This window comes from Bufo bufo, chromosome 2, assembly GCF_905171765.1.
Source record: "Bufo bufo chromosome 2, aBufBuf1.1, whole genome shotgun sequence".
NCBI classification, from domain to species: domain Eukaryota; kingdom Metazoa; phylum Chordata; class Amphibia; order Anura; family Bufonidae; genus Bufo; species Bufo bufo.
The window spans coordinates 554,986,027-555,130,205 of record NC_053390.1 but is presented as its reverse complement, the minus strand read 5'-3'; positions in this window follow the sequence as shown (position 1 = coordinate 555,130,205).

Genomic DNA, 144,179 nt, shown 5'->3' with positions numbered 1-144,179 from the left:
GCCCAATTCACCTCTAGGGGACAGAGCTGCATGAAAAATGTAGAATATAGAACATGCTGCGATTCTCACACAATGCAGAAATGATGCGTGGAGGGTTAAAAAAAAAAACACTCTTAGTCATACCGTTTTTAATATCTATCTATCTATCTAGCTTAGTTACTCCCCTCCAGGGTATTGCTAGTCAGTGGCACAGTGGGTTCACATCAGCTGATCCGTGACAGTACTCTGAGGCCATGGACCCTGCTGGTCATCCCAAGACAATCCATGATCTCTTACAGGAATTAAAGCACCAGAGTAAATGACAAGACGTATTGATGCAGTTCATGCAAAATGTCGCTGCTCGATTGGATACCGTCTCTCCTCCGGGCACGGCAGGGTTGCCAGTCGCTCCTCTACCTGCTACGATGCCACCGGTAATTCCGGAACAGAGTGCCACCGGAGTGCAACTCACTCTGCAAACCCACTATGGTGGTAATGCAAAGACGTATCGGGGATTCCTTAATCAGTGCCTGATCCACTTCGAGATACATGGGCAGAGGTTCCCTACGGAGCGGTCCAAGGTTGCCTTCATCATATCCCTGATGTCTGATTAGGCCCTTGCCGGGGCAAACCCTATTTGGGAATAGAGATGGCAGGCGGTCGTTTTGCGGCGAACTTTGCTCGTTCGTGATTTGCCGAACATGCAAACATATGGTGATATTCGCACGTGCCATATTTTTTTGCATAGCGCCGAACTTTGACCCATGACACATCCATCAGGTGGGACAGGATAGCCAATTGAGATGTTTCAGCACATGGACACGCCACCAATCTTATAACAGAACCTGATCTGTCAGCCATTTTACATTATGTGTTTTGCCAGTGTAGGGAGAGGTTGCATTTTGCAGCGGGGACAGTTAGGGACACCAAACGCTAGCTAATGGGGCCAAAAAAGTCATTTTAAGGACTGGTATAGGTGTGCTATCGATAGGTGTGATATAGAGGGGTGTGATATACTTTTAATATACTTTCTAACATAGAAATTATATTATAGTGATTTTGTATTGTGCAGCAGCTGTGTGCGGTTCTGCAGCAATACCGCAGCTAAATAGAGGGACAAAAGCTATTGGAGTAACTAATTGCAAAGGGTGTGATATACCTGTTGCCCCCCAAAAATCAGCTTGAGGGCTGCGATATACCATCTTCCAAAAAATTCAAATTGAGGGGTGCTATATACCTGTTTCCGCCAAATACTGATTGAGTGGTGCTATATACCAGTTTTTGCCAAATACTGATTTAGGGGTGCTATATACCTGTTTCTGCCAAATACTGATTGAGGAGTGTCATATACCTTTTTCCACAAAATACTGATTGAGTGGTGCTATTGCTATATACCTTCTTCCACCAAATACTGATTGAGAGGTGCAGTACACCTGCTTCCACAAAATACTGATTGAGTGGTACAATATACCTGTTTCCACCAAATACTGATTGAGGTGTGCCATATACCTTCTTACACAATATACTGATTGAGGGGTGCTATTGCTATATACCTTTTTCCACAAAATACTGATTGAGGGCTGCGATATACCTTCTTCCACAAATACTGCTCTTCTCTACGGACTTAGGCAAAGGGTCATTTAGAAAATGACAGGCAGGGGAAGAGGCAAAACATTCAACAGGAATGGTAGGGGTCGGGAAGGTGCACCAGGCCGGAGCCTAAGTGGGAAGTTGGAGAAGGTGCATGCGATAACTTCAAAGGGCGCACCAGAGTTGGTTGAGTGGCTCACTCAGCATTCTGCTTCTGCACCCTCCTCATCCTCTGTGTCTGCACTCTCCTCACTCACTGCTGTGTGCACCCCCAAAGACACTACCACCAAAACAACCATAGTCCCTCCAATCCAATCAGAGGAATTATTTTCCCATCCATTCCCAGACCTTATCGATGCGCAGCCATTCTTTGCATCGGATGAGGAAGAGGAGGCAGCAAAGGCCGCCACCAGCGTTCTGACGATCAGTCCAAGGAGGGCGGTCCCCACTGTTGCTGCCTACTCCGAGATCTCTAATGTCAGTGGTGGTGAAGGTGACGATTATGACGTGTGGATGGACATCACGTGGTTGCCCACAAGAGAGAAATAGGAGGTGGGTTCAGAGGGAGAGAGGGAGCAGCAGATAGGGAGGAGAAGCAGGCAGAACTCGCAGTGCACAGGAGGCAAAAAGCAGACTGCAAATGTATCTGGAATGAGCCATCCACCATGCACTGTCACATCTTGCGCTCCCAGGATGCCGGCACATGGCTCCGCAGTATGGGCTTTTTTTAACGTGTCAGCTGCTGATATTAGTGTTGCCATCTGCAGCCTGTGCTGTCAACTCATAAGTAGCGGTAAGTCCAACACTCACCTAGGGACGACCACCTTAAGAAGGCACCTGACCTCCCATCACTGAGGCTAGTGGGAGAAACACCATCAGAACCCATAAAGCCACACTCCTGGTGCTCCACGTCCTGCCTCTTCTCCTTCTCCTCCCATTTTTCCTCCACTCCACCTTCCACCATGCCATCATCCCGTTCATCTGGCACAAGGCAGGCTTCCGTGGCCCAAATGTTTGAGCGTAAAAAAAAACCGATGACGCCAGATAATCCTCTTGCCCAACGGCTGACCTCTGGCTTGTCGGAACTGCTACCCCACCAACTGCTGCCATATAAATTGGTGGACTCGGAGGCCTTTAGAAAATGTGTTGCCCTTTGCACACCGCAATGGAAGTTCCCCGGAAGGTAATATTTCTCCCAGATGGGTATCCCTGAACTATATGGCCACGTTCAGCGGCAAGTTAATATATCTCTGGCACACAGTGTCAGTGCCAAGATACATCTGACCACAGACACTTAGTCTAGCAAACACGGGCAGGGAAGGCACATAACTTTTACTGCCAACTGGGTGAACCTTCTGATGGCCGTCAAACATGTAACCCGTGGCACCCATGTGGATTCGGTGTTACCACCACGGATTGCATGCAGGCCTGCCTCTTTGTCTCCTTCTCCTACTCCATCCTCCGTCTCCTCCTTGGCTGACTCCTCCTTTTCTACTGCTACTGCCTATTCCACTGCACCACCCCCCAAGCTCCCCAGAACCTATTCTATATGCCAGGTGAGAAGTTGCCATGCTGGGCTGCGGCTATTGTGCCTGGAAGTCAAGAGCCACACCGATCCTGCACTCCTTTCAGCTCTGCGGTCACAGGCCAATCAGTGTCTAACCCCGCTCAATTTGATAGTTGGTAAAGTGGTGTGTGCAACGGTGCCAATCTGCTGAAACAGGGCAAAATGACACACGTGCCGTGCGTCACTGAACTTAATTGTTCAGTGATTCGTTGCCAAATACTCCGGGGTCCAGGACGTCTTGCGGCATGTCAAGTAAATCTCTGGCCATCTTTCACGGCCATGACTCGCCTTGCTGACGTTCAGTGGCGACACCACTTGCCTGTCAGATGTATGGTTTGTGACTGCCCGATGCGCTGGAACTCCACCTTGTATATGCTTGATAAGCTGTTCAAGCAGAAACGTGCCGTCAACTACTACCTGTATGAACTCTGCGGCAGGACAGGTTCTGGGAGCTTGTTTTTTTTTCACCGTGCCAGTGGCTGCTCATGTGCGACACATGCAGACTTCTGCGGCCATTTGATGAGATCACCAAACTGGTCACTTACAGCCAGGGCGCCATCAGTGACATCGTACCTTATGCCTTCTTTCTGGAGCATGCATTGCATCCTGTCATTGATCAAGCCGTCGAGGAGCAGGAGCAGAAAGATGATGAAGTCTCAATGCTAAATGAATTCCCGGGGGGGCTACTCCATCTGAGACCAGTCAGCAGGAGTCTAAAGAGGAGTCAGTGGAGGATGATGCCTGGGGGGAGGAGGAGGAAGAAGAGCAGGCTTTAAACTTTTCTGGGATCCCTGTTGTTGTCCGAGGATGGGGGAAGGAGACCGAAGACGACATTCTCCTGGGTGATGAGCAGGAGCCAGGGTGCTCCACGGCTTCCAATTTAGTGCAAATGAGGGCCTTCATGCTCCAGTGTTTGAAGAGGGTCCCCCGTATAAAAAGCATAAAGGGAAAGGACCAGTACTGGGTGGCAACGTACTTAGACTCCCGGTACAAACACAAAATGGCAGACATGTTACCAGCATCACAGAGGGCTGCCAGAATGCAGCATTTACCAGCCTTGCTTCGAGAGATTCTGCATTCTGCTGTTATGGGCGCTGGCAGAGGAATTTTCACCCACAGAGAAAAAGTTGCGAGTACCAATCCTACAGCGCATGGAAGAAGAGGGCGGTTTGAACATGTGTTGGTCACTTTGGATATGAGATCATTATTGCAGCCAACCCATCGACAGCCGCCCTCTGGATCCAGCCTCAGGGAACGCCTATACTGACAGGTGTCCGACTACATCGGATTAACAGCCGATGTGGACGCTCTGAGAAGCTAGGAACCCCTGGACTACTGGGTGTGCAGACTTGACCTGTGGCCACAGCTGGCACAATTTGCCATGGAACTCTTGGCTTGCCCCTCATCGAGAGTCCTGTCCGAAAGGACGTTCAGTGCAGCAGGGGGGATCGTGACCGATAAGCGCACTCTCCTAGCTCACGATAGTGTGGACTACCTCACATTTCTTAAAATGAATGAGGCATGGATCTCGGAGGAATTCAACACCTGTGACCACCACGTTTAATTGAATTTCCTCATGACAGACCACAAATATCCGCCATGACCCAGAACAAATAATGGTCCCTGTCTTGGATAAATACAGTAGCATAAAAGGCCTTTTCTGTCCGGTGAATCCCTAATGTTTGGCACCTCAGAGGAATTCAACACCTGTGACTACCACGTGTTATCGAATTTCAACTATTGTCATTTTATTTATTTTTTTCAAAAGGGGGGATTTCGTTAGCCATGTTTTTAATCCAATTTTATATTTTTTGTTCTTTTAATCATATGTATTTGACATCTACACTCACCTAAAGAATTATTAGGAACACCATACTAATACGGTGTTGGACCCCCCTTTGCCTTCAGAACTGCCTTAATTCTACGCGGCATTGATTCAACAAGGTGCTGATAGCATTCTTTAGAAATGTTGGCCCATATTGATAGGATAGCATCTTGCAGTTGATGGAGATTTGAGGAATGCACATCCAGGGCACGAAGCTCCCGTTCCACCACATCCCAAAGATGCTCTATTGGGTTGAGATCTGGTGACTGTGGGGGCCATTTTAGTACAGTGAACTCATTGTCATGTTCAAGAAACCAATTTGAAATGATTCGAGCTTTGTGACATGGTGCATTATCCTGATGGAAGTAGCCATCAGAGGATGGATACATGTTCTCATTCTGTTTACGCCAAATTAGGACTCTACCATTTGAATGTCTCAACAGAAATAGAGACTCATCAGACCAGGCAACATTTTTCCAGTCTTCAACAGTCCAATTTTGGTGAGCTCGTGCAAATTGTAGCCTCTTTTTCCTATTTGTAGTGGAGATGAGTGGTACCCGGTGGGGTCTTCTGCTGTTGTAGCCCATCCGCCTCAAGGTTGTGCGTGTTGTGGCTTCACAAATGCTTTGCTGCATACCTCGGTTGTAACAAGTGGTTATTTCAGTCAACGTTGCTCTTCTATCAGCTTGAATCAGTCGGCCCATTCTCCTCTGACCTCTAGCATCCACAAGGCATTTTTGCCCACAGGACTGCCGCATACTGGATGTTTTTCCCTTTTCACACCATTCTTTGTAAACCCTAGAAATGGTTGTGCGTGAAAATCCCAGTAACTGAGCAGATTGTGAAATACTCAGACCGGCCCGTCTCTGCACCAACAACCATGCCACGCTCAAAATTGCTTAAATCACCTTTCTTTCCCATTCTGACATTCAGTTTGGAGTTCAGGAGATTGTCTTGACCAGGTCCACACCCCTAAATGCATTGAAGCAACTGCCATGTGATTGGTTGACTAGATAATTGCATTAATGAGAAATAGAACAGGTGTTCCTAATAATTCTTTAGGCGAGTGTATTTGTACTGGCCTGCTGTAAAATTGATATCTAATGACCGTCTAATATTCCTCCAGCCATATAATTACTTGTTCTTTTCTGTCCGGTGAATGCCTAATGTTTGGGGCCTGTAGTCCACTGGCCTGCAGTAACATTTATATCCATTGACCTAATATACCTCTGGCCACATAAAGACTTGATCTTTTATGTACAGTACAGACCAAAAGTTTGGACACATCTTCTCATTCAAAGAGTTTTCTTTATTTTCATGACTATGAAGGCATCAAAACTATGAATTAACACATGTGGAATTATATACATAACAAACAAGTGTGAAACAACTGAAAATATTTCATATTCTAGGTTCTTCAAAGTAGCCACCTTTTGCTTTGATTACGGCTTTGCACACTCTTGGCATTCTCTTCATGAGCTTCAAGAGGTAGTCCCCTGAAATGGTCTTCCAACAGTCTTGAAGGAGTTCCCAGAGATGCTTAGCACTTGTTGGCCCTTTTGCCTTAACTCTGCGGTCCAGCTCACCCCAAACCATCTCGATTGGGTTCAGGTCCGGTGACTGTGGAGGCCAGGTCATCTGGCGCAGCACCCCATCACTCTCCTTCATGGTCAAATAGCCCTTACTTTCAAATTTTTCCCAATTTTTCAGCTGACTGACCTTCATTTCTTAAAGTAATGATGGCCACTCGTTTTTCTTTACTTAGCTGCTTTTTTCTTGCCATAATACAAATTCTAACAGTCTATTCAGTAGGACTATCAGCTGTGTATCCACCTGACTTCTCCTCAACACAACTGATGGTCCCAACCCCATTTATAAGGCAAGAAATCCCACTTATTAAACCTGACAGGGCACACCTGTGAAGTGAAAACCATTTCAGGGGTCTACCTCTTGAAGCTCATCAAGAGAATGCCAAGAGCAGTAATCAATCCAAAAGGTGGCTACTTTGAAGAACCTAGAATATGACATATTTTCAGTTGTTTCACACTTGTTTGTTATGTATATAATTCCACATGTGTTAATTCATAGTTTTGATGCCTTCAGTGTGAATCTAAAATTTTCATAGTCATGAAAATAAAGAAAACTCTTTGAATGAGAAGGGGTGTCCAAACTTTTGGTCTGTACTGTACGTTGAATGCATAATTTCTGGGGCCTTTAATCTAACTGGCCAACAGTAAAATTGTTATACGGTGACCGCCTAATGTACCTCCAGTCACAATATCAATAGTTCTTTTCTGTACGGTGAATGAATAATATTTGGGGCCTATAGTCCACTGGTCTGCAGTAAAATTGATATCCATTAACCGTCTCATATACCTTCGGCCACATAATCACTTGATCTTTTATGTACGGTGAATGCATAATTTTTGTGACCTCTAATCTAACTGGCCCACAGTAAAATTGTTATACGGTAACCGCCTAATTTACCTCCAGCCACATTATTGTGCTTTTCTGTACTGTGATTGAATAATTTTTGGGGCCTGTAGTCCACTGGCCTGCAGTATAATTGATATCCATTGACCGTCTAATATACATCCGGCCACATAATCACTTGATCATTTATGTACGTTGAATGCATAGTTTTTGGGGCCTGTAATCTAACTCGCCAACAGTAAAATTGTTATACGGTGACCGCCTAATGTACCGTTCCTCCAGCCACATTATCAATTGTTCTTTTCTGTCCGGTGAATGCCTAATGTTTGGTGCTTGTACTACACTGGCCTGCAGTAAAATTGATATTAAATGCCATGACCCTGAACAAATAATGGTCCCTGTCTTGGGTAAATACAGCGGCATAAAAGGCCTTTTCTGTCCGGTAAATACCTAATGTTTGGGACCTCGGAGGATTCAACACCTGTGACTACCACGTGTTATCGAATTTCAACTATTATCATTTGGGGTTTTTTCAAGAGGGGGGATTTCGTTAGCCATATTTTTAATCCAATTTTATATATATATTTGACATCCATTTGTACTGGCCTGCAGTAAAATTGATATCCAATGACCGTCTAATATACCTCCACCTAATCACTTGATGTTTTCTGTAAGGTGAATGCTTAATTTTTGGGGCCTGTACTCCCATGGCCTAAAATAAAAATTTTCTAGGCTTCAGCAGGCCACATTTTTGACAGTTTCCCTTTAAGACCCATAAAAATGGCCCCTGATTAAAATACAATTTTTTTGTGGGAATTTTTGCCATTGATCCCCCTCTGGTATGTCACTCTCCATGTTGTGGGACGATTTGTGCACTTCTTGTATGTATTTGGTGGCTGCAATAATGACCTGACGTTTTTTTTAGGTTAGCTTGCCATTAAAGTGAATGGGGCCCACCACGAACTTGCGGTTCGCGAACATTTGATCGCGTTCGCACGATCATATTCGCGAATCGTCCCGGCCGATGTTTGTCTATCACTAGTCTCCTCTCCCTGCAAGGTACACTGCCGCTGGGGAAGGGAGACGATGCTCTCCTCTCCCTGCAAGGTACACTGCCACTGGGAAAGGGAGACGATGCTCTCCTCTCCCTGTAAGGTACACTGCCGCTGGGGAAGGGAGACAATGCTCTCCTCTCCCTTCAAAGCATACTGCCGCTGGGGAGCAGGACCGACTGTCCCTACTACCTGAAACTCCAGCTGCAGTTGGGGATCTGGGCCAACCGCCCAGCATTCCTGTAGGGCCAGTAGAGAGACCTCAGTCCCATCTCCACCTGCCATATGGAGTTCCCCCCAGAACCCGTCTATCAGGTCCCCTACCTCTGTAGCTGCTAATGAAGTAGAGGGTACCTCAGCCGGGTCTTCCCCGCCGCAGGGTTTTATGTCTGGGACTGCCATCCAACTCTCCTGCAGGGTATTCTCAATTACTAGTGTTGAGCGCGAATATTTGAATAACAAATTATTATCGCCACTTCGAGAATTCGCAAATATTTCGAATATAGTGATATATATTCGTTATATCGAATATTCGTAATTTTTTTCCCATCTGAACACATGATTCCACTATTTTTATTGCTTGTGGGCCAATGAGAAGGAAGCAATGTCGAGTTCACAACAATACTTAGTGCACCAATCAGTAATCTGTAGTCAGTCCTGCTGAAATGTGAAGTTGCATGTAGTGCAAAAATAAATTTCAATCACTGCCGATTAGAGTTGAGCGAACACCTGCATGTTCGGGTTCGACGAGTTCGGCCGAACTTTCGAAAAATGTTCGGGTTCGGGATCCGAACTCGACCCGAACTTCATCCCGAACCCGAACCCCATAGAAGTCAATGGGGACCCGAACTTTTGGGCACTAAAAAGGCTGTAAAACACACCTGGAAAGGGCTAGAGGGCTGCAAAAGGCAGCAAAATGTAGTTAAATCCCCTGCAAACAAATGTAGATAGGGAAATGATGAGTTAACATAAAATAAATAAAAATTAAACAATATTAATTGGAGTGAGGTCCCATAGCACAGAATCAGGCTTCAAGTCACCCACCAATGGAGAAGGTCACTTACTATTATTTTGACCACAGCACCCAGACAAAGGAGAGAGGTCCCACAGCAGAGAACCAGGCATCATATCACCCACCACAGGAGTAGGCCACCATTTAGTTACTTTGACCCCTACACCCAGACGGAGGAGAGAGGTTACACAGCAGAGAATCAGGCATTTAGATCACCCACCACAGGAGTAGGCCACCATTGAATCAGACCCCGGCAACCATGTCAGATGGCACAAGCATAAGCTTTATATCAATCAGCACAGGAGAAGGCGACTTTGACAGACTTTGACCCCTACACCCGGACGGAGGAGAGAGGTTTCAAAGCAGAGAATCAGGCATTTAGATCACCCACCACAGGAGTAGGCCCCAATTTAATGGGACCCCGGCAACCATGTCAGATGGCACAACCATCAGCTTCATATCAATCAGCACAGGAGAAGGCGACTTTGACAGACTTTGACCCCTACACCCAGACGGAGGAGAGAGGTTTCACAGCAGAGAATCAGGCATTTAGATCACCCACCACAGGAGTAGGCCCCCATTGAATCAGACCCTGGCAACCATGTCAGATGGCACAACCATCAGCTTTATATCAATCAGCACAGGAGAAGGCGACTTTGAAAGACTTTGACACCTACACCCAGATGGAGGAGAGAGGTTTCACAGCAGAGAATCAGGCATCATATCAACCACCACAGGAGAAGCCACCATTTAGTTACTTTGACCCCTGCACCCAGGAAGAGGAGAGAGGCACCACAGCACATATTCTGGCATCATATCAGCCACCACAGGAGAAGCCACCATTGAGTTACTTTGACCCCCGCACCCAGGAAGAGGAGAGAGGCACCACAGCACATATTCTGGCATCATATCAGCCACCACAGGAGAAGCCACCATTTAGTTACTTTGACCCCTTCACCCAAACAGAGGAGAGAGGTTCCACATCAGAGAATCAGGCATCATATCAACCACCACAGGAGTAGGCCACAATTTAGTTTATTTGACCCCTGCACCCAGGAAGAGGAGAGAGGCCCCACAGCACATATTCTGGCATCATATCACACACCACAGGAGAAGGCCTCTTTCAGTGATTTAGGCCTTTGGACCCAGACAGAGGAGAGAGGTCAGAGATTAGCTTCATATCCCCCAGCACAGCAGAAGACCGCTTTATTTGACTTAGGCCTCAGCACCCAGACAGAAGACAGAGGTAGCATGGCAGAGGTTATGGCTTCATGTCACCCGTTAGTTTAACCGGCCACTTTCATCTGGTTAGGCCCCGGCGCCCAGACAGAGAAGAGTTTCATTCAACTGTGGGTTTCATAAAATTTGTATCAAATAAAGAAGTGGCCCGTAGCACAACAAGACATGTTTTAGGCAGTTAATAAGGACTACTCTGCACAAGGGAGGGACAGGTCCTGTGGGATCCATGCCTGGTTCATCTTTATGAAGGTCAGCTTGTCCACGTTGGCTGTGGACAGGCGGCTGCGCTTGTCAGTAATGACGCCCCCTGCCGTGCTGAATACGCGTTCAGATAAAATGCTGGCCGCCGGGCAGGAAAGCACCTCCAAGGCATAACATGCTAACTCTGGCCACGTGGACAATTTCGAATACACTGGAATACTTTCAGTCTTTTGACTGTATGGATTACAGATGGAATGACTGTTATATGTGAGTACCGCTTTCTTTGACAGATTCTAGTATGTGTACATATATGTTTTCCCAACCCCAGCACATTAGTTTGCTAATTCCAGATGTATGAAACGCAGGCCTAACTGTATCTAGTGTATTGAACGCCAGATAAACTAACTTGGCCTTTTTTAAATAAAATAAAAATTCCCTCACTGGAATACTTTCAGTCTTTTGACTGTATGGATTACAGATGGAATGACTGTTATATGTGAGTACCGCTTTCTTTGACAGATTCTAGTATGGGTACATATATGTTTTCCCAACCCCAGCACATTAGTTTGCTAATTCCAGATGTATGAAACGCAGGCCTAACTGTATCTAGTATATTGAACGCCAGATAAACTAACTTGGCCTTTTTTAAATAAAAAAAATCCCCTCACTGGAATACTTTCAGTCTTTTGACTGTATGGATTACAGATGGAATGACTGTTATATGTGAGTACCGCTTTCTTTGACAGATTCTAGTATGGGTACATATATGTTTTCCCAACCCCAGCACATTAGTTTGCTAATTCCAGATGTATGAAACGCAGGCCTAACTGTATCTAGTATATTGAACGCCAGATAAACTAACTTGGCCTTTTTTAAATAAAAAAAAAATTCCCTCACTGGAATACTTTCAGTCTTTTGACTGTATGGATTACAGATGGAATGACTGTTATATGTGAGTACCGCTTTCTTTGACAGATTCTAGTATGGGTACATATATGTTTTCCCAACCCCAGCACATTAGTTTGCTAATTCCAGATGTATGAAACGCAGGCCTAACTGTATCTAGTATATTGAACGCCAGATAAACTAACTTGGCCTTTTTTAAATAAAAAAAATCCCCTCACTGGAATACTTTCAGTCTTTTGACTGTATGGATTACAGATGGAATGACTGTTATATGTGAGTACCGCTTTCTTTGACAGATTCTAGTATGGGTACATATATGTTTTCCCAACCCCAGCACATTAGTTTGCTAATTCCAGATGTATGAAACGCAGGCCTAACTGTATCTAGTATATTGAACGCCAGATAAACTAACTTGGCCTTTTTTAAATAAAAAAAAAATTCCCTCACTGGAATACTTTCAGTCTTTTGACTGTATGGATTACAGATGGAATGACTGTTATATGTGAGTACCGCTTTCTTTGACAGATTCTAGTATGGGTACATATATGTTTTCCCAACCCCAGCACATTAGTTTGCTAATTCCAGATGTATGAAACGCAGGCCTAACTGTATCTAGTATATTGAACGCCAGATAAACTAACTTGGCCTTTTTTAAATAAAAAAAATCCCCTCACTGGAATACTTTCAGTCTTTTGACTGTATGGATTACAGATGGAATGACTGTTATATGTGAGTACCGCTTTCTTTGACAGATTCTAGTATGGGTACATATATGTTTTCCCAACCCCAGCACATTAGTTTGCTAATTCCAGATGTATGAAACGCAGGCCTAACTGTATCTAGTATATTGAACGCCAGATAAACTAACTTGGCCTTTTTTAAATAAAAAAAATTCCCTCACTGGAATACTTTCAGTCTTTTGACTGTATGGATTACAGATGGAATGACTGTTATATGTGAGTACCGCTTTCTTTGACAGATTCTAGTATGGGTACATATATGTTTTCCCAACCCCAGCACATTAGTTTGCTAATTCCAGATGTATGAAACGCAGGCCTAACTGTATCTAGTATATTGAACGCCAGATAAACTAACTTGGCCTTTTTTAAATAAAAAAAAAATTCCCTCACTGGAATACTTTATGGCTTTTCACTGTATGGATTACAGGTGGACTGGTATTAGTAGGGGTGACACAAGCACACCCAAGTCCCTGATGTAGGATTTCTATGGCACAGACCACTATTACAAGTGATTAATGGACGTTGGGAGAGATTGTGCTGCAGCACTAGTCCCAAGATGGCCGCCGCCTATCAGCCCAGTAACATGTGCCACAAAATGGTCTGCACAACCTTTAAAAAAAATAGCCTTGGACTGTGCTGCTAAATCGCTATTGGTCTGAATCCCAGGTGTAGATGTCTGACTTGTTTGGAGCTTTGGAATGCACACTGTGGCAGCTTCTGCTGCAGCACTACAAGTCGCAAAATGGCGGCCGGCGGTCAGCCCAGGTACATGTGGATGGAAAAATCACTCTGGCCACTCTAAAAATAGCCAATCCCTATCAAAAAAGCAGCTCAGCTGCAGTTGTTCAGATGAATCACAGGTGGAGGAGAGAAATTTGCTTCCAGTTATTCAATTATCCCTGCCTATTCTCGCCCTAGCATCAGCTGCGTCTATCCCTGTTCTATTCACATCGGGAGTGAGCACGTCCCGACGTGCGCACAAGCTTATAAAGAGGCTGAGTCACATGCTGCACTTGGCCAATCACAGCCTTGCCAATAGTAGGCATGGCTGCGATGGCATCTTAGGGCAAGTAGTATGATGCATGTTGATTGGCTGCTTTGCAGCCTTTCAAAATGCGCCAAAATACATGCCGAACGACGAACCCGAACCCGAACTTTTACGAAAAAGTTCGGGTTCGGGTCCGTGTCACGAACACCCCAAAATTCGGTACGGACCCGAACTATGCTCGAACTGTTCGCTCAACACTACTGCCGATTAGCGCAATCGAGAATATATTGGATATATTGGAGCACTTGACTCTATCGGCATATAAAGCTATTGTAATGTTCTGCCGTGCTAACCATTTTCTCCAATCTCAGGAAACTTCTAGCAGCTTGAAAAATGTAAAAGTGACCCATGCCTGTATTTCGCGTTACGAATTCGCATTACGCGATTTTTACATTGCCGATTTATCGCATTTAATTAAATCTCTAATTTTCGAAGCTTGATTGGGATCTCACCGTCTTCTACCCACCATGGACCTACGACAAGGCTTTCAGGTTCCAGTGGGTCAACCTCTCTTCCTTCAGAGAGTGATGCAGGAACAAGCTCTTAAAAGAGCTCAGGGATTATAGCCAGGGGAGTATACAGCGTATAGCATTCCCCAATGTAGATGCAGCCATTTCCCTACACACATGAGACAAGACTCTATATTGAGTGTAAAACAGGAACTCTTTAATGGGTCTACATGTCAGCCTTTTATGAAGATCTTCCAGCAAGGGACACTCCCCTGGGGACCTTGTGAAAGACTGAGACAGTTTTTACATTAGCCAATCACATGCATTTACAGTATGATAGCACGCCACGCAATTGTACACAACCCCCCCTCTGCCTGTGATACAACTAACAAACACAAATGGGCTCTGCCGGTGATACAATTAACAAACACAATGGGTTCTGCCTGTGATACAATTAACAAACACAATGGGCTCTGCCTGTGATGCAATTACCAAACACAATGGGCTCTGCCTGTGATACAATTACCAAACACTATGGGCTAACTTAATCACTCACAGGCAGAAAACACAAATTTTTCCCCAAAACACAAAAAACACCCCAAAGCCCCACATATCCCCATAAATTATACATCCCTGGATTTCTCTGATCTGGGTGAACAACATATCCAGAAATCATCCAGATCCGAGCAGGGGTTTCCAAATTCCATGGAAGTCGCATTTGACCGACCGCAAGCATGGCTTTCCTGCCCAAAACAGTTCCGCAGATTTAGGCTGTGCGGCCAGTCTACCTTCTCCTTCAAAGTTTTAGTATGTGGGCCATAATCCTGAGGCAAAAGGCTGTCATACAGGCCCCTCTAAAACCCAGTGGCGAGGTTATTACTGCCACAGCAATTCACAATGAATTAATCAAATTGAATCTTTTCGGAAAAGGCCATTGTATATAACTGCATTTTTAACCTATTTTATTTATCTACTGCCTAAATGTTAGAGAGGCTTAGTATATCTGGACCATTGTACTTTTAACGTCATACCAAAATGGGTATTAAATAATTTAGTCGCTCATTCCTGTAGCTATTGAATACTGCACATACAAGATAACATTTTCTATTTATATTTCATCTCATCTCATTAAACCCTAAACCTTTTCCCCAAAGAATCCTTTGAATCTTGATAACTGCCAATTATTCCCCTTGTATGAAATCATAGACCGGAAACGCAAAAATCAGGAGAATATATCCAAACAGAAAGACATACTAGATTACATTACAGAAGTTAAATGTTTCCTAGAGTCAAGTATACAGAGCACAGACTCAAATTCAGATTGAGTTTAACCTAATTGTTTAATTATATCTATTGGAATCCATTGTGCAATTATTGCCAAAGCTTCCACTTAATTAACTTACAAGAATCATTGGCGCTCATGATGTTTCTTTCCTAACCATGTAATACATTTGAACCATTGCAGAGACAAAAAAATAATAAAAAAAAATCGGAGTTTCCAACAACTGACAATATTATATGCTATGTTTTATTCTACAAGCAAACACTCTAATGTTGGCAAGAAGTAAACATGAATTCATTTGGCAGCACTGAAAACACTACTTAACTCGTATGAACCACAGCTTAAAGCTCATTAGTGCTTTGAGGTTACATCTGAATGATGCAGTTTATTAACTGGCTTGCTGTTATCACAGGATGCCAATTAAGTACTTCCCTCACAACTTCTCTCTTCTGATAAAGTAACAGTGGCAGTGCATTATTAATGAAAAAATAAGATATTATTTGTTTACTATATGTACTGTAGTAGTACAGCAGCAACAACCGCTGCCTTGATGTTTAGAGCTCAGCAGGTATGTGCTTGTTGGAAAGAGGTCTTCTTCTGTGTCTTAAAAGGTTTGGCTGATCAGTAAAAAAAAAAGACTCAAAATGACAAGGGAGCAGAGACCATGTGGGGCTTGCAGAATGGTGGGGGCAGGATACAGTTGAATATAACTTCTTTTGTTTTTTGGTTTTTTAAGGTATTCAGAGCCTTTAAAAATGTCCAGACAACCCCTTAAAAGATAAATTATGTTTTTTTTTTAAACAACTTTCTAGTTTAAATTGGGACTATTTATTTATATTGGCATTCCATAACTATATTGTAGCATAGTGGTGAAACTAGTGACAGTAGTGAGGTTAGAAACACACTAAGGCTACTTTCACACTAGCGTCGGGGCTCCGCTTGTGAGCTCCGTTTGAAGGCTCTCACAAGCGGCCCCGAACGCATCCGTCCAGCTACCAATGCATTCTGAGTGGATGCGGATCCGCTCAGAATGCATCAGTCTGGCAGCGTTCAGCCTCCGCTCCGCTCAGCGAGCGGACACCTGAACGCTGCTTGCAGCGTTCTGGTGTCCGCCTGGCCGTGCGGAGGCAAACGGATCCGTCCAGACTTACAATGTAAGTCAATGGGGACGGATCCGTTTGAATTTGACACAATATGGCTCAATTTTCAAACGGATCCGTCCCCCATTGACTTTCAATGTAAAGTCTGGACGGATCCGTCTGAACTACTTTCACACTTAGAATTTTTTCTAAACTATAATGCAGACGGATCCGTTCTGAACGGATCCAAACGTCTGCATTATAGGAGAGGATCCGTCTGTGCAGACACCAGACGGATCCTCTCTGAACGCTAGTGTGAAAGTAGCCTAAAGATGTCAGCATCCCAGTGCAGGTGGCGTGAGGATCGCACTGCATCATACTGCATGCTCTGGGCTGCGGACAATAGAGACAGGAAGCTGCTCATCGAGGGAACAGGGTTAGGGTTGTTGTTGCAAATGGGGAATCTTAATGGGGGTACTACTAACACTATATAGGGGCAAAAAAGGGATTATTAATGTTTGGGGACACAAATGTGGACTTCTAGTGCTGCACTTGGGATAACCTTTTTGTTTGTTAGTAACTGGATAACAGTGTTTATTTTCCAGGTAAGGTAAAATCATTGTTAAATCACTAGTCACACTATTCAGTTGAATTCTTTGCTGCTCTGAATAGGTCCCTGATGATCAGGTAAAATACTTGAAGAACATATAAGGGTGGGTTCACACTAGCGTTAGGGATTCCGTTATGGCTTTCCGTTATAACATGGTTATAACGCAAAATAACAGAATGCCCAGACATGCCTTTAAAAGTCATTCCGTTTGCATTCTGTCCTAATAGAAGTCTATGGGAAAGCATAACGGATCTGTCTGGGTCCCATTATGCAAGACAGAAAACAAAGTCCTGTCGACAGGACTGTTTTCCGTCTTGGATAACGGGACCCAGACGGATCCGTTTTGATTCCCATAGACTTCTATTAGGACGGAGAGTAAACAGAATGCCTTTTAAAGGCTTCCGTTTTGCATTCCGTCACAATACAAGTCTATGGGCAGAAGAACGGATCCGTCCTTCCGTCTTATGTATTCTGTTATTTTCCGTTATAACCATGTTACAACGGAAAGCCATAACGAAATCCCTAACGCTAGTGTGAACCCACCCTTATATGTTCTTCAAGTCTTTTACCTGATCATCAGGGAGCTATTCAGAGCAGCATAGAATTCAACTGAATATTGTGAATAGTGATTTAGCAATGATTTTACCTTGCCTGGAAAATAAACACTGTTATCCAGTTACTAGCAAACAAATGTTAAGTTTTAAAAGGTTATTGTAACGGTCGCGTACACACACACACACAGGGGGGAGGGAAGTGACCACTGCGCTCCACCCTTACTCCTGGCCCTGCCTACTTGCCTCGCGAGTCCTAATGACAGGGGACAACAGGACGGCAATCCCTAACTTGGAATAAGTGCAGGGATGACAGACAGACAAACAACAGGACGTGAACGGACCGAGTCAATACCAGGAAAGCTACAAAGTACAAATGGAGAAAGCAGAGAATTGTCAGGAGAAGCCGGGGTCATAAATACCAGGAGAGACGTGAAGTACCAAAGGAGTCAGCAGAGGATCGTCAGGAGAAGGCCGGGGTCAAATACCAGGAGAGCAGCAAAGTATACAAGGAGCAGGCAGAGGATTGTCAGGAATTCAGCAGGAGGTAAGTACGCGAGGAAAGACCAAATCACAGGTGGAACCTAAATTAACAGGCAACCTGTGGCCAGCAGGCTGCCTTTATTTATAGTGGGGAGTGAGGGTCATGTGACGTGGCCAGCGTCACATGACCGACAGACCAACCAGTCGAGCACCGAGTGATCAGCTCGGCGCTCAAGGCAGACTAGGAGCAGGGAGCCACCCAGCTAGTAAAGCCGCCATGGGAATGAGTTCAAACACAGATCCTCATTCCCAAAGCTAAGCAACAGTTCTGCGGGCAATGGGGGACCGAGTGCACCTTCGGAACCCCGTTACAGTACCCCCCCTTTTACGAGGGGCCACAGGACCCAAGACTTCAGGCGATGGCTTTTCAGGGTGTTCTAAATGAAATTTTCGAACAAGTCTAGGAGCATGAACCTCCCTGGCAGGTACCCAAGATCTCTCTTCAGGTCTATACCCCTTCCAGTGAATCAGATACTGCAAGGAATTACGCACCTTCCTGACATCCACTATTTTAGACACCACATACTCGACAGCATCATTAACAAGAACCGGCGGAGGCGAGGCTTTTGATGGTACTACCGGTTCAAAATATTTTTTAAGTAGAGACTTATGGAACACATTATGAATGTGGAATGACTCGAGAAGCTCCAACCTAAAAGATAACGGGTTAATCACCTCCGTGATCTTATATGGTCCAATAAAACGAGGAGCAAACTTTTTAGAATCTACCTTAAGAGAGAGATTCTTGGAGGACAACCATACCTTATCCCCAACCTGAAAATTCACCCCCCTTGAACGTCTCCTATCGGCCTTGAGTTTCTGAGAACTTTGAGCCTTTTCTAAGTTCGATTGAACCCGGGCCCAAACTGTGCACAGTTCAGAGGAGAGCCTATCCGCCTCAGGGTTAGAGGAGGAGACGGATGACCCAGAATGAAAACGGGGATGGAAACCATGGTTACAAAAGAAAGGTGAAACCCCAGCAGAAGAATTGACACGGTTATTCAAAGCAAATTCAGCCAATGGAAGAAATTTCACCCATAATTGCTGGTCATCAGCAACATACGACCTCAAGAATTGTTCGACAGACTGATTAAGGCGTTCAGTCTGCCCATTACTCTCAGGGTGGTAGGCAGAGGAAAAAGACAATGAAATTTTACATTTTTGACAGAAGGCCCTCCAGAATTTGGACACAAACTGCACACCCCCGTCAGAAACAATATTTTCCGGGATACCATGCAATCGAACAATTTCTTTCACAAAAATAGACGCCAGGGTTTTGGCATTCGGGAGTTTAGACAGGTGAATAAAATGGACCATCTTGCTAAACCTATCGACCACTACCCAAACTACAGTCTTACCCTCCGCCGGCGGTAGGTCAGTTATAAAGTCCATCGAGATATGGGACCAGGGTCTACTGGGAATGGGTAGGGGTCGTAGGTCACCAGCAGGGCGAGTCCTAGGTGTCTTGGACCTGGCACAAACCTCACAGGCTGACACGTAGGACTTGACATCCCTAGTTAGAGTGGGCCACCAATAAGATCTAGAAACCAGATCCTTAGTGCCCTCAACACCCGACAGCTGAAGACGAAATTGTACGGGAGCAAACAACTTATCTGTTGGGGTGGATACCGGTGCCAGATGTTGTTCAGACCTAATGCGAGCCGAGATATTCTGGGTAAGAGCTGCTAAGAAGATTTTTGCTGGTAGGATGGATTCAGGTGGTACCTCAGTAGGTTGAAAAGCCTGGAAGCTCCAAGATAATGCGTCCGCCTTCACATTTTTCCTTCCCAGCCTGAACGTGATGGAAAAATCAAAACGAGTAAAAAACAGAGCCCATCTGGCTTGACGGGGATTCAACCACTTAGCAGACTCGAGAAACATAAGGTTTTTATGGTCAGTGACAACAGTTACACAATGCCTTGCCCCCTCCAGAAAATGCCTCCACTCCTCAAATGCCCATTTAATGGCCAGCAGCTCCCTATTCCCTATGTCGTAGTTTCTCTCCGTGGGAGAGAATTTCCTGGAGAAGAAGGCACATGGTCTCAGATTAGTGAGGCTAGCACAACCTTGTGAAAGGACTGCTCCTGCGCCGTCCTCGGACGCATCCACCTCCACAATAAAAGGTTTCTCCTGATCAGGCTGGATCAGAATGGGAGCGCTACTGAATGCCCTTTTTAATTTTTCAAATGAAGAAATGGCCTCAGTAGACCAATTCTCCAAATCCGCCCCTTTCTTAGTAAGGTCGGTCAACGGTTTAGCAATTACAGAAAAATTCATAATAAATTTACGATAGTAATTGGCGAAACCTAAGAACCGTTGTAAGGCCTTTAAGGATGAAGGTCTTACCCATTCCTTAATTGCTAGTACCTTACCAGGATCCATCTTGAAGGGGTGAGGAGTCAGAACATGCCCTAGAAACAGAATCTCCTGTACACCAAAGACACATTTCTCTTGTTTAGCGGCTAGCTGATTCTCCCTCAACACCTCTAATACTTGTTTAACATTAAACACATGGGATTCGAAGTCAGGAGAGAATATCAAAATGTCGTCAAGATAGACAATAGCAAATTTACCTAAGAACTCTCTAAGAATGTCATTCATGAAGTTTTGGAAAACAGCTGGGGCATTGCTGAGTCCAAAAGGCATCACCTGATATTCAAAGTGTCCTACCGGAGTATTGAACGCGGTCTTCCATTCGTCTCCCTCCTTGATTCGGATTAGATTGTATGCCCCTTTCAGGTCAATTTTGGAAAACCAGGTTGCCCCCAGAACCTGGTTAAATAAATCCGGAATGAATGGGAGGGAGTATCTATTCTGGACAGTGATTTTATTTAATCTCCGGTAATCGATACATGGCCTAAGACCACCATCTTTTTTCTTAACGAAGAAAAACCCCGCCCCCATAGGAGAGACAGAAGGTCTAATATGCCCTTTACCAAGGCTCTCCTTAATATAACATTCCATGGCCTTGCGTTCGGGCATAGAAAGATTATAAATTCGTCCTTTAGGAAACTTGGCCCCCTCTACTAGCTCTATGGTACAATCATAAGGTCTATGGGGGGGGGGGGGGTAGAACCTCCGGGGTTGGTGATGAGAATACATCAGAATATTCTCTAACAACAGAGGGTAAAGTATCAGACTTTACTGAGACCCCAGCCTGTACCACGGACAAGCACGAGTCACACTTAGGCCCCCCATCTCACCAACTCCCCATTGGACCAATCTATAGTGGGGTTATGTAGTCGGAGCCAAGGCAACCCTAGTACCACCTCAGCAGGTAGGTTCTCCAGGACTAGAAGCGAACATCTCTCTGAGTGGCACACACCCACGGTTAGAGAAATCTCCCAGGTACATAAGCTCACCGTACCACCAATAAGAGGAGTAGCATCAATAGCCATGACATGGATAGGAGTTGATAAGGCAAACATAGGAATACCCAATCTTACAGCATACTCAGAGTCAATAAAGCTAGCCGCTGAGCCAGAATCAATAAATGCCTTACCCGGCCATTTATCTACTCCCAGAGAAATCGTAATGGGTACCGAAAGCTTACATTTAGAAAATTCAGGGTGTACCTGGTCTTTAGGTTGCCTTGCCTTAGGAGACTTGACAGAGAGGACCTTCTTAGGACACTGGTTGATCCAATGGTCAGGATCTCCACAGTAAAAGCATCCTCTACGTCTGCGGTGAAGATTCCCTCGGGTCATGCCAACCTGCATGGGTTCCTCGGTGGAGACCTCAGCATTGTCTCTGGGATAGGCCTCTGGCTGGACCACCATCTGGGAAGAGAACTGTTGTTCCTGTCGTCTCTCTCTAACCCGTCGGTCAAGTCGGACAACAAGGGTCATCATCTCCTCTAAGGTCTCTGGAAGTTGATAACTGACCAGAAGATCCTTTAATTTATCAGACAGACCTGACCTGAACTGACTCTTCAGGGCTGGTTCGTTCCATCCTGAGGGGCAACCTGTGGCCAGCAGGCTGCCTGTATTTATAGTGGGGAGTGAGGGTCATGTGACGTGGCCAGCGTCACATGACCGACAGACCAACCAGTCGAGCACCGAGTGATCAGCTCGGCGCTCAAGGCAGACTAGGAGCAGGGAGCCACCCAGCTAGTAAAGCCGCCATGGGAATGAGGTCAAACACAGATCCTCATTCCCAAAGCTAAGCAACAGTTCTGCGGGCAATGGGGGACCGAGTGCACCTTCGGAACCCCGTGACAGTTATCCCAAGTGATGGACCATGTGATGAGCGCAGTGACGTCACCAAAGGTCCTTTTCCTCCCAGGTCATAAAGAAGAAGAAAGAAGAGAAGCTGGGCTGCGCGAACAAGTGGATGAGGTGAGTTTAATTGTTTTATTTTTTAACCCCTCCATCCCTATTTTACTAAGCATTCTGTATTAAGAATGCTATTATTTTCCCTTATAACCATGTTATAAGGGAAAATAATCAAATCTACTCAACACCTAACCTGAACCCGAACTTCTGTGAACAAGTCTGGGTTCGGGTCTGGGTACCAAACATGCAGATTTTTCTCACGCACGTGTAAAATGCATTAAAATGCTTTGCACTCGCGGGGAAAAATCGTGCATTTTCTTGCGACACACCCGCATCCTACAGGGTGGCGCCCTCTGATGGATGCAGGAGGAAAGTGTAGTAATTTACCTACTGGCGGCACAACTAAAAAGCCACGCCTTACCTGTTATTACCCTAAAAAATCAAGAACAACTGTTTGGTTGTGTGGTACGGGCTAGTCTGCAGTGCAGCACAACAGCTTACAAATTTACAGTGCTCTACAATATTCACCCTCCCATAACTGGTATTGTAGCATGTGCCTGAGAATTCCTTCTGAGCAAAACGCCTGCCTGGCTTGAGTTTATGGGGAAGTTTATCAGCTCTTCAGTATGAAATGTCACTTTAAATTGTGGAGTCCTTGCAATGAACAGCCAGCAACACTTGTGGCCTGACACAGAAATCCTATCTAACTAACTACAGGCCTGGTCTCAGTCTCTAGGATTCTAGGTGTCAATACTGTGATGAGGTGCGTGCACGATCTGTCTTACCGACCCAGGTCTGCTCTGCATCCGCTGGTAACTGTACCGAACCAATGCTCCTCCAACAAGCATGCGGTACCACAGTATATATTGCTTTGCTCTTCAGCTCTCAACAGCGTTCCTTGAAGCAATCCTCGTTCCTCTGGACAGGATCAGGGCCTCGGATACGATCTGCTTCACTGCGCTATAGTTATGCTCACTGAAGGGTGCTCCCAAACCTGGATGGCGACTGATTCTCCTCACATACAACTCCTAGATCCTCTTCCAAGCAATCCCCCAAGATGATTGCTCTCTTCTTTTACAGGCTTTCTAACGCCATCTCTCATGAATATGGAAAATATGCAGTCGGTTAGCTGTGTTCAGGAAACAGCGGCATCTTGTGACAAAACAGTGGAATGTCAGTCCAGATCACTTAACTTTATTTACACAAACAGTGTTCAGACAACAAGAGGTGTTTCCCCATCTCACATCCAACAAATACTTCCCCTGACACTTATAGTGCTGTAAACATAGTGTCTGCCAAAAATAATTGTGCTAAGCTGATACTGTGCCGGGGTGCCCCCACTGTACCAGTTCTCCCAAAAGCCCCACCAATAGTAAGAATTCTCTGACAGAGTATGCGGTAACAGTGACCCCAATAGTAATAATGTCCCTAATTTTGCCCCAGAAGAAATAATGCCCCTGTAGTGCTCATACTAGTAAACATGTTCTCCATCGCCCCCAGTGGTAAAAAAGCCCACTATGTCAGGGGAAGAAAAACAGAACTGGATTGCACATCCACAATGCTATGATTTGATCTAATTAAACTCGCTTCTCAGAGCTATATTGAAGTGTACAGCCCCCCATACTGCATGCTGTACAAGAGGCATTAGTGTAGATTTTGATCAAAAGGCCACTCAAAGAGGCGACCTTGGCGTGGTAAATGGGCTTATGCCTTTTGATCAATATGTACACTAATGCCTCTTGTATACCATGCAGTATGGGGGGCTGTACACTTCAATATGGCACTGAGAAGCGAGTTTAATTAGATCAAAGCATAGCATTGTGGATGTGCGATCCAGTTCTGTTTTTCTCCCCCTGACAAAGCTCACTATAATGCCCCCAGAAGTAATATCTCCACCTGATAATGAGTGCCAGTACAAAAAATGTCCCCTTTCGATGTTTGCCAGTATAATAATCCCACCTTACAATGTGTGCCACTACAAAAATGTTCCCTTATGACATGTGCCAGTACAAAAAAAATCCCCTTTTAATGACCCCAGTAGAATGAATGTCTCCATAGTGGCTCCCTTAGAATGTGTGACAGTATAAAAATACCCCCTTATAATGTGTGTCAGTACATAAAGGGCCCCCTTATGTGTGCTAGTACAAAAAAATGTTTCCTTATAACGTGTGCCAGTACCTAAATAGCCCCATTATGTGTGCTAGTACAAAAAATGCTCCCTTATGACGTGTGCCAGCACAAAACAGTTACCCCCTTTTAGTGACCCTGGTACAATGAATACCCCCATAGTGGCCCCCATATAATTTGTGCTCCCACTTATAATCTCCCCATAGTACTTTCCCCCAGTTACAAAGTAATGACCCCCCTCCCCTCACGTGGCTGAACATCATGCTGCCAAATAAAAATAACACACTCAAATACCTCTATTCTGCTGTCAGCAGTGCGGTGCAGGACACAGACCTCTTCTTCTCTGTGCCCTGAGCAGTAGGCAGTCCAGCTCAGGCAGCGTGATGATGGATGATGACACCAGCCTCTGTTAGGATAAAGGTAGAGATGAGTTAATCGAATCAGACAAAGTGGAATTAGATCGGAATTTCAGGAAAAATTTGATTAGCAATGAATGAGAATTTTCTTCCGCTTCGTGGTAACGAATGGCAATTTTTCCTAAATTGGGGACTACAATGGCGGCTACACGTGTGAGGACATGGGGCAAGGAACTCTGGGAAGGCGGGATGACCCATAATGCCATGCATGCAGCCAATCAGCAACCAGCCAACCCTGTGATGTCACAGCCCTATAAATATGGCGGCCATCTGAGAGTCAGACATTTTCCAGCGTTCTTAGTGCGGGGATAGATGTGAGAAGGCGCTAGGGACAGCAATAGGAAAAACCTCATTGTGAAAATAAAAACAAAAAGTGCAGGGAAAAGATAGGGAGGAATCGTTTCACAGCATCTTAGTGCAGGGAGAGACATCAGAAGGTGCTAGGGATAGTGCCAAAAAAGCAATTTACAAGTGCAGTGAAAGGATAGGGAGAAATCATTTCACAGCATCTTAATGCAGGGAGAGACGTTTGAAGTCGCTAGGGACAGTGTTAGATAAAACTCATTGTGAAAAAAAAGTGATTTACAAGTGCATGGAAACATTATTTGGGGATCAAAATAGCCATTATACAGCTCTGGCATTCAGGCAATTTGTTCTTGTTCTAGGGGTGCAAGTTCTATGTTAAAAAGCATTTAGTGGCTTATATCTGTGGAAAAAGAAAAATATATACGCATTTCACTTCTGCAGTTATTTGTGTTGAAAGCGTTGTGGCAAAAACGTTTACTGGCCTATTTCAGTACAAAAAGAAAAATATATTCTCAGTTCACTTCTGCAATTATATTTGTTGAGAGCGTTAACTGGCCTATTTCTGTACAGAAAAATATATATATATGCACTTCACTGGTGCATTTATTTCTGCTAAAAGCGTTTACTGGCCTATTTCAGTACAAAAAGAAAAAAATATTCTCATTTTACTTCTGCAGTTATACAGAATCTGGTAAAATTGTACAGAAAGAAAAAAATATACGCACTTCACAGGTGCAATTGTTTGTTGCAAAAGCGTTTAGTAGCCTATTTCATTATACAAACCGGATTCCAAAAAAGTTGGGACACTAAACAAATTGTGAATAAAAACTGAATGCAATGATGTGGAGATGGCAAATGTCAATATTTTATTTGTAATAGAACGTAGGTGACAGATCAAACGTTTAATCCGAGTAAATGTATCATTTTAAAGGAAAAATTCGTTGATTCCAATTTTCACGGTGTCAACAAATCCCCAAAAAGTTGGGACAAGTAACAATAAGAGGCTGGAAAAAGTAAATTTGAGCATAACGAAGAGCTGGAAGACCAATTAACACTAATTAGGTCAATTGGCAACATGATTGGGTATAAAAAGAGCTTCTCAGAGTGGCAGTGTCTCTCAGAAGCCAAGATGGGTACAGGATCACCAATTCCCACAATGTTGCGCAGAAAGATAGTGGAGCAATATCAGAAAGGTGTTACCCAGCGAAAAATTGCAAAGACTTTGCATCTATCATCACCAACTGTGCATAACATCATCCGAAGATTCAGAGAATCTGGAACAATCTCTGTGTGTAAAGGTCAAGGCTGTAAAACCATACTGGATGCCCGTGATCTCCGGGCCCTTAAACGACACTGCACCACAAACAGGAATGCTACTGTAAAGGAAATCACAGAATGGTGTAACGACCGACGACACGCACAGGGAGGAAAACAGGGAAAGCCCTGCCCAAGGGAGAGGGAAAGGTGGTGACCCCTAACTCACCTTGCGGCTGGCACCTGACTGCCCTGATGTCCCTAGACGGGTTCCTCACCCGTGCGGCGATCGCGTGCCTAAACCCTGGCTTTCCCTAATATGAGCCCTGGATAGTGAACAGGCCGGTGGGATCGCTAGTCCACACCACTATCACTAAGAGGGAAACACCAGGGAGAGGACAGACAAAACATACAAACACATACACCCAGGTGGGTGACCACAATAAACCAAAAAGGTCCAACAGGGATCTGGAGGGTAGCGTACTGGACCAACTACCAGCGAACGCAGCAACACAGCTCCAGAAGGTCAGAATAGATGTCCAGGCAGGAAGCTCTATCTCTGGCAACCAGAGAAGTGTGAGAGAGAAATATAAGGAGGTCTGGGAGTGCTGGACAAGGAACAGCTGAGGAGAAGGAGCTACGGATCCCTGAGTGAGCCAAAAGGGTTTGCAAAGCAAACCCAGAAAGCTACCATAAGGAAAACAGCCCTATCTTAAATAGAGCGTGCAGCCAACCGCTGCGACTTCCTGACCCCGGGTATAACGGAGTCAGGCGTGGTCCTCGACACCCTCGTGACAAATGGGCTCAGGAATACTTCCAGAAACCATTGTCAGTGAACACAATCCACCGTGCCATTCGCCGTTGCCAGCTGAAACTCTACAGTGCAAAGAAGAAGCCATTTCTAAGCAAGATCCACAAGCTCAGGCGTTTTCACTGGGCCAGGGATCATTTAAAATGGAGTGTGGCAAAATGGAAGACTGTTCTGTGGTCAGACGAGTCACGATTCAAAGTTCTTTTTGTAAATCTGGGATGCCATGTCATCCGGACCAAAGAGGACAAGGACAACCCAAGTTGTTATCAACGTTCAGTTCAGAAGCCTGCATCTCTGATGGTATGGGGTTGCATGAGTGCATGTGGCATGGGCAGCTTTCATGTCTGGAAAGGCACCATCAATGCAGAAAAATATATTCAGGTTCTAGAACAACATATGCTCCCATCCAGACGTCATCTCTTTCAGGAAAGACCCTGCATTTTTCAACAAGATAATGCCAGACCACATTCTGCATCAATCACAACATCATGGCTGCGTAGGAGAAGGATCCGGGTACTGAAATGGCCAGTCTGCAGTCCAGATCTTTCACCTATAGAGAACATTTGGCGCATCATAAAGAGGAAGGTGCAACAAAGAAGGCCCAAGACGATTGAACAGTTAGAGGCCTGTATTAGACAAGAATGGGAGAGCATTCCTATTTCTAAACTTGAGAAACTGGTCTCCTCGGTCCCCAGACGTCTGTTGAGTGTTGTAATAAGAAGGGGAGATGCCACACAGTGGTGAAAATGGCCTTGTCCCAACTTTTTGGGGATTTGTTGACACCATGAAATTCTGATTCAACATATTTTTCCCTTAAAATGGTACATTTTCTCAGTTTAAACTTTTGTTCCGTGATTTATGTTCTATTCTGAATAAAATATTAGAAGTTGGCACCTCCACATCATTATTCACGATTTGTATAGTGTCCCAACTTTTTTGGAATCCGGTTTGTACAATTAACAAACACAATGGGCTATGCCTGTGATACAATTAACAAACATAATGGGCTCTGCCTGTAATACAATTAACAAACACAATGGGATCTGCCTGTGATACAATTAACAAACACAAGGGACTACCTTAATCACTCACAGGCAGAAAACACACATTTTTCCCCAAAACACAGAAAACATCCCAAAACCCCACCTATCCCCATAAATTATACATTCCTGGATAGCTCTGATCTGGGCAAAAGACATATCCAGCAATCACCCAGATCCGAGCATGAGTTCCCGAATTCCATGGAAGTCACATTTGACCGACCGCAAGCATGGCTTTCCTGCCTTAAAACAGTTCCACAGATTTAGACTGTGCGGCCGGTCTACCTTCTCCTTCAAATTTTTAGTATATGGGCCATAATCCTGAGGCAAAAGGCTGGCAAACATGCCCCTCCAAAACCCAGTGGCGAGGTTATTTCCGTCACAATATGTAATATGGCTTTATTACTAGGTACATGATTTTTAAATATGGATCTAGTAATGAATATTAGGCTTATCACAGTAACACTATGCCCGTTGTGACTGATTCTATTTGACTTTAGGGTGCATTAGTGTTATTAGGAGGCATGGGACATCCTTGTCAGGGCGCAAGTTTCTATAACATCAAGACTTGCTTCCAGGGCATACTAGGGCCAATGTCTCTTTGCTCCTATTTAGTCACTACATAGTACAATGCTGCTACATACCATTGCGGCAGTATGGCACATCCATTGATGTGATATTTTTTGCCCCCTTGTGATCGTATCATATTTCCTAACTTATATTAGGTTGTGCCTAGTACATATAGGGGGAGATTTATCAAAACTGGTGTAAATGAAAACTGGCTTAGTTGCCCAGAGCAACCAATCAGAATCCACCTTTCATTTTCCAAAGGAGCTCTGAAAAATGAAAGGTGGTATCTGATTGGTTGCTATAGGCAAATCAGTTTTTCTTTACGCCATTTTTGATAAATCTCCCCCATAATGTTTTCTTGTTGGTTCATTTTATTTGGTCAAAATAAAGGTTTTGTTTTTAATATTCAGTGACACAATTGTACTTATTTCTACATTGAATCCCCTATACGCTGTAGGGACTCGCTCTGGTAGGCAGGGTAAGCGGACGCAGTACAGAGGCAAAAACCAGTTTGTAAAGCAAAACTTCAGTGTTTATTCACACACAAGGTATAGCATAAAACGCAAGTCACTTTGCAGTCTTGGTGTTTGTTCACACACACGAAAAGTTCATAAAGCAAGAAAGTCACCTTATCTCCTGGGTTTTAGTACACACCCTGCTGGCAGTTCTGCCTCGTCATCAAGTCCATAAGCAGGCTTTAAGAGGTCTGTTATAACTAAACCCGGGTCTCAGCCCTCCAACACAGAGGTCCCCTCTGTTGATCCCAGCTGTCTTTTAAAGGCAGCTGGGTGTTGCCAAAAACACAGGACCGGCACCTGAGATCGAGTCCGGTGTTTGACCCCACCTGGCCGCCAATCAGTCCAGCAGCACACACTTGGAGGAAAATATTTTCCCAGACAATATCCTTCACTATGTCACAACGCATAAACAATATGTATTGTATTGATTTGTAGAAATAAAACAAGTTTAAGGTTGTGAGTATGCTGCAAGGAAGTTCAGTGCTGCAATGACAAATTGAAGAAGTAAAAGAAGAATGCCTGCACTTACTCTCTGACTGCACCTAAGTACCAATGACTAAAAGTAGGGTTCTACAACGTCTGCTGTCCCCTAGGTTGTAATAAGTATCTATTTGTGTAACGCTACCAAACCACAGGCGGAAGTATGACAACGGAGCGAGGCGCAGATGTAGCGCAGTGGAAATTGACTGGAAGGGGGAAGTGTCCAGACAGGTCAGGGTTAATGTGGTTAGGAAAGGGTGTAGTGTTTCTGGGGAGGGTCTGTGGGGGTGGCAGGGGGTTCGCGCGCCGTATATAGGCTGGGGTTAGGGGCGGGATCGGCATCAGTGTCCGTTGCGCCTAGGCAAGTTGGTTGTGTGCGGGATAGTGTAGTGATATGGCGTCTCTGGAAGATTTGATGGCGGCGGTGCGGGCAGCAGCCGAACAGCATGGTTCGGCTTGGCTGGTGAGTAGTTTGCAGGCTGCAGTGGGGGCCCCTAGTGTGCCTCCGGTCGCGGCAGGGGGGAGATTGAGGGCTAGGAGATCGGTGCCGCCTGAACGTCTGAGCCCGGAGGCGACCCCTCGGGCTCGGCGGCGTTTGAGGAGCCCTCCTGGGGACCCTCCGCTGCGATCGGCTGGGGTGGCAAGTGTTTCTGCCAGCCGGCGCAGCGGGAGGAATTCTGCGCAGCATAGTGCGCTTGCGGTGGAGGCGAGAGTGAGTGCCCAGCGGGTGTCCCGTTCCCGGCGGGGGGGGGGGGGGGGGGGCGCGCGGCGGTGCTGTGTCTCGGCGCGGTGGGCGGGGGGGGGGCCGGGCTGATATTGAGACCGGCAGCGATGGAGGAGGCCGGCCTGATGCGGCTTCACTGATGTCTGGTGAGGGCCTTGTGGTCGGCGGATCTGGCATGGAGCAGCGGGCAGCGCAGCGGTCTGTAAGTGTGACCGGCAGCAGCAGAGAGGGCAGACATGCGGACGCGGCCTCACTTACCTCCGGTGGTGGCCTGGCAGCTGAGGGTGATTCCAGGAGCAGGAGAGCAGCGTCACGGTCCAGGTCTGAGGGACGGCGGCAGTCTTCTGAAGTGCAGTCTCGTCTGGATGGTTCGGGATCGGCGCCACCTGCTGGTAGGTCTGTGGTATCAGGCAGCAGTGAGAGGAATGAGGAGATGTCGCCACCTGCTGGTCGGTCCTCGACACCAGGCAGAGGGCTGAGGAGTGCTTCTATGTCGCCACCTGCTGGTCGATCCTTAGTACCAGGCAGTGGTCTAAGGAGTGATGCAATGCTGCCACCTGCTGGTCGGTCCTCTGTACCAGGCAGAAGTTCGCTGAGTGATGCGCTGGCCGGGGGACTGGACTTTGTTTCACCCACGGTGCAGCACGCTAACGATTTTTTCGCAGGATCGCAAGTTGCGGCTCGCAGCGGACAGGCTACGGAGCTTGGGCGGGATGTCCTTGGTTCGAGAGTTTCGCAGCGGCCACTGGACGGTGGGTCGGCACGCAGGGAATTGGCGCCTACGCAGATACGCCACGTGGATTCTGGCGGGGGTTTCTCGGCCGATCAGTCTTTGGAGGAAGGAGAAGTCAGCCAGGAAGCGTGGGAGATCGGAGGTCGGATGGATGATGCGGACGGCGCGGGTCCCTCGACGTCCAGGTCTTCGGCTGGGTCGACGCAGAGAGGAACATCGGTGAGGTCGGCGGCTGCTGGGAGGATGCCCCAGGGACAGCCAGGTGAGAGGACGTCGTGTCAGGTTCCTGGTGTGGGGGGTGGGACTTCGTTGCCAGGGGAGGAGGGGTTGGCTCACGAATTGTTGACGGGTATGTGGTCGTTATTGTCGCGGTGGAAGACCGGGGCGGTGTCGTCCCCAGCCGCCGTTTGGGCTGCTGCGCCGGCGGTTGGGGAGGGGGTGCGTTTAAGTGGGGCTGGAGTTGGTGACACCCCTGTCATGGGAGCAGGGTCGGCGGTGGTTGAGGCCGCCGGGAGTGGAGGTGGTAAAGGGGCTGCCGTGGACGAGGTTCGGTTAGCGGATGCTGCAAAAGGGGAGGTATATGTGTGCTTTGAGGGGCCGTTGGGGGCTCATTTGAAGAGTGAGGTCAGGGAGAAGATTTGGAAGGACGAGTATGTCGAGATATTCTCGTTACTTCCGTTGGACAAATTTAATTTGGATAGGGGAAAGCCGGACGAGAGTAAAAAGGAGGAGGAGAAGCGGAGGTACAGGTTGATTCCGCGTACATTTTTTAATTGGCTGCAGGCTTTTGCTATTTTCGCCAGTGTGGTGGGGGAAAAGGCGCCTGAACACTGTTCGGCCCTTTTTTGCTATATGGACGCCATAGGGGAGGCGTATCGTACATATGGTGGGGTGGCGTGGCTCAGGTACGATGAGCAGTTTCGCCAGAGGAAGGCGGTTAGGCCTAGTATTCGTTGGGACCATAAGGACATTGGTCTGTGGATGCGGTTGATGGCGGCGCCAAAAGGGGTTAGCCAGCCCTTTCGTGGGGCGGCCGGGGGTCCCTCGGCGTCCGATGCGGCTGGAGGGAGCAAAAGGGGATGTTGCTGGCAGTTCAATGAAGGACACTGCAAGTATCTTTCGGAGTGCCGTTTCAAGCATGAGTGTTCCGGTTGTGGGGGAGCCCATAGTTTTGCGCGGTGTTTCAAGCGCGGTAGGGGGAGGGGATTGGAGGTTACGCAGAAGAGGGGTGACCCCGGTGAGGGTGGACGTGATGGAGCCGTTTCTAGAGAACTATCCAAATAGGGAGGCGGCGGCAGTGTTATTGGCCGGTTTTCGGGACGGTTTTCGGATTCCGTGCACAGCAGTGGGTTCGGTGGTTGCGGCGCGTAATTTGGCTTCCGCGTTGCAGCGTCCTGAGGTTGTGTCTGATAAGATTGCGAAAGAGGTGGCTGCTGGTAGGGTGGTAGGCCCCTTTGTGGAGTGTCCATTGCCGGATTTGTGGGTTTCGCCTTTGGGATTAGTTCCTAAGAAGGAACCTAACAAATTTCGGCTCATTCACAACTTGTCTTACCCGGCTGGGGGTTCCGTGAATGACGGCATTGATGAGGTTTTGTGCTCCGTGTCGTATACGTCGTTTGACAAGGCGATTAGGTGGGTGCGGCGTTTTGGGCAAGGGACATTGTTAGCTAAGACGGATATTGAGGCGGCGTTTCGCCTGTTGCCAATTCATCCAGATAGTTTTTTCGTTTACTGGGTTTTAAGTGGGAAGGGCGGTTTTTTGTGGATTGTTGCTTACCCATGGGGTGTGCGATTTCGTGTTCGTTGTTTGAAATGTTTAGTTCTTTTTTGGAGTGGGTAGTGCGGCGTGAGGCGGGATGGAGTTCTGTGTTGCATTACCTGGACGACTTTCTGTTTTTGGGCCCGGCTGGGTCAAGGGTGTGCTCAGTGTTGTTGCATACCATGGAGCGGGTGGCGGGGAGATTTGGGGTTCCGTTAGCGAAGGAGAAGACGGAGGGTCCATCTACAACTGTGAAGTTTTTGGGGATTGTGATTGATAGCGTGGCTATGGAGTGTAGGCTGCCCGAGGATAAGGTGGTTGATTTGTGTAGTGAGGTGGGTTTTTTGCGTAAGACGAGGAAGGTGCAGCTCAGGCGGGTACAGTCGGTTTTGGGTAAATTAAACTTTGCCTGTAGGATTTTGCCCATGGGGCGAGTTTTTTGTAGGCGTCTGTCCAGAGCCACGGCGGGTGTGAAAGCTCCCTTTCATTTTGTGCGGTTGGGGGGTGAGGTGCGTGCGGATTTGGAAGTGTGGGAGCGTTTTTTGAAGGAATTTAACGGTCGTTCGGTTTGGATGGAGGCGCCCATTTCTAATGTAGATTTGGAATTGTTCACGGACGCGTCGGGGTCATGTGGTTATGGTGCTTTTTGTCAGGGGCAGTGGAGTGCGGGGGCTTGGCCGGAGGAATGGAGGGTCGCTGGCTTGCTTGGGAACCTGGCTTTGTTGGAGTTGTTCCCTATAGTTTTGGCCACTGAGTTGTGGGGTGAGTTGTTGAGGAACAAACGGGTGCGTTTTTGTTGTGACAATTTGGGGGTGGTGCAGGCGGTGAATAGTCAGTCGGCCAATTCCCCACCAGTGGTGCGGTTGCTTCGGCACCTGGTTCTGAACGGTTTGAGGTTGAATGCGTGTTTTGTGGCGGTGCATGTTCCAGGTGTTGATAATTGCATAGCTGACGCTCTTTCTCGTTTCCAGTGGGATCGTTTTCGCAGTCTGGTTCCGGGCGCGGAAGTGACGGGTCTGTCGTGTCCTCAGTGGCTCTGGAGCGTGGCCTTGGGGTCTCGTTAGACCTGATTCAGCGGTCCGTGAGTAGCAGTACGTGGTCGGCTTATTCTTCTGTGTGGTCTCAGTGGGAACGTTTGATAGAGCAGGTGGGGGGGTGCGAAGGGGTTGAGGATTTTCTTTCGTTGTTGGTGTATTTTGTGGGTGTGTCGTTTAGTGCAGGTTTGTCGTTCTCGGCGGCGGCAAAAAGGGTGGCGGCGGTGGCCTTTTGGTTAAAGTTGCGGGGTTTGGGGATGTTTCCAGAAGTTTTTTGGTGCGGCAGGCTTTGAAGGGGTATCGTCGTAGTGGGGTTCGAAAAGATGTCCGTCGCCCGGTTTCTTTTCAGGTGTTGCAGTCGTTGTGGGACCGGGCGGAGGCGGTGTGCAAGTCCTGGTATGAGTTGTGTTTGTTTAGGGCGGCGTTTTCTTTGGCTTTCTTTGGGGCTTTTCGGGTCTCGGAGCTGGTGGCTAACAGTCGAGTGAGTGGCGGTGGTTTGCTGCGGGAGGATGTGAGTGTTGGTGAAGATGGATTGCGGTGCAGGTTGCGTAGGTCCAAGACGGACCAGGTGGGTAAAGGGGTGTGCGTTTGGTTGCGGCCGCTGCTGGGGTCAGTGTTGTGCCCTGTGCGGTGTTTGGAGGTTTTTCTGGCGGTCTGGCCGTAAGGGCCGGCTGCGTTGCTGGTTCATATGGACGGTTCGGCCTTGTCTCGTTATCAATTCGTTGCGGTTTTTCGGAAATGTTTGACAGCAGCGGGTTATGCGGCAAGTGAGTTTGCGTCTCATTCATTTCGTATTGGGGCGGCGACTGAAGCTGCCAGATGGGGTTTGGGGGACGAGGCCATTAGGAGGATTGGCAGGTGGGAGTCTGCTTGCTTTCGTTCCTATATTCGTCCTCATATGTTATAAAGTCGGTGGGTGGAGTGTGTGTGTTAATTTTATTTAATTTGTTATTGTAGGTTGGGGTGCTAATTTCTTTTGTTTGTTTTCAGGATCGTCTTCTTCTTGTTTGGCCTGGATTTTAGGCCATTCTTATGTGTATTGGGGAGCGTTGAGAGCAGACGTGCGGAGGAACGGACGGCAGTTAGGTTTCCGGCCGGAGGACTTGCAGGTCCGGTGGATTGGCGTGCGGGGTATGCTGTGGGGGCGTGTTTTACCTGTATTCCATGAATATGCTTCCCTGGACAGGTGTCCTGACATTGTGGTTCTGCATGTGGGCGGGAACGATTTGGGAGTTCGTCGCTCGAGGGATGTCATTCGGGATGTTAAGTTGGATTTGCTGCGTTTGACTGAGGAGTTCCCGGATTTGTTGGTAGTTTGGTCTGATGTGGTGGCGAGGAGTGCGTGGCGTTTTGCGAGGTCAGTAGAGCGTATCAACAAGGCTCGTGCGAAGGTGAACAAGGAGGTGGGGCGCTTTGTGCGGCGGCAGGGCGGTTTTGTGGTACGTCACCGGGAATTGGAGGTTGCGTCACCTCAATTCCTCAGGGCTGATGGGGTTCATCTTAACGAGATTGGGATGGACTTGTGGGCGCTGGGGCTTCAGGAGGGTTTGGAGACAGCGTTCAGGGTTTGGCGGGACGTCCATAGGTGAGGTGTCTCCTATGTGCGTCTGTGGCTGGTTAACGGGGGGTCCTGGAAGGCAATTCTACGTTTTATTAGGTGCATGACACGTTGGAGCGTGCATCTTATGTGGTTTGGTAAGCTGGAAGCTGGGGGGCTCCTGTTGGGCTAAAAGGCCTACAGGGGTAGAGGAAGATATGGATTCTGGAGGATTCGGTGCCCTTGGGTCGGAGAGTGCGGCCGAGGGTAAAAAGGATAAGATGTGAGGAGTGAAGATAGCAGCTTGCTTGGGTTGCCTTCTAGGATCCTTCCGCAAAGTGATTGTTGGGACATTGTACTGTTGATGTTTGCATATATGTATATCTCATGTTTGCATTATAATGATGTTGGATTAAAATATTGTTATTTAATAAACGGCTGCTATGGCCTTTCCACCAAGAATTCAGGTTTTGTGTGCTTACTGGGGAAAGGGGGAAGTGGTTGGTGGGAAGGGTCTGGAAATGATCTTACCTCCTTAAGTCAGTATGACAACGGAGCGAGGCGCAGATGTAGCGCAGTGGAAATTGACTGGAAGGGGGAAGTGTCCAGACAGGTCAGGGTTAATGTGGTTAGGAAAGGGTGTGGTGTTTCTGGGGAGGGTCTGTGGGGGTGGCAGGGGGTTCGCGCGCCGTATATAGGCTGGGGTTAGGGGCGGGATCGGCATCAGTGTCCGTTGCGCCTAGGCGAGTTGCCCACCCACCCGCCCTGTTTTAAGTTGTTTTGGGGGGATTTTTTCATGTCATAGCAGGGGGCTGGTTAACGGGGGGTCCTGGAAGGCAATTCTACGTTTTATTAGGTGCATGACACGTTGGAGCGTGCATCTTATGTGGTTTGGTAAGCTGGAAGCTGGGGGGCTCCTGTTGGGCTAAAAGGCCTACAGGGGTAGAGGAAGATATGGATTCTGGAGGATTCGGTGCCCTTGGGTCGGAGAGTGCGGCCGAGGGTAAAAAGGATAAGATGTGAGGAGTGAAGATAGCAGCTTGCTTGGGTTGCCTTCTAGGATCCTTCCGCAAAGTGATTGTTGGGACATTGTACTGTTGATGTTTGCATATATGTATATCTCATGTTTGCATTATAATGATGTTGGATTAAAATATTGTTATTTAATAAACGGCTGCTATGGCCTTTCCACCAAGAATTCAGGTTTTGTGTGCTTACTGGGGAAAGGGGGAAGTGGTTGGTGGGAAGGGTCTGGAAATGATCTTACCTCCTTAAGTCAACACGTGAGGCCGATGGGTGCAATAGTTCATGTACTCACGGTTAGCAGATGCCTCCTTGGGCCGGCGTACAGTGGATGGGAAGACAGCACAAGATCCTCTGGTGCACTCTCGGTTGCAGGGAACACCAGCCAGATGTTGGTTGAAGTGCCCTTGATGGTAATTGGTGTTAGGTGATTTTGCGGCTGGGCCCCTGGTTCGTGACGCCAGCACCATTAGGTGCAAATGTAGAAATGGAGCAGAAGAATGAGGAATGAGGCAGTAGTCAAACCAAGCAGGAACTCTACTTGTCAGATGTAGTAAGGCATCCAATATCACTTTGTCTTTCATACCGATGGCAAAAAGGGTAAAGCTGCAAAATCCAAACTAGTAGGCTACTTACGGTGAAGTGCATAGGTTACCTCCAGCCCACGTGAGTGAAGGTGATGTTCTTACTTGTGCTTGATTCCTGGTCTTGCTCTGATCCCTCAACCTTTCACTATTAGTTTAGATCCTCTGTAAATGAGTATTCTGACAGATGGCCTTTCTGTCCTTGATTATGGTGGAGCTGCCGGAAGCTTAGAATCTCTCCACCTGATGCAAAGGAGTCTGGAGTCTGATAAATGACAGTTACCTTCCTTTGTCAATATAGTCTTAAGTTCAATGATCCAACAACCCAAGGGCGATCTCCCTCATTGCAGACAAACACTTTGCTTCATTATTTGAAAAGGTTGTGGTCTTCAGAGTAATAATCCATTTGATACCCTGGATGGGTACTCTACAGTGTAGGATCCTATAGTCCAGATCTTTGGACTCCATGGTTGAAACCAGTTAGTTCCCCTGGGCTAGGCCAAGGAGGACAGAGACAAGACTGTCTCCTCTCCTACCTCCTAACTCCTCCATTTCTATTCTCTACTCCCCTCTCACTTCCTGCACCTGCACTATATAAGTAGTGTGTTAGAGACCTCTAGTGGTGAAAAGTATGTAGTGCAGGTTACCAGCAAGAAATATGGATTTAGCAGCATAGACAAAGAAATAGTGTAAAATAACATTATATTACACAACAATTTGGAGTGGACCATACACACAGGAGTGGGACACTACATTTGTGACACCATCACATGGCTACCTATACTTGTAGAGGAGAGTCTGCGATGTTGATGTATATTGGTGAATACTTGATAGTTGTCCTGATCCTCCAGTCCGGTGGAAGCAGTCAGGCTGTATAATTGCCGCGCAGTACGTTTCCCATTCAAAAAAGTTTACACTCCAAATTGGAGCGTCGGGGATGTCATGCTAGCTTACACACACAGTGAAGCCCTTACTAGGACCCTCGGGATAAATATACCCAAAAGAAAATAGCAGTCAAAAGAACATCAAGCAGTGACAACTGCGGCAACAATACACCAGTCATTCCAATGTACTCCAATGTACTCAGATTTATTCAGCTGTACTGAGCGCAGTCTGTATGTGTGAGCATATCAAGTAGTGATCACTACAATAAATTCAGATTAGCTGCCATACGTATACAGCGAAGTGTGAGGTGACAAATGGTGTGGAGCGTTATACCAACCACTCAAGCGTGCTCAGCTATATACAGGGAGTGCAGAATTATTAGGCAAGTTGTATTTTTGAGGATTAATTTTATTATTGAACAACAACCATGTTCTCAATGAACCCAAAAAACTCATTAATATCAAAGCTGAATATTTTTGGAAGTAGTTTTTAGTTTGTTTTTAGTTTTAGCTATTTTAGGGGGATATCTGTGTGTGCAGGTGACTATTACTGTGCATAATTATTAGGCAACTTAACAAAAAACAAATATATACCCATTTCAATTATTTATTTTTACTAGTGAAACCAATATAACATCTCAACATTCACAAATATACATTTCTGACATTCAAAAACAAAACAAAAACAAATCAGTGACCAATATAGCCACCTTTCTTTGCAAGGACACTCAAAAGCCTGCCATCCATGGATTCTGTCAGTGTTTTGATCTGTTCACCATCAACATTGCGTGCAGCAGCAACCACAGCCTCCCAGACACTGTTCAGAGAGGTGTACTGTTTTCCCTCCTTGTAAATCTCACATTTGATGATGGACCACAGGTTCTCAATGGGGTTCAGATCAGGTGAACAAGGAGGCCATGTCATTAGATTTTCTTCTTTTATACCCTTTCTTGCCAGCCACGCTGTGGAGTACTTGGACGCGTGTGATGGAGCATTGTCCTGCATGAAAATCATGTTTTTCTTGAAGGATGCAGACTTCTTCCTGTACCACTGCTTGAAGAAGGTGTCTTCCAGAAACTGGCAGTAGGACTGGGAGTTGAGCTTGACTCCATCCTCAACCCGAAAAGGCCCCACAAGCTCATCTTTGATGATACCAGCCCAAACCAGTACTCCACCTCCACCTTGCTGGCGTCTGAGTCAGACTGGAGCTCTCTGCCCTTTACCAATCCAGCCACGGGCCCGTCCATCTGGCCCATCAAGACTCACTCTCATTTCATCAGTCCATAAAACCTTAGAAAAATCAGTCTTGAGATATTTCTTGGCCCAGTCTTGACGTTTCAGCTTGTGTGTCTTGTTCAGTGGTGGTCGTCTTTCAGCCTTTCTTACCTTGGCCATGTCTCTGAGTATTGCACACCTTGTGCTTTTGGGCACTCCAGTGATGTTGCAGCTCTGAAATATGGCCAAACTGGTGGCAAGTGGCATCTTGGCAGCTGCACGCTTGACTTTTCTCAGTTCATGGGCAGTTATTTTGCGCCTTGGTTTTTCCACACGCTTCTTGCGACCCTGTTGACTATTTTGAATGAAATGCTTGATTGTTCGATGATCACGCTTCAGAAGCTTTGCAATTTTAAGAGTGCTGCATCCCTCTGCAAGATATCTCACTATTTTTGACTTTTCTGAGCCTGTCAAGTCCTTCTTTTGACCCATTTTGCCAAAGGAAAGGAAGTTGCCTAATAATTATGCACACCTAATATAGGGTGTTGATGTCATTAGACCACACCCCTTCTCATTACAGAGATGCACATCACCTAATATGCTTAATTGGTAGTAGGCTTTCGAGCCTATACAGCTTGGAGTAAGACAACATGCATAAAGAGGATGATGTGGTCAAAATACTCATTTGCCTAATAATTCTGCACGCAGTGTAGAGTGTTGTGTATATGTGAGAGTTTTTGTAATCAGTATAGTACTGCAGTATAATTAGAGCATTTGGATTTATCTCCAGTACCATGTGCTGTAGTTAACAGTAAAAATACAGGGTGCACACTGTAATACCAACCAGTGTGCAAAACAAGAATAACCATAAAAAGGAATCGTTATATGGAGATGATGATATAATATCACAAAAATACAGTGCTGCAATATAAAGCACTGATCCTATTGCCGCCAGTATTTGCGAAACAACATATGTACCCAGCTAGTGTCTGATAGTTTTATTCAACACAAATTTTCTTTTCTATATTAGACGTTTTAACAGAATCGGATAAAGATGTAGTTTTATTATATACATGAGCTAGGACTCCTAAAGGGACTTTTTGGTCTTTTGACGGCTATTTTCTTTTGGGTATGCTAGCTTACAGCTACAGGAGCTGTTGTGAGCGCGTTTCGAAAGGATCGCCTTTCTTCCTCAGGGATAGAGTCCTCTTGCCTGTGCTTTAAGAATCTATTTGGGGCAGGGTTATTCAGATTAGGTTACTGCAATGCAGTCCTCAAGTTAGGGAGACAATACACAATTTCAGTTGTCGAATAGCTCCACTTCGCTATTTAGTCCAGTGGGGGCTAGGCTATTCAAATTAAAAATCCATCTTGTCTAAGTGCATGACAAGTATTTTATTAAATTGCCTCCTCTCCTTCCAGTTTTTACCTTCTCCATGCCACATACTGATGACCTTTTCCACTTGCTATCGTGCACCTCCAGGTAATGTCTGGATTGGGGATGACACTCATATTTTCTCTCAATATGTGTTCTTTTATATGTTCCCAAAGTGGTCATTTTTTTCTGCCTATATATATTTTTTCACATGGGCAGATGATTCTATATATCACACTTTTACCGTAGCATGTGATGTGTTGTTTTATTGTGTGTGTAAAGGAACCTTCTTTGTCTTTTATTTCATAAACTGGTTTATTGGTTGAAAGTTTTCTACAGTTCATACATCTTTTACATGGGAAGAACCCATTTGGAATCCCTGTTATTTTCCTAACTTAAAAGGAACCTGTCACCAGTTTTATGGTGTTCTAACTAAGGGCAAAATAAATAAGTGACTGATTCTCTTAGCACAATGCTGGGTCACTTTCTTTAATTGACCCAGTCAATCTGCCAACATCCTGTATTGAAAAGCTCCAGCTGATAATGATGAGTCATGAATATTCATGAGCTCCTGACTCTCCCCGCCCACCGGCTGCTGAATGACAGTTTGTTTCCATAGGAATCGGCAGCAGGTGGGCAGGGGAGTGGCTATAGCTCTGAATTAAATATACGCTGGACTCAAAGACATCACGCCGGACTCCAATCAGCTCATTAGCATGCGGCATGCGGCATCTTTGTGTGTATATTATGAGGTAACCATCTGTCACACCAGTAAGTGAATACATCTAAGGTACTTTTTAGTAGTTAATGATTGTATATAATTAGTTAGATTATAATCAAATATCCACATGACAGGTTCCCTTTAAGTGCTTTTAGGTATTGTATTCTTTATAGTGGGTGCTATCATATTCCCAATACTAGCTGCCTTTTTAAAAATGAAACAAAGTTTTTCCGGGATGTGTCCACCTATAGTTTGATCTTGTCTCTGTATATCCCAGTGTTTGTTAACTGTACTGTCTTCCCTTCACTAACCATTGCATAGTTTTGTTAATGTATGTGTTCATATGTGTGCCTACAGCGCCATCTAGTGACCTTTAGCTGTAAGTGCATTGTCTGCCTTGTTATAAACTATGCATATTCATTAGGTCACCTGACTTCCTGCTCACAGTGCTTTGTGGGTAAGAGACAGGCACCTTCTTCCTTTTCCCTTCACCTCTTGGAAGGAGCAGCTGGACTTTTTGTGTCTCTTACTAATGCATCGTTGGTAAGGGATTAATTAATGTTTTTAATTGCCCGTTAATAAAACCACAGACTACAGAAACAAGTCTCATCTTATTAACTAGTAGAATGGTGATATCTGCCTGTTGAGCTGCATACAGACCCCGGGGGTACATGTTGTGAGAACAGGACATTAAACGATGACTTCCAGCGAGAGAAGCGCACGTGACTACACAGAAGTCTGTTATGGTCCACGCAATATCTGCAAACGGACACCACAGCGACTTCTATACAGTCCAGTGCTGCAAGGGGATAGCTGCTTCAAGCAATGTAGACACATTTGATTGCATACTGTGACCGCTCTCTAAGCACAGCGACCGCATTCCACAGCACAGTAGTCTCCACGCAGTTAAGTGTCTTCACCAACACCAGGTCGTGAAGCACAGTATCAAGCTACAAGACAAGATCAGAGAAGGATGGTTCCACCAAGTCGTCTTCCGTTAGCAATGCAGCAGCCATTGCCCGCGCAAAGGCAGAAGCTGCGAAGGTCAAAGGAGCCTTTGCCGAGCAAGAAATGAATATGAAAGAAGAAAAGGGCTGAGAAAGCAAAGCAACAGGTCAGATGCAAAGCTAGAGAAACTCGCCGTAGAGAAAGAAACGGCAGCCGCCATAGCTGAAGCAGAGTTCTTGGAAGCAATGGAATACCCGAAAACCAAAAGTCACCGCAGTGTGCTTAGTCCAGAACTCGGCCAGCAAGATCCTGTACGACGCACTTCAGAGTACGTCCGTCAACACTCTAGACCAAACAATGCTGATCCTTTCCCAGGAACCGAAGATGTCACCTATGCCACAGAGGAATCATACCGTCCAAAAGAAAGAGTCACGCTCGTAACCCAGTCCTACAAACAAGAGAGCCAGAGCCACGTGACATAACTCGAGCTAACTTCCCTGCACACCAAGGAAGACAGCTTCCAGTCCAGCCTGCAGAGCCACCTTATCCCACAAGACGGTATGACATGGGCTGGCCTAAGTCAGAGACTCCATACAGGTATGATCGCCCACCACACTCTCACTGTGACTTTCCACTTCCAACCAACCTTAGTAGTAACCAGAGCGCAGCAGACTTTGCCAGGTTCTTTACTAAAAGAGAGCTAGTTACAAAGGGACTGGCGAAGTTCAGCGATCACTCTGAAAACTATAGAGCATGGGGGGCCTCCTTTTATAACATTACAAAAGACTTGGGTCTGTCATGTTGTGAGGAGATAGACTTCCTCGTAGATCGGCTTGGAATAGACTCTGTAGAACATGCCAAGAGAATCAGGGATATTAATATAAACTACCCAGAGATTGGCCTAAGAATGATCTGGGATAGACTTGATGAATGTTATGGTTCTGCAGAGATCATAGAGGATGCGTTGTTTAAAAGAATTGACAAATTCCTTAAAATATCTAGCAAGGGTTTCCAGAAACTTAGGGATTTAAGTGATCTACTGATTAAATTACAGGTTGCCAAAGCCAAAGGGGATTTACCGGGGCTTGCTTTCCTCGACACTGCCAGAGGTTTCAAGCCTATTATATTAAAGCTTCCCCACAACCTGCAGGAGAAATGGGTCTCCCATGGATCAAGGTACAAACATACCTACAATGTGCCATTCCCTCCCTTCAGTGTGTTTGTTGACTTTGTAAGGTTAGAGGCTAATATTCATAATGACCCTAGCTTTGATCTATCACAGTCTTGTGCCACTCCCTATGACCACAGACCACACAAAGGATCAGTGACAGTGCACAAAACTAACATTTAACCTACAGATTCTTACAGGTATTACAGCTCCTCTAGCCGCAAAACAGTCAAAGATCCTGGTAAGCAGTGCCCTCTACACAAGAAGCCACACCCTCTTCTGAAGTGCAGGGCCTTTAGAGAAATGTCCATAGGAGATCGCAAAGCCTTCCTCAAGGAGAACCGCATTTGCTAAAGACTGTCAGGTTAGTGTAAAATGCACAGAATGCAACAACTCAGATCACAACACGGCTCTACATCCTGGGCCTTTCCCATGGACCTTATCACAGAGTAACAGTGCTGGAGAGCATGGCCGGGAGGATAGTAACTCTGAAGCTAACCCACCAACAGTTACTTCACAATGCACTGAAGTCTGCCAAGGACTCATAGGTGGCAGGTCCTATCAAAAGTATACCCAAAGGGGTACAGAGACAAAGCCATCAATGTTTACGCCATCCTAGATGACCAAAGTAATGCGTCCCTAGCCAAATCAACCATCTGTTGTGGGTAAACTGTTTGAAGGTTTTCTGAGAGATGCTATCTTAGAGCATCTCAATGGAAATAAGCAAATAACGCCATATCAGCATGGCTTCGTGAGGGATCAGTCATGCCAAACTAATTTAATCAGTTTCTATGAGGAGGTAAGTTCTAGACTTGACAGCGGCGAATCAATGGATGTCGTATATCTGGACTTCTCTAAAGCATTTGACACTGTACCACATAAAAGATTAGTATAAAAAATTTGAATGTTTGGACTGGGAGAAAACGTCTGTATGTGGGTAAGTAACTGGCTCAATGATAGAAAACAGAGGGTGGTTATTAACGGTACACACTCAGATTGGGTCACTGTCACTAGTGGGGTACCCCAGGGGTCAGTATTGGGCCCTATTCTCTTCAATATATTTATTAATGATCTTGTAGAAGGCTTGTATAGTAAAGTATCAATTTTCGCAGATGACACTAAAGTTTGTAAAGTAATTAACACTGAAGAGGACAGTATACTACTACAGAGGGATCTGGATAGACTGGAGGCTTGGGAAGATAAGTGGCAGATGAGGTTTAACACTGACAAATGTAAAGTTATGCACATAGGAAGGAATAATGCAAGTCACCCATACATACTAAATGGTAAAACACTCGGTAACACTGACATGGAAAAGGATCTAGGAATTTTAAAAAACAGCAAACTAAGCTGCAAAAACCTGTGTCAGGCAGCTGCTGCTAAGGCCAATAAGATAATGAGCCACACCCATATCAGACCGTGTGATGGAGGTTTCCAGGTGCAAAGGAATCTCTGCCACGCTACAGTGTTTGGGGTTTGAGCAGTTCCCCCATAGTGGCCACTGCAATTCTGTGATTTTGTTTTATATGTATTGAATGTGCCTTCATCTGGCAATTGAACATTCCTTTGCACCTGGAAACCTCCATCACACGGTCTGATATGGGTGTGGCTTACAGTCTTGCTTTGTTCACATTGCACTGGCTGTCCTGCTAGGCGGTTGTGTGGAAGCTTGGCTGTGAGCTGGATTACATCACCTTCAGACCGTGTTCACACCACAGTTAGCGTAGTGGTAGGACCCCGTGCCATGCTGAGTGACCGTGACGTGGTGCATGATGGGCTCCGATATTTTCCTGACAGGAATATATTGGCAAAAGTCTCAGCTTTTAATATCTGCTTGTATGACCAGCTAGTATAGTCAGTGGCATATCCTTTTGGTGCATTTTCTTCAGTGATTTATATAATTGTATTTTCATCCGCACAATGCTCTGGTCTGTGTAGGATGCTTTTGTGGTGCATGTGGACCGTGCTGGCGTCCTCCTTTGTACGCATTAATTGCTCGGAATGGTCGTTTGCTGCGGTCCACATGCGGTGGGACTGCTCCCCCAATGAGAAACACGCTACAGTGTTTGGGGTTTGAGCAGCTCCCCCATATCTGCCACAATATTTCTGTGGTTCACATGCGGTGGGACTGCTCGCCCAATGAGAAACACGCTACAGTGTTTGGGGTTTGAGCAGTTCCCCCATAGTGGCCACTGCAATTCTGTGATTTTGTTTTATATGTATTGAATGTGCCTTCATCTGGCAATTGAACATTCCTTTGCACCTGAGTGACCGTGACGTGGTGCATGATGGGCTCCGATATTTTCCTGACAGGAAAGTCTCAGCTTTTAATATCTGCTTGTATGACCAGCTAGTATAGTCAGTGGCATATACTTTTGGTGCATTTTCTTCAGTGATTCAATAAGATAATGGGTTGCATCAAAAGCGGCATAGATGCCCGTGATGAGAACATAGTCCTACCACTTTACAAATAGCTAGTCAGACCACACATGGAGTACTGTGTACAGTTCTGGGCTCCTATAAACAAGGCAGACATAGCAGATCTGGAGAGGGTCCAGAGGAGGGCAACTAAAGTAATAACTGGAATGGGGCAACTACAGTACCTTGAAAGATTATCAAAATTAGGGTTATTCACTTTAGAAAAAAGACGACTGAGAGGAGATCTAATTAATATGTATAAATATATCAGGGGTCAGTACAGAGATCTATCCCATCATCTATTTATCCCCAGGACTGTGACAAGGGGACATCCTCTGCGTCCGGAGGAAAGAAGGTTTGTACACAAACATAGAAAAGGATTCTTTACGGTAAGAGCAGTGAGACTATGGAACTCTCTGCCTGAGGAGGTGGTGATGGTGAGTACAATAAAGGAATTCAAGAGGGGCCTGGATGTATTTCTGGAGCATAATAATATTACAGGCTATAGCTACTAGAGAGGGGTCGTTGATCCAGGGAGTTAGTCTGATTGCCTGAATGGAGTCGGGAAGGAATTTTTTATTCCCCTAAAGTGGGGAAAATTGGCTTCTACCTCACAGTTTTTTTTTTGCCTTCCTCTGGATCAACTTGCAGGATAACAGGCCGAACTGAATGGACAAATATCTTTTTTCGGCCTTATGTACTATGTTACTATGTTACTAAAGGACCGAACACTCCTTATTCTTTAAAGACTTGTGCGGGTACTGTAGAAACAGCGGGTAGGAGAGATGGTGGTTACCTAATTGAGTCCATAGATGGTAAAACGTGTCTTTCCTTACCAACCATTACTGAATGTAACCAAATCCCTGATAATAGACATGAGATCCCTACACCAGATGTAGCCATGCATCACCTCCATTTAGAGCGTATAGCCCATCTCTTACCAGAACTTTATCCTAACGCTCAGATAATCCTACTCCTAGGGAGAGATATCTTACAAGTTCATAAAACTAGAGAACAGATTAATGGCCCACATCATGCTCCTTATGCCCAAAAGCATGACCTAGGATGGGTCATAGTAGGGGATGTCTGCTTGGGAAGCATACACAAACCAACTTCCATAAATAGCATGCTTACAAGCACATTAGATAATGGATGTCCCTCTATCTTCCAACCGTGTAATAACAACTTCCTCATAAAGGAATTGCCACATAGTACTCAACTACCTCGTTCTTTCATAGACTCTGTAGACCACGACATAGCCTGTGACAGTGACAAAGATCACTTAGGTTGCTCAGTGTTCCAAAAGACCAAGGAGGACAATCAGAAGACAGATTGTTTTTAGAGACCATGTGTAACGGACCGTTTCAGCAGACAAGGGGTTAAAATCCGTTTAGGCGATAAGCCCCTTTCTGAGAGACAGGCACAGCTACTGCAGGATACACCAAACTCCCGAACTGGATACAAAGTAGCACTCCAAACTGGAACCTCACGAATAGCTGCTAGCAGACGAACAGGAATCAGCTTACACTTCTGGCAATCGGTCTTCTAACAGCATACAGCGGATCCCCCCCAATAACGAGACAAGGCTCCGTTTTGACGGTCAAGCAGTGGTCTGAGATGCTGGCACACCCAGCCTGGTTTTTATTACAGTTGTTGCAAATACAGGTCCGCCCACAGGGGTTTGAAATACAACCAATCAGTAATTTACAACACATACAATGTAACTACAGCAACCAATCGTTCACGCCCCCAGAGGACCAGAATGAAGACTGTGACATAGGACAGATACAACATATCCCCACAATGCATCATGGTTCCCTCCTCTCTGTCCCGGAGACAACCTGAGGAGCAATCCAATTATCTCTCAAAACAAAGAGAAGTCACCAATACACATGTGCAGACAATAGGACAGACATCACCCTTTAAACACACAATGGGACAATGGCACAATAGAAACACACCCAGCATTTCCTCCCAAGCTGACAAGTTACACTTATTATAAATTGTTACAACTTTGTGAGTTTACATTGGCCATACATATAACTAACATCAATTTAAACAGTATAACTTGGGGACAAACCTATCCAAAATTCACTTGAATAGGTTCAGGGGTTTAAAAGTTAGTATATGGCCCATAATCCTGGGGCAAGAGGCGGATAAACAGGCCTCTCCAAAACACCGTGGCGAGGTTGGTTTCGCCACACATCTCCCCCCCAGGGAAGACTAACCAGATACCTGACCTCACGCCGGTCAGTACCTGAGTTAGTCTGGCAGCCCACCCACAACCCAATACTGGACCTGTTGCATTTGGTAGCCTGTCTCTGTCCAGTGAGTCCACCAAGGTTATGTTGGAAGCTGGTACTCCCGGTCTCTGTGTTGCTCCCTGGCTTAGAGTCTGGTTGTTGGAGGGGGAGACCGACTGTCTCTACCCCCTGTGCTGTAAGTGCAGAGACCACGGTCCCATCTGCACGGTTGTGGGGCTTACTGTCTCCCCCTGGTGCGTTAAGCTGCCGCTGGGGAGAGGGGGTAACGAGCTCCTCTCCCATACATACTTCCAGCCGCTGGGGAGGGCGACCGACCGTCTCCGCTCCCAATACAGTGTCCTGCTGCTGGGGAAAGGAGACTGGGCTCTCTATTCCCTGCTGGACACTCTGCCGCTGGGGGACAGGACCGACTGTCTCTGCCCCCTGTAACTCCGCCTGCCGCTGGGGAATGGAGACTGGGATGCCAATTCCCGGCACATCACTCGGCCGCTGGGGAATGGAGACTGGGCTCCCAATTCCAAAAAAATCATGCTGCTGCTGGGGGACAGGAACAACTACCTCTGCCCCCTGTAACTCAGCCTGCCGCTGGGGAGGGAGGACGCTGCTCTCCTCTCCCTGCATTTCACACTGCCTTCCTGTCACAGCCAGACAGCTGAGAAGCGCTCACAGGAGCTTCTCAGATCCTCCTCCTTGAATTTCTTTGTTTTGGTTTAGTTTCTCATCTCGTTAGTCTATCTCAGCTGTCATACAGTTAGACTGATCGCTACCCTTTAAGTTCCTCCCCATAATGCAGTAGTGTGCAGCTGATACAACTTCCTGGAGTGTGTGTGCATGCTGTTCCCAGTTCCCAGTTCCCTGTTCCCAGTCGTCAGTCGTCATTCGTCTGCAAGATAAGTGCTGTTTATGTATTTATGATTTTGTCTTTTCTGGATCCAGGTGACCCTGACTCCCTCCGTGTCAGTGTAGGGAGCCGGTGGTCGTGTCCCTTCACTATTGTAGGGTCTTCAGGTAATAGATAGCCGAGGAACGTGGATATGCGGCCATCCACCTTTGGGGTGTTCGCATAGGCTGAGCAGTGAGGGAGAGCGGCAGGTCTATTGCAGGGGTCTCCCTTTGTTCCTTAGTTGTGGATCCAGAGAGACATTGTTTATATGGTATTGTCTTGTTTCCTGTACACCATCCGTGACATTATCAGCCGCCAAAACCGTCTCAAGCATGGATCCGGTTTCACTTTTGGCTGAACGCTTTCAGGGTCTTTCTTTGGAGGTAGCTGATCTCCGTAAGACTTTTTCTCAGTTTCAAGTGACCGGTTCAGCTTGCGTTCATGGAGTTTGTGCTGAGCCTAAGATCTCGCTCCCGGATACGTTCTCCGGGTATAGTGAGAATTTTGTGCGTTTTAGAGAGGCTTGCAAACTCCATTTTCGCCTTCTTCCCCATTCTTCTGGTGATGAAGAACGGAGGGTGGGGATCATTATATCGCTGCTCAGGGGTAACGCTCAGTCCTGGGCCTTTTCGCTGCCGGAGGGGGCACGGCCCCTTCGTTCAGTGGATGAATTATTTTTAGCCCTGGGTCAGATATATGATGATCTGGATCGTATTGCTCTGGCTGAGTCTAGACTACGTCTGTTATGCCAGGGTAAACAATCCGCAGAGATATACTGTTCAGAATTTCGGAGATGGGCAGCAGATACGGATTGGAATGATGCTGCACTCCGAAGTCAATTTTGCTATGGTCTTTCAGAGGGATTGAAAGATGCATTTGCCTTTCATGAAAGACCTACCTCCTTGGATTCTGCTATGTCTCAGGCTGTTCGTATTGACAGGCGTCTTAGAGAGAGAGGAGAGATCTCTCCTTCCTGTCATACTCAGTCCCGGGACAGTGCAGCGGTCTCATTCTGTGCACAGGGGTCTCAGTCGCTGTCAGCCCCTTCTGAGCAGGAGTCCATGCAGCTGGGGTTGATTGCCTCTGACAATAGAAGATTCAGCCCGCAGGGGAGGGTTTGTTTTTGTTGTGGAGGTATAATTCATCTGGCAAATGTTTGCCCCTCTAGGAGATTCAGGCAGTTATCTGGGAGTAATAAAGAGACAAAAAGGAAAAAATCTTTTAAAAATGTTCCGTCTGTTACTATTGGCAGGGTTGAGGCGGAAATTGAAGGTTTTCCGTTTGCTTGTAGTTCCCGTTTTGTCCTGCCTGCTAGGGTGGCGCTAGAGAGCAAGAGCATTTTTTGTGAGATTTTTGTGGATAGTGGAGCAGCTGTCAACCTCATTGATAATCAATTTGCAATAACTCATGGTTTCCAGGTATGCACTTTGGGAAAGGATATTCCTGTTTTTGCTATTGATTCAGCTCCACTTTCTCAGAAATCATTAAAGGGCATAGTTCACAATATCCGTTTAATTGTGAGTGATGCTCATGTTGAGGATGTGTCATGTTTCGTCCTTAGCGGTTTGCCTACTCCTCTAGTGTTTGGGCTACCCTGGCTCACTAAACATAACCCCACCATTGATTGGCAAGCGAGGCAAATAAATGGTTGGAGTAACTTTTGCAGAGAGAATTGCCTCATAACATCTGTTTCTGAGGTTTCTACTAAGACTGTACCACCTTTCCTCTCTGAATTTTTGGATGTCTTCTCTGAGAGTGGAGTTCAGGGTTTGCCTCCGCACAGGGAGTATGATTGCCCTATTAATCTCATCCCAGGCGCCAAGCTGCCCAAATCTCGTTTATACAATCTCTCCCAACCTGAGAGGGTCGCTATGCGGGCTTATATCTCTGAGAGTCTGAGAAAAGGACACATATGACCCTCGAAGTCACCTGTTGCCGCTGGTTTTTTCTTTGTTAAGAAAAAAGATGGTTCTTTAAGACCTTGTCTGGATTTCAGGGAGCTGAACAGTATCACTATTCGTGATCCTTATCCGCTTCCTCTGATCCCGGACCTGTTTAACCAGGTTGTTGGGGCTAAAGTATTTTCCAAATTAGACCTAAGAGGGGCATACAACCTGGTTAGGGTCAGAGAAGGAGACGAATGGAAGACGGCTTTCAATACCCCTGTGGGCCATTTTGAGAATTTGGTTATGCCTTTTGGTTTGATGAATGCCCCAGCCATTTTTCAGCATTTCGTCAACAGCATTTTTTATCATTTAATGGGAAAATTTGTATTAGTGTATTTGGATGACATTTTGATTTTTTCTCCTGATTTCAAGACTCATAAGGAACACTTACGTCAGGTCTTGCTCATCCTGCGGGAGAATAAATTATACGCGAAACTGGAAAAATGTGTGTTTGCGGTTCCAGAAATCCAATTTCTGGGGTTTCTTGTCTCCGCTTCTGGTTTTCGCATGGACCCCGAGAAGGTCCGCGCTGTGCTTGAGTGGGAGCTTCCTGAGAATCAGAAGGCGCTGATGCGTTTTTTGGGCTTTGCCAATTATTACAGGAAATTTATTTTGAATTATTCCTCTGTTGTTAAACCACTCACTGATATGACCAGAAAGGGGGTAGATTTTTCTTCCTGGTCGGTAGAGGCGCGTAAGGCTTTTTCTAATATCAAGGAGAGTTTTGCTTCCGCTCCCATCCTAGTACAACCTGATATTTCGTTACCCTTCATAGTTGAGGTTGATGCTTCTGAGGTAGGGGTGGGTGCGGTCTTGTCTCAGGGTTCCTCTCCTGCCAAATGGCAACCGTGTGCCTTTTTCTCAAAGAAAATTATGATGTGGGAGATAGGGAATTGTTGGCCATCAAGTTGGCTTTTGAGGAATGGCGCCATTGGCTAGAGGGAGCCAGACACCCTATTACCGTGTTTACTGACCATAAAAATCTGGCCTACTTGGAGTCAGCCAAGCGTCTGAACCCGAGACAGGCCAGATGGTCTTTGTTCTTTTCAAGGTTTAATTTTGTTGTTACGTTCCGCCCTGGGGTTAAGAATGTGAAGGCAGATGCCCTGTCACGTTGTTTTCCGGGAGGTGGGAATTTTGAAGACCCGGGTCCCATTTTGGCTGAAGGCGTGGTGGTCTCTGCTCTTTTTCCTGAATTGGAGGCAGAGGTGCAGGCAGCCTAGTCAGAAGCTCCTGATCTTTGTCCTCCTGGGAGGTTGTTTGTGCCTCTCGCTTTGAGACACAAGATTTTTAAAGAACACCACGACACGGTCCTTGCTGGGCACCCGGGGGCAAGAGCCACACTGGATCTCATCGCTCGGAGATTCTGGTGGCCTGCGCTTCGTAAGTCGGTTGAGGGTTTTGTGGCAGCTTGCGAGACTTGCGCTCGTGCCAAGGTCCCTCATTCACGGCCATCAGGTCCTCTCCTTCCTTTGCCCATTCCTTCCCGTCCTTGGACACATCTGTCCATGGACTTCATAACGGACTTGCCTCGTTCCTCGGGGAAGTCTGTGATTCTGGTGGTGGTGGACCGTTTTAGCAAAATGGTGCATTTTATCCCTTTTCCTGGTTTGCCCAATGCTAAGACGCTGGCGCAGGCATTTATTGACCACATTGTCAAATTGCATGGGATTCCTTCAGACATAGTCTCTGATAGGGGCACGCAGTTTGTTTCCAGATTCTGGAAGGCTTTCTGTTCTCGCTTGGGGGTTCGGTTGTCATTCTCTTCTGCTTTCCATCCGCAGTCGAATGGCCAGACAGAGCGCGTCAATCAGAATCTGGAGACATATCTGCGCTGTTTTGTGGCGGAGAATCAGGAGGATTGGTGTTCTTTTTTGTCCCTTGCTGAGTTTGCTTTAAATAACCGTCGTCAGGAGTCCTCTGATAAGTCACCATTTTTTGGTGCATATGGGTTCCATCCGCAGTTTGGGACTTTCTCGGGAGAGGGCTCTTCTGGTTTGCCTGATGAGGACAGATTCTCCTCGTCTTTGTCATCTATTTGGCAAAAGATTCAGGATAATCTAAAGAGCATGAGTGAGAGATATAAGCGTGTGGCGGATAAGAGACGTGTGCCTGGTCCAAGAATATCAAATTGAAGGTTCCCTCCTGGAAGTTGGGTCCTAGGTTTATTGGGCCTTACAAGATCCTGTCTGTCATCAATCCTGTTGCCTACCGTCTTGATCTTCCTCAGACTTGGAAGATCCATAATGTTTTTCATAAGTCCTTATTGAAACCTTATGTTCAACCTATTGTACCCTCGCCTTTGCCTCCTCCTCCGATTATGGTTGATGGAAATCTTGAATTTCAGGTCTCTAGGATTGTGGATTCTCGTCTTGTCCGCGGTTCCCTCCAGTACCTCGTTCATTGGGAGGGTTATGGTCCTGAGGAGAGGATGTGGGTCCCAGTGACGGACATTAAGGCCTCTCGTCTCATCATGGCTTTCCATAGGTCCCATCCTGAGAAGGTGGGCCCTGAGTGTCCGGAGTCCACTCCTAGAGGGAGGGGTACTGTCACAGCCAGACAGCTGAGAAGCACTCACAGGAGCTTCTCAGATCCTCCTCCTTGAATTTCTTTGTTTTGGTTTAGTTTCTCATCTCGTTAGTCTATCTCAGCTGTCATGCAGTTAGACTGATCGCTACCCTTTAAGTTCCTCCCCATAATGCAGTAGTGTGCGGCTGATACAACTTCCTGGAGTGTGTGTGCATGCTGTTCCCAGTTCCCAGTTCCCTGTTCCCAGTCGTCAGTCGTCATTCGTCTGCAAGATAAGTGCTGTTTATGTATTTATGATTTTGTCTTTTCTGGATCCAGGTGACCCTGACTCCCTCCGTGTCAGTGTAGGGAGCCGGTGGTCGTGTCCCTTCACTATTGTAGGGTCTTCAGGTAATAGATAGCCGAGGAACGTGGATATGCGGCCACCCACCTTTGGGGTGTTCGCATAGGCTGAGCAGTGAGGGAGAGCGGCAGGTCTATTGCAGGGGTCTCCCTTTGTTCCTTAGTTGTGAATCCAGAGAGACATTGTTTATATGGTATTGTCTTGTTTCCTGTACACCATCCGTGACATTTCCCGGCATATCACTCTGCTGCTGGGGGGCAGGAACAACCACCTCTGCCCCCTGTAACTCAGCCTGCCGCTGGGGAGGGAGGACGCTGCTCTCCTCTCCCTGCATTTCACACTGCCGCTGGGGAATGGAGACTGGGCTCCCAATTCCCTGCAGGACCGGTGGAGAGACCTCGGTCCCATCTCTACCGGCCACCTGGGGTCCTTCCCAGTAACACTCTACAATATCTGCCCAGCTGAATGGGTCTGGATCTGGGTCTGTCACCTTACCGTCCTGCTGAGCCTTCTCAATGGAGTGGAAGAGATCTCGGTAGTCCTGCTCCAGTTCCCACTCCAGGGTTGCTAGGTGAGCCAGGTCTTGGTCTACCTCATGGGGGTCATCCCACTCATGCCTAGCCTCCCTCTCATAGAAAATGTCCTGAAGTCTGGACTGTGCAGGGCTCCCGAAGTCAGGCTCTGCAAAGGACTCCCATAACAAGCCAGGACCATCAAACGCCTCTCCCTCTGGCTTGTCATGTTCGGCTGTCCAGGGTATATACTGTGCCATATACCACCAAAGCGCCTGGTAGGCATCCTCCAGCCATAGCTCCTGCCATACCCGGTGCTCTAGATCCTTCACCCATTCCTCCAGGGGCTGCTCTCCCAGGAAGGGCATCCGCAGGGCCACTTGCTTCTGCAATCGCTGCTCTTCACTGGGGAGACTCTCGCCTCGCTGGTATTGTACATTACCCAGGGCCTGGTACCAGATGTCTTTCCTTAATGCATCCCGGCCATCCAGGTCCTCCTCCTCGTATAACACTGCTGGTTCCATCCTGGTGCTTTTAGGGTCGCTGTACTGGGACATGCGTTGCCTTTAAATTGTAGAATCCACAGAAATGGTGTCTCCTGTAGCTTTCCTTCTGGCTGTAGGAACGATCCCGCTGCTTGCCACCAATGTAACGGACCGTTTCAGCAGACAAGGGGTTAAAATTCGTTTAGGCGATAAGCCCCTTTCTGAGAGACAGGCACAGCTACTGCAGGATACACCAAACTCCCGAACTGGATACAAAGTAGCACTCCAAACTGGAACCTCACGAATAGCTGCTAGCAGACGAACAGGAATCAGCTTACACTTCTGGCAATCGGTCTTCTAACAGCATACAGCGGATCCCCCCCAATAACGAGACAAGGCTCCGTGTTGAGGGTCAAGCAGTGGTCTGAGATGCTGGCACACCCAGCCTGGTTTTTATTACAGTTGTTGCAAATACAGGTCCGCCCACAGGGGTTTGAAATACAACCAATCAGTAATTTACAACACATACAATGTAACTACAGCAACCAATCGTTCACGCCCCCAGAGGACCAGAATGAAGACTGTGACATAGGACAGATACAACATATCCCCACAATGCATCATGGTTCCCTCCTCTCTGTCCCGGAGACAACCTGAGGAGCAATCCAATTATCTCTCAAGACAAAGAGAAGTCACCAATACACATGTGCAGACAATAGGACAGACATCACCCTTTAAACACACAATGGGACAATGGCACAATAGAAACACACCCAGCATTTCCTCCCAAGCTGACAAGTTACACTTATTATAAATTGTTACAACTTTGTGAGTTTACATTGGCCATACATATAACTAACATCAATTTAAACAGTATAACTTGGGGACAAACCTATCCAAAATTCACTTGAATAGGTTCAGGGGTTTAAAAGTTAGTATATGGCCCATAATCCTGGGGCAAGAGGCGGATAAACAGGCTTCTCCAAAACACTTTGGCGAGGTTGGTTTCGCCACACCATGGAAAATGAAATCATTAAGAATGAAACAAATAGTTGGGTGTGCAACCCAACTATTTGTTTCATTCTTACTGATTTCATTTTCCATGGTCTCTAAAAACAATCTGTCTTCTGATTGTCCTCCTTGGTCTTTTCGAACACTGAGCAACCTAAGTGATCTTTGTCACTGTCACAGGCCTTCAGGCCTCAAATGCATCGTTTGCCTAACAACAGAGAGCAAGTCTGCAGATGTTTTGTCTCTCTAACACGTAGCTTCCACAAGAAGCCAGAAATGAAAGATCACTTCTTTACTTTCATGAGGAAAATATTTGAGAATGGTCATGCTGAGGTAGCTCCCACCCTTAAAAACTCGGAAGAATGTTAGTATTTACCCATATTCGGGGTACCAAAGAAACCAGGTCAAATTAGAGTAGTGTTTGACTCTAGTGCTAAATATGAAGGCGTCTCCTTAAACGACGTCCCGCTCTCAGGTCCAGATCTTAACAAGCTCCTAGGAGTACTGCTTTGTTTTCGCAAAGATTCTGTTGCCTTCATGGCGGACATTCAGCAGATGTTTCATTGCTTTCTCGTTAAAGAGGAACACAGAAACTTCTTAAGATTTATTTGGTTTATTGACAATGGCCCCACAAAAGGTATCGCGGAGTACCATATGCGGGTACATATCTTTGGTAACAGTCCCTCCCCTGCAGTTACAACCTATAGTCTCAGACACTCTGCTCAGGAAGGCGAAATAGAATATGGGTCAGACGTCAGACAATTCGTAGAAAGAGACTTTTATGTAGATGACTGTCTAAAATCACTACCCACTGTTGAGGATGCAATAAGTCTCCTTAAGAGAGCTCAAGAAATGCTTGCATGCATGAAAAAAGAAACATATGGATACAGTGGAGAAACTCCCTAAAGACTTTATCTAACCTCCATGTTCCACGGTCTTAGGCTCCTGTGCCATCCACAGAAGTAAAGACACAAAGACTTTATGTATTCTCTGACACGTCCGTCAAAGCAATTGCCGCTGTAGCTTACCTTAAAACTGTAGACAACAAAGGCCAATGCCACACAGGGTTTGTCATGGGCAAAGCGAAACTCGCACCACTTCTCGAACATACAATACCCAGACTAGAACTCTGTGCCGCTGTACTAGCCGTTGAACTAGCTGAATTAATTACATTAGAGATAAACCTAGAGATTTGAGACACCGAGTTTTAGACAGACATTAAAGTGGTCCTGGGTTACATTTATGACCAAACTAGGCGTTTTTACGTTTATGTTAACAACCGAGTGTTAAGAATCAGGAGGTCCACTTTCCCAAAGCAATGGCACTTTGTACGTACTGACCATAACCCAGCAGACTTAGCAACCAGGTCAGTTGCTGCCAGTCACCTTAAGGACACAGTTTGGTTCAGAGGTCCTGCTTTTCTATACAACTCAGAACATTCTTCTGCCTGTGACTCATATGGGCTGTTAGATGCGGATTCTGATAAAGAAATCCGCCCCCAGGTATCTGTGCTACTTACTGTAAATTCATACAATCAACTAGGTAGCCACCGTTTCATCAGGTTTTCCACCTGGAAGTCACTTGTGTGAGCTATTACTTGCTTAGCACACATAGCCCATTCTTTCAAGCATGCCCCATTTGTTATGGAATGTAACTGCAAAGGTTGGCACCATTGTAAGAATGGATACTCAGTAAGTGAGCTAGAACAATCGGAAAACTTAACTATTTGTTCCATGCAACGAGAGACATTCACTAAGGAACTCTACTGCATCAACAACAAAAAACCTATGTCAAAAGACATTGTGTTAGTGAAGCTCGATCCAGTCCTCGACGAGAATGGTCTGCTAAGAGTGGTAGGGCGGCTTAAAGAAGCCAAATTAGGGTTCAATGAGAAACATCCTATCATAATACCTGACATCATCATTTAGCTTCCTTGCTTGTAGAGCACTACCACAGTAAGATAAAACACCAGGGCCGACCTTTCACCAAAGGAGCGTTACGAGCTGCTGGGCTATGGGTCGTTGGTGCAAAAAGGTGTATTAACAAATGTATATTCAAATGTATCACTTGCCGCAATCTACGCGTGGGTTTACAAACACAAAAAATGGCCAATCTCCCGTCCAACAGGGTTAGCATGGACCCTCCATTTACTAATGTGGGCCTTGACGTGTTTGGTCCCTGGTCCGTTATCACACGTCAAACTAGAAGTAGCCACGCTAGCTCCAAGCGATGGGCAGTCATTTTCAGTTGTATGTCAATTAGAGCCGTCCACATTGAAGTTATTGAGTCTATGGACAATTCTAGCTTCATAAATGCCCTCAGGTGCTTTATCGCAATCAGAGGTCCTGTAAAACAAATCCACTCTGACAGAGGCACAAACTTTGTTCGAGCTGCTAATGAGCTAAAGATTCTCTCCAACTTGGATAATAACAGTGTAAAAAGATTCCCCTCATTCTTCTCACATGGGAGGAGCCTGGGAAAGAATGATTGGCATAGCCCGCAGAATCTTGAACTCTATCTTCCTACAAGTGGGCAATGCTAGACTCTCTCATGAATGCCTTACAACCTTTATGGCCGAAGTCTCAGACATTATCAATGCCAGACCCTTGGCTCCGATATCAAATGACCCAGGAGATCCAATACTGCTTACGCCTGCCTCTCTACTTACCCAAAAGACTGGTATAGTGAGTGCTCCTTCCGGAGAGTTTGGCACCAAAGATCTCTACAAACGCCAATGGAGACAAGTGCAAGGCCTTGCCGATACTTTCTGGAATAGGTTGGAAGAATCAATATCTTCCTACCTTACAGACAAGAACCAAATGGCACACAGTTAAGCCCAACCTGAAACCTGATGACATTGTTCTTGTTAAAGACTCTCAGGCTCAAAGAAATCATTGGCCTTTGGGTCTCATTACTATAGTGTTCCCAAGTGAAGACGGATGTGTCCGTAAAGTTGAGGTCAAGATTTTCAAACAGAATGAGACCAAACTTTATCAGACCTACTTCCGAGCTAGTCCTACTGTTAACTGTTGAGGACTCTAATAGTGACATCGGCTGATGTCAAGCGGGGAGTGTACTGTCTTCCCTTCACTAACCATTACATAGTTTTGTTAATGTGTGTGTTCATATGTGTGCCTACAGCACCATCTAGTGACCTTTAGCTGTAAGTGCATCTTCTGCCTTGTTAAACTATGCATATTCATTAGGTCACCTGACTTCCTGCTCACAGTTCTTTGTGGGAAAGAGACAGGCACCTTCTTCCTTTTCCCTTCACCTCTTGGAAGGAGCAGCTAATGTTTTTGTGTAAGTTTTGTGTACATTGTGCTGTACATTCAGTTCTTGTATGTTCATTTTCTTATAGTTTACCTTATCTACTGCCGGTTAATAAAACCACAGACTACAGAAACAAGTCTCATCTTATTAAATAGTAGAATGGTGATATCTGCCTGTTGAGCTGCATATAGACCCCGTGGGTATATGTTGTGAGAACAGGACATTAACTATACTTCTTAAAATCCCTGGTTATTACATTCAGAAATAATTGGTGGAATTATTGTATCTATTATTTTGTCGTTCTACATTTTCTTTGTTGTCTTTGTCCTCCAGTAGTAGCTGCCTATTTCACATGCCTATTGTTTTCCTTTGTTCATTCAGGAGGGTACATAAGTATCCTTTAGTTTCGAATTTATTTTTCAGGTGTATGGCTTCTTTATTATAGTCCTCTTTTTTACTGTAGTTTCCTGTGGAGGGATAGTTTTTTTTTAGATAAGGAATCCTATCATAACAAGGCATTAAAACTGCTGGGGGACACTCAAACATACAAAAAACTAAAACAGGACCCCACTGCAACCTTCCAGAAAGAACTACAGGAATGAATTAAAATAGGTAAAAATACTCAAATTCTGAATAAAAAGAAATAGCCTTTATTACCAATTTACACCCTTTGATTGCTTTATTCTACTATATTCCAAAGATGCACAAATCCCTCACAGAACCTCCAGGTAGACCCACAGGCAAGAGGCCTCTATCCCTGAGGAAGAAAGGCAATCCTTTCGAAACGCATGAGATTTTTGGTCCACAACAGCTCCTATAGTGGTAAGCTAGTGTGGCGTCACCGGTGCTCCGATTTGGAGTGCAAGCTTTTTTGAATAACAAACGTGCTGCCGGCCGGGGCAAGTTTTCCAACTACACAGCCTGACTGCTTCTACCAGACTGGAGGATCGGACAACTATCAAGTATTCACTACTACACATCAACATCGCGGACTATCCTCTAGAACTACATGTAAGAGTGATGGTGTCACATATAGATACTACTTATAACTTAGAGGACAGCAGACCTGGTAGAACCCGCGCTTCAAGTCACTGGTACTAAGGTGCACTAAGAGAGTAAGTGCCGGAATTCTTCTTGTATTGATTTGACCTTAAGCATATTCAGGCTATACTACAAAATCTTCTTGCTTTCATGGAATACTTTTAAAGGGGTTTTGCCATCACATTCAATGGGGGCATATCGCTAGGATATGCCTTCATTGTCTGAAAGGTGAGGGTCCCACCTCTTGGACCCGCACCTACAACGAGAACGGAGCGGGGAAATTAATGGAGGGCGTTCCCGGCATGTGCAGCCGCCCTCCATTCATTTCAATTAGGCCCCCGAAAATAGCTGAGTGCTGGCACGGCTATTTCCGTCTGCCCCATAGAAATGAATAGGAGCAGGGACTGCTCGTGCGCGGTACGCTCCCATTCACTTGTATGGGAGCAGCGCTTGGTGGTGGACAGACACCAGGAAATCCAGGCTTCCAGCCATAGCTCCCCCCGCTCCGTTCTCCTTGTAGGTGCACGTCCCAGAGGTGGAACCTGCACCAATCAGACAATGGGGGCATATCCTAGCGATATCCCCCATTGTATGTAAAGGGAATACACCTTTAAGGATGCTTTTACAGAGTCGGTGGCTGGTCAGTGATTAGTAATTTCCATAAGTGATATTGAGCCAAAACCAGAAAGGGACCTGCAAAGAGATAAGGTATAATAGAAAGATTTCCGTTTATTCTATGTTTTTGCCCCGCATCTGGTTTTGGCTTGAAATAATTGATGATAATCACTGATCAAACACTGATCAAACACTAATTATGTGAAAGCGACCTAACTTCATTAAATAAGTGCAGAGACTTAAGTCACTGAACCATCTTTAAGGCAAGTGCTAGTAATATAAAAGGAAGCATGTTCCTTAGTTTGATATACTTAGTAATCACACCAGCCATGAAATATACCACTTTGTAGAAGAAGATTATTTCTTTTATTGATTGAAAAGGAAAAATGGTCTTATAGTGAATGATGTTTGACAAGACTGAGCATTTCGTCAAGGGAAGAAAATTGATCTCCTGTCAATGATATGGTCATTATTTCTATTCACGTGCTGAAAAATAATAAACTACGCTGAGTAGTTGTAGTTCATGCAGTGGTTGCTCTTACAAGCAAAGCTATTTCGCTCAAGAGTGTGATGGAATTTTTCCATTTTTTATCAAATGTTAGATTGGCGAAATTGAGAGGCTGCATCATCTACTCAATCTGTGCATTCAAATAAAGGTAAAATATGAGATGGAAAAGAACATTAGAACTGGAAACACTTAACTAATTAAACCCAGTTTATGTATTAATTTCAATAGAAAATACTATCTTATTTATAAAATAAAATTGTATATCTCTATTTGTCCTTAAAATAGATATCTTCAATGAAAGTTCAGTGGCGTAGCTATAGGAGTCACAGCTGTCACAGTTGTAATCTGGACCCTAAGCTAGATACACACAGGTTGTAAATTGTAACTCATCTCACCGCACTCGGATAGTTCTCTCAGCCACTTTTCTTGATGATGCATGGATGAACACAGAAATGGCGGTAGGTATAACTGAAGTGTGAAAAGGTGCATTAAAAATCCAGCATCCATATAAAAAATAAATTTATAAATAAATTTATTGAATTATCTTAAAAACAAGATGACAATTCATAAATTCACTTAGAAGTTTTCAACTTTAAGGGATTTTTTGTCATAGCATATACATACAGTATAGAAAATATAGAGTTATATGGAAAATAATGATAGAATCTCACACATCCAGTTAAGACACTTCCTCAATTTTAACTATTGATATTCCTGATATGACCTAGAATATAGCCGATAAGTGATTGGCACTCTCTCTGGGTTCACACTGGAACATATACAGTACAGACCAAAAGTTTGGACACACCTTCTCATTCAAAGAGTTTTCTTTATTTTCATGACTATGAAGGCATCAAAACTATGAATTAACACATGTGGAATTATATACATAACAAACAAGTGTGAAACAACTGAAAATATGTCATATTCTAGGTTCTTCAAAGTAGCCACCTTTTGCTTTGATTACTGCTTTGCACACTCTTGGCATTCTCTTGATGAGCTTCAAGAGGTAGTCCCCTGAAATGGTCTTCAACAGTCTTGAAGGAGTTCCCAGAGATGCTTAGCACTTGTTGGCCCTTTTGCCTTCACTCTGCGGTCCAGCTCACCCCAAACCATCTCGATTGGGTTCAGGTCTGTTGACTGTGGAGGCCAGGTCATCTGGCGCAGCACCCCATCACTCTCCTTCATGGTCAAATAGCCCTTACTTTCAAAGTTTTCCCAATTTTTCGGCTGACTGACTGACCTTCATTTCTTAAAGTAATGATGGCCACTCGTTTTTCTTTACTTAGCTGCTTTTTTCTTGCCATAATACAAATTCTAACAGTCTATTCAGTAGGACTATCAGCTGTGTATCCACCTGACTTCTCCTCAACGCCACTGATGGTCCCAACCCCATTTATAAGGCAAGAAATCCCACTTATTAAACCTGACAGGGCACACCTGTGAAGTGAAAACCATTTCAGGGGACTACCTCTTGAAGCTCATCAAGAGAATGCCAAGAGTGTGCAAAGCAGTAATCAAAGCAAAAGGTGGCTACTTTGAAGAACCTAGAATATGACAAATTTTCAGTTGTTTCACACTTGTTTGTTATGTATATAATTCCACATGTGTTAATTCATAGTTTTGATGCCTTCAGTGTGAATCTACAATTTTCATAGTCATGAAAATAAAGAAAACTCTTTGAATGAGAAGGTGTGTCCAAACTTTTGGTCTGTACTGTACTTGAAAGACTAGCCAGATGTTCAAAATGGAATATGGTCATAAACCTAGTAGCTCTAATTCATCGTTTGGCAAAGGGAATCAGAAAGAAGGAATTGTTGAATGTAGAAAAAAGAATGAAAGCTGAAGACTCATTCAACAGAGATTCTACAGTGAAGAGTTGAAGAGACTTAGTCAAGAACCTAAAAGGCTTCCAAACAACCACTGATTGTACAAGCTTAATCTTGTTCTGTAGGATGGTATACTGAAGGGAGGTAAACTGGAAAATGCATTGCTACCTAGCAGAGTGAAGCATCCAGCAATACAACCCACATGAGTGGTTGGTGCCAGTGAGCCTCAAGCCCGGCCTGGCGGTGCGTGATAATGGGCGAAATCTCGTAGCAGCTCTGGGTCTAGCCGGTTTGACGCACATCCCTTGCCTGGCACATGTGCTGAATTTGGTGGTGCATAGGTTCCTTAAAAATTACCCTCGCTCAGCATAACAGCACCACTACACCACCAATGACTGGGCCTCCATGTGAGAACTGTGTTCCTTGTTGCCCTGTTTCGAGTACTCCACCAACATGGCCAGTGCCGATAACGCAGTTTTCAGCGTTACTATCCCACTTCTATGCCTCCATCGCTGCTGGCGATGATGGAAGAGGATGTGGCACAGGAGGTTTCCGGTTCCTGCACCCACAAACGCCAGGTACACAATTGTGCAGCCAGGGCACAGTTCTGGAGGATGATGATGTGGAGGATAAGGAGGAGGAGATGAAGGAGGAGGAACAGTGTTCACAGCAGGGTGGCACCCAAACCAGCTCAGGGCCATCACTGGTGCGTGGCTGGGGGGATACAGAGGACACAGACGATACACCTCCCACAGAGGACAGCTTGTCGTTGCCTCTGGGCAGCCTGGCTCACATGAGCGATTACATGCTGCAGTATCTCCTCAACGACCGCCGAGTTGCCCACATTCTTACTTGTGCTGATTACTGGGTGGCCACGCTGCTGGATCCCCGTTACAAGGACAATGTACCGTCCTTAATTCTGTCACTGGAGCATGATCGTAAGATTCCTGAGTACAAGCGCACGCTGGTAGACGCGCTGCTGGTGTCATTACCACCTGACAGCAGGGGCACAGTGGAAGAACAAGGCGAAGGCAGAGGAGAAGGAAGAGGTCACCAATGCAGCTGGGGCACCACCAGCACCTTAGGAGGCAGGGTTAGCATGGCCGAAATGTGGAAAAGCTTTGTCAGCACGCCACAACAACCAGCACCACCAGCTGGAATGTCTTAACAGGAGGCAGCTTTTTAGCAACATGGTGGAGCAGTATGTGTGCACACGCCTACACGTACTGAATGACGGGTTTGCCCCCTTTAACTTCTGGGTCACCAAATTGGGCACATGGTCTGAGCTTGCCCTTTATGCCTTGGAAGTGCTGGCCTGCCCTGCAGCCAGTGTATTGTCTGAACGTGTGTTTTGCACGGCAGGGGGCGTTATCACAGATAGGGCAGCTACCTGTCCGCAGCCAATGTGGACAAGCTCACGTTCATTAATATGAACCAGGCCTGGACCCCACAGGACTTGTCCGTACCTTGTGCAGAATAGACATGTATACCGGCCTTACCCAGCCATTGTTATACTACAGCGCAATTGCGCATTGTTGTATTTTGGATATTTCCCACTCTTTTGGGGTGTACCCTAATAAAAATAAAAATATAAAAAATGTTAACCAAAAACCAGCGTTGGCTACCTCGTCCTCCTCCACCGCCGCTTCCACCTACACCACTATGTCCACCGCCTCCTCAAACTCCTACTCCATATGGACTTCCACCTTATAAATCAAGATTATTTTTTTTTTATTTGTTCGTATTTAATTTTATGTCATTTCACTAATTTGTCTGTTACATTTTCTGGTGAAATTCATCAATTTTTGGCTGTGATATACCACTGCTACCTAGTAGACAGGTAAAAAAAAATCATTAATTTGTCTGCTACATAATTGGGTAAAATTAACCAATTTTTGGGTGTGATATACCCCTGCTCTACCTAGTAGACAGATTAAAAAAATTCACTAATTTGTCTATTACATTCTCGGGTGAAATTCACCAATTTTTGGCTGTAATATACCACTGCTATACCAAGTAGACAGAAAAAAAAATGTCACTAATGTGTTTGTTACATTTTTGGGTGAAATTCAACAATTTTTGGCTGTGATATACCCCTGCTATACCTAGTAGACAGGTAAATAAATTTCACTAATTTGTCTGTTACATTCTCGCCCCCTCCTTTCCTTCGATTCTTCCGTTTTAATAACTTCTCCCACATTTCCACTTGATCACATTTATTTTCATCCATTGACCTCCCTTGGATGTGGTATCCCTTTCTCACACTCCCTCTCCGGCGTGGAACCCTGATTCGCTGCTAACCGTGATCAACATGGTAGGCGCAGAAAAGAAGATCGAAAGTTGATAGAGAAGATATCCAATTGGATCGTGAACATCACAGGGACGTGCAACATGATGGGGCAGTATGTGTGCAGATGCCTACACATACTGACTGATGGGTCTGCCCACTTCAACTTCTGGGTCTCCAAATTGGGCACATGGCCTGAGCTTGCCCTTTACGCCTTGGAGGTGCTGGCCTGCCCTGCAGCCAGTGTATTGTCTGAACGTGTGTTTAGCACGACTGGAGGGGTTATCACAGGTTATATTTCCCAATGTTTTGGGGTGTACCCTAATTTAAACAAATAAAAATTAAAAATAAAACCAAAAAACATTGTAGGCTACCTCCTCCACCGCCACTTCCACCTATATCGCCACATCCACTGCCTCCTTAACCTCCTACTCCACATGGACATTGTCCTCCTAGATCAAGATTATATTTTTTTATTTTTACGTATTTTATGTTATTTAAAGTCATTTCCCTATCCACATTTGTTTGCAGAGCACTTGCCATACTCTTAACCATATTTTGCTGCCATTTGCAGCCCTCTAGCCCTTTCCATGACATTTTTAAAGGCATTTTAGTGCTCCAAAGTTCGGGTCCCCATTGACTTCAATGGGGTTCGGGGTCAAGTTCGGGTCCCGAACTCGAACCTTTTTGTGAAGTTCGACCGAAACTGTCGAACCCGAACATCCAGGTGTCCGCTCAACTCTAGTCATGATTGCTCCTTGCTTAAGTTGCTTGTTGGCCAAAAAAAAAAAGAATGTAGAATATAACGAATTTACAAATTCGCGAATATATGACGAATATTCTGCAAAATATTCGCAAAATATCACAAATTCGAATATGACCCCTGCCGCTCATCACTACCAGTCTCATGGCCCTGTCCCTAACTGCTTAACACTAGGGATGAGCGAATCGACTTTGGATGAAACATCCAAAGTCAATTCGCATAAAACTTTGCTCTAATACTGTACGGAGCAAGAGCAGTATAGGCTCCGATGAGCTGAAGTTATTACTTCGCGAAGTCTCATGAGACTTCACATAATAACTTCAGAAATCATTTCCCAAACTCGGGTTCGGTTCCAAGGTACTACTTGGTACCACAGTATTAGAACGATGTTTCATCTGCAGTCGATTCGCTCATCCCAACTCAACACCTGCTCTCATGCGACTTTCATCATCGCTACTTGCACGCCTACAGGAGCAAGCAGCGGACCTCTCCTCCAAATCTGTGCTGGGCAGTAGCTGCTGACTGTCCTCACTAATATCTTCTTCGCTGAAAAGTGGAGCAGAGCCGGCACCATACATCACTTGCCTTGCAGAAAGAGCAGAAAAGGAAAGTCTGGCCAGCATGGGCACGGTGGAGTTGAGGCGGTGAGCAGGAAGGCCGAAGTTACGCTGCAGCGCTGACAGATGAGCAGCATCAGGGTGATAACGCCGAAAGCGCGCACAGACGGCTCGCCACGTTATGCAGCAGCTCTGACATGTCGGAGTAATTTTTAAGGAATCTCTGCACCACCAGATTCAGCACATGCGCCAGGCAAGGGATGTGCATTAAACCGGCTAGTCCCAGAGCTGCTACGGGATTTCACAGTTGCAAGCCAGTGTGTGTCAGGCCCACACAGACTGTACTGTGCCCACTGCCCACCACTTATATAGGGTGGCACAGTACCTTGCACGCATAGTAACACTTATCTAATAAAAAATGACAGGCAGAGGCAGGCCACGCCGCAGGGGCCGTCGTGGTCGTGGTGCTGTGATTTCCACTGGCTCTGGAATAATGCCCAGTGTTCAGAGGCCACGTACCCTGAACCCAAAAAATTTGGAGAAAATAGTTCACTGGCTTACACAGGACACCCAATCTTCAACAGCTTCTGCTAAGAACCTTGACGCACCATCCTCCTCCAGCTCAGCTTTGGTCACCTGCTCTCAAGTTACCACTCTCCCGCCCGCCGCCACCACCACCACTACCACCACAGCCACCACAGCCGCTTCACTTGATCCCTCAGAGGAGTTATTTACACATCAGTTGGATGAAATTAGTGATGTGCAACCATTATTGCCAGAGGATGGAGATAAGAGGGATATGTCTCAGTCAGGCAGCATTACACACATGGACGTACAGTGTGATGATGATGATGATGTTGTACCCGCTGCTGCTTCCTTTGCTGAGGTGTCAGATACAAGTGAAGTGGTTGATGATGACGATGTGTTCGTGGATGCCACGTGGGTGCCTGCTCGAAGAGAAGAAGAAGAGGGGGAAAGTTCAGAAGGGGAGACAGAAAGAAGGAGGAGACGAGTTGGAAGCAGGGGGAGGTCGTCGCAAGGAGCTTGTGGCACAGTCAGACAGCATGTATCAGCACCCGGGGTCAGCCAGACAGCACGCCAATCAACACATGCTGTTGCCACCACCAGAATGCCGTCATTGCAAAGCTCAGCAGTGTGGCATTTTTTTTGTGTGTCTGCCTCTGACAACAGCGATGCCATTTGCAACCTGTGCCAAAAGAAACTGAGTCGTGGGAAATCCAACACCCACCTAGGTACAACTGCTTTGCGAAGGCACATGATCGCACATCACAAACGCCTATGGGATCAATACATAATGACGAGTAGAAGCAGCACACAAGCTCAAAGCCACCATCCTCCTCCTGGTCCAGCATCTTAAGCCACGTCAACCACTGCTGTCCTCCTTGCCCCCTCTCAACCACCCGCCACTCCGCCTCTCACCGTCAGCAGTTCCATCTCATCTGCCCACAGTCAGGTATCTGTAATGGAAATGTTTGAGCGTAGGAAGCCAATGTCACAGAGTCACCCCCTTGCCCGGCGTCTGACAGCTGGCTTGACGGAACTCTTAGCCCGCCAGCTTTTACTATACCAGCTGGTGGAGTCTGAGGCCTTCAAAAAATTTGTTGCTTTTGGGACACCACAGTGGATGGTACCCGGACAATTTTTTTTTTCAAAAAAGGCAATCCCAAACCTCTACTCAGTGATTGAAAAGGAAGTCATAGCATCTCTGGCATACAGTGTTGGGGCAAGGGTCCATCTGACCACTGATACCTGGTCTGCAAAGCACGGTCAGGGCAGGTATATCACCTCCACTGCGCATTGGGTCAACCTGCTGACGGCTGCCAAGCATGGAATACGTGGCTGTGCAGCGGAGTTGGTGACACCTCCACAACTTGCAGGCAGGCCTACTGCCACCTCCTCTACTCCTCCTACTCCATCCTCTTCCATAACCTCCTCAGCTGAGTCCTCTTCTGCTGCGGCGTCTGGCTGCACATCAATTGAATCCCCCCAGCTCCCCAGGGGCTATTCCAAACCCCGGATTGGGGTTGACTTGCCTGAAAGCAGAGAGCCACACTGGACTAGCACTCCTGTCCGCCCTGAACGCACAGATGGATCAGTGGCTGACCCCGCACCAACTGGAGATCGGCAAAGTGGTGTGTGACAATGGAAGCAATTTGTTGGCGGCATTGAATTTGGGCAAGTTGTCACATGTGCCGTGCATGGCACATGTGTTGAATCTCATCGTACAACGCTTTGTGTCTAAGTACCCAGGCTTACAGGACGTCCTCAAGCAGGCCAGTAAGGTGTGTGGCCATTTCAGGCGTTTCTACACGGCCATGGCGCACTTTTCAGACATTCAGCGCCGAAACAACATGCCAGTGAGGCGCTTGATTTGCGACAGCCCGACACATTGGAATTCAGCACTCCTAATGTTCGACCGCCTGCTCCAACAAGAAAAAGCCGTCAACGAGTATTTGTATGACCGGGGTGCTAGGACAGCCTCTGCGGAGCTGGGAATTTTTTGCCATGTTACTGGACGCTCATGCGCAATGCCTGTAGGCTCATGCGTCCTTTTGAGGAGGTGACAAACCTAGTCAGTCGCACCGAAGGCACCATCAGCGACCTCATCCCATTTGTTTTCTTCCTGGAGCGTGCCCTGTGAAGAGTGCTGGATCAGGCTGTAGATGAGCGTGAAGAGGAAGAGTTGTGGTCACCATCATCACCAGAAACAGCCTTGTCATAATCGCTTGCCGGACCTGCGGCAACGCTGCAAAAGGAGGATGAGGAAGAGGAGTCAGAGGAGGAATGTGGCTTTGAGGAGGAGGAAGACCAACCACAGCAGGCATCCCAGGGTGCTCGTTGTTGTCACCTATCTGGGACCCGTGGTGTTGTACGTGGCTGGGGTGGAGAACAGACCGTCAATGACATCAGTGAGGACGAGGAACGGGAAATGAGTAGCTCGGCATCCAACCTTGTGCAAATGGGGTCTTTCATGCTGTCTTGTCTGTTGAGGGACCCTCGTATAAAAAGGATGAAGGAGAACGACCTGTACTGGGTGGCAGAAAGTGGCGGAAATGTTACCAAATTACCGAAAGTCGGAAAGGATGCAGCAGTTCAAAACCAAACTAAAAAATATGCTTTACACAGCTTATAAGGGGGATGTCACAGCACAACGGGAATCTAACTGGGAAAGAGGTGAAAGTAATCCTCCTCCTACCACGACCACGGCGGCAAGGACAGGACGCTTTACAGATGTGTTGTTGATGGAGGACACGCAGAGCTTTTTCAGTCCTACACATCGCCACAGCCCTTCGGGATCCAGCCTTAGAGAACGACTCGACAGATAGGTAGCAGGCTACCTCGCCTTAACTGCAGATATCGACACTCTGAGGAGCGATGAACCCCTTGACTACTGGGTGTGCAGGCTTGATCTGTGGTCTGAGCTATCCCAGTTTGCGATAGAACTTCTGGCCTGCCCCGCTTCAAGTTTCCTGTCAGAAAGGACCTTCAGTGGAGCAGGAGGCATTGTCCCTGACAAAAGAAGTCGCCTTGGTCAAAAAAGTGTTGATTACCTCACCTTCATTAAGATGAATGAGGCATGGATCCCGAAGGGACTGACAGTGGGGGATACGTTTGACTAACAAAAGGCCTGATGACATGCCTTGGCTTCAAATTGGTCCCCACGCTGCTGTATTTATTGTCTGCATACCGGATGACTTTCGTGAATTCTCCGCCACCAACTAGGGTTCAAGCCGCAATGTTTTAGTCACCTTTCTGCCTTGAAAACATACATTTTTCAGCGGCTGCAACAATAACATTATTTTTCAGGCATGTGTACATGCCTAATTTTTCTGGCCTCTGGTGCTGCACTGTGGCTGCAAAAAAAAAAAAAAGGCACATACAAGTGTCTATTCCCCTTCGTGATCATTACCTTGTTGTGGTGAAGGGGCTTGCGTATCACAATGAAGCGATCATCACCTCTATGAGTGTGTTGGCAATGTTGCCACACCCCAGATGATAAGGCCGTTGCTTCATTATGATCAGACCAAAAGCGATCGGCTGGATAATTTTTCATAGAAAAAAAATAATATATATATATATATTTTTTTTTTTAAGTTGTATAGGTGGGTTTTTAATACATAAAATAAAAAAAACATAATAAAGTCTCTTAATAGTTTATTAGAAATAATGCAGACAATTTAAAAAATCCCTATCAATTCCAATAAAAAGCAAGTACAAAGCTTAGAACTAAATTATTCCAGGATGTCGTAATGGTTCGTTAATTCGACAATGGTTAATCAATTCGACACATGTCCCCGGGTAGGGGACGTAACAGGGATTAAACTGATAGGAATAGTACTAGTTAAGACACCACTCATATAGGGTGTCACAGCACATTGCTCCGTGCACGCGCAGTGCCCCAACTTGGGAGTAAGAGGACCGACCAAGCTGCTTTTTCCATCTCCCGGTTCCTAAAATCAATTCAGTTTGGTGTATCAGAGTTTGGTCTGTCACTGTGAAGGCAGTCGAAGTTACCCGGCCTAAATTTTTTTTCACAAAAGGCAATCCCACCCTGATATGGGACGTAACAGGGATTAAACTGATGAGAATAGTACTACAGAAAATACCACTGATATCGGGTGTGACAGTAAATTGCACGGCGCAGACGCAGTGACCGTGGCATGGATTCAAACAAAGGGGTGGGAGCCAGCGTTTTTTTAACAATCTCCCCGTTCGAAAAATCTATTTAATAAATGGACCCCAGATTGGGGACCATACAGGGATTAAACTGATGAGAATAGTACTACAGAAAATACCACTCACGGGTGTGACAGTAAATTGCACGGCGCTGACGCAGTGACCGTGGCGTGGATTCAAACAAAGGAGAGGGAGCCAGCTTTTTTTAACCATCTCCCCGTTCGAAAAATCTATTTAATAAATGGACCCCAGATTGGGGACGTAACAGGGATTAAACTGATGAGAAGAGAGAACTACAGAAAATACCACTCATATCGGGTGTGACAGTAAATTGCACGGCGCAGACGCAGTGACCGTGACGTGGATTCAAACAAAGGGGAGGGAGCCAGCGATTTTTTTAACCATCTCCCCGTTCGAAAAATCAATTTAATAAATGGATCCCAGATTGGGGACCATACAGGGATTAAACTGATGAGAATAGTACTACAGAAAATACCACTCACGGGTGTGACAGTAAATTGCACGGTGCAGACGCAGTGACCGTGGCGTGGATTCAAACAAAGGGGAGGGAGCCAGCATTTTTTTAACCATCTCCCCGTTCGAAAAATCAATTCAATTCACCTTTCGGGGACCCTTGGTGTTGTACATGGCTGGGTGGAGGAAGAAACCTTCAATGACATCGACGGGACATGGCTAGCTTGGTATCCATCCTTGTGCAAATGGGAAGTTTGTGGATGGGCAAATGGACTGTTTGCGGTTGTTTGCGGTGCATTAAAAGGGGAGTTTGGTCTGTCAATGTCTGTGAAGCGGGCGTAACCCTTACACTACCTGATTGATACAACATCATACCTGATCGTATACACACACTGGATGTTTTAAACCACGTTGTTCAAAAAAAATTTGGATTGTTAGGTGATTTATGCCCTTTATGGATTAAAATCTAACTCTGCGTCAACTATGTAATTTTCCATGGGAGTTTTGCCATGGATCCCCCTCCGGCATGCCACAGTCCAGGTGTTAGTCCCCTTGAAACAACTTTTCCATCACTACTGTGGCTAGAAAGAGTCCCTGTGGGTTTTAAAATTCGCCTGCCTATTGAAGACTATGGCGGTCGCCCGGTTCGCCCGTTCGCGACCATTTGCAGAAATTCACGTTCGCCGCTCGCGAACGGAAAATTTTATGTTCGCGACATCTCTAGTGATGTCTATGCGTTCCAGACTTCAGGCTGTAATTGACTTCAAAGGATTTGCAACCAAGTATTAAAAAGTGAAAGTTTGATTTATGATTATTATTCTGTCCCATTACTTTTGGTCCCTTAACAAGTGGGAGGCACATATGCAAATTATTGTAATTCTTACACCGTTCACCTGATTTGGATGTAAATGCCCTCTAATTAAAGCTGACAGTCTGCAGTTAAAGCACATCTTGTTTGTTTCATTTCAAATCCATTGTGGTGGTGTATAGAGCCAAAAATTTTAGAATTGTGTCGGTGTCCCAATATTTATGGACCTGACTGTATATTATTTAAACCATGATTGCAGAGAATTCAGACGGCACCACTCTCCCATATTTCGCTGATTCACACAAATATAAAACTTTAGTCCTCTGTGTACAACGGGGGCATGCGAATAAACCGGTGGTGCCTGCTTCGTAGAGTAGCAATAATCGGTATATCATCGAGAAAGTAAGAAAATCAGCGGCACTCACCAATTGCAGAGTATCAACGTATCATCACTTTATTGCGATAACAGGTACGTGCTTATGCAGGGCTGGGGCGGACAAGCCTTTTACTTGAAACAAAAACCGCCTTGGCGATGTGCGGCAGCGACGGACGTTTCGCACTCTTGTGCTTCTTCCGGCTACCTGAATGACGCAGACAGGTGCGCCAGACTACTTAAGGAGGAGCGTGAGGTTAACCCCTGTGGGGTATGTAATTCTCAATGCGAATTAGGCAACACATGTGTGCGTGTACAAGAGAACATCAATCAAAGCAATTAGAACATTTTCATATAAATACAATGAGATCATTTTCATCATTCAGACCTAGGGGTCCCATGGCATCCATGTGAATTATCCATCGCGCTTCTTTTTGTAATAAGAGGCGATGTCTATCACCTCCTTGTTTCATTTGTGGAACCACCTCAATTCCAGCGAAACCCAGGCATTTTTTATTTCCCCCGTGTTTTTGCCATACATGGTCTATAAGATGGGGGCAGCCCTTCCTTGTTTTGATGGAATTGAGGTGTTCACGGAACCTCTCCAGCATAGGTCTTATTGTTTTGCCTATATAGAATGCTCCGCATTCGCATTTGACCACATACACAACGTATGCGGTTTTGCAAGTGCTGAATTGTTTCATTCTGTGTGATACATGCCCAAGAGAGAGGACCTTGTCCCGGAGCAAGTATCCGCAGAAGGAGCAATTACCGCACCGATGATTTCCTGAGGGTTTTACCATGCCTAGCCATTGGTTAGGGTGCTGTTCACACTTTATGCGATTACTAACTAATTGATCTCTAAGGGTATGTGTTTTTCGAAAGGCGATGAGGGTTTTTTTTATCTGTGAATTCATCTAGACATTTTTCACTTTTTAATAAATCCCAATTATCATTAATGATTTTTTTGACTGAATCAGCCATTGGGCTGTACTTGAACACAAATACAAATCGATTCTCTTCTTCAGGTTTTTTACTCTGGTATAATAATTCCCTTTGTGTGTTTGTACTTGCCCTAGTATAAGCCTCATCAAGCATTTTCAAAGGATATTCCTTTTTCAATAAAGATTTTTTAGCTCAGTAGCCTGTCTCCTATACCCATCATTGCAGCTGTTGATGCGCCTTAGGCGCGTGAATTGGCCATAAGCTATGGCCTCCTTCACGCTCCGTGGATGAAAGCTTCCATGGCGCAGAAGGGAATTCGAGGCGGTGGGTTTTCGAAATCCCTCAGTAATAATTTCGCCATCGCGTATAATGACACGAACATCCAAAAAGTCCAGAGTCTCACCCCCAAAATTTAGGGTGAAATACATGTTCATGTCATTCTCGCGATATAAATAGGCAACAAAATCTTTGCATACTGCTCGACTTCCCCTCCACACCATGAAGACGTCATCCACGTAGCGCAAGAACATCTGAATATTGGCCAAGAAGGGATTTTTTGTGCTGAATACATATCTACTCTCCAGACTATTAAGGTATATATTGGCAAAGGTGCACGACACTGGCGTCCCCATCGCCGTGCCGTGTACCTGCCGGTACCACTGTTGACCAAATCTGAAAGTATTATTGCTTAACACAAATAGCAGCGCTTCCTCAACAAATTGGATATACGTTTCATCTTTATCAGTGGACATCAACATATCCATGACTGACCCTACTCCCGCTCGCTGAGGAATGCGGGTATATAAGCTCTCTACATCTAGTGACACCAGGTTCCAGTCTCCCTTCCCTTCCATGGAAGCTTTCATCCACGGAGCGTGAAGGAGGCCATACCTTATGGCCAATTCACGCGCCTACGGCGCATCAACAGCTGCAATGATGGGTATAGGAGACAGGCTACTGAGCTAAAAAATCACTTATTGAAAAGGGAATATCCTTTGAAAATGCTCGATGAGGCTTATACTAGGGCAGGTACAAACACACAAAGGGAATTATTACACCAGAGTAAAAAACCTGAAGAAGAGAATCGATTTGCATTTGTGTTCAAGTACAGCACAATGGCTGATGCAGTCAAAAAAATCATTAATGATAATTGGGATTTATTAAAAAGTGAAAAATGTCTAGATGAATTCACAGATAAAAAAACCCTCATCGCCTTTCGAAAAACACATACCCTTAGAGATAAATTAGTTAGTAATCGCATAAAGTGTGAACAGCATCCTAACTAATGGCTAGGCATGGTAAAACCCTCAGGAAATCATCAGTGCGGTAATTGCTCCTTCTGTGGATACTTGCTCCGGGACAAGGTCCTCTCTCTTGGGCATGTATCACACAGAATGAAACAATTCTGCACATGCAAAACCACATACGTTGTGTATGTGGTCAAATGCGAATGCAGAGTATTCTATGTAGGCAAAACAATAAGACCTATGCTGGAGAGGTTCCGTGAACACCTCTATTCCATCAAAACAAGGAAGGGCTGTCCCCGTCTTATAGACCAAGTATGGCAAAAACACGGGGGAAATAAAAAATGCCTGGGTTTCGCTGGAATTGAGGTGGTTCCACAAATGAAACAAGGAGGTGATAGACATCGCCTCTTATTACAAAAAGAAGCGCGATGGATAATTTGCACGGATGCCATGGGACCCCTAGGTCTGAATGATCAAAATGATCTCAGTGTATTTATATGAAAATGTTCTAATTGCTTTGATTGATGTTCTATTGTACACGCACACATGTGTTACCTAATTCGCGTTGAGAATTACATACCCCACAGGGGTTAACCTCGCGCTCCTCCTTAAGTAGTCTGGCGCACCTGTCTGCGTCATTCAGGTAGCCGGAAGAAGCACAAGTGTGCGAAATGGCCATCGCTGCCGTACACCGCCAAGGCGGTTTTTGTTTCAAGTAAAAGGCTTGTCCGCCCCAGCCCTGCATAAGCACGTACCTGTTATCGCAATAAAGTGATGATACGTTGATACTCTGCAATTGGTGAGTGCCGCTGATTTTCTTACTTTCTCGATGATATACTGTATATTAGTTAAAGACTTCTGCTGCTAAACGGTAGTAGAAATACAGTATGTTGATTAATTAAATATAATGTAAATCATGGCTATGTTTCTAAAGTGGCCCCACTATGGCATTATTTTTATGTGAGAAACATTTATTGTATATAAATATTGTAGCATAGCTTTTGATGTATCTTTTCAGAATTCAAAAGTATGTCTTTGCTTTGCAAATAAAAAGCACAATATATAATTTTTTGACAGTAACACATTTTCTTACTCTTTATCATAGCTATTGTGCCACACATACAACTTTTAGATTTTATATTTGTGTTCTGACAACACATCACAATTATCATCTTTGAATTGTTTCTGTGAATTGTTATTATTATCCGCACAGCATACTATATCATCATGTACTCAGTCTAAAAGAAAAGAGCAAACTAGTTATGTAAAGTGAAGAAAATTCACTGTTTTGGTCTGATAAGGCACTGGCAAACTCAGAATTCACTGAAAAAACTGCATACTGAACTGCCTATGTGTTATAAATGGAGAAAATTCACAATTGACTCTAACCCCTTAGAGGCATTAAAATACAAAAAGAGATAGGGTATTGATAGGCACATGCTTTAATGATAGACTAACGATGAGTGAATCGATCCTAAACTAATTAGATTCATTTAAAATTTCACCCAAAAATTGTCACAAATGAATTGCAAAAAATAGAATTTTAAATTTTTTTTGTCCATGTTGGGGGCAAAACCATAAGGAAGGAAGAGGAAGAAGTGGAGGGGAGGGCTTGCTCTGATTTTCTCAGAGGCGGACTTGAAGCATAGATCAGTCAATCGGGCAGCATGCAGGGAGGTGCCTGTGCAGAACGAGCAGAATATTATTTTTCTTTGTACTTGTGACCTGGCAGGAAGTTGTGTTGTGGCTCTCCCTCAGCAGACATAGACAACTGATATACTGAGCTAAGAGCAGTAAAAGAAAAATATAGGGAGAATAAGTAATAGGCACAGCATAAGAAAATTACAGGGACAGAATAGGAGCTATATTTGGGAATTTGGGGTATATTAAGGGGTGTAATCAGGGCAAGGGAATGAGAGCTGGTCAATATCAGGTGTATTCCGTCAGCTCAGCTTCTGGTAGCAAGTTCTACATTACAGATTCCTGCAAAAACGGGATCGGACTATGATGATGATTGTGTGAACAGGACCTGGGACCTGAATAGAGGTGCTGAGGAGGAGGTAACATCAGAGTGTAAGGGTGGTGGCAGCATCAGCGATAAAGAGCAGAGACAACGTATGGCCAGAAACTCCCAAAGACCTAGCCGGCCGGGCCAGATCTGCTTCAGAAACTGGTGATGCCACTGAAACTGTGTGAATAAGCTCAAAATGTCAATTCAATTGGCCTTTATTAAAAATATTGAGCCATTCTGTCACAAAGGGTTAACTGTTTTTCTAAATGTGTAACTGGTTCTTTTACTTTGTGCTGGTCATCTAATTACCCTTATCTCTAAACTACTAAGAGGTCATAAACACTTATTTAAGCCACATTCTTATCAGTAAGGTAAGGATTGAGCTATAAGGAGTGTTTTTTATGTGAGAGAGCAGAGATAAGAAGTCAGTCTGCGCTCAGATGATGAAAAAGACAAAAAATCCTCAGGCAGCTAGTAGAGCATGTCAGCTCTGTACACACAAAAGGATTCCATGTTTTTAATAAAGACCAATTGAAAAAAAGATTTTTAGCTTAAAATAAGTACAATGCAATGATTTAAAAAAATGCCTTCAAAGATGTACAAAGCCTTTAACTACATTCTGGCGAAGTTGCTGGTGGTGCAGTCTCTCCTGCACCACTTAGTAAGGTCTGCTGCAGATGGCTGGTGGTCATGCTTGCTGAAAGACAACTAGCAATATTTCTCCAAAAAAGCCTTCCATGCCTTGTACTCTCATGTGGCTGAGGATGTGGGCCACCACTCCTTGCAGTTCTCGCTGTACAGCAGGGTGCCTGCCACAGTGGACACCTGGAGCAGATGTTATGGGCAGGGACAGTACATTTTTTCACAGCCCACTCGGTCAGTGTTTTTCACAGTGAGGTAGCAACACAGCAAAAAGGCCAGGTCTTATTGACATCTCTCATATATGTCTCTTCCACCTCCTCCTCCATGGACATCCTCACATTCCCAACAGCAGCAGGGTAGTGTATCAATCCTGCTCCCCCTTTCTCCTATCATATGCTTTAAGTGATACATCGCATGTGATATTAGAGCTGATGGCCTGGGAGAGATTAGCTACACATGCCAAAGTGCATCAAGCAGAAAACATCTCACTGGCTATCTCCCCACCAACTCCATCTGGACAAGATGGTCAACGACAATAGCCTCAATATCGTGGCCACCCTGCTTTTGGGAGAAATAGCACATGCTCCCTTCATGGCACATGAGATAAACCTAGCCATGCAATGCTTTTTAAAAAAGTATACTAGCTTGTGGAAAGTGCTGTTAATGTACAGGAGGCTGTCTTCGCATTTCAGCCATTATTATGTGGCAAGGAATGTTCTCCTGAACTTGTAGCAGCAAAACTGTCTGCTTAATCCAACTCGCTGGGATTCCATTCTGCTGATGCGAGAGCATCTGTACAAGCATCGTAAAGTTGTAAATTATTTTGTTAGGCACCCGACCACCTCAGCAGGGAGCATGAGTTGTTTTAAAGCATGGCAGGGGCAGCTCATCAAAGATTCCTGTCACACACTGAAGCCATTTTAAGAGTCCATAAAATTTGTCAGTAGGGACAACTGCACCATGAACTATGTTGTAACGGTCCGTTTCAGCAGACAAGGGGTTAAAATCCGTTTAGGAAATATGCCCCTTTCTGAGAGACAGGCACAACTACTGCAGAACACCAAACTCCCGAACTGGATACAAAATAGCACTCCAAACTGGAACCTCACAAATAGCTGCTAGCAGACGAACAGGAATCAGCTTACACTCCTGGCAATCAGTCTCTAACAGCAGACCGTGGATCCCCCCAATAACGAGACAAGGCTCCGTGTTGAGGGTCAAGCAGTGGTCTGACTGTACTTCAAGTACAGCCTCTTTTATTCATAAACCACAAACATAGTACTGCCCACAGGGTTTTGAAATACAACCAATCAGTAATTTACAACACATACAATGTAAGTACAACAACCAATCGTTCAAGCCCCCAGAGGACCAGAAGGGAGACTGCGACACAGGACAGATACAACATATCCCCACAATGCATCATGGTTTCCTCCTCTCTGTCCCGGAGACAACCGAGGAGCAATCCAATTATCTCTCAGGACAAAGGGAAATCGCAAATACACATGTGCAGACAACAGGACAGACATCACCATTTAACCACCTCAGCCCCTATAGCTTAAACACCCTTAAAGACCAGGCCACTTTTTACACTTCTGACCTACACTACTTTAACCGTTTATTGCTCGGTCATGCAACTTACCACCCAAATGAATTTTACCTCCTTTTCTTCTCACTAATAGAGCTTTCATTTGGTGGTATTTCATTGCTGCTGACATTTTTACTTTTTTTGTTATTAATCGAAATTTAACGATTTTTTTGCAAAAAAATGACATTTTTCACTTTCAGTTGTAAAATTTTGCAAAAAAAAACGACATCCATATATACATTTTTCTCTAAATTTATTGTTCTACATGTCTTTGATAAAAAAAAATGTTTGGGTAAAAAAAAAATGGTTTGGGTAAAAGTTATAGCGTTTACAAATTATGGTACAAAAATGTGAATTTCCGCTTTTTGAAGCAGCTCTGACTTTCTGAGCACCTGTCATGTTTCCTGAGGTTCTACAATGCCCAGACAGTACAAACACCCCACAAATGACCCCATTTCGGAAAGTAGACACCCTAAGGTATTCGCTGATGGGCATAGTGAGTTCATAGAACTTTTTATTTTTTGTCACAAGTTAGTGGAAAATGATGATTTTTTTTTTTCTTACAAAGTCTCATATTCCACTAACTTGTGACAAAAAATAAAAACTTCTATGAACTCACTATGCCCATCAGCAAATACCTTGGGGTGTCTTATTTCCAAAATGGGGTCACTTGTGGGGTAGTTATACTGCCCTGGCATTCTAGGGGCCCAAATGTGTGGTAAGTAGTTTGAAATCAAAATGTGTAAAAAATGACCGGTGAAATCCGAAAGGTGCTCTTTGGAATGTGGGCCCCTTTGCCCACCTAGGCTGCAAAAAAGTGCCACACATGTGGTATCGCCGTACTCAGGAGAAGTTGGGCAATGTGTTTTGGGGTGTCATTTTACATATACCCATGCTGGGTGAGATAAATATCTTGGTCAAATGCCAACTTTGTATAAAAAAATGGGAAAAGTTGTCTTTTGCCAAGATATTTCTCTCACCCAGCATGGGTATATGTAAAATGACACCCCAAAACACATTCCCCAACTTCTCCTGAGTACGGAGATACCACATGTGTGACACTTTTTTGCAGCCTAGGTGGGCAAAGGGGCCCATATTCCAAAGAGCACCTTTCGGATTTCACCGGTCATTTTTTACACATTTTGATTTCAAACTTCTTACCACACATTTGGGCCCCTAGAATGCCAGGGAAGTATAACTACCCCACAAGTGACCCCATTTTGGAAAGAAGACACCCCAAGGTATTTCGTGATGGGCATAGTGAGTTCATGGAAGTTTTTATTTTTTTCTACAAGTTAGTGGAATATGAGACTATGTAAAGGGAAAAAAAAAAAATCATAATTTTCCGCTAACTTGTGACAAAAAACATAAAATTCTAGGAACTCGCCATGCCCCTCACGGAATACCTTGGGGTGTCTTCTTTCCAAAATGGGGTCACTTGTGGGGTAGTTATACTGCCCTGGCATTTTCCAGGGGCCCTAATGTGTGGTAAGTAGGTAAATGACCTGTGAAATCCGAAAGGTGCTCTTTGGAATGTGGGCCCCTATGCCCACCTAGGCTGCAAAAAAGTGTCACACATGTGGTATCGCCGTACTCAGGAGAAGTTGGGCAATGTGTTTTGGGGTGTCATTTTACATATACCCATGCTGGGTGAGATAAATATCTTGGTCAAATGCCAACTTTGTATAAAAAAATGGGAAAAGTTGTCTTTTGCCAAGAAAATTCATTTTGTTTAAATCACTTTGAACTGTGAAAGATAGTTCAGGCCATACATTGTTCAAATGTGTAGTAAACAAATCCAATGATTCGATGTCGCCCCGCCATACGCAAAAAATATCGTCTATAAATCGACGCCAAAAAATGCAAAATTGCGTATATAATAAATTGCTGTATACAAAATGTTGTTCAAACCAAGCCATATAGCTATTTGCGTATGGTGGTGCGGCATGCGAACCCATCGCAGTCCCCCGTTTTTGCTTGAAGAATGTGTCCTGGAATAAAAAATAGTTCTCCTCTAGAACTAACTGTAATAATTGGAGAAAAAACATTTTCTCTTGTGCACTATAATCCGAAAATTCCAGAACCCATTCAACCGCAGTAAGGCCTTTCACATGTTCAATGGATGTATATAAACTCTTTACATCATATGTGACTAGAAGATCTCCTGATTCTAAATGTATCTTCCTAATCTCGGACAAGAAATGGGTGGTATCCAATAAAAAAGAGGGAGTTTTTTTTATCAGTGGAGTCAGAACTTTTTCCAGAAGCATTGCTGGTGCAGACAATATTGAATCATTGGAGGCTACAATTGGCCGACCAGGTGGTGCTATCAAACATTTATGAATTTTTGGCAACGTGTATAATACAGGGGTTACCGGATGTTGATTAATTAAAAATTGACATAATTTATCATCTATTAATCCTTTCTCATTGTGTCTATTCACAATTTCAAACAATTTACGCTTGATATCAAACACCGGATCCCTGTCTAATGGATGATATGTATCACGGTCAGATAATTGTGATAAGATTTCAGACACGTAATATTCCTTATCTAGCATTACCAAGGAGCCTCCTTTATCTGCAGGTTTAAAGATAACAGTTTTATCATCTAATATGGTATGCAATGCATGTCTTTCTTCCCTTGATAAATTTTGTGCGATGGCCAAACCCTCATGACGAAAATCAGAGATGATTGCATCAAAATCTCTTTGCACCAAAGATATGTAGGTCTCAGCAGGATGATGTATTTTTGGAGGCTGAAAACTACTCTTTAGTCTTAAGCCAAATTGATTCAAGTTTAAACCTGTTTGTGTAGGAGTATTTGATGTGGAGACCGACATATCTTTGCCTGCAAAATGAGCCTTTAAACGTATGCTCCTAAAAAAACGGGGAGCCGCAAGCACCGATGGCAACGAGATCCCAGGTATAAATGAGACTTTGCTATATAATATATCATCCAAAAGTTTAACTCCTACACAGTTAAAATTGCTACAGAAAGGTCTTTCATTTAGTCCTACTGAACCATTCGATAGCTTTCAATTTGATATGGACTGTCGCCGTTTTTTTAGGAGCATACGTTTAAAGGCTCATTTTGCAGGCAAAGATATGTCGGTCTCCACATCAAATACTCCTACACAAACAGGTTTAAACTTGAATCAATTTGGCTTAAGACTAAAGAGTAGTTTTCAGCCTCCAAAAATACATCATCCTGCTGAGACCTACATATCTTTGGTGCAAAGAGATTTTGATGCAATCATCTCTGATTTTCGTCATGAGGGTTTGGCCATCGCACAAAATTTATCAAAGGAAGAAAGAAATGCATTGCATACCATATTAGATTATAAAACTGTTATCTTTAAACCTGCAGATAAAGGAGGCTCCTTGGTAATGCTAGATAAGGAATATTACGTGTCTGAAATCTTATCACAATTATCTGACCGTGATACATATCATCCATTAGACAGGGATCCGGTGTTTGATATCAAGCGTAAATTGTTTGAAATTGTGAATAGACACAATGAGAAAGGATTAATAGATGATAAATTATGTCAATTTTTAATTAATCAACATTCGGTAACCCCTGTATTATACACGTTGCCAAAAATTCATAAATGTTTGATAGCACCACCTGGTCGGCCAATTGTAGCCTCCAATGATTCAATATTGTCTGCACCAGCAATGCTTCTGGAAAAAGTTCTGACTCCACTGATAAAAAAAACTCCCTCTTTTTTATTGGATACCACCCATTTCTTGTCCGAGATTAGGAAGATACATTTAGAATCAGGAGATCTTCTAGTCACATATGATGTAAAGAGTTTATATACATCCATTGAACATGTGAAAGGCCTTACTGCGGTTGAATGGGTTCTGGAATTTTCGGATTATAGTGCACAAGAGAAAATGTTTTTTCTCCAATTATTACAGTTAGTTCTAGAGGAGAACTATTTTTTATTCCAGGACACATTCTTCAAGCAAAAACGGGGGACTGCGATGGGTTCGCATGCCGCACCGCCATACGCAAATAGCTATATGGCTTGGTTTGAACAACATTTTGTATACAGCAATTTATTATATACGCAATTTTGCATTTTTTGGCGTCGATTTATAGACGATATTTTTTGCGTATGGCGGGGCGACATCGAATCATTGGATTTGTTTACTACACATTTGAACAATGTATGGCCTGAACTATCTTTCACAGTTCAAAGTGATTTAAACAAAATGAATTTTCTGGACACTTGGGTAATAAAAGGCCCTGACAATTCTATACAGACTGATTTATACATAAAAAAAACGGATAAAAATAGTCTGCTCCATTTCTCTAGTAATCATTCACCATCGGTAAAAAAATCTCTGCCTCTCTCACAATTTAGGCGTGTAGAAAGAATTGTGTCAGATGAAGTTTTAAAAAAAACGAGATTGCAAGAGATGGCAGATAAATTCTCATCTAGGGGTTATCCGAAATCTTTATTGAAGGATGAGTTAAAGAAATGTAGTGGCGAGGTATATAAAAAAAGACCAGATAGCGATACAAAACGGTTACCATTTATTGTTAAGTATCATCCGTGGATTAATAAATTTCGACATATTATTAACAAACACTGGGGGATTGTGCGTGCAGCCTACCCTGAGATTGTGGAATTCAGAGATGTACCCATGATTTGTTATAAACGAACCAAGAATATTAGGGATACAATTGTTAAGGCTGATATAGGGGGCAGTAAGATGTCACGTCAACTTTTTTTGTCCACTCCAAAGAATGGCACCTTCCCGTGTCTGCAGTGTGTTCATTGTTCAGCAGTAATTAAGGGTGAAACCTTTTCCCATCCACACACAGGTAAAAAATTCCCGATCACGGGATTTTTTACTTGTGATAGCAATTATGTGGTTTACCTGTTGAAATGCCCCTGTGGTTTGATATATGTGGGTGAGACATCTGTCAGAATGAAAGATAGGTTCAGTAATCATAAATCCAGTATACGGAAGAAAAATCTGCTATTGCCTGTCCCCTTTCATTTTGACAGCTGTTCTCACAACATATCACAATTAAGGTTTCAAATTATTGAACAGATACAGCAACCACGTAGAGGGGGCAACAGGTTATTAATGCTAAAAAAACGGGAAAGCTATTGGATTCACACTCTGCAGACTCTGGAACCTAAAGGTCTCAATCGAGACTATGAAGTGAGTTCTTTTCTATAAGGTATCAAATATTAGTGCATTACTGGTTTGATTAATTTTGTTTCTTTTTTAGTCACAGAAAAAATGAAAATTGGAAATACTGAAAATAATGTGAAAATAATGCAAAATATATTGTTATTAATGCCAATATATAAAAATTATTTAGGTTTAGGTTGAAAGAGATGAAGATATCTCAAGATATTAATTATGAATTTTTTAATTTTATATTGGGTTCTATATATCTGGCTGCACTACATGTCTGCCATCTTTATTCCTTTTTTCCTTTTTCCTTTATCTCTTTTGGCGTGTATTAATATTCATAAGTATCCATTTACTATTATGATCACAGATTGAGATGATCCGTCTTCAGTTGTAACCATGCATTCATTTTGTGTATACATTGTAACCATGACAGCATGACGTCACCACATCTGAACGCCGGATATGGCGCTGTATTTAAATTTCCTTGTAAATTCAATTCACTATGCTTGACAAAGGCTCAGTGTTGAGCCGAAACACGTGTCGTTTTTCCTTGAATGCTTTGAATAAAGCCAACTGAATTGCAAATAGTGAGTGCCGGTCTTAAGGTATTCAATGAGGGGCATGGCGAGTTCATAGAAATTTTTTTTTTTTTGGCACAAGTTAGCGGAAATTGATATTTTTATTTTTTTTCTCACAAAGTCTCCCTTTCCGCTAACTTGGGACAAAAATTTCAATCTTTCATGGACTCAATATGCCCCTCACGGAATACCTTGGGGTGTCTTCTTTCCGAAATGGGGTCACATGTGGGGTATTTATACTGCCCTGGCATTCTAGGGGCCCTAAAGCGTGAGAAGAAGTCTGGAATATAAATGTCTAAAAAATTTTACGCATTTGGATTCCGTGAGGGGTATGGTGAGTTCATGTGAGATTTTATTTTTTGACACAAGTTAGTGGAATATGAGACCTTGTAAGAAAAAAAAAAAAAATTTCCGCTAACTTGGGCCAAAAAAATGTCTGAATGGAGCCTTACAGGGGGGTGATCAATGACAGGGGGGTGATCAATGACAGGGGGGTGATCAGGGAGTCTATATGGGGTGATCACCCCCCTGTCATTGATCACCCCCCTATAAGGCTCCATTCATATGTCCGTATGTGTTTTGCGGATCCGATCCATGTATCAGTGGATCCGTAAAAATCATACGGACATCTGAATGCAGCCTTACAGGGGGGTGATCAATGACAGGGAGGTGATCAGGGAGTCTATATGGGGTGATCACCCCCCTGTAAGGCTCCATTCAGATGTCCGTATGTGTTTTGCGGATCCGATCCATGTATCAGTGGATCCGTAAAAATCATACGGACATCTGAATGCAGCCTTACAGGGGGGTGATCAATGACAGGGGGGTGATCAGGGAGTCTATATGGGGTGATCACCTCCGTCATTGATCACTCCTCTGTAAGGCTCCATTCAGACGTCCGTATGTGTTTTGCGGATCCGATCCATCTATCAGTGGATCCGTAAAATTCATACGGATCTCTGAATGGAGCCTTACAGGGGGTTATCAATGACAGGGGGGTGATCAATGACAGGGGGGTGATCAGGGAGTCTATATGGGGTGATCTGGGGTGATCAGGGGTGAATAAGGGGTTAATAAGTGACGGGGGGGGTGTAGTGTAGTGTAGTGGTGGTTGGTGCTACTTTACTGAGCTACCTGTGTCCTCTGGTGGTCGATCCAAACAAAAGGGACCACCAGAGGACCAGGTAGCAGGTATATTAGACGCTGTTATCATAACAGCGTCTAATATACCTGTTAGGGGTTAAAAAAATCACATCTCCAGCCTGCCAGCGAACGATCGCCGCTGGCAGGCTGGAGATCCACTCTCTTACCTTCCGTTCCTGTGAGCGCGCGCGCCTGTGTGCGCGCGTTTACAGGAATTCTCGCGTCCCGCGAGATGACGCACGGATGACGCACGGATTCCAGGAGGAATGAATAAACCACCTTCCGGACGCATCCGTGCGTTAGGCGGTCGGGAGGTGGTTAAACACACAATGGGACAATGGCACAATGGGACAATAGAAACACACCCAGCATATTCCTCCCAAGCTGACAATTTACACTTATTATAAATTGTTACAACTTTGTGAGTTTACATTGTCCATACATATAACTTACATCAATTTAAACAGTATAACTTGGGGACAAACCTATCCAAAATTCACTTGAATAGGTTCAGGGGTTTAAAAGTTAGTATGGGCCATAATCCTGAGGCAAGAGGCTTTTAAACAGGCCTCTCCAAAACCCAGTGGCGAGGTTGGTTTCGCCACACATCTCCCCCTCCCAGGGAAGACTAACCAGGTACCTGACCTCACGGTCAGTACCTGAGTTAGTCTGGCAGTCCACCCACAACCCAATACTGGACCTGTTGAATTTGTTAGCCTGTCTCTGTCCAGTGAGTCCAACAAGGTTATGTTGGTAGCTGGTACTCCCGGTCTCTGTGTTGCTCCCTGGCTTGGGGAGGAGGTTGCTTTGTGGGCCGGTATCAGCGGTACTCTGCCCTGGTTGTTGGAGGGGGAGACCGACTGTCTCTAACCACTGTGCTGTAAGTGCAGAGACCACGGTCCCATCTGCACTGTTGTGGGGCTTACTGTCTCCCCCTGGTGCGTTAAGCTGCCGCTGGGGAGAGGGGGTAACGAGCTCCTCTCCCATACATACTTCCAGCCGCTGGGGAGGGCGACCGACCGTCTCCGCTCCCAATACAGTGTCCTGCTGCTGGGGAAAGGAGACTGGGCTCTCTATTCCCTGCTGGACACTCTGCCGCTGGGGGACAGGACCGACTGTCTCTGCCCCCTGTAACTCCGCCTGCCGCTGGGGAATGGAGACTGGGCTCCCAATTCCCTGTACATCACACGGCCGCTGGGGAATGGAGACTGGGCTCCCAATTCCCTGTACATCACTCGGCCGCTGGGGAATGGAGACTGGGCTCCCAATTCCCAAAAAATCATGCTGCTGCTGGGGGGCAGGAACAACTACCTCTGCCCCCTGTAACCCAACCTGCCGCTGGGGAGGGAGGACGCTGCTCTCCTCTCCCTGCATTTCACACTGCCTTCCCGGCATATCACCCTGTTGCTGGGGGGCAGGAACAACTACCTCTGCCCCCTGTAACTCAGCCTGCCGCTGGGGAGGGAGGACGCTGCTCTCCTCTCCCTGTATTTCACACTGCCTTCCCGGCATATCACCCTGTTGCTGGGGGGCAGGAACAACTACCTCTGCCCCCTGTAACTCAGCCTGCCACTGGGGAGGGAGGACGCTGCTCTCCTCTCCCTGCACTTCACACTGCCTTCCCGGCATATCACTCTGCTGCTGGGGGGCAGGAACAACTACCTCTGCCCCCTGTAACTCAGCCTGCCGCTGGGGAATGGAGACTGGGCTCCCAATTCCCTGCAATTCACACTGCCGCTGGGGAATGGAGACTGGGCTCCCAATTCCCTGCTGGACACTCTGCCGCTGGGGAGAGGAAACTGAGCTCTCTCTGTCCCGCAACTGTAACTTCCGATGGAGGTCCACCCAACGTGGCAGCTGACCGTCACCTTCTGCCCGGTATAGTAGGGTCTTCACGAACACTAGACTCCTCACGAACTTCACGGATTTCTCAGCTGGATTGGGTCCGAAGAAGTTCAGCCGCAACCACATCATACGGTCAAATTCCTCAACAGAGTATCTGTACTCCACTGCTGGTTCCATCCTGGTGCTTTTAGGGTCGCTGTACTGGGTCATGCGTTGCCCTTAAATTGTAGAATCCACAGAAATGGTGTCTCCTGTAGCTGTCCTTCTGGCTGTAGGAACGATCCCAACCAATCAGTAATTTACAACACATACAATGTAAGTACAGCAACCAATCGTTCACGCCCCCAGAGGACCAGAAGGGAGACTGCAACACAGGACAGATACAACATATCCCCACAATGCATCATGGTTTCCTCCTCTCTGTCCCGGAGACAACCGAGGAGCAATCCAATTATCTCTCAGGACAAAGGGAAATCGCCAATACACATGTGGATACAACAGGACAGACATCACCATTTAAACACACAATGGGACAATGGCACAATGGGACAATAGAAACACACCCAGCATATTCCTTCCAAGCTGACAATTTACACTTATTATAAATTGTTACAACTTTGTGAGTTTACACTGTCCATACATATAACTTACATCAATTTAAACAGTATAACTTGGGGACAAACCTATCCAAAATTCACTTGAATAGGTTCAGGGGTTTAAAAGTTAGTATGGGCCATAATCCTGAGGCAAGAGGCTTTTAAACAGGCCTCTCCGAAACCCAGTGGCGAGGTTGGTTTCGCCACATATGTCATCTCTCTTATATTTATCTTAGAATAGATGCTCACACTGATGCAACAAGGGACGATGGCAGAAGAGAAACTGACACATCTTACTGTTCACCCTGTAGCTGTTGGGGACTCAAAAGGAGTCCCATGTAGAAGGAGGTTGAGGAGGAGGTGGAGTAGCAGGATGATTACACCAGCTACAACACCCAATCATCTCATGGGGATGCACTGCTGGAAAGAACTGGCTTCTTGGGCCCGCTGAACCGAATGCCAAGCTGTATGTTTGCTTAATTACATAATGACAGCCAGACATATTATTGACATGAAGCAGTCTGATGATTATTGGATGATTAACCATGCTTTTAGACCCTTGCTATTAAAGCAAAATGGTATAATGTTTTCCTCCTGCCAAAAGGGATGCCAAAATACTTTAGTACCAGGAAACACTTTGTAAATAGCTTGCAGCAGCTTTCGGCAAGGAAATGCCTTCCACTCACATGTCTGAAGCCTTTCTCCCCACAGAGTCACCCACCTCCCGTCGTCTCAGCTACTACAAGCAACGGCAGCCAGTTCAGTATTATCAACATGATAGAAAATTTTTCAATGTGCCAGGCTGAGGCAAATCAACAAACGGAGATGTACCGCCACAAAGCCCAGGTTCAGTCCTACCTGGTCTTTCTCCAGCAAATCTCATGTGTCCTGACCCCATTGACAAGCAGACTGGAACAGTGGCCCAAACTGTCTCAGTATTCTCTCAGTTTTTTCCTTGTCCAGCCTCCAGTATCATATCAGAGAGGGTTTTCAGCACTCCAGGGGGCTTTTTGACACCAAAATGGACCTAGTTGTCCTCCTTCAGTGTCTAAAACATCACTTTTGTCAAAAAAGACAACATATGGATCTGTGAGGGTTTTCTCTCTCCTCAGGCTTATGCCGATTAATAGATTTGCCCTCACTGACAGTGCCCTATCTTGCCACTTCCATTACACTACTGCCACTATAAGTGAAAAATTAAGCGAGCTTCGGATCCTAGATCCGAAGTGGCTTTATTCAAAACTTCTCAGTACAGCATTAAAATGTGCAGCCTCCGATGAGGCAAAGTCAGTTATTCGTGCAGTCTTGTGAGACTTCATTGGAAAACTTTGGTATTTGATTTTTAAAGATGAAAACCACTTTAAACTTGGATACTAACTCAGCTCCAGTTCCGAGATACCAGAAGGAACCGAAGCCGAGTTCGTATCCAAGTTTTAAAGTGAAATACCGAAGTTATTCAACAAAAGTCAAATAACTAACCACCTTATCGGAGGCAATACATTTTAATGCTGTACGGAGATGGATCTCTGTATAGCATTAATCCCAAGTTTTAAGCAAAGCCACTTAGGATCTAGGATCTAAAGTTTGCTTCTCTCATCATTAGCCACTAACATTACCGCTACACAGTTGCCAATACAAAAACTACTACTACCACCCATAAACAGTTGCACACACATCTACTGCCTTGCCTGTTACATGCTGTTCTGCCACTGCTGCCGCTACTATTGCCATCACATTCCACAATTACCCTACCCTTTCCACATCCACACTGTAACAAGCCACTCTTTCTTCTGACAATTTACACTTGTGCGTGTATAAATACAGGCAGGCATTCTGCCCCCTGTTAATGCATAATTTTCGGATGCTTGTGCAGAACCAGACAATCTTTCTTTTGACACTTAACACTTGTGCATGTATAAACATGGACAGGCAGACCCGTTAAAGCATAATTTCTGGACACATGCAGAACGAGCCACTCTTCTGACAAAATCCACATCCACACTGTACTACTTTTGCTCCCAATTAAAAGGGAGGATGTTTCCAGTCTTGTGCAGAACAAGCCACTCTTTTTTCTGACAATTAACACTTGCGCACCTATAAATACAGACAGGCATTTTGCCTCTGTTAATACATACTTTTTGGACGCTTGTGCAGAACCAGACAATTATTCTTCTGACAATTAACACTTGTTTATGTATAAACATGGGCAGGCATTCTGCCCTGTTCAAGCAACATTTTTGAATACTTGTGCAGAAAGAGACACTCTTTCTTCTGACATTACCATATTTCTGTATAAAAAAGGGCAGGGATCTGCCCCTGATGAGGCTTAATCTTTGGACACTTGGTCCCAACAAGCCACTGTCTTTTTGCCGTAACACCATGCATGTTTAAACAACATCTTCCCTAATAAGGGATCATTTTTGGAAGCTTTAAAATATGAAAAAGCATAATACATGCAATGGCACAGTGTATTTTTAAATGTCCTATTTGTTAACACCATCAAACATGCGTTTACCTATAGCTAGGTATGTCAGTGTCACTCTGACATTAATCCTATTGCTGTCATTGTGTTCAAGAGCTTAAAGGTTAGAAAGAAGGAGCAAAATTTCATTAAAAAATTACTAAAAGAGATAACATTTTCATTTTAAAAAATGCTCTAGGAGACTAGATGGTGTCATATTTCAATTTTAAGAGCAATTGGAGCGACTTTGATGGTTTATTTTTAAAAATATTTGATAAATCGGACACAAAATGAATTTCAAGAAATGTAATCTTCCTTTTGACAAACTGTGGAAATTCTTCTTGATGCATAATAACAACTTACCTGCTAGTGGGATCTCTTGCCCAGACGTATGAGGTGTAAGACAGCATGGCAGTGCTTCAGCTTACACATATGAAAAGGGAGTGGGTGCAATGCTCTAACTTGACCCTGTGGGCTGTGAAAGACGTTTACTTCCCTGGCTATAATTGGTAATCCATGTGTCATTGGTAGCGTGCACCTTGCCACACAGTGAAAATTCCATTCTCCGCCACCTTAGACTACAAGGCAGGGATGACTTTCTTGGGGAAATAATTGTGGCTAGGTATTCTCTATCAAGGCTGAGCGCACACCATCAGTTGCCTAAAGGCAGTGAAATCTAAAGCGGCATGACAGAGATTGCATTGCCAGCAACTTCGCCAGGTGGGAGTTGGCACACAAGTGGATTACTACGAGCATAGTATTGCTTCCAGTCCATATATTATGTTGAGGATGACTGATGATGGATCCGAGGTGAAGGATTAACTGAAGTCAGAGAAGCAGCAGCTGATGATGTTGAAGATGATGATAATAACTACAGTAATTTGGATGTGGCCTGGCTACTAAAAATGACGACCAAGAAAAGGAAGATGGTTTTTCTCACATTGCTGGTCAATTTGTTCTTTCCATGTGAGAATATCATTCAGTTTCATGTGCTGAAGGAGAGCTTTAGTTACAGTATATTCCTACATTTGGTCCTGAATGGCCATGTCTTATTCTCTGCCTTTAGAGCTTGCAGATTGCAATGGTTTTGTTAGCCAGCAAATAGAGAAAAATTCCAACTTGGGAGATTCTGGCATAAAGCCACTACAAACATTTCTCCCACAACCACGCAAGTCTAACAGCTTTTGAGCGTACACTAGTAGCAGCTGTCTAGTTCTAATGTTATTGGGGTGTCAACCTTCTTTTATAGATAAGCAATTCTATTAGGCCTTGATTCTTAAATTGGGGTGAATAAGCTTTATAATTTTACTGATATTGTGGTGTCCATCTTGTTTAATAGATAAGCAATTCTATTATACCTTGATTCTCAAATTGGGGTGAATAAGCTGTCTAGTTCTACTGTTATTTGGGTGTCCATCTTGTTTATTACATAAGCAATTCCATTAGGCCTTGATTCTCAAATTGGGGTGAATACGCTGTCTACTTATACTGTTATTGGGTTGTCCACATAATAGATAAACAATTCTATTACATCTTGATTCTCAAATTGGGGTGAATAAGCTTTCAAATTTTACTGTGGAGGTGTCAATCTTGTTTAATAGATAAACAATTCTATTAGGCCTTGATTCTCAAATTGGGGTAATTAACCTGTCTTTTTCTACTGTTAGCTCTACTGTCTGGGCTCCGGTGAGGGAAATTCGTTATCACGGAAGTCTCGCAGGACTTTGTTGAATAACTTCAGACTTCAAATTTAGAACTTGAAAACCATTTTTGAAACTTGAATCCGAAGTTGGCTTTGTTACCGACTTCGGATTCCTGTTTTAAAATGTTTCTCAAGTTTAAAAATTGAATGCCGGTTATTCACCGAAGACTTCGATGATAATGAATTTGACCTCGCCGGAGCTTTGAGCAAATCAACTTCAGATCTTGGATCTGAAGCTCGATTCACTGTACACTATTTATTACATATGCAATTTCAAGCCTTAATTATCAAATTGGGATGGATATCCTGTCTAGTTCTACTGTTAGTGGGGTGTCCACATTGTTTAAAAGATAAAGAATTCCATTACACCTTGATTGTCAAATTGGGGTGAACAACCTATGTTGTTCCAATGTTAGAGGGGTGTCCACCTTGTTTATTACATAACCAATTCTATTAGGCCTCAATTCTCAAATTGGGGTGAATAAGCTGTCTAATTCTGTTATTGGGGTGTCCATTTGCCTGTCACAGTAACTGTTTCATTGCTCAAAAGGATTAGCTATGCATGTTGCTGCAATGCACACTGATGTACACAGAGATACACTCTCTCTGCAGGCTGGGATATAGCTGATTTAATGCACTTTGCAACAAATTAATTTGAAATTAAGCAAATTTCTTGAAACAAATTTAGCAAAGCGTCCAAATTGAATTTTTTAAAACTTTGCTGATTTCTAATCATTATCATCCACGCCATGTTTCACTGACTGTGATGTCATTTTTTTAACATTATCTTTTTATTAGAATGAACTGTTCTAATTAACTGCTCTCTCATGATTCCTTCCTCTATATTTGCCCTGAGTGCTGCTACTAAAACCACCACCAAGGCTGCAAGTGCCACTACTATCATGACTAGGATAGTTATGCCTTTTATTCATGTCTTCCACCTCCACCTTATCATTCTCCTCATTGCAGTCCAAACACTAGTTTTATACAACCCATGAACAAGAAAACTATCTTGAATATCTTCCATAGCACCCTGGCTGCTGTTTCTTAGGAGCAAATAAGGCACCCCACAAGGCACAAGAAAAATAGGAAGTCATATAGTCTATCCACTAAAAGTACACCACATTGTTGCTTGTTACTGACACTATTATTGGAAAAGTTTGACGTAGAACAATATCTAAAATTTGGGTAACACTGTTAGATATATGTAAAATAATGTTGAACAGAGACTGAAGTACAACAACAAAGTATTAATTCTTGATGTGCAGTATCCCAGACCTGGAGGTATCTACGAGGTTTGGTTTGTTATATAATGTTTGTAACGTTAAAGGGGTTATCTTATCTCACTGTTACTAAGACGAGATGAGACACGGTATGGACCACCGGCCAGTGGAGAAACCGATACTCACTGTTTCAGTAACTCCCATGGGAGTTACAGAAACAGCGCAGCACAGGACTGGGAAGATACACTCACCTAAAGAATTATTAGGAACACCATACTAATACGGTGTTGGACCACCTTTTGCCTTCAGAACTGCCTTAATTCTACATGGCATTGATTCAACAAGGTGCTGATAGCATTCTTTAGAAATGTTGGCCCATATTGATAGGATAGCATCTTGCAGTTGATAGAGATTTGAGGGATGCACATCCAGGGCACGAAGCTCCCGTTCCACCACATCCCAAAGATGCTCTATTGGGTGGAGATCTGGTGACTGTGGGGGCCATTTTAGTACAGTGAACTCATTGTCATGTTCAAGAAACCAATTTGAAATGATTCGAGCTTTGTGACATCGTGCATTATCCTGCTGGAAGTAGCCATCAGAGGATGGATACATGTTCTCATTCTGTTTACGCCAAATTCGGACTCTACCATTTGAATGTCTCAACAGAAATCGAGACTCATCAGACCAGGCAACATTTTTCCAGTCTTCAACAGTCCAATTTTGGTGAGCTCGTGCAAATTGTATCCTCTTTTTCCTATTTGTAGTGGAGATGAGTGGTACCCGGTGGGGTCTTCTGCTGTTGTAGCCCATCCGCCTCAAGGTTGTGCGTGTTGTGGCTTCACAAATGCTTTGCTGCATACCTCGGTTGTAACGAGTAGTTATTTCAGTCAACGTTGCTCTTCTATCAGCTTGAATCAGTCGGCCCATTCTCCTCTGACCTCTAGCATCCACAGGACTGCCGCATACTGGATGTTTTTCCCTTTTCACACCATTCTTTGTAAACCCTAGAAATGGTTGTGCGTGAAAATCCCAGTAACTGAGCAGATTGTGAAATACTCAGACCGGCCCGTCTGGCACCAACAACCATGCCATGCTCAAAATTGCTTAAATCACCTTTCTTTCCCATTCTGACATTCAGTTTGGAGTTCAGGAGATTGTCTTGACCAGGACCACCCCCCCTAAATGCATTAAAGCAACTGCCATGTGATTGGTTGACTAGATAATTGCATTAATGAGAAATAGAACAGGTGTTCCTAATAATTCTTTAGGTGAGTGTATATTTAGTTAGGTAGATTGAATTACTTAATAGAAATACAGGTTTTGGGACTAGGGACAGGATAAGATCAGTTAGTTTATTGTTACAGGGCTTGAGCTGTTCACATGCTATATAGGGATGAGCAGACCAGTGGATGTTCGGGTTCGCCGGGTTCAGCCGAACTTGACCCGAACTCGAACCTGAACCCCATTGAAGTCAATGGGGACTTGAACTTTGGTGCACTAAAATGGCTGTAAAATAGTTGTAGTAAGGGCTAGAGGGCTGCGAAAGGAAGCAAAATGGGGGTAAGAGCAGGACAGTAGCACTACAAACAAATGTGGATAGGGACATGACTTAAAATAACATAGAATAGAAAAACATAAAAAATAATAATCTTGAACTAGGAGGCGGTGGACGTGGCGGTGTAGATGGAAGTGGCGGTGGAGGAGGAGTTGATAGCGAACACTGTTTTAGTTTCTTTTGTTTTTTTTTTATTTGGGAATACCCCAAAATATTGGGAAATAGAAAAAAGAATGCAAAGAGAAAGTGCGCTGGAGTATAACAATGACTGGGTGCATCCTGTATGCTTGTCTTCTCAGCACAAGGTACGGACAAGTCCCGTGGGATCCATGCCTGGTTAATTTTAATGAACGTGAGCTTGTCCACATTGGCTGTGGACAGGCGGCTGCGCTTGTCTGTGATTACCCCCCCTGCCATGCTAAACACAAGGCAAGCTCAGGCCATGTGCCCAATTTGGAGACCCAGAAGTGAAATGGGGTAGACCCATCAATCAGTACGTGTAGGCATGTGCACACGTACTGTTCCACCATGTTGCTGAAATGCTGCTTCCTGCAAAGATGTTCCATATCAGCTGGTGGTACTGGTTGTTGTGGCGTGCTGAGAAAGATTTTCTACATTTCAGTCATGCTAACCCTCTCTTTTGAGGTGCTGGCGGTGCCCCAGCTCCGTTGGCGACTTCTTCCTCCTCTGCCATCGCCTTGTGCTTCCACAGCCCCCTCTGTCAGGTGTGAATGCCATCAGCAGCGCGTCTACCAGCGTGCGCTTGTACTCGCGCATCTTCCGATCACGTTCCACTGATGGAATTAAGGACAGCACGTTGTCCTTGTAGCAGGGATTCAGCAGGGTGGCCACCCAGTAATCAACACTGGCTAGAATGTGGGCAACTGGGCGGTCCTTGCGCAGGAACTGCAGCATGTAGTCGCTCATGTGTGCCAGGCAACGACAAGCTGTCCTCTGTGGGAGATGTATCTGTGTTATCTATATCCCTCCAGCCACGCTCCATTGATGCCCATAAGCTGCTTTGTGTGCCACACTGCTGTTAACACGGTTCCTCCTCCTTATCATCCTCCTCCTCCTCATCCTACAGAACTGTGCCCTGGCTGGACAATTGTGTACCTGGCCTCTGTTGGTGCAGAAACCCACCCTCCAAGCAACTTGTGGATGACTGGCCTGATAACTGTGGAAATGTTCCTTCTTTCTCCTTCTCTTCCTCCTGTGCCACATCCTCTTCCATCATCGCCCGAAGTGTTTTTTCAAGGAGACATAGAAGTAGGATAGTAACGCTGAGGACTGCGTCATCTGCACTGGCCATGTTGGTGGAGTACTCGAAACAGTGCAACACAACACACATGTCCCGCATGGAGGCTCACTCATTGGTGGTGAAGTGGTGCTGTTCCGCAGAGCAACTCACCCATGCGTGCTGCAGCTGAAACTCCACTATCGCCTGCTACTGCTCGCACAGTCTCTCCAGCATGTGCAAGGTGGAGTTCCACCTTGTGGGTACGTCGCATATGAGGCGGTGAGCGGGATGGCCAAAGTCACGCTGCAGCGCAGACAGTCGAGCAGCAGGGTGAGAACGCCCAAAGTGCGCACAGACGGCCCGTACTTTCTGCAGCAGTTTTGAAATATCAGGGTAATTTTTCAGGAATCTCTGCACCACGAAAAACAGCACATGCGTCAAGCAAGGGATGTGCGTCATACCGGCTAGCCCCAGAGCTGCTATGAGATTTCACTAGTGATGGACGAACATCTGCTGGGGTGGTTCGCGAACGCGATCGCGCAAACGCGATCAAATGTTCGCGAACCGCAGGTTCGTGGCGGGTCCCATTCATTTTAATGGCAGGAGAACCTGAAAAACCTCCAGGTCATATTTGCAGCCACAAAATACTTACTAGATGTGCACACATAGTCCCACAACATGGACACTGACATACCAGAAGTATTAAGCGAATCTGCGATCTACAAGCATTATTTTTTTACATGCGAAATTTCGGCAAAGTATTAATCGCAAGAGCACATGCGCTAGGAAGGCGTGGCCTACAGCAACTGGTTTCACCGACTAGAAATTAAATGCGATGGTTGGAACCAAGTTCAGCGACGAAGAGGAAGAACTCCTGGTGACTGTAAGTAATCCTACATTAAAGTAGTGTATTTGATTACATTTCACCTGCATGTCTGAACAATCGCTTTATATGCATAAAGAGTGTTATATAAAAAATCGCCAGTGCGAACTTCTGCGATTCTAATTTTTCTTAAGTGCACTCAATGTCACATTTTATAAGGTCTCACTAGATATTAGTGATTGTTGCACTAAGTATTCCTGTGACATCACACCCACTATGTTAGTAGCATATTTGTGTGGAAAGCAGAGAAATATATTTCACATGCACATTGCACATCCATTGTCATGCTGCACACATATACCACACACACACACACACACACACACACACACTATATACCGCACACATACAGACACACACTGTATACCGCACACACACACAGAGTCTATAGATTATAATTTGTATCCTATTGGTCAGGACTCAGGAGAAGCTTTATTTGTCAGACCGCCAGTATTTGCTGGTTCATTTAGAGTTAGCCAGGGTGCATTACGGGGAGGCGAACCAGCTGTATACACCATACCGTACCGCCACTTCACTAAACAGGTACATCTCTGCTTAGCTGAACAATATCTGATAGCTCAGACCCCACCCAAATACAGTCGTAATACAATCCCATCTTCTAACCGTAACAGTAAGGCACGTGTTTTTTCACAACTACGGACCGTAAAAACCGGGGCTGCTGCCCTACAGAGTGGACGAGCGCACGGCGTCATTGGTTGCTAACTCGCTATGATGCCGTGCGGTTCTTGCTGCCACCGCTGTACAGTAATACACTTGCATAGATCATACAAGTGTATCGCAGTACAGCGGTGATGGCCGGAAGTGCACGGCGTCATAGCAACCAATGACGCCGTGTGCTCGTCCACTCTGCAGGACGGCAGGCCGGGTTTGTACGGTCCGTAGTTGTGAAAAAACACGCCCGTGTAAAAGCGGCCTAAATCTAATATTTCCACTTCAAAGACTTAAATACTTTTGGCAGTTTACTTGAGTAAATTATTTTCAATACTATTATTGTTAAAAATTGGGATTAAATGCTTGAATTTTTATCTTGCAGCAGATGTTGGGACGGGGATACGACCGCACCTGGTCTCAAGCAGAGAAGCAGCGGATTGTGCAGGAGCTGGCATTTGTGATCTGGCGCAAAACGGGTCTCAAACACCGCCGTCTGGCCATCATTAAAAAATTGTCAGACATGAAGAGCAGACACCCCCAGTTTATAAAAAGAATCCGGAATGAAAAATGCCCAGGTAGATGTGTAAATAACTTTTGTATGTTTTGCCAACACTATGTAATGTATACAGTGGTAAGCAAAAGTATTCACCCCCTTGACTTCGTTCTTTTTTTTGTCGTCTCACATCCAGGAAATAACATGGATTTTTTGAGGATTTGCATCATTTAATTTGTAGAACATGCCCACAACTTAGACCTTTTTTTAAATTGGTTAATTGTAAAGCATACAACAAATAGGACAAAATAACAGAAAAAGTACTTGTGCATAACTATTCACCCCCCTAAAGTCAATACTTTGTAGAGCCACCTTTTGCGGCGAACACAGCTCCAAGTCGGTTTGGATAAGTCTCTATGAGCTTGCCACATCTTACCACTGGGATTTTTGCCTATTCCTCCTTGCAAAACTGATCCAGCTCCTTCCAATTGGATGGTTTGCGCTTGTGAACAGCAATCTTTAAGTCTGACCACAGATTTTCTATTGGATTGAGATCTGGGATGTGACTAGGCCATTCCAACACATTAACATGTTTCCCCTTAAACCACTTAAATGTTGCTTAAGCAGTGTGTTTTAGGGCTTTGTCCTGCTGGAACCTCCATCCTAGCCTCAAATCACGCACAAAGTGGTACTGGTTTTGCTCAAGAATATCCCTGTCCATCTTTCCCTCAACTCTGACCAGTTTCCCAGTCCCGGCTGCTGAAAAACATCCCCACAGCATGATGCTGCCACCACCATGTTTCATTGTGGGGATGGTGTTCTTTGGGTGATGTGATGTGTTGGCTTTGTGGCAGACAAGTGAAGGACTGAACCATCACTGGGTCTGCAGTAGAAGCCTGAGGGCTATGGACCCAGGACTATGGAGCCCCCCACTCTGACCTATTTGGGTTAGAGTGAACTATAAACCATGATTTATTGGTTGAGTTTATAGGCCACATCTTTCCTATTCCCATTAAAGTTGCATGGTGTGAATCCATAAACACAATAAGGGTTAACTCTGCTCTGAGACTCCCAATGAATGGGTTAGTTTATTTGTCCCTTTGTTCTATTGTGTTAGTGATGGAATTAAGAAGTAGCCGATTCTGGTGTCGAGAAGTAGATCATCCTATGATACACTCAGGAGATAATCCCATCCCATGGGTCTCCTCTCTCCCTATTGTTTCATCAAGACACTGTGGAGGGGGATGTCTGTTTGCATGCTGTTCATTTTTGATTGAGTTATGCGGCATAAAGCTGGAAGCCACTGCAATTATATATAGATCCCTCCATATTGGAATTTATTTATATCTAATGTTGTTAAGATTTCTGAGTTGTTTCTCTAAAATCTGAACATTCTGTGATTACAGAAGTTCCTATTCCCTCCTTTCGGAGAAGGCGATCGGCGGAGGCCGCGGAGGTGGTGGAGGTTGAGGAGGAAGAGGAGGCCGGCCCTCCCAGCCTATTGAGCCACCCCCACCAGATGTGGAAGAAGTGAAAGAGGTGGAGGTGGAAAGTGTTGGACCCTCCAGCAGAGCCCAATCTCAGGACTCGGAGGAAGAGGAGGCGATCACCAGCCCCCACCAGGAGGGTAAATATGTGCACATAGCAATATGATTATGTATCCATAACATGTACATAAACATTAAAAGGGCCGACAATGAGGGGACAACATACACTATAGTAATACAAAAAAAGAACACTGGACAATAATTCTTTAATCTACATTAAAACCATTAATTTAACAAATAAATAATATTAAACTCTATTGAACTATCACTAACTAACAAAATAAAATTATACTGTACTGAGATATCACAAACTAATAAACTATATAATCATCATGAATATCACTAACGTATTGAGATTTAAATCTTCAATGTGTAAAAAGACTTTAAAAAAAAAAGGGAAAAAATTGACAAACAGACATATTTTGTACAGCCGTGTACATATCGACCGTTTCTATAAAAATATCCTATGATCTAACCCCTCAGGTGAACACTGTAAAAATAAAAAAATTGAAACAATTAAAAAAATAATAATTTTGTCACCTAACATTACTAAAAGTGCAACACCAAGCTATCAAAAAAGGCATATGCCCACCAAGATAATACCAATCTGTCATTTCATTCGGCCAAAAATGAGACCCTACCATTAGACAATCGCTGAATAAAAATAATAATATGGCTCTCAAACTATAGAGACATTAAAACATGAATTGTTTTTGGTTCAACAATGCTTTTATTGTGTAAAACAAAAATAACTAAAAAATAAGGAAATATATTAGGTCTTGCCGCATCTGTAACAACCAGCTTTATAAAAATATCATACCAAGTATCCCCCCTCAGGTGGACACCTTTCAAAACAAAAATTAAAAACTCTCCAAAAAGGCATTTTTTGGACAACTTTTATCACAAAAGCGATCAAAAAGTCATATGCACCACAAAATAAAGGTTTAAAGGTTTAATAATAATTGCAATTAATTGCGAATTGCAAATAATGTTCATATTTTTTTTTCCAAGAGTACTAAAGACATTGAAGGCCAAATTGGCAAAAATGCAGAAGGAGCACTGCCAGGAAATGCGGGCCATTCAGGAGCGAATGAAGGCCATGGAGGAGAGGCACCGGCAGGCCATGAAGGGGGTGCAGGAGATGCTCCTGTTATTGGAAAAGTTGCCTTAAAAATATATTTTTTTCTAATAAGTTATATAAATCGTTTATACAGTTATAACGTGTATTTTGTTTTTTGTAATATTGCTCTGTTTTAGTGTAATAGCTCAGCCTAAATCAGCCAGAACTGTCAGCAGCCGTTAAATACATGTCAAATACATATAGCGCCAATTAACACGTCTGTAAAATGGGTCCGCATCCGTTCCACAATTTAACGGAACGGTTACAGACCCATTGATTCCAGTCAACAAAATTAGTCATTCACAGGATAAAGAAGTAAGTGTCGGCCAGTACAGGCCCCAAAAATTAGCCAACAGGCGTTCACCTGACAGTAAACAACTTTGTATTCTGTGGCTGGAGGTACATTAGGCATTCACAGGATAACGAAGTAAATGTCGACCAGTACAGGCCCCAACAAGTAGCCAACAGGCGTTCACCTGACAGCAAAGAATTGTGTATTCTGAGGCTGGAGGTACATTAGGCATTCACAGGATAGAGAAGTAAGTGTCGGCCAGTACAGGCCCCAAAAATTAGCCAACAGGCGTTCACCTGACAGCAAAGAACTTTGTATTCTTTGGCTGGTGGTACATTAGGCATTCAAAGGTTAAAGAAGAAAATGTCGACCAGTACAGGCCCCAAAAATTTGCCAACAGGCGTTCACCTGACAGCTAAGAACTATGTATTCTGTGGCTGGAGGTACATTAGGCATTCACAGGATAAAGAAGTAAGTGTTGGCCAGTACAGGCCCCAAAAATTATCCAACAGGCGTTGACCTGACAGCTAAGAGCTTTGTATTCTGTGGCTGGAGGTCCATTAGGCATTCACAGGATAAAGAAGTAAAGAAGTGTTTGCTAGACCATGTGTCTGTGGTCAGATGTATCTTGGCACCTACACTGTGTGCCAGAGATGCATTCACTTGCCGCTGAATGTGGCCATATAGCTCTGGGATGCCCTTCTGGGAGAAATATTTCCTTCCTGGGACCTTCCATTGCGGTATTCCAATGGCCACAAATTTTCTAAAGGCCTCCGAGTCCACCAGTTTATATGGCAGTAGTTGGCAGGCTAGCAGTTCCGACAAGCCAGCGGTCAACCGTTGGGCAAGAGGGTTATCCGGCGTCATCATCTTTTTACGCTCGAACATTTGGGCCACAGAAGCCTGCCTTTTGCCAGATAAACGCGAGGACAGCACGATGGAAGGTGGAGTGGAGGACCATTGGAAGGAGAGAGGAGAAGGAGAAGCAGAGGAGGCTGGACTGTGAGCGCCTGGAGTGTGGCTTTTTGGGTTCTGATGGCGTTGCTCTCACTGGGCTCGGTAATGGGAGGCCAGGTGCCTTCTTAAGGCAGTCGTCGCTAGGTGAGTGTTGGGCTTACCGCGACTTATGTGTTGACAGCAAAGGCTGAAGATGGCAACACTATTGTCAGGTTAAAAAAAGCCCACACTGCGGAGCCATGTACTGGGAGCACCAGATGTGACCGTGCAAGGTAGATGGCTCGCTCCTGATACATTAGCAGTCTGCTTTTTGCCTCCTGTGCAATGTAAGTTCTGCCTGCTTCTCCTCCCTATCTGCTGGTCCATCTCTCCCTCTGAACTACCCTCCTCTTCCTCTCTTGTGGGCACCCACGTGACGTCGAAAGACACGTCATCATCGACGTCAACTTCCCCACCACTAACATTAGAGATCTCAGAGTAGGCAGCAACAGCGGGGACCAACCTCATTGGGCTGATCTGGGTACTGTCGTCAGACTGCTGAGTGGTGGCCGTTGCTACCTTCTCTTCCTGATCCGATGCCAAGAATGTCGGCGCATCGGAAATGTCTTGTAATGGATCGGAAAATAATTCCAGTGACTCAGGCAGAGGGTATACAGTGGTGGTGGTGTTGGTGGTGGTGTATTTGGGGGTGCACACAGCAGAGAGTAAAGAGGGTGCAGATAGAGAGGATAAGGAGGGTGCAGATGCGGAAGGCTGAGTTAGGCACTTAACCAAGTCTGGTGCGTCCTTTGACGTAATCGAACGCACCTTCTGCAACTTCCCACTATGGCCTGGTGCTCCCGCCCCGACCCCTACCGCCCCTGCTGAAGGGCCTGCCTCTTCCTCTGCCTGTCATTTTTTTAATTACCCTGTGACAAAAGTCTCTAGAGAAGCGCAGTGTTTGTGGAAGAAGGTATACAACACCCCACTTTAATCTGTTGTTTTGGGGGGCGACTGGTATATCACATCAGTTATAATAATTTTATTCCAGAACCGTTTTTCACTGTGTGTAGCAGAGGGAACGCAGCAAAACAGCAAAAAAATGCTGCAGTACCCAAATACACTATTATGAAAGTATATTGGTATATAACACCCCGCTTCAATCTGTCGTTTTGGGGGGTGACTGGTATATCACACCAGTTATAATTATTTTTTCTAATTGCGTTTGTCACTCTTTGTAGTTGTAGTATCGCTGCAGAACCGCTCACCAGTCACAATGCTGCACAATACAAATCCACTATAATATGCTTTCTATGTTAGAAAGTATATTTTAAGTGTATTACACCCCTATGTACTGCACACCTATCAATAGTACACCTATACCAGTCCTTAAAAGGACTTTTGTGGACCTATTAGCTAGCGATTTGTGTCACCAGGGCTTCTATTCTCAGAGAAAAGGTGGTGGAACTCACCCCCCTCCCCTGGCCACGCCCCTACCCACCCTTAGAACCGCCCCCATACAACCGCCCCGTTAGAGAACAGGGATGCAAGTAAAATTTGGGGGGGCTATAAAAGTCCAGCCGAGCAAAGAAACCCCCCAGATGGGGATGGCACTGTTAATGGGGGATCTGGGAATGGCACTGTTAATGGGGGATCTGGGGATGGCACTGTTATGGGGTGGAGGATCTCTGGATGGCACTGTTATGGGGGATCTATGGATGGCATCCACAGATCCCCCATCCTATAACAGTGCCATCCACAGACCCCCCCATCCTATAACAGTGCCATCCACAGACCCCCCCTACCCCATAACAGTGACATCCACAGACCCTCCCCTTAACAGTGCCATCCACAGACCCCCCCACCCCATAACAGTGCCATCCACAGACCCCCCCCACCCCATAACAGTGCCATCCACAGACCCCCCCACCCAATAACAGTGCCATCCACAGACCCCCCCAACCCATAACAGTGCCATCCACAGACCCCCCCACTTAACAGTGCCATCCACAGACCCCCCCACCCCATAACAGTGCCATCCACGAACCCCCGCACACCCCTTAACAGTGTCATCCACAGACCCCCCATTGCCGCTCCAGTACAGTTATAAAATGTGTAATTCAATTAATAATGATTCATGCTGCCCCCTCTGTAGTATAACATTCAATATATCCTACTCACAGGGCTACTGTTATATCGTAATGCAGGCCGGCCGGGCAGATGAGCGGCAGAGTGACTGACTGACGTCACGTGCCTGCGCCACCTGCTTCATTCATAAAGTAGGCTGGGCAGGCACGTGACGTCAGTCAGTCACTCTGCCGCTCGTCTGCCCGGCCGGCCTGCATTATGATATAACAGTAGCCCTGTGAGTAGGATATATTGAATGTTATACTACAGAGGGGGCAGTATGAATCATTATTAATTGAATTACACATTTTATAACTGTACTGGAGCGGCGGGGCCGGAGCACAGTGAACGCACCTGCCCCCAGCTCCTCCTCCCAGTCCCTCCCCGCTGATACATCGCAGCCTGCGATGCTGGAGCATGGCAGGCTGCGATGTCAAAAGGTAGCGGAACGCCGTTCCGGTGCGTTCTGCCAGAAAAAAAGCCCTGTGTGTCACTAACAGTCTCTGCTCCACACAGCAACCTCTCCCTACACTGACAAAAGACAGAATGTAAAATGGCAGCCAGATCAGGTCAATTTATAAGGTAGGGTATGTCCATGTGCTGAAACTTTTCAATTGGCTGTCCTGTACCACCTGATGGATGTGTCATGGGTCAAAGTTCTTCACAATGTAAAAGAATATGGCGGGCTCGAATATCGCCTGTTTGCATGTTCGCTGCGAACCGACTGTCGGGCGAACCGCAAGGCCATCTCTACGGACCACCAGGCCAGGCTTGAGGCTCAGCGGCACCAATCACTCATCGGTCTGTTGTTCCATGCCCGTCCACAGCTCCTGCGTGGTGTGCTTTTTTCCCCCCAATCAGATGAGTTTCAAAACAGCCTACTGTCTGTTGTTGGTGGTGAAGCTGTTACGTTGACAGCATGAGGAGGTGGTAGAGGAGGAAGCGGAGTAGGAGGAGGAGGCAACAGGAGGCAACGACAAATGTCCTGCAATCATCGGTGGCGGTAGCACATGCACCAAACTTCTATCAGCCTCAGACCCAGCCGCCACTGCATTTACCCAGTGTGCAGTTAGGGAGATATAACTTCCCTGCCCATGCTTACTGGTCCATGTATTGGTAGTTATGTGGACCTTGCCACAGATGGCGTTGCGCAGTGCACACCTGATTTTGTCTGCCACTTGGTTGTGCAGGACAGGGTTGGCTTAACTGGAAAAGTAGTGGCGGCTGAAAACCACATACTGTGGGACAGCCACTGCCATAAGGTTTTTAAAAGTCTCTGTCTCCACCAGAAGGAATTACAGCATTTCAAAGGCCAGGCATTTTGAAATACTGGCATTCAGGTCCAGAGATCGCGGGTTGGTAGGGGGGTTCTTCCTCTTTCTCTCCAGTGTTTGGGGGATGGACAGCTGAATGCTACCATGGGACAGTGTGGACATGCTGGGTGGAGGTGGTGGTGTTGCTGCCACATTCTCTGTTTGTGGGGTGGCAGGTGCCACTGTCACTCCAGAGGGGGAGGAAAAGGCCAAGACCGCAGCAGAAGAGGGAGCAAAAGGAGCCTGAGACCTTTTGTGGTTTTTCAGGTGTGTACTCCACTGCAGCTCGTGCTTTGCATTTATATGCCTGGTCATGCAGTTGGTGCACAGGTTTAGAATATTTATACCTCGCTTCAGTTTCTAAATGCACAGTGGGCAAACCACTCACATCTTGTTGTCAGCACATTGTCTGAAGAACTGCCACACCAGGAAACTCCTTGGAGCTGGGTTTGGTGTGCTCAGTCCCTGGGTGCGGTGGGCAGTAGCAGGCATACTGGCTAGGGGACGGCCACTCTTCTTTTTGCACCCTGCTCTCTCTTTTGCTGTGCGACTGGCGCTGTGTGACTACCACCTCTTCCTCCGAACTGCACACGTGACTCGCATTACCTTGATTCCATGTGGGGTCTAGGACTTCATCATCCTCCACATCATCTTCCACCCACTCTTCACCCCTGTCCTCCTTGCCAGTCTGCACACAGCAGAAATCCGCAGCAGTTGGCACCTGTGTTTTGTCATCATCATCATAGACTTGCTGTGGTGGTCCTCCCATGTCCACATTCTGAAATATAAATAGTTGAGCAACAGTGCACACATTCTCTTCCACTCTCTTCCAGAGTCATTAAAAAGCATGAGACTGCTGCATGACTTTGGTCTCAGGCTGCTTGGCTGATATGAAAGGAGGTGAGGTGAAAGACAGATGCCCATGGACTGCAGGTGCTATCTCTGCGGTTTCAGAAGGGGACCGGGTGGGAGACAATGTGAAGGAACTGGCGGCACTGCCATCCATCAAATCTACTACCGCTTCTACTTGTTATGGCCTTACCATTCATACACCGCTGAATGTCCTGTCGCCTATGTGCACCTGAGGAAGGTGTTTCATTTGGGCGTGTAAGTGGCACAGATCAGCCACATCCTCTCCCTGCAACAGAAGTTCCACCAGCACCAGCAGCACCACGACCAGGGCTACGCCCCTTATTTGATGCTCTCCTCATTTTTTTAGGTCACCCACCGAACTAACAGACAGATTAACTAATTAATTTCCCCATCATGTATGCAGTGCAGGTGTACCTCACACCAAAAATGGGAATATGTCACCCACCGAACTAACAGACGGATTAACTATATTATTTTCCCTGTCACATATGCACTGCACGTGTATCTCACACCAAAAATGGGAATATGTCACCCACCGAACTAACAGACGGATTAACTATATTAATTTCCCTGTCAAGTATGCAGAGGTGTACCTCACACCAAAAATGAGAATATGTCACCCACCGAACTAACAGATGGATTAACTATATTTGTGTTCAGGTTGGCTATGAGTCATGAACCTACCTACCTCCCTCCACTATGATAGCAGTAGAGTTATGCCGGAACTGCAGAGGCCCACCCCATAATGAGGGTTTAGTGCCGCTCCGAACTTAAATTGCGCTTGGCCCGCCTCCCCTCACACAAATGCGGCAAAATACTTTGCCTAAAACTTGTGTTCAGGTCGGCTATGAGTCATGAACCTACCTACCTCTCTCCACTATGATAGCAGTAGAGTTATGCCGGAACTGCTGAAGAGGCCAAAATACAACAAAATATAGATTCAGATGATTATATTTTTAATAATCTTATTTATAACACCAGATTTCTGAAAGCTTTAGACATTTCACATTGTGGATCAGGTATGTATCGCGTATAGCATGCTGACTTCCATCTGCCTAACTGTTTAATAATATGCACCGGAACGTTATGTTTTGAGGCCGCAGAGGCTGCTCCAATGCGGAAAGAGAGCCCAGTTATCGAGCTGGGAACCACCTCTACATTCCTCAGTAATATGTGAACAAATCTCAGAAAATTCTGGCTACTCAAAGGCGCCGCCCCGAGCTTTAACATATGAGAATCGCCAGGGGCAACCCCAAGGAAAAGCAACTATTCCTGTAAGGCCTTAACTGGACACCACCTGTTACCGGTGGGGAAATATCTAACTTTGATCTGTTGTCCCACTTGGGCAGTTTTTGAAGAGGCCAAGGTAAGAATGTAACAAGCACCATCCCATGCCAACTGATTCTTCCTTAAATAGTTCTTACAATTCGCGGCACAGGTAAATTTACCTGGTCTCAGAAAACCGTTAAAGGCTAGATACATTGCGGTCTTGATTAATAAGCTAACATATTTACCAAACGGATTCTTCTGTAGCTTATCGGACAATAATCTGAACATACCCCCCATAAATGGCTGACGCGAAGGACGCACCGCAACAGCCCTCTTCTGGATACCCTTTAATAGCATTCTTATCGGATGTGCTGAGAACAAGGAGGGTTGATCGGGTTGCAGCGTATATAAATGATGTTGTATCCCAGCTAAGTACAATTTAATCGTGCTGTATGAACAGAGAGGCAAAATGCGGCAAAAGTCAATAGGTAAGCTATGTTATCCACCCCTACTGGTGAATAGGACTTTTTGACTTTGTGAAAATTGTGCTGTAGGGACAGCCAGACAAGCCTCCTGACAAAAGTAATAATCTGCCTGGAGTCTGATCTACCTTTCTTAAGAATTTCTACTAGTGCCTCGTTATTTGTGAGGAAAATAACCGTCTGATTTTTCCACAGTGTTCCCCAAACCTGGACAGCCCCCACTAATGGGTAGATCTCGAATAAAGGGGAACACCTGGAAAAACCCACCATATTAACAATCTCCAGTGGCCATAGATCAGCAAACCAGTGGGTATCATAGATAGCCGCAAAACCCATGGTGGATGACCGTCCGTATGGACCACCGGAGAGTCATTAGATACCGCCGGAATAAATAATGAAATGCCATTCCAATGAGCCAAGAACTTATCCCACATAACCAGATAGGCCATAGCTTCTTGGTCTAGCTGCACTGGACTATCCTGACCTAGAGTATGAGGGAGCAAATTTAACAGTCTAGAAATAAATGACCTGCCTTGGGGTATGATACGCATGGTGAAGTTGAGCATTCCAAGAAGGGACTGGAGGTCTGTTTTGGTGGCAACTCTGACTTGAGCTAGCCTGTGCACCACCTCATTGACCCTCAGTAATTTATCTTGAGGGAGACTAGCTTCTATCTTAACTGTGTTCAGACATATGCCCAGGACCGTGATTGAGGTGCTGGGTCCCTCCTCCTTAGGCTCCATTCACACGTCCGCAAAATGGGTCCGCATCCGTTCCGCAATTTTGCGGAACGGGTGCGGACCCATTCATTCTCAATGGGGATGGAATGGATGCGGACAGCACACAGTGTGCTGTCCGCATCCGCATTTGCGGTGCGCGGCCCCGATCTTTGGGTCCGCAGCTCCGCAAAAAGATAGAGCATGTCCTATTCTTGTCCGCAGCTTGCGGACAAGAATAGGCATTTCTATGGGGGTGCCGGGCTGGTGTGTTGCAGACCCGCAATTTGCGGGTCGGCAACACAGCACGGATGTGTGAATGCAGCCTTATGCGGAGCAATTGGAACTCTAAGGTCTGCAAATACTGACTGTAACACCTGTAAATCTTGAGGTGCTTGCGTTGTGGGTTCGAGCAACAAAAAATCATCCATGTAATAAATAACATGATTAACACGAAATAAATCTTGTAAAATCCAATGTAAAGCCCGGGCTAATTGATTGAAAATCCAAAGGCTAGACTTTGATCCGAACGTCAATTTGTTCGCAAAGTAATATTGACCTAACCACTTCAGACCATGCCATTGCCACAATTAAGGTTGAATTGGGAGCAACTTGAAAGCGTCCGTAATGTCCGCTTTGGATAACCAGATAATCCCCTTACCTAAACTCAGTATCAATTGAATGGCTTTATCAACTGAAGCCGACAAATCATATATTAATCTTTTTTTTATTATTAAATTTCCCAGAGACTACCCCGACAGGGTTGATCCTCCAACATTCAAAGAGGGAATGCTTCAAAGGACCAATCAGATACCCCTTGTCCAATTCAGCCTGAATGAGCTGCGATATGGCCACGGGGTCTCTGGAAGCCGACTGCAAATTCTTACACTCATAAGTAGATTGCGGAAGAGCCACCAGACCTGTATGAAAACCATTGGTCAAGCCACTAATGATAAATTGGACCCAGTCAGAATCAGGATGAGTGATTAGCAATAAACTAAGGAGATCAACATTCACTACGCCTAGTCATGCTAAATCCAGATTTTTTTGCGTACAAGGGATAAATGCAATAAGCGGCACTGACTGTAATGACATGCTGAATAGTTGAAGTTATTGCATATTTGTGATTTTCCCAAATTCTTGATAGGCCGCCCCAACTTGTGGACCCCGGGACCGCTTTGCTGACTGATGGACCTGGGGCATTACTAGCTGGCGCCTGGGCTGGATTATTAGTAAACGAACACCAGTCTGTCGTGTGGGAATAAGAATTACACCTAGCACATGAAGGAGCTTTAATGCCCGCAAAATGCCTACAAAACAATTCTGTATCAATGTTGGACCAATCTACCGTATGCTGAAACTGAACTAGCGCTGCCGCTGCTTTAGCTGCAAAGGAACGGTGATAGTCATAGAAGGCGGATCCACCATATTTATAGGCCAGGTCCACCACCTTATACAGGTACAAATCTAGTTCTTCCCTGTGCTGCGGGTTAATGGTGCAGATCACTTCTCTGTATAGACTGAATGCTAAAACGAATTCCGCTATACTAAGTTTCCTATTTAACCTTAAATCTTTAGATTTCAATATGACCGAAACTTCACCACAGACTATTGTCTTATTGTCGGATACTTCATGGGTCGCTATGAGCAGGGAAGCGAGATTTACATCTTTGCCTTCAATTATATCCTGACGTATATTGGCTGGAATGAAATGGGATGGAGCGATTGAAGGAGTCGGACCTGACCCACCAGAAACACTAGCCTGAGATCTGGGTGGCCCTACCAGACTCTGACCAACCAGACGAGATGCTGTAGTGCCTGTTTCAACCGATTCTAGCCGGGCCTGAAAGTCCGACATTGACGTTGCCATAGAATTAATGGCTGCATGTAGTTGAGTGAGAGAGGTCTGGATGGTATCCATGGATACCCCCACCTGGCTCGGACCCGGCAAATCTGATGAGAGCAAACAAAACAGTTCCGTCTTTCTAGCTGAGGCTGGGAATGGAATTCCTCTTCTGGTGAGTTCTGCTGTCAATTTGGGCACCGTCCAAGATCTTAAAGACGGCCTTGCGTCTCCTCTTGAATGACACATGACACTCCCGTGAGAGGAAGATGTATCTCCAACAAGTGATTCTTGAGACATACTTCTAAACAAAAAATATGACATGATTAACACCCTAGACATAATATACCTAGCTTGTGCAACCAACACCAACACTCCAAGAACGCCTCATAGAATGTGTCGGCAGATAAGAACCATTTGGCCCATCTAGTCTGCCCAATATACTGAATACTATGGATAGCCCCCGGCCCTTATCTTATATGAAGGATGGCCTTATGCCTATCCCATGCATGCTTAAACCCCTTCACTGTATTTGCAGCTACCACTTCTGCAGGAAGGCTATTCCATGCATCCACTACTCTCTCAGTAAAGTAATACTTCCTTATATTACTTTTAAACCTTTGCCCCTCTAATTTAAAACTGTGTCCTCTTGTGGTAGTTTTTCTTCTTTTAAATATGCTCTCCTCCTTTACCGAGTTGATTCCCTTTATGTATTTAAAAGTTTCTATCATATCCCCACTGTCTCTTCTTTCTTCCAAGCTATACATATTAAGGTCCTTTAACCTTTCCTGGTAAGTTTTATCCTGCAATCCATGTACTAGTTTAGTAGCTCTTCTCTGAACTCTCTCTAGAGTATCTATATCCTTCTGGAGATATGGCCTCCAGTACTGCGCACAATACTCCAAGTGAGGTCTCACCAGTGTTCTGTACAGCGGCATAAGCACTTCACTCTTTCTACTGCTTATACCTCTCCCTATACATCCAAGCATTCTGCTGGCATTTCGTGCTGCTCTATTACATTGTCTTCCCACCTTTAAGTCTTCTGAAATAATTACTCCTAAATCCCTTTCCTCAGATACTGAGGTCAGGACTGTGTCAAATATTCTATATTCTGCCCTTGGGTTTTTACGCCCCAGGTGCATTATCTTGCACTTATCCACATTAAATTTCAGTTTCCAGAGTTCTGACCATTCTTCTAGTTTTCCTAAATCCTTTTCCATTTGGCGTTTCCCTCCAGGAACATCAACCCTATTACATATCTTTGTGTCATCAGCAAAAAGACAAACCTTACCATCGAGGCCTTTTGCAATATCACTTATGAAGATATTAAACAATATCGGTCCCAGTACAGATCCCTGTGGAACCCCACTGGTAACATGACCTTGTTTTGAATGTTCTCCATTGACTACAACCCTCTGTTGTCTGTCACTCAGCCACTGCCTTATCCACTCAACAATATGGGAGTCCATGCTCAATGACTTCAGTTTATTGATAAGTTTTCTATGTGGGACAGTGTCAAAAGCCTTACTAAAATCTAGATATGCGATGTCTACTGCACCTCCACCGTCTATTATTTTATTCACCCAGTCAAAAAAATCTATAAGATTTGTTTGACATGATCTCCCTGAAGTAAACCCATGTTGTTTTTCATCTTGCAATCCATGGGATTTTAGATGTTCCACAATCCTATCCTTTAATAGGGTTTCCATTAATTTGCCTACTATTGATGTCAGACTCACTGGTCTATAGTTGCTCGATTCCTCCCTACTACCTTTCTTGTGAATGGGCACGACATTTGCCAATTTCCAATCTTCCGGGACGAGTCCTGTTACTAATGATTGGTTAAATAAATCTGTTAACGGTTTTGCCAGCTCACCACTAAGCTCTTTTAATAATTTTGGGTGTATCTCATCAGGCCCCTGTGACTTATTTGTCTTCACCTTAGACAGCAAACTTAGAACATCTTCCTCTGTAAAGATACATGCATCCAACGATTTATTAGTCATTCTTTCTAGTGGAGGTCCTTCTCCTTTTTCTTTTGTAAAAACTGAACAGAAGTATTCATTAAGGCAGTCGGCTAGCCCTTTATTCTCTTCTACATACCTTCCGTCCTTTGTTTTTAATTTAGTTATTCCTTGTTTTAATTTCCTTTTTTCATTTATATATCTGAAGAATGTCTTATCCCCTTTTTTCATAGACTGAGCTAGTTTTTCTTCTGCCTGCGCTTTAGAAGTTCTTATAACTTGCTTGGCCTCTCTCTGCCTAATCTTGTAGATTTCCTTATCTTCATTGCTCTGGGTTTTTTTTATAATTACAAAATGCTAGCTTTTTATTTTTAATGATTTGGGCCACTTCTGCTGAGTACCACAGTGGTCTCCTCCTTTTTTTGCTTTTACTGACAAGTCTAATGCAATTTTCTGTTGCCTTCAATAATGCACCTTTTAAGTAGTCCCATTTTTCCTGGACTCCATGTAATCCGTTCCAGTCTGATAAGGACTCATTTATGACTAATTTCATTTTTGAAAAGTCTGTTTTTCTAAAATCTAAAACTTTTGTTTTTGTGTGGTGGGACTCTTTCACATTTCTTATATTAAACCACACTGACTGGTGATCACTAGATCCCAAGGTTTCGCCTACAATGACATCATATACCGAATCCCCATTTGTGAATACCAAATACAAAATGGCCTCCCTCCGGGTTGGCTCCTCAACCACTTGTTGTAGAGATAACCCCAGTAGGGAATTTAGAATATCTGTACTCCTGGTAGAACTTGCTATTTTGGTTTTCCAGTTTATATCTGGAAGATTCAAATCTCCCATAATGATAACTTCTCCTTTCATTGTCATTTTAGCTATTTCTTCAACTAGTAGATCATCTAGTTCTTTAACTTGACCAGGTGGTCTATATATCACACCTACACGAGTTACTGCATGGTTAGCAAACTGCAACGTAACCCAAACTGACTCTATGTTGGCCTCACCAACTTGTATTAGGTTAGATTTAATGCTATGCCTCAGATGAGCAAGTATGTGCGCTGGCCACCCGAAACTGCCCTCGTGCGTGAAAAGTACCAACAACGACCCAAAACGTGATTATTCCAGAGATACCTGTGACCGCATGCTGCCAGAAAACGTAACAGGACTTACATGTGACTTAACGTGACAGACATGATAAACTACAGCCTATGGTTGTGAGACTTGATGACTGTAGACGTAACATACGTAATAATTACTGCTTGTTGCTGCCAGGATTTAAACACATCTGTAAACGTGACAGACGTATTACTGCCTGTAGTCGTGACCGGACTTAACCATGTCTGAAGATGATATATACGTATAACTGCCTGTAGTCTTGACAGGACTTAAACATGTCTGTAGATATGACAGACGTATTACTACCTGTAGTCGTGACCAGGGGCGTAACTAGAGTTCTATGGGCCCCAGGGCAAACTTTGAATTGGGCCCCCCCCTGCGAGCCTCCGCCCTCCCCCCCCCCACAAGCCTCTTCCCCTACCCCTACCCCCCCCCCCCCCTCTGTATGAAGAAATGCATTAAAAAAAAAAAATAGTCACTAGAGTATTTTTTTATTTTATTTTTTATTTGGCTTCATATGAGGGATGGGGGGGAGATGAATGATGATCAGTGGTGCCGTGTGGCAGTGTGTCTGAATTCAGAATTGGGGGGCCCACGCCGGCCATATGAGGGCAGCCAGGGGCAGCAAATAATGAGGGGGCAAAATGAAAATGAAATACTCTGTGGGCAAAAATTTAAAATCTATAGAGGGAGTGGGGGCAAAATTAAATATAGTGAGACTCTTACTATATTTCATTTTGCACCCGCCCTCTCCCTCTATACATTTCATTTTTTGCCCACAGAGTATTTCATTTTAATTTGCCCCGGGCCCCTCATTATTTTCTGCCACTGGCTGCCCTATTATGGCTGGCGCTGGCCCTTCTGAATTCAGACACACTGCCCCACGGCACCACTGATCATCATTCATGTCCCCCCTCCTTATGAACTGTGTGCCATTTTTTACTTAAAATAAATAAAAAATACCTACTCTTGTTTGTTCCGCTCTCCTCACTTGAGGGCTACGGCGGCCGGCGGGCTCGTCATTCCTGGCTGCTGTGATCCCACGAGACCCGCTGCGGAGGTCAGGGGTCTCGCGCTGACAAGTAAGCGCAGCACAGCCACACAAAATATAGGGAGGGCCCACCGCACTTAATAAAAAAACACTTGCGGGGCCCGCTTTACTCCATTTCTCCTGGGGGGCCCTGTGGGCCCCCCTGACTTAGGGGCCTGGTCGCAATTGTGACCGCTGCAACCCCTATAGCTACGCTACTGGTCGTGACAGGACTTAAACATGTCTGTAGACGTGACAGACGTATTTCTGCCTGTAGTCGTGACAGGACTTACCCTTGTCTGTAGATGTGACAGACGTATAATTGCCTGTAGTCGTGACAGGACTTAACATGACTGTGGACGTGACAGCCGTAATACTGCCTGTAGTCGTGACAGTGTCCAATCGTGTTTTTTCCTTCTTTTTTTTTACTATAATTGAGACAGACCTGCAGAAAACATTAGCGTCTGATAACGTGGCAGACCCCACTATATATTTGTATATATATAAATATATATATATATACACACACATATAGTTTTATTTAGATATATTTTTTTATATAACCGCCACCACTGCGCAATGTATGTGGAACGTGCCTTAGCCTACCACCGCATATTTGACAATACCTGACTACCGCTTGCCTGCTGACTCCCAGAAGGAATTCCAAAGCTAATCAGAATGAGAACAGCCTATTTAGAAGTTTTACCCTTTCCCCACATTAATGCCCATGACCCCTCTATAACCCACCCAAAACGGCTAACTTTTCCCCTGATGCCAAGATGGTGTTAGAATTGTACTGTAGCTACTGCTGTAGGATTCCCCGCCAGGACTTGATGTAACACAGAACCTATAAGGGAAAATAACACGCGAACAGCCGCTTGCCATCAATTATCTAGACACCACCCCTGAGACCACATGAAATAACCAACATTCGTAAAGCAACAGTAAACTGAATGCTGTATACCATAACCTGACCTTTCCTCCCCTCTGACCAGTTTGTCTCCCCTGTGACGAAACTTCCAGCAGTTACCAGGTTAACACTACTTAGACTTCCCCTCAGCTTCCAGTACCATCCATGCCCAGTAGATGGAGCGATTGCCTCAGGCTGATGGGACAGAGAGTTATGCTGGTGCACGTGAGAACTCTGCGTACCCTGCAGCTTGCACGGAAACTAGCTGGTAAGTATATAACTGATGCTCCGCTGCAGCAGACCTGCCTCCTCATAAGAAACAACCCGCCATGATCTTACCAGTATCTTTCCGATAATGCCCCATAACACCACCAGACACACTGTCCGCACCTGAGCCGCACACCACGCAATGGAGCCGGAGGTGACACAAACGAGGTGTCCCGCAAAAAGAGCTGTCGGCACCCTGTTAGTGCCGCTGCGAACTTAAATAGCGCTTGCCCCGCCTCCCCTCACACAAATGCGGCAAAATACTTTGCCTAAAACTAATTTCCCTGTCACATATGCAGTGCATGTGTATCTCACAACAAAAATGGGAATATGTCACCCACCGAACTAACAGACGGATTAACTATATTAATTTCCCTGTCACGTATGCAGAGGTGTACCTCACACCAAAAATGGGTATATGTCACCGGTCAAACTAATAGTCAGATTAACTATATTAATTTCCCTGTCACATATGCAGTGCACGTGTGTTTCACACCAAAAATGGGTATATGTCACCGGCCAAACTAACAGTTAGATTAAAAAAATGTGAATATGTCACCCACCGAACTAACAGTCAGATTAAGGCATCATGCACACGACCGTGACGTTTTTTGCAGTCTGCAAACCGCGGATCCGCAAAAAAACAGAAGCCGCCTGCGTGCCTTCCGCAATTTGCGGAACAGAACGGGCCCATTGTAGACATGCCTTTTCTTGTCCGCAAAACGGACAATAATAGGACATGCTATATATTTTTTGCGGGGCCTCGGAACGGAGCGATGGATGCGGACAGCACACGGAGTTATGTACGCATCTTTTGCGGCCCCATTAAAGTGAATGGGTCCGCACCCGAGCTGCAAAAACTGCGGCTCGGATGCGAACCCGAAAAACGGTTGTGTGCATGAGGCCTAACTATAATAATTTTCCTGTCATGTATAAAGTGCATGTGTACCTCACACTAAAAATGGGAATATGTCAACCACCGAACTAACAGACGGATTAACTATATTATTTCCCTGTCACGTATGCAGTGCACGTGTATCTCACACCAAAAATAGGTATATATCAACGGCCGAACTAACAGACAGATTAACTATATTATTTTCCTAACATATTTATCCTGTGAACGCCTAATGTACCTCCAGCCACAGAATCCAAAGTTCTTTGCTGTCAGGTGAATGCGTATTGCCTAATTTTTGGGGCCTGTACTAGCCAACAGTTACATATTTACCCTGTGAACGCCTAATGTACCTCCAACCACAGAATCCAAAGTTCTTTGCTGTCAGGTGAATGCCTATTGCCTAATTTTTGGGGCCTGTACTGGCCGACAGTTACATATTTATCCTGTGAATGCCTAATGTACCTCCAGCCACAGAATCCAAAGTTCTTTGCTGTCAGGTGAATGCAAATTGGCTAATATTTGGGGTCTGTACTGGCCGACAGTTAAATTTTTATCCTGTGAACGCCTAATGTACCTCCAGCCACAGAATCCAAAGTTCTTTGCTGTCAGGTGAATGCCTATTGCCTAATTTTTGGGGCCTGTACTAGCCAACAGTTACATATTTACCCTGTGAACGCCTAATGTACCTCCAACCACAGAATCCAAAGTTCTTTGCAGTCAGGTGAATACCTATTGCCTAATTTTTGGGGCCTGTACTGGCCGACAGTTACATATTTATTCTATGAACGCCTAATGTACCTCCAGCCACAGAATTCAAAGTTCTTTGCTGTCAGATGAATACCTATTGCCTAATTTTTGGGGCCTGTACTGGCCGACAGTTACATATTTATTCTGTGACCGCCTAATGTACCTCCAGCCACAGAATCCAAAGTTCTTTGCTGTCAGGTGAATGCAAATTGCCTAATTTTTGGGGCCTGTACTGGCCGACAGTTACATTTTTATCCTGTGAACGCCTAATGTACCTCCAGCCACAGAATCCAAAGTTCTTTGCTGTCAGGTGAATGCCTATTGGCAAATTTTTGGGGCCTGTACTGGCCGACAGTTACATATTTATAATGTGAACGCCTAATATACCTCCAGCCACAGAATCCAAAGTTCTTTACTGTCAGGTGAATGCCTATTGCCTAATTTTTGGGGCCTGTACTGGCCGACAGTTAAATTTTTATCCTGTGAACGCCTAATGTACCTCCAGCCACAGAATCCAAAGTTCTTTGCTGTCAAGTGAATGCCTATTGGCTAATTTTTGGGGCCTGTACTGGCCGACAGTTACATATTTATAATGTGAACGCCTAATATACCTCCAGCCACAGAATCCAAAGTTCTTTGCTGTCAAGTGAATGCCTATTGGCTAGATTTTGGGGCCTGTACTAGCCGACAGTTACATATTTATTCTGTGAACGCCTAATGTACCTCCAGCCACAGCATTCAAAGTTCTTTGCTGTCAGGTGAATGCCTATTGCCTAATTTTTGGGGCCTGTACTGGCCGACAGTTACATATTTATCCTGTGAACGCCTAATATACCTCCAGCCACAGAATCCAAAGTTCTTTGCTGTCAGATGAATGCCTATTGCCTAATTTTTGGGGCCTGTACTGGCCGACAGTTAAATTTTTATCCTGTGAACGCCTAATGTACCTCCAGCCACAGAATCCAAAGTTCTTTGCTGTCAGGTGAATGCCTATTGCCTAATTTTTGGGGCCTGTACTAGCCAACAGTTACATATTTACCCTGTGAACGCCTAATGTACCTCCAACCACAGAATCCAAAGTTCTTTGCAGTCAGGTGAATGCCTATTGCCTAATTTTTGGGGCCTGTACTGGCCGACAGTTACATATTTATCCTATGAACGCCTAATGTACCTCCAGCCACAGAATTCAAAGTTCTTTGCTGTCAGATGAATACCTATTGCCTAATTTTTGGGGCCTGTACTGGCCGACAGTTACATATTTATTCTGTGACCGCCTAATGTACTTCCAGCCACAGAATCCAAAGTTCTTTGCTGTCAGGTGAATGCAAATTGCCTAATTTTTGGGGCCTGTACTGGCCGACAGTTACATTTTTATCCTGTGAACGCCTAATGTACCTCCAGCCACAGAATCCAAAGTTCTTTGCTGTCAGGTGAATGCCTATTGGCAAATTTTTGGGGCCTGTACTGGCCGACAGTTACATATTTATAATGTGAACGCCTAATATACCTCCAGCCACAGAATCCAAAGTTCTTTACTGTCAGGTGAATGCCTATTGCCTAATTTTTGGGGCCTGTACTGGCCGACAGTTAAATTTTTATCCTGTGAACGCCTAATGTACCTCCAGCCACAGAATCCAAAGTTCTTTGCTGTCAAGTGAATGCCTATTGGCTAATTTTTGGGGCCTGTACTGGCCGACAGTTACATATTTATAATGTGAACGCCTAATATACCTCCAGCCACAGAATCCAAAGTTCTTTGCTGTCAAGTGAATGCCTATTGGCTAGATTTTGGGGCCTGTACTAGCCGACAGTTACATATTTATTCTGTGAACGCCTAATGTACCTCCAGCCACAGCATTCAAAGTTCTTTGCTGTCAGGTGAATGCCTATTGCCTAATTTTTGGGGCCTGTACTGGCCGACAGTTACATATTTATCCTGTGAACGCCTAATATACCTCCAGCCACAGAATCCAAAGTTCTTTGCTGTCAGATGAATGCCTATTGCCTAATTTTTGGGGCCTGTACTGGCCGACAGTTAAATTTTTATCCTGTGAACGCCTAATGTACCTCCAGCCACAGAATCCAAAGTTCTTTGCTGTCAGGTGAATGCCTATTGCCTAATTTTTGGGGCCTGTACTAGCCAACAGTTACATATTTACCCTGTGAACGCCTAATGTACCTCCAACCACAGAATCCAAAGTTCTTTGCAGTCAGGTGAATGCCTATTGCCTAATTTTTGGGGCCTGTACTGGCCGACAGTTACATATTTATCCTATGAACGCCTAATGTACCTCCAGCCACAGAATTCAAAGTTCTTTGCTGTCAGATGAATACCTATTGCCTAATTTTTGGGGCCTGTACTGGCCGACAGTTACATATTTATTCTGTGACCGCCTAATGTACTTCCAGCCACAGAATCCAAAGTTCTTTGCTGTCAGGTGAATGCAAATTGCCTAATTTTTGGGGCCTGTACTGGCCGACAGTTACATTTTTATCCTGTGAACGCCTAATGTACCTCCAGCCACAGAATCCAAAGTTCTTTGCTGTCAGGTGAATGCCTATTGGCAAATTTTTGGGGCCTGTACTGGCCGACAGTTACATATTTATAATGTGAACGCCTAATATACCTCCAGCCACAGAATCCAAAGTTCTTTACTGTCAGGTGAATGCCTATTGCCTAATTTTTGGGGCCTGTACTGGCCGACAGTTAAATTTTTATCCTGTGAACGCCTAATGTACCTCCAGCCACAGAATCCAAAGTTCTTTGCTGTCAAGTGAATGCCTATTGGCTAATTTTTGGGGCCTGTACTGGCCGACAGTTACATATTTATAATGTGAACGCCTAATATACCTCCAGCCACAGAATCCAAAGTTCTTTGCTGTCAAGTGAATGCCTATTGGCTAGATTTTGGGGCCTGTACTAGCCGACAGTTACATATTTATTCTGTGAACGCCTAATGTACCTCCAGCCACAGCATTCAAAGTTCTTTGCTGTCAGGTGAATGCCTATTGCCTAATTTTTGGGGCCTGTACTGGCCGACAGTTACATATTTATCCTGTGAACGCCTAATATACCTCCAGCCACAGAATCCAAAGTTCTTTGCTGTCAGATGAATGCCTATTGCCTAATTTTTGGGGCCTGTACTGGCCGACAGTTAAATTTTTATCCTGTGAACGCCTAATGTACCTCCAGCCACAGAATCCAAAGTTCTTTGCTGTCAGGTGAATGCCTATTGCCTAATTTTTGGGGCCTGTACTGGCCGACAGTTACATATTTATCCTATGAATGCCTAATGTACCTCTAGCCACAGAATCCAAAGTTCTTTGCTGTCAAGTGAATGCCTATTGGCTAATTTTTGGGGCCTGTTGTCACGGGGTTCCGAAGGTGCACTCGGTCCCCCATTGCCCGCAGAACTGTTGCTTAGCTTTTGGAGTGAGGTTCTGTGTTTGACCTCATTCCCAGGGCGGCTTTACTAGCTGGGTGGCTCCTTGCTCCTAAGTCTGCCTTGAGCACCGAGCTGATCACTCGGTGCTCGACTGGTTGGTCTGTCGGTCATGTGACGCTGGCCACGTCACATGACCCTCACTCCCCACTATAAATACAGGCAGCCTGCTGGCTACAGGTTGCCTGTTAATTTCTAGGTTCCTGGTATTTGTTGGACTGCTGAATACTTACCTGATCCTGTTCCTTGACCATCCTTTTGCCTGATCCTCCTGTACTGCGCATCGGTCCTGGTATTGTGACCTCGGCTCCCACCTGACTACTCTCTTAGGACTCCTCTTGTACTTCTCTGCTCTCCTGGTATTTAAGACCCCGGCTTCTCCTGACAATTCTCTGCTTGCTCCATTTGTACTTTGCAGCTTTCCTGGTATTAACTCGGTCCGTTCACGTCCTGTTGTTTGTCTGTCTGTCATCCCTGCACTTACTCCAAGTTAGGGATTGCCGTCCAGTTGTCCCCTGTCATTAGGACTCGCGAGGCAAGTAGGCAGGGCCAGGGGTAAGGGTGGAGCGCAGTGGTCACTTCCCTTCCCCCTGTGTGTGTGTGTACTCGACCGTTACAGATTAACAGGCCCAATAACCACTGTATTATGAATCCTCTGGTGACCCTGACTGACTATGTCTCTAATCTGACGCAGATGGTGCAGGAGTTAGGGGAAAAACTCAGCTCTTTTGAGTTAGGGCAAGGCTCGTCCACTCCTCAGGCCTCCAGTCCGCATTTTGAGCCCCAGATTAAGCTCCCAGAAAGCTTTTCTGGAGACCGGAAGAAGTTTCTCTCTTTTAAGGAGAGTTGTAAACTTTACTTCCGTTTGCGCCCCGTGTCCTCTGGCCCCGAGAGTCAACGCGTGGGCATTATCATTTCCCGATTACAGGGTGATCCCCAGGACTGGGCGTTCTCTTTACCTGCTGGCGCCAGTTGTTTATTTTCTGTGGAGGGGTTCTTTCAGGCCCTAGGTACCCTCTATGATGAAGCAGACAGGGCTCTAGTAGCCGAGACGGCTCTAAAGGCACTGGTTCAGGGCAATTTACCAGCGGAGGATTATTGCACCCAATTCAGAAGGTGGTGTGTCCCCTCAGGATGGAACGAACCAGCCCTGAAGAGTCAGTTCAGGTCAGGTCTGTCTGATAAATTAAAGGATCGTCTGGTCAGATATCAACTTCCAGAGACCTTAGAGGAGATGATGACCCTTGTTGTCCGACTTGACCGACGGGTTAGAGAGAGACGACAGGAACAACAGTTCTCTTCCCAGATGGTGGTCCAGCCAGAGGCTTATAACAGAGACAATGCTGAGGTCTCCACCGAGGAACCCATGCAGGTTGGCATGACCCGAGGGAATCTTCGCCACAGACGTGGAGAATGCTTTTACTGTGGAGATTCTGACCATTGGATCAACCAGTGTCCTAAGAAGGTCCTCTCTGTCAAGTCTCCTAAGGCAAGGCAACCTAAAGACCAGGTACACCCTGAATTTTCTAAATGTAAGCTTTCGGTACCCATTACGATTTCTCTGAGAGTAGATAAATGGGCGGGTAAGGCCTTTATTGATTCTGGCTCAGCGGCTAGCTTTATTGACTCTGAGTATGCTGTTAGATTGGGTATTCCTATGTTTGCCTTACCAACTCCTATCCATGTCATGGCTATTGATGCTACTCCTCTTATTGGTGGTACGGTGAGCTTATGTACCTCGGAGATTTCTCTAACCGTGGGTGTGTGCCACTCAGAGAGATGTTCGCTTCTAGTCCTGGAGAACCTACCTGCTGAGGTGGTACTAGGGTTGCCTTGGCTCCGACTACATAACCCCACTATAGATTGGTCCAATGGGGAGTTGGTGAGATGGGGGCCTAAGTGTGACTCGTGCCTGTCCGTGGTACAGGCTGGGGTCTCAGTAAAGTCTGATACTTTACCCTCTGTTGTTAGAGAATATTCTGATGTATTCTCATCACCAACCCCAGAGGTTCTACCCCCCCATAGACCTTATGATTGTACCATAGAGCTAGTAGAGGGGGCCAAGTTTCCTAAAGGACGAATTTATAATCTTTCTATGCCCGAACGCAAGGCAATGGAAGATTATATTAAGGAGAGCCTTGGTAAAGGGCATATTAGACCTTCTGTCTCTCCTATGGGGGCGGGGTTTTTCTTCGTTAAGAAAAAAGATGGTGGTCTTAGGCCATGTATCGATTACCGGAGATTAAATAAAATCACTGTCCAGAATAGATACTCCCTCCCATTGATTCCGGATTTATTTAACCAGGTCCTGGGGGCAACCTGGTTTTCCAAAATTGACCTGAAAGGGGCATACAATCTAATCCGAATCAAGGAGGGAGACGAATGGAAGACGGCGTTCAATACTCCGGTAGGACACTTTGAATATCAGGTGATGCCTTTTGGACTCAGCAATGCCCCAGCTGTGTTCCAAAACTTCATGAATGACATTCTTAGGGAATTCTTAGGTAAATTTGTTATTGTCTATCTTGACGACATTTTGATATTCTCTCCTGACTTCGAATCCCATGTGTCTCATGTTAGACAAGTATTAGAGGTGTTGAGGGAGAATCAGCTATCCGCTAAACAAGAGAAATGTGTCTTTGGTGTACAGGAGATTCTGTTTCTAGGGCATGTTCTGACTCCTCACGCCTTCAAGATGGATCCTGGTAAGGTACTAGCAATTAAGGAATGGGTAAGACCTTCATCCTTAAAGGCCTTACAACGGTTCTTAGGTTTCGCCAATTACTATCGTAAATTTATTATGAATTTTTCCGTAATTGCTAAACCGTTGACCGACCTTACTAAGAAAGGGGCGGATTTGGAGAATTGGTCTACTGAGGCCATTTCTTTATTTGAAAAATTAAAAAAGGCATTCAGTAGCGCTCCCATTCTGATCCAGCCTGATCAGGAGAAACCTTTTATTGTGGAGGTGGATGCGTCCGAGGACGGCGCAGGAGCAGTCCTTTCACAAGGTCCTGCCAGCCTCACTAATCTGAGACCATGTGCCTTCTTCTCCAGGAAATTCTCTCCCACGGAGAGAAACTACGACATAGGGAATAGGGAGCTGCTGGCCATTAAATGGGCATTTGAGGAGTGGAGGCATTTTCTGGAGGGGGCAAGGCATTGTGTAACTGTTGTCACTGACCATAAAAACCTTATGTTTCTCGAGTCTGCTAAGAGGTTGAATCCCCGTCAAGCCAGATGGGCTCTGTTTTTTACTCGTTTTGATTTTTCCATCACGTTCAGGCCGGGAAGTAAAAATGTGAAGGCGGACGCATTATCTCGGAGCTTCCAGGCTTTTCAACCTACTGAGGTACCACCTGAATCCATCCTACCAGCAAAAATCTTCTTAGCAGCTCTTACCCAGGATATCTCGGCTCGCATTAGGTCGGAACAACATCTGGCACCGGTATCCACCCCAACAGATAAGTTGTTTGTTCCCGTACAATTTCGTCTCCAGCTGTTGGGTGAGTGTCACGATTCTGCCTTTTGTGGACATCCGGGTGTTGAGGGCACTAAGGATCTGGTTTCTAGATCTTATTGGTGGCCCACTCTAACTAGGGATGTCAAGTCCTATGTGTCAGCCTGTGAGGTTTGTGCCAGGTCCAAGACACCTAGGACTCGCCCTGCTGGTAACCTACGACCCCTACCCATTCCCAGTAGACCCTGGTCCCATATCTCGATGGACTTTATAACTGACCTACCGCTGGCGGAGGGTAAGACTGTAGTGTGGGTAGTGGTGGATAGGTTTAGCAAGATGGTCCATTTCATTCCCCTGTCTAAACTCCCGAATGCCAAAACCCTGGCGTCTAGTTTTGTGAAAGAAATTGTTCGATTGCATGGTATCCCGGAAAATTCTGGAGAGCCTTCTGTCAAAGATGTAAAATTTCGTTGTCTTTTTCTTCCGCCTACCATCCTGAGAGTAATGGGCAGACTGAACGCCTTAATCAGTCTGTGGAACAATTCCTGAGGTTGTATGTTGCTGATGACCAGCAATTATGGGTCAAATTCCTTCCATTGGCTGAATTTGCTCTGAATAACCGTGTCAATTCTTCTGCTGGGGTCTCCCCTTTCTTTTGTAACCATGGTTTTCATCCCCGTTTTCATTCTGGGTCGTCCGTCTCCTCCTCTAACCCTGAAGCTGATAAACTCTCCTCCGAACTGTGCACAGTTTGGGCCCGGGTTCAATCGAACCTAGAAAAGGCTCAATGTTCTCAAAAACTCAAGGCCGATAGGAGACGTTCAAGGGGGGTAAACTTTCAGGTTGGGGATAAAGTATGGTTGTCCTCCAAGAATCTATCTCTCAAGGTAACTTCTAAAAAATTTGCTCCTCGTTTTATTGGACCATATAAGATCACGGAAGTGATTAACCCGGTATCTTTTAGGTTGGAGCTGCCTGAGTCATTCCACATTCATAATGTGTTCCATAAATCTCTGCTTAAAAAATATTTTGAACCGGTAGTACCATCAAAAGCCTCGCCTCCGCCAGTTCTTGTTAATGATGCTGTCGAGTATGTGGTGTCTAAAATAGTGGATGTCAGGAAGGTGCGTAATTCCTTGCAGTACCTGATTCACTGGAAGGGGTATGGACCTGAAGAGAGATCTTGGGTACCTGCCAGGGAAGTTCATGCTCCTAGACTTGTTCGTAAATTTCAATTAGAACACCCTGAAAAGCCATCGCCTGAAGTCTTGGGTCCGGTGGCCCCTCGTAAAAGGGGGGGTACTGTCACGGGGTTCCGAAGGTGCACTCGGTCCCCCATTGCCCGCAGAACTGTTGCTTAGCTTTTGGAATGAGGTTCTGTGTTTGACCTCATTCTCAGGGCGGCTTTACTAGCTGGGTGGCTCCTTGCTCCTAAGTCTGCCTTGAGCGCCGAGCTGATCACTCGGTGCTCGACTGGTTGGTCTGTCGGTCATGTGACGCTGGCCACGTCACATGACCCTCACTCCCCACTATAAATACAGGCAGCCTGCTGGCTACAGGTTGCCTGTTAATTTCTAGGTTCCTGGTATTTGTTGGACTGCTGAATACTTACCTGATCCTGTTCCTTGACCATCCTTTTGCCTGATCCTCCTGTACTGCGCATCCGTCCTGGTATTGTGACCTCGGCTCCCACCTGACTACTCTCTTAGGACTCCTCTTGTACTTCTCTGCTCTCCTGGTATTTATGACCCCGGCTTCTCCTGACAATTCTCTGCTTGCTCCATTTGTACTTTGCAGCTTTCCTGGTATTGACTCGGTCCGTTCACGTCCTGTTGTTTGTCTGTCTGTCATCCCTGCACTTACTCCAAGTTAGGGATTGCCGTCCAGTTGTCCACTGTCATTAGGACTCGCGAGGCAAGTAGGCAGGGCCAGGGGTAAGGGTGGAGCGCAGTGGTCACTTCCCTTCCCCCTGTGTGTGTGTGTACGCGACCGTTACACCTGTACTGGCCGACAGTTACATATTTATCCTGTGAACGCCTAATGTACCTCCAGCCACAGAATCCAAAGTTCTTTGCTGTCAGGTGAATGCCTATTGCCTAATTTTTCGGCCTGTACTAGCCAACAGTTACATATTTATCCTGTGAACACCTAATGTACCTCCAACCACAGAATCCAAAGTTATTTGCAGTCAGGTGAATGCCTATTGCCTAATTTTTGGGGCCTGTACTGGCCGACAGTTACATATTTATCCTGTGAACGCCTAATGTACCTCCAGCCACAGAATCCAAAGTTCTTTGCTGTCAGGTGAATGCGTATTGCCTAATTTTTGGGGCCTGTACTAGCCAACAGTTACATATTTACCCTGTGAACGCCTAATGTACCTCCAACCACAGAATCCAAAGTTCTTTGCTGTCAGGTGAATGCCTATTGCCTAATTTTTGGGGCCTGTACTGGCCGACAGTTACATATTTATCCTGTGAATGCCTAATGTACCTCCAGCCACAGAATCCAAAGTTCTTTGCTGTCAGGTGAATGCAAATTGGCTAATATTTGGGGTCTGTACTGGCCGACAGTTACATTTTTATCCTGTGAACGCCTAATGTACCTCCAGACACAGAATCCAAAGTTCTTTGCTGTCAGGTGAATGCCTATTGCCTAATTTTTGGGGCCTGTACTAGCCAACAGTTACATATTTACCCTGTGAACGCCTAATGTACCTCCAACCACAGAATCCAAAGTTCTTTGCAGTCAGGTGAATGCCTATTGCCTAATTTTTGGGGCCTGTACTCGCCGACAGTTACATATTTATCCTATGAACGCCTAATGTACCTCCAGCCACAGAATTCAAAGTTCTTTGCTGTCAGATGAATACCTATTGCCTAATTTTTGGGGCCTGTACTGGCCGACAGTTACATATTTATTCTGTGACCGCCTAATGTACTTCCAGCCACAGAATCCAAAGTTCTTTGCTGTCAGGTGAATGCAAATTGCCTAATTTTTGGGGCCTGTACTGGCCGACAGTGACATTTTTATCCTGTGAACGCCTAATGTACCTCCAGCCACAGAATCCAAAGTTCTTTGCTGTCAGGTGAATGCCTATTGGCAAATTTTTTGGGCCTGTACTGGCCGACAGTTACATATTTATAATGTGAACGCCTAATATACCTTCAGCCACAGAATCCAAAGTTCTTTACTGTCAGGTGAATGCCTATTGCCTAATTTTTGGGGCCTGTACTGGCCGACAGTTAAATTTTTATCCTGTGAACGCCTAATGTACCTCCAGCCACAGAATCCAAAGTTCTTTGCTGTCAAGTGAATGCCTATTGGCTAATTTTTGGGGCCTGTACTGGCCGACAGTTACATATTTATAATGTGAACGCCTAATATACCTCCAGCCACAGAATCCAAAGTTCTTTGCTGTCAAGTGAATGCCTATTGGATAGATTTTGGGGCCTGTACTAGCCGACAGTTACATATTTATTCTTTGAACGCCTAATGTACCTCCAGCCACAGCATTCAAAGTTCTTTGCTGTCAGGTGAATGCCTATTGGCAAATTTTTGGGGCCTGTACTGGCCGACAGTTACATATTTATAATGTGAACGCCTAATATACCTCCAGCCACAGAATCCAAAGTTCTTTACTGTCAGGTGAATGCCTATTGCCTAATTTTTGGGGCCTGTACTGGCCGACAGTTAAATTTTTATCCTGTGAACGCCTAATGTACCTCCAGCCACAGAATCCAAAGTTCTTTGCTGTCAAGTGAATGCCTATTGGCAAATTTTTGGGGCCTGTACTGGCCGACAGTTACATATTTATAATGTGAACGCCTAATATACCTCCAGCCACAGAATCCAAAGTTCTTTGCTGTCAAGTGAATGCCTATTGGCTAGATTTTGGGGCCTGTACTAGCCGACAGTTACATATTTATTCTTTGAACGCCTAATGTACCTCCAGCCACAGCATTCAAAGTTCTTTGCTGTCAGGTGAATGCCTATTGCCTAATTTTTGGGGCCTGTACTGGCCGACAGTTAAATTTTTATCCTTTGAACGCCTAATGTACCTCCAGCCACAGAATCCAAAGTTCTTTGCTGTCAGGTGAATGCCTATTGCCTAATTTTTGGGGCCTGTACTAGCCAACAGTTACATATTAACCCTGTGAACGCCTAATGTGCCTCCAACCACAGAATCCAAAGTTCTTTGCAGTCAGGTGAATGCCTATTGCCTAATTTTTGGGGCCTGTACTGGCCGACAGTTACATATTTATCCTATGAATGCCTAATGTACCTCCAGCCACAGAATTCAAAGTTCTTTGCTGTCAGATGAATACCTATTGACTAATTTTTGGGGCCTGTACTGGCCGACAGTTACATATTTATTCTGTAACCGCCTAATGTACTTCCAGCCACAGAATCCAAAGTTCTTTGCAGTCAGGTGAATGCAAATTGGCTAATTTTTGGGGCCTGTACTGGCCGACAGTTAAATTTTTATCCTGTGAACGCCTAATGTACCTCCAGCCACAGAATCCAAAGTTCTTTGCTGTCAAGTGAATGCCTATTGGCAAATTTTTGGGGCCTGTACTGGCCGACAGTTACATATTTATAATGTGAACGCCTAATGTACCTCTAGCCACAGAATCCAAAGTTCTTTGCTGTCAAGTGAATGCCTATTGGCTAATTTTTGGGGCCTGTACTGGCCGACAGTTACATATTTATAATGTGAACGCCTAATATACCTTCAGCTACAGAATCCAAAGTTCTTTGCTGTCAAGTGAATGCCTATTGGCTAGATTTTGGGGCCTGTACTAGCCGACAGTTACATATTTATTCTGTGAACACCTAATGTACCTCCAGCCACAGCATTCAAAGTTCTTTGCTGTCAGGTGAATGCCTATTGCCTAATTTTTGCGGCCTGTACTGGCCGACAGTTACATATTTATCCTGTGAACGCCTAATATACCTCCAGCCACAGAATCCAAAGTTCTTTGCTGTCAGATGAATGCCTATTGCCTAATTCTTGGGGCCTGTACTGGCCGACAGTTACATATTTATCGTGTGACCCCCTAATGTACTTCCAGCCACAGAATCCAAAGTTCTTTGCTGTCAGGTGAATGCAAATTGCCTAATTTTTGGGGCCTGTACTGGCCGACAATTAAATTTTTATCCTGTGACCGCCTAATATACCTCCAGCCACAGAATCCAAAGTTCTTTACTGTCAGGTGAATGCAAATTGGCTAATATTTGGGGTCTGTACTGGCCGACAGTTACATTTTTATCCTGTGAACGCCTAATGTACCTCCAGCCACAGAATCCAAAGTTCTTTGCTGTCAAGTGAATGCCTATTTGCTAGATTTTGGGGCCTGTACTGGCCGACAGTTACATATTTATTCTGTGAACACCTAATGTACCTCCAGCCACAGCATTCAAAGTTCTTTGCTGTCAGGTAAATGCAAATTGGATATTTTTTGGGGCCTGTACTGGCCGACAGTTACATATTTATCCCGTGAACGCCTAATGTACCTCCAGCCACAGAAACCAAAGTTCTTTGCTGTCAGGTGAATGCCTATTGACTAATTTTTGGGGCCTGTACTGGCCGACAGTTCCATTTTCGATTCAATAGTTTTTATTAAAGTTTTGCAGCATACAAGAAACATGCTGGGCATACCCGGGAAACGCTTTGATCAAACTGTATACTAATTGTCTCTTTATAGTGCACAGCAAATGATTGATAGCATCGCTGTATAGCCATGTTTTATCATAAGAAATGCTGATAATTGAAAACAGTTGTATATCAGAAGCATAGGTATGAGGATGTGCGATTTAGAGATTCTCTCTACATATCCATACAATTGATGCTATAAACTTATTTCCCCCCTCCCCTGAATCAGCACTCCTCCCCATGTGGCTTAGGTGCTTTTTAATTAGCAGAAGTCTGCAAAGGGTCTATAAATTCATACCACATCTCAGTTGGAGTTCCTGAGAGGCTGTGAACAGGTGAGCCATTTGCACCAGTTCACATGCGGCGCTGGACGGCGGCCGTCTCTGCTTCTGTGCCGTGCTGGTGGAGTGATGGGACCCGGGGCCCATGTTACCTCACTGTACAGTGGGGCTGCTGTGCGGCTGCTGGATCCCGTTGCCTGCTGGAGCGGTGTGGAGGCGTGGTGGTCGCCGCACGGCTCTGCGCCATGGTTAGAGTAGGTTCCCACTTAAACAAGAGGCAACCTTGTCGCGGTAAGTGGGCCTATGCGCTTTGATCAAACTGTATACTAATTGTCTCTTTATAGTGCACAGCAAATGATTGATAGCATCGCTGTATAGCCATGTTTTATCATAAGAAATGCTGATAATTGAAAACAGTTGTATATCAGAAGCATAGGTATGAGGATGTGCGATTTAGAGATTCTCTCTACATATCCATACAATTGATGCTATAAACTTATTTCCCCCCTCCCCTGAATCAGCACTCCTCCCCATGTGGCTTAGGTGCTTTTTAATTAGCAGAAGTCTGCAAAGGGTCTATAAATTCCTACCACATCTCAGTTGGAGTTCCTGAGAGGCTGTGAACAGGTGAGCCATTTGCACCAGTTCACATGCGGCGCTGGACGGCGGCCGTCTCTGCTTCTGTGCCGTGCTGGTGGAGTGATGGGACCCGGGGCCCATGTTACCTCACTGTACAGTGGGGCTGCTGTGCGGCTGCTGGATCCCGTTGCCTGCTGGAGCGGTGTGGAGGCATGGTGGTCGCCGCACGGCTCTGCGCCATGGTTAGAGTAGGTTCCCACTTAAACAAGAGGCAACCTTGTCGCGGTAAGTGGGCCTATGCGCTTTGATCAAACTGTATACTAATTGTCTCTTTATAGTGCACAGCAAATGATTGATAGCATCGCTGTATAGCCATGTTTTATCATAAGAAATGCTGATAATTGAAAACAGTTGTATATCAGAAGCATAGGTATGAGGATGTGCGATTTAGAGATTCTCTCTACATATCCATACAATTGATGCTATAAACTTCTTTTCCCCCCTCCCCTGAATCAGCACTCCTCCCCATGTGGCTTAGGTGCTTTTTAATTAGCAGAAGTCTGCAAAGGGTCTATAAATTCCTACCATATCTCAGTTGGAGTTCCTGAGAGGCTGTGAACAGGTGAGCCATTTGCACCAGTTCACATGCGGCGCTGGACGGCGGCCGTCTCTGCTTCTGTGCCGTGCTGGTGGAGTGATGGGACCCGGGGCCCATGTTACCTCACTGTACAGTGGGGCTGCTGTGCGGCTGCTGGATCCCGTTGCCTGCTGGAGCGGTGTGGAGGCATGGTGGTCGCCGCACGGCTCTGCGCCATGGTTAGAGTAGGTTCCCACTTAAACAAGAGGCAACCTTGTCGCGGTAAGTGGGCCTATGCGCTTTGATCAAACTGTATACTAATTGTCTCTTTATAGTGCACAGCAAATGATTGATAGCATCGCTGTATAGCCATGTTTTATCATAAGAAATGCTGATAATTGAAAACAGTTGTATATCAGAAGCATAGGTATGAGGATGTGCGATTTAGAGATTCTCTCTACATATCCATACCCGGGAAACACATGTATAAGGAAGGTAACATAGTAACCAACATGAAAAGAACAAAAGTGGTGCAATTGGAGGGTAGAATCTAATGGAATATGAATACCGTGCCTGGAGAAGAGGAGTATTAGCTGCACTAAAGGGGCATTGCTGCCTAAAGGATATAGCCAAGTGGCAAACAAGTGGATTGAGACAAAATATCAGTAAGTAAGTAGCTCTGATCACTAAGGCCTGGTGAGGACCTAAGAAAGGGAACAGCATGGTGAGACCGACCAGTGGCACCAATTTTGTTGACAGCGGGAAAATCCACCATTACCCATAGAGAGAATCTTCTCATAGGAGTAAGTTATGTTAAGTGCTGATATCAATTCGACAAGTTCAGGCGTGTCAGAGGTTTTCCCCTCACCCATGACGGCACCCAGTGCGACTCAGGACCTCCCATCAGGACAGGAAACCTGAGAAGATAAAAAGGACACACCTCCACCCAACACCAGTTCAGGTTTCCTGTCCTCCGGATGGGAGTTCCTGAGAAGGGCAGTAGGAAAGCTACAACAGCCAGGAAATATAATAGAGTGTGGAATATCTTTGCTTCCTTTCTAGGGTCTAGCCCTGATCCATTTAAACCTCCAGAAATACCTAAAGTTTTAGACTTCTTGCAGGCAGGTTTAGACAAGGGACTCAAAGCCTCCACCCTAAAAGTACAGGTATCAGCCTTGAGCTATTTTTTCGACTATCAGTTAGCAATGCATCCTTGGGTCAAACGTTTTCTTTCTGCCGCGGCCAGAATCCATCCTTCTGTAAGGCCTCTTTCCCCCCCATGGGATTTAAACAGGGTCTTGACAGCCCTAACCGATAAGCCATCTGAGCCCTTGTTAGAGATCCCGATTGACATCCTGTCCATTAAGATGGCTTTTCTACTGGCAATCACCTCTGCTAGGAGGGTCTCGGAGATCCAGGCCTTCTCTGCACATCCACCATATACTGTCATCCAGGACAATCAAGTAGTAATTAGGCCCCTGCCTTCCTTCCCAAAGTTGTCTCGGATTTTCACAGGAGCCAGGACATTGTGTTGCCTTCCTTTTTTCCTAACCCCTCCAATAGCAGGGAAAAAAGTTTTCATTGCTTGGATGTTAAAAGATGCTTGTTAGTTTACCTGGATGTTACGTCTTCATGGAGGAAAGACGAGAACCTTCTTGTCCAGTTTTTAGGGGGGAATAGGGGTAAAAAAGCATCCTGCGGGGTTATTGCCAGATGGGTGAAGAAGGCCATAACAAAGGCTTACATCTCCTTGGGTCTTTCCCCTCCTTCTGGGTTCGGGGCCCATTCTACTCGGGCAGTGTCTACTTCATGGGCTGAAAGAGCTGACGTATCCTTAGCTCAGATTTGTAGGGCAGCTACATGGAGTTCCCCACATACCTTTCTCAAACATTATAGGTTGCAGCTCCATTCTGACGCCTCATTTGGGCAGAAGGTCCTGCAGGCTGTGGCCCCCCCTAGACTCTACTTATAGTCTATCTCGCACTGGGTGCCGTCATGGGTGAGGGGAAAACAACATTGCTTACCGGTAATCGTTTTTCTCGATACCCATGACGGCACCCGATAGTTCCCTCCCATATATAGATACTTTATATATTTTTATAAATGTATCTGTATCAGTCAGGTCTATATGAAGTAATATAGATTTAAAAAAAAAAAAAAAAAAAGAAGAGGGTCTTTAATCCCTTATCACTTCTCTCCGGAGAACAATTTATTTCTTCCACTGGTGTTGGGTGGAGGTGTGTCCTTTTTATCTTCTCAGGTTTCCTGTCCTGATGGGAGGTCCTGAGTCGCACTGGGTGCCGTCATGGGTATCGAGAAAAACGATTACCGGTAAGCAATGTTGTTTTCCATCTCCTTAGCAACAGCAATTTTGCTGTAACACAGAATATACATAACAAAGCCCTATAAGGGACCGGCACCAGGTTGACCCCAATAAACAAAAGGACCAATTGTGGAGACCAATCTATCTCAGTCTGCACAATCTGGCCCAACAGGTCTCGGCATGCGGACCAGTAATGCTGGATGATGGGGCATTGCCATAGGATATTGAATAGGGGTCCCTTACTCCCGCATCCCCTCCAACACTGATTAGAAACAGAAGTGTACATGAGCGCCAATATGTCTGGTGTGTAATACCAATGTAAGACTGTTTTTATCGCCGATGCATCACTCTGTGGGCACTGAGCCATTCTACGTCAGTGAAGGACGTGTGTAGTGTACGGGGACTGTAATACCCGTCACTACCAAAGGTCACTTGGTGTGCTGTCGTCCCTCCTTAGTTATGGGGAAGTTGGTATATGTCATCTTTATAAAATGTGATTGAATGTAATGCTATGTATTTCCCTGTTACTTTGAAACTTGCATGTACAGGCCTGCTAGGAGTGTCATTCCAGCTTCTAGTCACTAGAGGGACTAGTTTATATAAGGCCCAGTCAAGGAAGGGAAAGTGGGAGTAGTCTAGCCCAGAGTCTAGTTGAAGTGCCTGTCTACAGCTGCAGCCTGTAGTCTGAAGCTGGAGCTTAGACTATGTCAGAGACCAGTCCAGGCCCGAAGCCTGCGGACCAGGAGAGGGTGTTGCAGTCCCTGTAACCGGGTTCCAACTCCAAGGAGAAGGTTCCCCTCCTGAAGATATATATGCAGAAGCAGGAAGACCACAGTGCAGAAGCTTCTAGAACCTGAGGAAGCTGAGAGAGAGACAGAGGCACAGTGTTATCTTGAGTACCTCTTGCTTTTCTGCAGAGGAGGTACTTTACAAAGAGAAAAACAAGGATATACGCCAGAGTTAAGGTATTGGGCCTTGGAGAAGAATTTCTATGTCCCAGGATCAGTCAGAAATAGAGTGCAAGCTCCTGTACTGCAAGTCCTGTGTTTCACACTCTGTAGTCACCTTGCTCAATCTGTATTGCCTGCATCGACCGCATTAAAAAATCAACTGTATGCAAAGGAACTGCGCTTCCGTGAATGTCTCTGCATGATAACTACTAAAGTTGGAGTTCTGCTGTAACCTCACGTGTTCCTCATTTATTCCTGCTATCCGCAAACGGCATGCCACCGTTTAATTGGCACTGGCGTTACGAACATTTCTACCATCACCTGCCTTTGCAGAGAGTCAGCCATCTCAGGTTAGTGTCTATTGCACTACAACACCCAGGAACACTATTACACACAACTTGAGTACGCTGCACCTCTCTTTTGGCGTCACGAACAGGATACGCACGCTTTCTAGTGCAAGAAGCGTGAACTTTGTGCCTTATACAGTTGCCCTGTGACCAAAGTGACAATTTGCCTGTTTTATTCAAGTGGACTTTGTGGACTGAAAATCATACCCAAAATGTACCAAAAACCCCTAAAAAGCGCTGTGCAGTGTTGCGCTACACAGAGGAAGAAAATCGCCACATTGGAGTGTGGTTATATGGACGTTTTATCATCCTGCTTGCTGTCAGTGAAAAGACAGCGTTTCTACTCAAAGATGGCCGCTGAGGCTGCTGAAATAGCTGCTGCGTCATCTTCATCCCGAAAAGGCGGGAAAAATTGGCGCCTATCTGAGGAAATAGCGGGAAGAAGTTCAAGGTCAGGCGCCACTGCTTATCTGGACATTTGCATGTCTGCCAGCCTGGACACCGCCTTCCATATACTGGAATACCTGGGGGGCGGCCTCCCAGTGCAATGGGAGGAGCTGGCTGATCTAATGGACGTGACCCTATCGCTCTCCACAGAAGGATCGAGCATGTTGGAAAGTGAGCAGAGCGTTGTTGCAGCGTCCGCGCCTGACATACCAGAGATGACTGATATTGGTGTAGAGCCAGAGGAGGCTCCACCGGCCTACTCTCCGGGACCGGAGAAACCCGCCTGCCGCCCATGGGAGAAAGAACCAGAGCCCTGCTATGGCTCTTGGAGAGACTTCTTTCAGCCCTCTTTCAAATGGTCCTCACTAATGGCGGAGATCCGGGAGGCCGCTATAAAGCGTAACACAAAGACCAAGATCTACTATGAAGAGTTGACCAAGACAATCCATGAACGACACACCAACACCCAACCCCGCCTGGAAAGGAGAAAGGGAGTGGTGGTGTCCTTTGACAAAACCCGTGGCTACAGGTTCATCCAAGATTATGTGACTGGCAGAGACCTGTATGTTAATAGAAGGTCTGTCAAGAGAGACTACCTCCCTTCCTATCAGCACAGCCTCCGCGAGGGAGAGGAAGTGGAGTTCACCCCTGCCGAGAGCCTGAAAGGGCCTTATGCAACTGCCGTGACCCGTCCCAAGCGAGGACCTGAGGACTGGGAAGCAGAAGAAGAAGAAGACTACTCTGGCCGCGAGCGGGAATTGGAACGCTCTCCAGAGCCGGCCCATCACGCCTTCCAGGAGCGGAGCTCCTTCATTGGGCCTAACGTCTTCTGGCAGCCAACCATGTTGGAAAAATGGGTGAGCCCCTATCCTTCCCCCGAGCTGCCTCGTCGGGAGAAGACCATGAGAGAGATGGAAAGTTTAAAAGGACTTCAAAATACCTTTGAAAACATCCGGAGAGGTCAGAGACCCGACGCATCGCCAGAACCTGCAGAGGCCGAGTCCGCGCCATCGGTGACTGTACCTGCGCCGGCGGCGCCAGCAGATGACAGCGACTCTGACACAGAGAGCATCGGTGAGCAGATTGTCCGGCTGGAGGAGAAGTTGCGGGAGCTGCGCAAGATCGCGACCGCCAGGATCCAGACGCCGCCAAAGAAGGACGAGGTAAGGGTGCCTGTCACCACCCGTAGACCACCTTCTGCTACCACCGCTCCGTCTGTGCCCCAAAGAAGACCCCCTGTTGCTGGGAGTTGCTGCCCAGAACCCACCGTACCGCTTGCGGCGGCGGTATCAACTCCACTTCATCCCACAATTATCATGCCGGGACCGGTACGGTCCACCCAAGGGTTTACCCCTAGGCCCATGGGGCCAATACCCATTAGGGGCCCCTTTACTCTGCAACTGCCCCCTAACACAGTGATGTGGGCACATCCTCCTGTAGAGGACTACTACAGGCCATATTTGCCAGCAGAGCCGGGTAATTATGATATGCCACTGTAAATCAGCCTGCTAGGCCTTTTGGATTTATTGCATCAATGTATGATGTTATTAACCCTTCCAGGACAGGAGTCCTATGTTTCCTGGTTGTTTGTTGCGGCTGCCAGTTCATCCACGGCTCAGTGGTAGGTGTTGACCACTGAAGTAATAAAGTCAACAAAGCCAAGTTTGTTTCCAGGACCTCCTGCCTGCTTTTGCTACCCCACGCCAAGTTGTGCCTGTTCCTTAGTTGCACCTTTTACCCTTCACCCCCTTTTCAGGTTGATCAGGGGCATTACAGCACTTGTCTGCTGTCGTTTTATTGTGCAACTTGATCCTAAGGAACCGTGCCCGGAGACAGACTCAAAAGAACCTGAGCCTCTGAGATTTTTGCTCTTTTAAAAGGAAATGTGCCCAGAGATGGACTCCACCGCATGAGAGCCTCTGTGATTTAATGGAAAATAACCTGGGTACGGACTCATGTTTGTTCTTTGAGCCTCCAAAAACTTTTATACTGTTTTATCTCTTTTACTGTTCTATTATGGACTTTTTCATTGTCATGGACTATCCTGGTTATAATGTTACGCTGTGCCAGGTCAGCGCCCCCGTTCCATTCATTATCCTGAGAAGAAGAGAACGACGCCCCTTGTCACTACCCTGCACCTTTATCACTTGGACCTGATCTAAATGTAAATGCAGATGAATTGCATATATGTATGCCTGCATGTGTCTTTTTCTGTTTCAGGTAGAGATTCCAGTTGGGCGAGCCCTGATGGAGTACGAGGGCGTACTCAGCTTAAAGCAGTGGGGTATGTAGTGTACGGGGACTGTAATACCCGTCACTACCAAAGGTCACTTGGTGTGCTGTCGTCCCTCCTTAGTTATGGGGAAGTTGGTATATGTCATCTTTATAAAATGTGATTGAATGTAATGCTATGTATTTCCCTGTTACTTTGAAACTTGCATGTACAGGCCTGCTAGGAGTGTCATTCCAGCTTCTAGTCACTAGAGGGAGCTAGGGAGCCCTAGTTTATATAAGGCCCAGTCAAGGAAGTGAAGGTGGGAGTAGTCTAGCCCAGAGTCTAGTTGAAGTGCCTGTCTACAGCTGCAGCCTGTAGTCTGAAGCTGAAGCTTAGACTATGTCAGAGACCAGTCCAGGCCTGAAGCCTGCGGACCAGGAGAGGGTGTTGCAGTCCCTGTAACCGGGTTCCAACTCCAAGGAGAAGGTTCCCCTCCTGAAGATATATATGCAGAAGCAGGAAGACCACAGTGCAGAAGCTTCTAGAACCTGAGGAAGCTGAGAGAGAGACAGAGGCACAGTGCAGAAAAGCAAGAGGTACTCAAGATAACAGAGGAGGTACTTTACAAAGAGAAAACCAAGGATATACGCCAGAGTTAAGGTATTGGGCCTTGGAGAAGAATTTCTATGTCCCAGGATCAGTCAGAAATAGAGTGCAAGCTCCTGTACTGCAAGTCCTGTGTTTCACACTCTGTAGTCACCTTGCTCGATCTGTATTGCCTGCATCGACCGCATTGAAAAATCAACTGTATGCAAAGGAACTGCGCTTCCGTGAATGTCTCTGCATGATAACTACTAAAGTTGGAGTTCTGCTTTAACCTCACGTGTTCCTCATTTATTCCTGCTATCCGCAAACGGCGTGCCACCGTTTAATTGGCACTGGCGTCACGAACATTTCTACCATCACCTGCCTTTGCAGAGAGTCAGCCGTCTCAGGTTAGTGTCTATTGCACTACAACACCCAGGAACACTATTACACACAACTTGAGTACGCTGCACGTGTTCAAATCTTTTTCCCAACTAGTCATGGGGTGAGAATGTTTAAAATGGGTCAGTTGGAGAATGGAGTTATACAGGGGCTTCAGTCCTTTTGGGTTACTAGATATATACATTTTATCTAGGTTATCCATTTTTAGCCCCGATGGATGCAATCCCTGCAGCAGGTGGCGGATCTGTAGATATTTATAGGATTCCGCCGCTGGGAGGGAAAATTGCTCACAGAGCGACTGGAACGGCCTCAATACACCCTGGTCAAACATGTCCTTAACTTTCTGTGAACCCACAGGGACAAATCAGAGTGCGGGAGTAGAGTCTGAAGGAGAGACATGGGTAAGGAGGCTTGGGAGGGAGGAGTATCAGCATTAGCTAGCGTGTGGTACTTGGTCCATGCGTTCAGGGACGCCAGCACAGTCGGGCTCAGACCTTTAGGAAGGGGGAGCTGCCAAAATGGTAAGTGTAACAAATCTTTCAGGGAGTACGGTGAGACCTGTGAGAGTTCTAGATGGACCCAAGGTAAATCTTTCAAATATAATTTTTATTTAGGTTTTTTTCAGTGTAAAACATAACAGTAAGTTTATGAAAAATACAAACATTAAGAAATATTTGCAAGCGATTTAGTTACAACAAAGTATTGGTAATATAATTTAAATATGACTGGATTTATACATTCATTTGTTTCAATATATTACAAAGTAGAGTTTAACATGAAACGTTAAACATAAGATATGGTAGAACTCGAGTTGAGCCTCGTAGTATTATTTTTATTAGCAGTAGAGTGAACGGCTCAGTTACCATATACAATCTGTGGACGACTGTGCCCAACACCGCAACATAGAAACCAGAGTGGCAATATAATACAATTTCAGATCCGGTAATGCTAAACCCCCCCCTCTGACCCCCCCTCCCCTGTGTTGACCTCTGGTGATGATGTCGCGGGCAACTCTGGGACATTTCCCTTTCCAAATAAACTTAGAAAGTAGAGCCTGGGCCCGAATTAAGAATTTCTCTGGGAGGGTTACGGGCAAGGTGCGGTATACGTATAAAAACTTAGGGAGAATGAACATCTTAAATGTTGCTATCGTACCTATCCACGATATTTCATGTTTAGTAAAATCATGGCGTTCCTTTTCAGTGGCAAGCAGGAGGGAGTCATAGTTTAAGGCATACAGCAGGGAGGAAGAGTGCGTTAGGTTGGTACCTAGATACTTGATACTTTGAGATTGCCAATCAAAGGCCCAAGTAGTGCGTAGGACAGACACCAAGGTCTCTGGCATGTGGATGGGTAGGGCCTGTGTTTTGGAGGAGTTGAGGTGGTAATATTAGAGTGCTCCATATCGGGAAATTTGGTCCATCACCGCTACTAGGGACCTTTCAGGGTCAGTAAGGGAGAGAAAAACGTCATCCGCGTAAAGGGAAATAACATGAGAGTGGCCACCCACCCTCACCCCGGATATTCTGGTGTCCTGTCTAATTGCCTGAGCCAACGGCTCCATGGCTATTATAAATATGAGAGGGGAGAGGGGGCACCCCTGTCTAGTGCCGTTAGTAAGTGCGAACACATCTGACAAGGCTCCATTCACAAATGTTCTAGCAGTGGGGTTGCTATAGAGTGCTTTAATGGTGGTAAGAATGGGACCGTGGAATCCCATCTGTTGGGGCACCAAGAAGGCGAACGACCAACGGAGTCTGTCGAACGCCTTCTCAGCATCCAGAGCTAGGGCCAGCATGGGAATCTTGTGAGTATGGACATGGTGGAAAATTCCCAACATACGTCTGGTGTTGTAGTAGGTTTGACGGTTGGGGACGAAGCCGGTTTGATCTACATGAATAATGGGAGAATTTTAGCTAGACGGGTGGCCAATAATTTTGCATATATTTTAACATCTTGGTTTAAAAGGGAAATGGGCCTAAAGTTTTGGGGTCTATCGGGGGATTTGCCAGGCTTGGGGAGAGTAATAATAAGGGCTTGTAGGTTTTTAATGGGGAGGGAGCCAGAGGTAAGTGCAGATTGACAAAAATCTCTTAGATAGGGGCAAAGGACCTGTTTAAAATGTTTATAATAGTGGTTGGCAAAGCCATCAGGGCCAGGAGCTTTATCCCGAGGTAGGGATGCAATCACTGCCTCCACTTCTTCTTGAGTGTTGAGTGCTTGAAGTTGGGAACTCTCTAATGTGGGTAAATTCAAGAATCGCAAATAAGATTTGGTTAGTTCCTCCAAATCCACTGGGGCAGGGTTGGAGTCCTTTAAGTTATACACTGCGTGCAGAATTATTAGGCAAATGAGTATTTTGACCACATCATCCTCTTTATGCATGTTGTCTTACTCCAAGCTGTATAGGCTCGAAAGCCTACTACCAATTAAGCATATTAGGTGATGTGCATCTCTGTAATGAGAAGGGGTGTGGTCTAATGACATCAACACCATATATTAGGTGTGCATAATTATTAGGCAATTTCCTTTCCTTTGGCAAAATGGGTCAAAAGAAGGACTTGACAGGCTCAGAAAAGTCAAAAATAGTGAGATATCTTGCAGAGGGATGCAGCACTCTTAAAATTGCAAAGCTTCTGAAGCGTGATCATCGAACAATCAAGCGTTTCATTCAAAATAGTCAACAGGGTCGCAAGAAGCGTGTGGAAAAACCAAGGCGCAAAATAACTGCCCATGAACTGAGAAAAGTCAAGCGTGCAGCTGCCAAGATGCCACTTGCCACCAGTTTGGCCATATTTCAGAGCTGCAACATCACTGGAGTGCCCAAAAGCACAAGGTGTGCAATACTCAGAGACATGGCCAAGGTAAGAAAGGCTGAAAGACGACCACCACTGAACAAGACACACAAGCTGAAACGTCAAGACTGGGCCAAGAAATATCTCAAGACTGATTTTTCTAAGGTTTTATGGACTGATGAAATGAGAGTGAGTCTTGATGGGCCAGATGGATGGGCCCGTGGCTGGATTGGTAAAGGGCAGAGAGCTCCAGTCCGACTCAGACGCCAGCAAGGTGGAGGTGGAGTACTGGTTTGGGCTGGTATCATCAAAGATGAGCTTGTGGGGCCTTTTCGGGTTGAAGATGGAGTCAAGCTCAACTCCCAGTCCTACTGCCAGTTTCTGGAAGACACCTTCTTCAAGCAGTGGTACAGGAAGAAGTCTGCATCCTTCAAGAAAAACATGATTTTCATGCAGGACAATGCTCCATCACACGCGTCCAAGTACTCCACAGCGTGGCTGGCAAGAAAGGGTATAAAAGAAGAAAATCTAATGACATGGCCTCCTTGTTCACCTGATCTGAACCCCATTGAGAACCTGTGGTCCATCATCAAATGTGAGATTTACAAGGAGGGAAAACAGTACACCTCTCTGAACAGTGTCTGGGAGGCTGTGGTTGCTGCTGCACGCAATGTTGATGGTGAACAGATCAAAACACTGACAGAATCCATGGATGGCAGGCTTTTGAGTGTCCTTGCAAAGAAAGGTGGCTATATTGGTCACTGATTTGTTTTTGTTTTGTTTTTGAATGTCAGAAATGTATATTTGTGAATGTTGAGATGTTATATTGGATTCACTGGTAAAAATAAATAATTGAAATGGGTATATATTTGTTTTTTGTTAAGTTGCCTAATAATTATGCACAGTAATAGTCACCTGCACACACAGATATCCCCCTAAAATAGCTAAAACTAAAAACAAACTAAAAACTACTTCCAAAAATAGTCAGCTTTGACATTAATGAGTTTTTTTTGGTTCATTGAGAACATGGTTGTTGTTCAATAATAAAATTAATCCTCAAAAATACAACTTGCCTAATAATTCTGCACTCCCTGTAAACATTAGCATAATACGCCTGAAAGCCGTTAGCTATATCAGTGGGAGAGTAAACTTTATCCCGGGATGAGGGGTGAATGAGATGGGGGATTCTACTTTTAGTGTGTCGAGACTTGAGTCTGGTTGCCAGAAGTTTTCCCGCTTTATTGTCCTGCGAGTAATATGTCGCTTTCGTCTTAAGGAAAGCTTTCTTGTAAGTGGTAAGCATGTGACTCCTCAGCTCTTGTCTAAGCAGTCTAAGCTCTTCCGCCAGCAAGGGAGTAGGGTTTGCTTTGTCTCCACCTGCTGTATCTGAGATAGAAGGTTTGAGATCTCTGCCTCCTGCTGTTTTTTACGTATTGCAC